Source organism: Phaethon aethereus (genome assembly GCF_964289735.1).
Source record: "Phaethon aethereus genome assembly, chromosome: W".
NCBI classification, from domain to species: domain Eukaryota; kingdom Metazoa; phylum Chordata; class Aves; order Phaethontiformes; family Phaethontidae; genus Phaethon; species Phaethon aethereus.
In genome coordinates this window covers 14,484,559-14,628,737 of record NC_138581.1, presented here as the reverse complement: position 1 = coordinate 14,628,737, position 144,179 = coordinate 14,484,559, and the positions used below count along the sequence as shown (strand labels likewise).

General features: G+C 41.4%; 1 protein-coding gene across 1 annotated transcript; it reads right to left on the bottom strand.

Annotated features, from left to right (window-relative positions):
* Positions 1-31,108: 31,108 nt before the first annotated feature.
* Positions 31,109-127,230, bottom strand: LOC309415131 (fibroblast growth factor 10-like; the record flags this gene model as incomplete). Its single annotated transcript, XM_082012577.1, has 4 exons — positions 31,109-31,174; positions 31,448-31,630; positions 35,599-35,702; positions 126,894-127,230. 4 exons carry the CDS (start codon positions 127,228-127,230, stop codon positions 31,109-31,111), a joined length of 690 nt encoding a protein of 229 aa, XP_081868703.1.
* Between the last annotated feature and the right edge of the window lie 16,949 nt (positions 127,231-144,179).

Here is a 144,179-nt window from a genome sequence, read left to right as displayed (position 1 = left end):
CACTCCCTGATGCTCCTCAGCCTCTCCACTGCCTCTTTCAGCTCTGCCACCAGGCTGAGCAGATCATTCACCTGGTCACACTGCACACAGGTGGTGTCTCCGCTGGCCTCCGGCACAAGTGACAGGCTCAGGCACTCTTTGCAGCTAGACACCTGGACAGCCACGTGCTTGAGCAGAAGCTCAGTCTGGGTCGTCACATTCCTTCTGGCCACGGTTTTCAGCCGAGTGGAGACCATGGCTGGGCCTCTTCTGGGAGGCCAATGACCACTCGTCGAGAGAGCCTCTAGTGCTGGGAGGGGACAGCGCCCTGCCCGCACGCCTTCCCTGCACGCCCTGCCTGGGCGAACTGCCACGCAAACTGACGCGCCACGCCCTGTTTGCCCGCCCTGTTCGACGTGCTCCGGGTCGCTCGCGCTCCCTGGGGCTGCTCTTGTAGGTGATGGGCTTTGGCTGCTGCCGCTCTAGGCCCCACCCATGCTGAGTCAAAGCTGCTGCTCGTCAAGACCCCGCTCTGCCGGCCTCGGGGAGGGGCTGGGGCACCCTCTTTCTCCCTGCGCTGCTGCCTTTGCGGTATGGCCGCTTCAGGAAGGGTCCCCCGGCGCGATCCTCCGCTCCGGAGCCCTTCGCCTCGGTGGCTTCGAAAGATTATATGCACATCTTTCTTTCTATGAACAAACATAATTGCTCAGTGCTACCATGTCAAGCAAAAACTACATGAAATAATTCAAGCATTTCCTTCACTGAAAATAGCTGAGATTCCTGGCTGGATACTTTATGCAGAAGGTATCGGAGAATGTGTTGTTTGTGTCATCCCCGCTCATTTTATCTTTGGATTGTAAGAAGATACAGAGTAAGAGCAGGGGAGAGGAAGTGGTCTATACAAATAGCTCTAAAACCATGCTGATTTTATCTATTTCATTTTGATTTAGAATAGGTTGTACTTTTTTGCACTTGTCTAGCAGGGTAGAAAGGCAAGGCATTATTCGTACTAAGTCACTGAGTCAAGATATTCTGGACTAGTTGGTGCAAAGCAGTAAAAGGAAGTATTATGATCCTTCTCAGAGCTTTCCAACAAGACCAGATTTTTCTTACTGGAGTACTGTAAATGGACCTAATTTGCAGGCTCAGAGACGATTCTGGCTCTAAGAGACTTGTGTTGTGCTCCAACAAGATACTACTGGTTAGGGTTTGGAGTATTTTATGGCCGAAGGCATAGGAATCACTTGAGAGACTCCCATTTTAGTCACTTCTCTCTTGGTTTAGAAGACTAAAACAAAATGGCCTATCATCATGACATGCCAACAAGCTATTGATATAGCCACTCGCAAAAAAATGATATTTGCATCCTTTCACTGTAATGGCAAACAAGGTACATAGCCTTCAGTTTTGTAGTGTCACAACATTTCACATTAAGTAATTTTATCCTCAGAAAGCTTCTATGAAATTTGGAGGTATTACCTCATATTTTTGGTGAAAATTGAGGCAAAGAGTATTGTGAGAGAATTTCCTTTGGTTACGTAGAAAAAACTGTATTCAGGTCAGACAAGTGCCAGAATGCAAGGAAATCATCTTTCTTATTGTGTTGCTGGGGGACTTCAACCACCCCAACATCTGCTGGAAGAGTAGCACGTCGATCTGTAGGCAATCCAGGAGACTCCTGGAATGCACTGAGGATAACTTCTTAACCCAGGTAATAGATAGCCCTACCAGAGGGGATGCAGTACTGGAGTTGTTGGTCACCAACGCATGTGAGCTAATTGGTGACGTCAAGATTGGAGGCAGCCTGGGCTGAAGTGATCATGCACTGGTGGAGTTCACAGGTGTCCTGGTTTCAGCCAGGACAGAGTTAATTTTCTTCAGAGAAGCTAGTGTGAGGCTATGTTTTGGATTTGGGATGAGAAAATGTTGATAATGTGCTGATGTTTTGGGTTGTTGCGAAGTAGTCAAGGACAGTCCAGCTTCTCATGCTGGCCTGCTAGCAAGAAGGCTGGGGGTGCACGGGAAGCTGGGAGGGGACACAGCCAGGACACCTGACCCAGGCTGGCCAAAGAGATATTCCATATCATAGGACATCATGCTCGGTATATAAAGCTGGGACGAAGAAGAAAGAAGGGGTGGAGTGATGTTCGGAGGTATGGCGTCTGTCTTCCCAAGAAACCATTATGCGTGATGGAGCCCTGTTTCCCTGGAGATGGCTGAACACCTGCCTGCCCATGGGGAGTAGTGAATGAATTCCTTGTTTGGCTTTGCTTGCGTGTTAGGCTTTTGCTTTCCCTATTAAACTGTCTTTATCTCAAACCATGAGTTTTCTCACTTTTACTCTTCCGATTCTCACCCCCGTCCCACCGTGGGGGAGTGAGCGAGCGGCTGCGTGGTGCTTAGTTGCTGGCTGGGGTTAAACCATGACAGTAGTCGTGAGGGATATAGGGCAGGCAAACAAAACCAGGACCCTGAATTTTAAGAAGCAAAATTCCAGCTCTTCAGGGAGTTAGTCAACAGGACCCCCTGGGAAACTGCCCTCAGGGACAGGGGAGCAGAACAGAGCTGGCAGTTCTTTAAGGATGCCTTCCATAGAGCGCAAGAGCTCTATAGGTATGTCAGCCAGAAAAGGAAGGTCAAATAAAGCGTACCCCCCTTGGTGAGCAAGACTGGCAGACTGGTAACAAAGGATAAGGAGAAGGCTGTGGTACTCAATGACTTCTTGGCCTCAGCCTTCATTGGCAGTTTCTCTTCCCCCACCTCTCAAGGGGGTGGCCTGCAAGATGGGGACTGGAGGAGCAAAGTCCCTCCCACTGTCAGAGAAGATCAGGTTTGTGACCACCTGAGGAACCTGAACACGCACAAGTCTATGGGGCCTGATGAGATGCATCCCAGAGTCCTGAGGGAATTGGCTGATGTAGTTGCCAAGCCACTCCCCATGATATCTGAAAAGTCATGGCAGTCAGGTGGAGACCCTGGAGACTGGAAAAAGGGAAACATTGCACCCATTTTGAAAAAAGGCAGCAAGGAGGACTCTGGGAAGTACCGACCTGTCAGCCTCCCCTCTGTGCCTGGGAAGATCATGGAGCAGATCCTCCTAGAAGCTATGCTAAGGCACATGGAGGGCAGGGAGGTGATTCGAGACAGCCAGCATGGCTTCACCAAGGGCAAGTCCTGCCTGACCAACCTAGTGGCCTTCTCTGATGGAGTGACTACATCAGTGGACAAGGGAAGAGGTACCCATGTTGTCTACCTGGACTTCTGTAAGGCCTTTGACACAGTCCCCCACAACATCCTTCTCTCTAAATTGGACAGAGATGCATTTGATGGGTGGACTGTTGGGTGGATGAGGAATTGGTTGGATGTTCGCATCCAGAGGGTAGTGGTCAATGGCGCAATGTCCAGATGGAGATCGGTGATGAGTGGTGTGCCTCAGGGGTCCATATTGGGACCAGTACTGTTTAATATCTTCATTAATGACATAGTGGGATCGAGTGCATCCTCAGCAAGTTTGCAGATGACACCAAGCTGAGTAGCGCAGCTGACACACCTGAGGGATGGGATGCCATCCAGAGAGACCTGGACAAGCTCAAGGAATGGGCCCGTGTGAATCTCATGAGGTTCAACAAGGCCGAGTGCAGGGTCCTGTGCCTGGGTCAGGGCAACCCCCAGTATTAATACAGGCTGGGCGATGAAGGGATTGAGAGCAGCCCTGCCGAGAAGGACTTGGGGGTACTGGTGGATGAAAAGCTGGACATGAGCCGGCAATGTGAGCTCACAGCCCAGAAGGCCAACTGTATCCTGGGCTGCATCAAAAGAAGCATGGCCAGCAGGTCGAGGGAGGTGATTCTGCCCCTTTACTCTGCTCTGGGGAGACCCCACCTGGAGTACTGCATCCAGCTCTGGAGCCCTCAGCACAGGAAAGACATGGCCCTGTTGGAGGGGGTCCAGAGGAGGGCTACAGAAATGATCAGAGGGATGGAACATCTCTCCTATGAGGACAGGCTGAGAGAGTTGGGGTTGTTCAGCCTGGAGAAGAGAAGGCTCTGGGAAGGCCTTATTGCAGCCTTCCAGTACTTAAAGGGGCCTTATAAGAAAGATGGGGACAGACTTTTTAGCAGGGCCTGTTGCGACAGGACAAGGGTTAATATTTTTAAACTAAAAGAGGGTAGATTCCGACTAGTTATATGGAAGAAATTTTTCACAATGAGGGTGGTGAAACACTGGCACAGGTTGCCCAGAGAGGTGGTCGATGCCTCATCCCTGGAAAATTCAAGATCTGGTTGGACAGGGCTCTGCACAACCTGATCTAGTTGCAGATGTCCCTGCTCATTGAAGGGGGATTGGACTAGATGGCCTTTAAAGGTCCCTTCCCACACAAACTATTCTATGATATTATGATACTTTGTCAGTTTTGTCATTTACTGAATGCACAGATTATGTGTGATCATGAAAATTCAGGCCAAGTGTTTTTAAATTCCTTCTGAAGCAGCTTAATTTTTTTCTGTCTTCAAACACAGCTTTGAAATCTAGCATTTCACTTTTAAAATTATAAGGAAATTGACTTTGGCTCAAAGAAAGATCTCAATTTTCTTGCTTATTCTGGTTATTGCTTTTCCTTTGAAAATGGCATTTGGAATACAGAACAGTTATATGGACTCTGTTCTAGCACTTCCCTGACTCTGAAGATGCATTTCAAAATTACACCTTCAGGTTTGTTGGCAAGAGTTTGAGTCACTTTGGAGGGGCAAAAATATAGTTGCTTTTCCACTTGGATTTCTGTTTCATTACCCAAAACACAGTTCATGCAGCAATCAGATATACAATATTATTTCAAACACCCAGAACTCTGTAATTCTCCCTCACTAAAATATATGACTGTTTTAAAAAACATAAGATGTAATAAAATGCCTTCTGGTACTTTATGTCTTCTGCTGCTTGAGTCTTCTGACTTTACATGTCCAAGGTTTTTCTGTGAAGGTACAAATGTGCTAAAACAACCTTGTTTCTTAAAGAAAAAACAAGGTTTTAACCTCTTCCTTTGACTCCCCTAGCTGACTCCATGCCTGAGGAAGTAACAACCAGTACTGCAAAACTAACAATAAACTTGTGATTTGGATGTAATATGTCAATTCCGTAGTAGAAGCTTAATTTTTATTACAACTTTGAAACTGTATTTGCATATGTTAATACTAACTACACTGAAGAAGTAGCAGTGATCAAATCCTTATAACTCTGTACTTCATTCCATCATTAGTAGCATGGATTTAAAAGTGCCAGTGAATTTAATGCCAAGACATTGCTACTTTTAAAAACAAATATTATATTTGTGTTTTCCAGCACAAATCATCACAGCAGCATTTGCTGGTCCTGTTATCCGCTGATGAAGTTACAGATTTTTCTTTTGGCAGGTTTCATTTAAACTTACACATTGCTCATAAACTTTGTATGTCTCTTCCCTAAAAATTGTTTGTGTATCAGAGCTGCCACTGTCTGCAAAGATCATTGGTGTTAGTTGATTGGTGAGCTAATGACAGTCCATATTTTTTAGCATTAGAATCTAGATCATGTACACTTAAGTTTAATCCCTCCCTTTTTAATGCTTTTCCTCTTTAGTGTCATATGTTGTTTCTGAACTAAAGTAGATGGACAAACCCTGGAAATGTGTTCAGACAATTATTTCTTTTTGCTACTTCATTGTGTAGTTTAAAATTGTCATTTTTTTAAGCTTTTATGTATAGAGTTATGTGTGTTTCTGTTAGCTTGCTACATGCCCAGCAGTGGATACCTAGGCTGAAGTGTTTTAACTGTCTCATCAAAAAGGACCTTTCCTTACAAACTTGAATATAGTATAGGTTCCTTAACAAAATGTCAAAATTTGACCAAGTCATATTCCATAACAACTTCATCGATTTTCTACTATTGGAAGTCCAGATAATGGATGTACACTTGATCTGTTCTGGGGCAGTCCAAAAAGATTCAGCTTCCTCTTCCACTGTCTTTACACACAGCCACAGGGAGAAAATTATAACTAATACTCTGAGGTGACTATTAATTGCCTCACTTCCGAAAGGGGAAAAGACAAAAGCTTGGGCCTGTCCCATAAATTATCACTGTCTGTTACAACTCCTTTCATCTTTTCTTTCTCTTACGTTGGCTTTTCTTAAGTGGATTAATACTGGTTCCTTCTTGGGCCTCACAGGAAAACTCCCTTTTCAACTTCCAAGCTAAATAAGAAAACTATCTATCAATGCAGAGAACACAGGAAAAAAGAAATTAAAGCTAGAATCTGACTTCCTGCTTAAGTTACATGAGGCATGAATCCCTTAGACAATATAAGGACTGGTTTGCAAATAGAGCAAAGCATTTGTCTATAGGACTCTGCTGTATTTATTAAGAATCCATATAAGGCATTGTGGTTTTATCAATGAATGACTGTAATTGTGTTTAGGCGAATGAAAATTACTGTAAAGTTCATTGATGGAATATAGCACTAATATAAAACTGAGTGGTTTGCATATAGAGAGCCTTTTACAAGCATTTAGAGTAGTCTTTGGCCAGTGTAAATCAGTGATGCTCTGACTTAGAGATATGCTGATTTATCCTAGTTGAGGACTATGGCCGTTAACCTGTAAATCCCATAACTTTTTTTCTGAACCATTACTTTTTTAGTATCTGATAAGTAAGTAAAAGTGAGCTACAAGTGGCATATCAATGGTTATGTCTGAGGTGGATGTGTATGTTATATACATATATGTACACATTCTGTGAGAGTAGGTTGTTACAAGCATGATTATAGCACTGGGATGGGAGTCGGGACATCTCAGAGTATTGGTCACACTTATGACAGAATGTGACCAAAAGCTAGAATATTGCAGGTAGTTATTGCAGGATTCTCTTGACAGAGAACAAAAGCACTATGTTCAATTGCATTTTACCTTACCTCTTATGAAGTTTATCCACTTGTCCCTACTTTTTTCCTGGTAAAGGGCAAGAGACAGAAAATCCCCTGTTTAGAATACTCAAAGGATATATTTAGTGTGAAAAGAATACCTGAGGGATATATTTAGTGTTAAAAGCACCTGGGATACCATAGTGATCAGCAGAGAAAGAATACCTAAAATAACAAGAGGGCTTGTGCATTATGAAAACTTTATATTTTCTGATTTAAACTAAAACCAAACTGGAAAAATATTAAAATCAGATATGCCAATAAAGAAGTTATTTTTGACTGTCTCTCCAGAATCAGACATGCAAAACCTTTGGAGAATGCCTGTCTTCATGTGATTTTTACAATGAGACCTAAGAAGGAAAATAATTTTAGAAACACAAAACAATGAAAAAAACAGATTAGCAAGCCTGTCACCTAAACCTCTTAAGGTTTGAAAAAGTTCATATTTTTAGATAGCAGTTTGGATTTACTGCTGCCTTATCTACTTTATTTTCCAGAGGAGCAAGTGCATCTATACATATATTTATACTTTTTCTGTTTCTGTAATATTTTGCACAGCTATGGAACAAGAACTGGAAAGGAACAAAGTTTTTAGATGTGTAAACAGGGCAATGAAAAATACCCTCTGTCTGCTTTTTCAGATGGAAGTCCAAAGTCACATATCACCCACAGCAATGACTTTGTATTCCTTTTCTTTCATATCTTTCATATTTATCTATTCTCTCTATTTTTCCTATTATTTGATGACTTTTGCTTTAATTTGCCTTATGGCCATCAAACAAAAATGAACAGTCATCATCAGTTCATATCTAATCCTGATGATGTGCTTATACCCAACTTTATGTATATGATGTGAAAAAGTCTGTAAAAATCAGTGAGGATTTTCTAATGTGTGGAATCAGGCATAGTAAAAAATGGCTGTAGAAACCAATCTGGTTTTGGCAGAGGTATGGGGAAAAGGTGGAGCTCAAAGCGTTGCATTCACCCCTTCCATATTGCCTAAGTCAGTCAGCTGCTGTACATGGCAGGTTAATCACATCTCTATTTTTCAGTAGTAGAACTTCCTTTGCTTCATTTACAGTTGAAAAAAAAAAAGCTTTTTAAGAGAAGAAAATGGTATTCTCAGATGATGAGTGCACTGATGAGTGCTGAATTTCTTGAGCTTAATGTACTAAGTTCTCTCAAATATCTTGTTTCCAGTGACTGGTGAACTTATGGCAAGGGTATTTTGCAGATTGGTTCTTTTTCAAATTAAAGTAGTGAAAATTAAAAACCACAAATAAAGATTAAAAAAAAAGGTAGTTACTGCTTTCAGATGTTCTTCCACACTTCTCTAACTCAAACATTGCATTGTTTTTTGAAATGAAATTTTGCAGGCCCTCCCAATCCACCCTGTAGTGGTTGCGGACTGGTACTTTTGGCTATTCAGGGAAATAAACATTTTAAAATAACTGAATACATCATTGTGGAAAAACTGCTCCTGCACATGTTTAGCCACAACTTAACCAACCAAAAATGTCAGACAGTTTTAAAACTGGAACATGTGGAAGCTGCACCGAGACGTATAATAATAAGCCATTAGCAGATTGCTGGTATACTTCTTGGATGTGATGTGAGCCTGGAGACCAAAGGCTGAGAGACTTCAGTATCTTCAGAAGTGGGTTAATAGCACACTGCTGTACATCTTGACATGATTAATTGGTCTTAAATGCAGCTTGCTGCTAACATATTTCATTCAACTATTTAGAGTTTCATATACTGTATGCTTTCACTATGAACAATAAAGACCAATAGAAGAATAAGAGAAAAATTAACTATGATTTTCAATACACTTTCTCATTTTTAACCATTTTTCTTCTCAGCTTTCTTGGCTTATTCAGTCCCTTTTTGATGAATTCTTTTTGCCCCTTGAAGCTGACCTGTCCTCTCAGTAGTAATTTAAGATGCAACAGCTATTATAAATAAAAATCAACAGCAAATTTGGGATATTGAAGAGATATACTTCAGCTTTTGCTTGTATAAATTTAACTGTCTATAATGCTTACTCTTATTATGGCCTCACTGTTATATTTCAGTGCAATTTCCATGTTAGAGTTTTAAAATTACCTTTAAGGCTCTGCAAATGCTTCAGGCAGATTTAACTTCCTGCAAATGCAGTCTATTGACCTGCCGTGTGCCTCTTCACAAGCAGAAAAGAACTCCTCTTGGCTGTCTGGTTCTTGAGACTGTACGTAAGAAGTAGTAGGAGCAAGATTTTTTTTTCAGAATAGATGTTATAAAAATGAGAAAATATGATATGAGAAATATGAGAAAATAGAATTTTCTCACCTATTCTCTTAGTCTTAGCGATTCCTTCTGATGGTCAATGGAAGGAGGTTGTCACCTCTGGAGAGTGACTCATACCATACTAAAATGAAAGTATTTATCTTTGTACACTGACTAAAGAGGGGTCCCAGTTGCCGTTTAGATGACTAAAAAATCAGGTGAACCTTGGCAAATATCTATAAATGTATTTATATAATCTAAACTAGCAGGTTAAAAAATGTATTTCAAGAAAGTTTCCTATCTAGCACACTTTGTATTTAATTAACATGTAGGAAAAACAAAGATATATCATCTCTGAAAAGGAAGTGGAAACTGAAAATATATCTACTTAATGATATAGAACCATGTTAAAGGAGCAAAGTAAAGTATAACTATTCACATCTTTGTGGTTTGACAGACTGTCCATTGCAACTAAAGTAAGATAAAAGCACAGCATTACAGTATCATTCCTACAAAGGAGGATACCATTCTTCTAGATGTCATAAGCAAATGCCAGACTGGCTAATATCAGTTCATATGGTAAGGATCAATAGTTGCATCCTGTTTTTCTAGTAGTGTGAAATTACGCTAACTTGTTATATTGCAATGGTTCTTCTAAATGGCTGAAGAAAAGTATATATGTTCTGAAACTCTGATTCACTTTTAGTAAGTATAAACTAAATAAAGAATAATTGTTAATGATATGCCATAATCTACTAAACTAATGTCTGTAAAACAAAGATTAATCTTCTGGGTTGCCAGCCTAACCACAAATTCTTTGTAAAATACCTGGCTCAGCACGTACTGTTTACTTTGTGAGGGCAGGGAATGCCCAGTGGCATTTTTTTTAATTACTTTTTTGTTCTTTTAATAAGAAGGAGACTGAGTATGTAAGCAGGTGAGTTTTCCTTGAGCCATATTCTGTGAGTGCAGGTACACACCGGGAGGTTCCTATCAGGCTGAGACAGGGCAGAATTCCTTTCTTTTCCTCTAATATTTTAGTGCAAGCTTATCACAAATAACTTCTCATTACTTTTCTGGATGAAGAATCTAAATCTTTTAAAAGGTGTTTGTTTTATGTAACTTTAAATCTGTGCTGTCTTCATTTTCTGTGAACTGTGTTTTCACCTTCAAAACCACATTCTTTGTTCAGACAACAGCCATTTTTCTTTGAGTGAGGCAAGAAGACAAAACACATACCAGTTTCTCACATGGCAATGTCTTTTTCATTACTCTCATTTTGTAGCTTTCATTGTGCAGGAGAGCTCAATACAGGTTCAGATTCTGCCTTGGAGTTAACACAGACATGCTGAACCAGATCCTAAGCAGGTATAAATCAGCATAGGTGCTCCAAAAGTGAGTGACACAGTATCTCATGTCAGAGAAGGGTCTGGTCAAAGGTTTTTCTGCTGTTTCTTTTAGAACCAAAACCAAATGTAAATTGACTAAAACACATCCAAACACGAAACAAATCCCAACACTTTTTATTCTGGTAGTCAGGATGGATTCAGCAGGAGGGGCTAACAGGACTGTAGACCCCATGAATGTGGTCTTGTGTCATGCACACTGCACATCTCCAAATGGTAGGAGAAGATGTGCTTCTGAACTGCCAACAGCAATTTTGTGGCTACGTACAGTCCTGGTAGTAATAAGAAAATTAAACAGAGAATGGCAGGAATGGTTGTTTTTCTGAAGTTTTTGACATGAGACAAATGTCAGTATTTTAAAATCAAGCTGGCAGAACTAAAATGTTGTCAATAAAGTCAAACTATGTGCCTGGTAAGAAAAAATGTTGGCCTTTTCCTCCATGTGTGACTCAAAAGTTAGCAGTATTGAGTCTAATAATAACTCAATAGCACATTTCTCCCAGAGTAGCAACAAAAATTGTTGTTTATTAAACACAGTGTTTGAGCTGTAATGCTGTGTGTAGCACTCAGTAAAAGTAAAGGCACTATTTGTTAAGATACATTCATACTATTGAAGGTACAACATTATCAACTTTTGCAGGATCCATATGGAATTATCATATTACAGATTTACTTTCCTAATAAAATTAAATCATAAAACTAAGAAAATTGTCAGTCTTATGAAACAATCTACAAAAAAGTAAGTCGATTCCTTCAGATGATTTTTGTAAGTGGGAACATTTTTAATAAATGAGAATGAGGTATTTTACAGCTATCTCTTTTTAACATTTTCATCTTTAGCTGAAAATTTGTGATCAAAGATTTTCCAGAATTTCTTTTAGTATCTCCAAGGACCTTTGAATCAGACCCTGAACTAGTCTTTTTCAGAAAGTCAGGGAGTACACTGTACACTGGCATGCTACAGTGTAGGTAGTAGTTACAATTTTCAGAAGGTGCTTACCGTCCCAAATCTTTTTCTTTATGTTGATATATAAAATTATTCTTGCATGAGCTACTAATTAAGTAGCTACTGCTAAGTTTTTGCTCTTGTTGCATTTAGCTGGCAATATGACTGTCGTAAGCTAGTTTCATTTCTTGTCAGAACATTTTTTCAGGATGTAAAATAAATGGAATATGGTTTCTGCATACAAGTTTGGTCAATATTAGCTTAGTGGGGATAAAGCAGTGGACTTTGAGTGCACCGCTAAGTAGAAAATAGGAAGGTTTGACCATCAGATCATGTCTTCATTTCTTTTTCTGAAGATCTTTCAGCCCAGCATTTCCAGCAGTTCCATGTTAGGATGTAATCTCAATGGGCCACAGACTTAGATGTCCTACTGTTACTATCTCTGTACCTTGCCTTTCCTTTTATAGGGTTTTTTCCATCACTGATTCTATTTTCAGATCTAGGTATTGTGCAGTGCAGCAGAAAATCGTCTAACTTTGATGTTGTTTGAAACTTACAGACCCAGAGCCAACATGGTAAAAAATTGGAATTACATCTGTCTGGAGTTATTTCTCAGATGTCACAAATGAAACCACTTTCCATACAATTATTAATTGGGAATTATTTTAAAGTAAACAAAGAACACAAACAAGGAAGAATAACTGTATTAGCAAAATTAGAACATCTTGAAATTGTATTCTAAGATGCAAAGCCTGTACCTCTGAAAAGTAGTTCCTAAAAGTAACTACAGTAAATGAGTGCTTTCTGCCTTTGTTTTTTTTGTGATACCTTTTAAGAATCCAGGGGTACCACAATTAAGTGCCACTTGCCAATATTTTCCAGCACTGTGTAAAGTTAACTGCACATATAAAACATACTGTCTCCTGCTGCTGACTTTTTATTGTCCTGTGTCTGTAATAAATGCTGGACTGATATGCTGTCGTGGTTTAGCCCCAGCCGGCAACTAAGCACCATGCAGCCGCTCACTCACTCCCCCTCCTGCAGTGGGACGGGGGAGAGAATTAGGGAAAAAAAAACCTCGTGGGTTGAGATAAACACGGTTTAATATGACAGAAAGAAAGAAGGAAACAACAATGATAATACCGACAAAGGAATGTACAAGAACAAGTGATGCCCAATACAGCAATTGCTCACCACCCAGTGATCGACAGCCCATCCCCGAGCAGCGATTTCCGCCTCCCGGCCAACTCCAGTTTATGTACTGGGCATGACGTCAGATGGTAGGGAATATCTCTTTGGCCAGTCTGGGTCAGCTGTCCCGGCTGTGTCCCCTCCCAGCTCCCCGTGCACCCCCAACCTCCTTGCTAGCAGGCCAGCACGAGAAGCTGGACTGTCCTTGACTGCTCAGCAACAACCCAAAACATCAGCACATTATCAACAGTTTCTCATCCCAAATCCAAAGCACAGTCTCACACTAGCTTCTGTGAAGAAAACCAGCTCTATCCTGGCTGAAACCAGGACATATGCTTAAGGATATAATTTGTGCAGGAAACCACGAAAAGGTCTAGGAATAATTGCAACACAAGATCAAGTTTAAAAGATAGAATTTTGCAAAGATCATTTGACATTTTTATCAAAAGGGTTTCTCTAAATACAGTAATTCTAATGATCAGTTCATGTATAAAGATAAATGTTAGCGAGAATGACTGACATTTAATGTTGCCACACACCAAAACAGTTATATAAGGCTTGATCAAGGCATGATGTTACTTTGTCATCTGGTTCAACACTCAGCTTGAAAACCATTTTGTAATAATATTTTGCGATCCTTCTAGCCACAAACAGTTTGGCTTTGAAAAGCATCTGTTAGATATGGAATTTGGCTCAGTCTTCCTCTGATGCTGGTAAAGCTGTTCTTGAGGACAATTGCCAGCCCTGGAGATCTATACAAGACATGGTTGAATATAGTCTGTCTTCTATTTTAGGTTGTTCCAATGGAGATTTTCTTTCGGATATATGAGGTCAGGAGAAAAAAGTTGTTTTATTCAGGCAGCTTCCTCGTCTTTGTTTTATTCAGAAGGCTCCCTCTCCTTGATACAAAGTGGAAGGTTACCCTAGCCTCCCTGACCCTTGCCATTTTGCACAAAATTCCCTTTGAAACTTTTTTCTTTTCTTTGAGAGGGAGAGAATTGACTTATGGTTCCAACGTTTCACAGACAATTCAAACCAAGTCCACAGCAACAGAACAAGCAACACTGTAATCCATACAGCATGTGCCATCTGTAGAGGATGTAATTGCAATAGTGTTATAAGCTCTTCTCTGTGGGCCAAACATGTGGAACATTCTCTAGATGTTATGTTCAGCTGAAAATGTTTAATATCATGGTATTTTGATGGGGATGCACATCCAGTAACAATGGAGGCTCCACAAGCAACAGGGGATCTCCTGCCCTCTTGCGGCTGGGCAGAAGGAGGGGACCTAAGAGATGAGGGAGAATGGAAACAGGTACCTGCTCCCAGCAGCAGGTGAATCCCCTCCCGGCCTCCCTCACCATCTCAGCTGCCCTTACATAACAGATATGGGGCTCTGGAACTTGAGGGTCAGGAACATGAGGACCTTGATTCTGAGTGAAGTAAGGAGAGGGGTCAGCAAAACTGCTACCGTGGACATCCGGAGGGCAGACTTCAGCCTGTTCAGGTCACTGGTTGAGAGAGTCCCTTGGGAGACAGTCCTGAAGGACAAAGTGGTCCAGGAAGGCTGGACAGTCTTCAAGAAGGAAATCTTGAAGGCACAGGAGCAGGCGGTCCCCATGTGCCGTAAGACGAGCTGGTGGGGAAGGCGACTGGCCTGGCTGAACAGGGAGATTTGCTGGGACTCAGGAAAAAAAGGAGAGTTTATCACCTTTGGAAGAAGGGGCAGGCAACTCACGAAGAGTACAAGGATCTTGTTAGGTCAAGCAGAGACAAAATTAGAAAGGCAAAAGCCCAGCTAGAGCTCAAACTGGCCACGGTTGTTAAGGATAACAAAAAATGCTTCTACAAATATGTTAACAACAAAAAGAGAGGCAAGGAGAATCTCCATCCCTTACTGGATATGGCAGGGAACATTGTCACCAAGGATGAGGACAAGGCTGAGGTACTTAATGCCGCCTTTGCCTCAGTCTTTAATAGCCAGTCCAGGTATCCGCAGGGTATTCAGCCCCCTGAGCTGGAAGACAGGGATGGAGAGCACAACAAACTCCCCATAATCCAAGAGGAAACAGTTAAGGACCTGCTAAGCCACCTGGATACCCACAGGTCTATGGGGCCTGATGGGATCCATCCGAGAGTCCTGAGGGAGCTGGTAGAGGAGCTTGCCAAGCCACTCTCCATCATTTATCAGCAGTCCTGGTTAACAGGGGAGATCCCCAATGACTGGAGGATTGCCCATGTGACGCAAGAAATGTACAGGAAAGGCCGGAAGGAGGATCCTGGGAACTACAGGCCTGTCAGCCTGACCTCAGTAGTGGGGAAGATTATGGAGAGGTTCATCTTGAGAGTGCTCACAGGGCACGTGCAGGACAACCAAGGGATCAGGCCCTCTTTGTTGAAAGGCCAAGGCTTGCCAGGCAACTGAATTTCTCAGGTTGTAGAGCGGCCCAGGTGCAAGGCAGGGGTGGGGTGGGGGTGGGAAATGCACCACCACAGCAAGTATGAAAGAATGTAGCTTGTTTAGTCTGGAAAAGAAAAGAATGAAGACAGGATATGATAACAGGCTTCAAATGCATAAAAGGTTATAACAAAGATGATGGTGACAAAGTGTTTTCATCCCTGCAGAAGACAGAAAACAAATTAGTTAGATTAATTTGTAGAAAGGACAATTTATATTAGGTATTAGGAAAAACTTTCACATCAAAAGGCCAGTTCAACACTCAAGCAGGTAACTTGAGGAAGCAGCAGAATTTCCATAAATAGATATGTTAAAACTGGTAGATGAAGTTCTGTCAGGGATGGTCTAGACAATGGATTATACCTTAGATAAAAGGACTTCAATAGAAAATTTCATGATTAGTTTTATATCTCCAGATCACTGATAAAAGTAATAAATACTAGGCAAATAGAAAATTAACTGTAAATTTTCAGAGAGATTCAGTAGTTCATTGCTTGGTTGTTTTACTGGATAAGCTGCCAAATTTTGTGACTTATTATTAATGATTCATAAACAACAAAAACAGCATGGATTTTCTTCTTTGTTATGTTCCTACAGCAAGCCATTGTCTTAATGATTAGATGAATAATTTTCAGCCAATTTGCAGATTCAGTGGAAATGGAGATGTGAATTTCTGTTTAGCAAATTAGGCATATTAATGATAAGTTTCTTCTTAATCCTTTGTGAACTATCTACACAGAGTAAATTCAAAATTATTGAATTAAATCAGAGCATACAAAATTGTAATTATCATCAGAAAGGCATGTGGGAAAACTTAGGGGTATATAAGCCAGCCAGCATTATATATTTCCTGCTACAGGATTTCTGAACCAGAGAATGAAAGTATAGTAACAGCTATGGCTCAAAGGAAATTTCTAATGAAAATAAATAAGTAAATTAGATTTTCTTTAATAAGATAAGAAGTTTGATAGATAAAAGTAATTGTATAGATATACTACGTTTTATAAAGTTTCGATTTAGCATCATATCATATTGCAGTTACAAAAATCAACATTATGAAATCGCGGTGAAACATATATTAAATGATATACCAATTGGCAAAAAGTAGCAATCGGGAAACCGAATAGAGGGTTTAAACAGGAGTTACAGAAGTGAGCATATTAGGCCTGATGCTATTCAGGATTTTAATCAATGGCCTGGAAATAAACATATACTTCCTACATATCCGTACAAACTAAGTTCATAAAAAAGCATTCTGTGGCAAAAGATGGACTAGTCTCATCCTCAGACTTATAAGTAGGGGTGATAAAACTAGAAAGTTTTGTTTTGCTTCTGCATAGTAGGATACTGTAGACACTATAGATGCTGCCACACAAAAAAGTGCCTTAAATATTATCAGATGAAGAGTAATGTGCCTTATGCTCAGCAACTGAAAGAATTCTGTCTATTCAGATATGTTGAGAGTGACTTGATTCTGGTCCTTCACAGAGAGTAAAACACTGCCTTTTAGCTCCAGTGGAAAAACAGTAGAATTGAAACAAAGATTGACATTAAAGCCAGACAAACACAAATTTTAAATTAAGTATGTAACTGGGAAAAAACTGGAATCTCCCTTCAGGTATTCCTGTCAAGACAAGATCATTTTTAATAGGACACGCTTTAGTGAAACACAAATTAGGCCGTAGTCAGTTACAAACTGATTGAGCTAAATATAAGCTATGACTAATAAATTTCTGAAGATGAAGTGATATTCCCTTCTAGTTTCATGCTCTTTTGGTATGTGAGAGAAAGATGAACAAGATAATTGTCTTGTTTACAAGAGTAATTACTGAAAAATTATATATCTGAATACGTGTGTAAAGCTATTGGTCAAATAATTACTCATGATTGAAGGCACAACAGTCATGGGAATGTGGAAGCCATGGCTCATTAAAGTGTCAAGTGTTTGCAGTGAATGATTAGATAATTTCTTGTACTGATGGAGTTCTCTTGGTCACTGCAGACAGAACGTTAAAGTACCAACCGAGGTCTGCCAGCCCACTGTGCAGCCAGCTTCCTGCATTTTCTACTGGGATCAGGCCCAGCCAGCATGGGTTCATGAAAGGCAGGTCCTGCTTGACCAACCTGATCTCCTTCTATGACCAGGTGACCCGCCTAGTGGATGAGGGAAAGGCTGTGGATGTTGTCGACCTGGACTTTAGTAAAGCCTTTGACAGCGTCTCCCACAGCATTCTCCTGGAGAAACTGGCGGCTCGTGGCTTAGACAGGTTTACTCTTTGCTGGGTAAAGAACTGGCTGGATGGCCGAGCCCAGAGAGTTGTGGTGAATGGAGTTAAATCCAGTTGGCAGCCGGTCACAAGCTGTGTTCCCCAGGGCTTGGTTCTGGGGCCAGCCTTGTTCAATATCTTTATTGATGATCTGGATGAGGGGATCAAGTGCTCCCTCAGTCATTTTGCAGACGACACCAAGTTGGGTGGGAGTGTTGATCTGCTGGAGGGTAGGAGGGCTCTGCAGAGGGATCTGGACAGGCTGGATCGATGGGCAGAGGCCAACTGTATGAGGTTTAATAAGGCCAAGTGCCGGGTCCTGCACTTGGGTCACAACAACCCCATGCAACGCTACAGGCTTGGGGAGGAGTGGCTGGAGAGCTGCCCGGTGGAAAAGGACCTGGGGGTGCTGGTTGACAGCTGGCTGAACATGAGCCGGCAGTGTGCCCAGGTGTCCAAGGCGGCCAACAGCGTCCTGGCCTGTATCAGAAATAGTGTGGCCAGCAGGAGTAGGGAAGTGATTGTGCCCCTGTACTCGGCACTGGTGAGACCCCACCTAGAATACTGTGTTCCGTTTTGGGCCCCTCACTACAAGAAGGACATCAAGGTGCTGGAGCGTGTCCAGAGAAGGGCAACGAAGCTGGTGAGGGGTCTGGAGCACAAGTCTTATGAGGAGCGGCTGAGGGAACTGGGGTTGTTTATTCTGGAGAAGAGGAGGCTGAGAGGAGACCTTATCGCTCTCTACAACTACCTGAAAGGGGGTTGTGGCGATGAGGGTGTTGGTCTCTTCTCCCAAGTAACTAGCGATAGGACGAGAGGAAATGGCCTCAAGTTGCACCAGGGGTGGTTTAGACTAGATATTAGGAAAATTTCTTTACTGAGAGGGTGGTCAAGCATTGGACCAGGCTGGCCAGGGAGGTGGTGGAGTCACCATCACTGGAAGTGTTCAAAATACGTGTAGACGTGGCACTTGGATATGGTTTAGTGGGCATGGTGGTGTTGGTTGGTCTTGATGATCTTAAAGGTCTTTTCCCACCTTAATGATTCTGTGATTCTGTGATTCTATGATACTTCAGCCTTTTTCCTATTGTGTCTTGACCTCATTTGCTTTTTCTGATCTTTTCTCTCCTCTTGCTTTTATTGGTCTTTGTAGGAAGCAATATTTAGGGCAGAGTGGAGTCCTTGCCCGAACATCACATAAAACACCGACTACATCAGTTCTATTTGCCCTTTTCCCACTGTGTAAACTACTTTCATTCTTGCTTTATGTTGCCATTCTTCCAAAGAGTTGTCTGATGTTGTGTTAGCTGAGAACAGCTGCCAAAGTGAAAAACTTCTTCCGTAATGGATTTTCTAAAGCATGTTTAATGATAGAGGTCTGGTTTATCATGCATGCTCCACTGTCTTCATGTTCCCTGTAGAAGCACCTGGGTTGGCAAGGACTCCATATCACGTGCCTAGGGAGACACAGACTGCTGCACAGTCTCGCAGTCAATGCTGTGGCTACATACAGTACAGGCTATATGCAGGGAAGAATAAGAGAGAGAGTGTATCTTGTTCAATTCTTCCTAGGTGGCAAGAAATCAGTTGTGGTTTTCATGCTCAATAAAAAAAAGACAGGAAACAGCACAAGATTTCTATGTATTGCAATAGTACTGCCCGTTGTCCTCTGTTTAATTAGGGTCATCTTTGTTACATGGGTCTCTTTTACATGTGATCTGGCTCAAGTTAAAAAAATTCTCCATATTTACATGACACAGTGATGTTACCAGTAAAGTGTTTACAACATGGACTGAAACAAACAAAAATCACATTTAATTTAATAATTAGAACCAAATAACAACTTGCTTCTAGGACTGGATTTGAAGAAAATTTGAACTTCTCCCTCAGGCTCAGGCACTGCCCAAAACTTAAATTGAACCTTTTCTGTGAGGTTCTGCAAAGGTAATTTAACTCATTCTTCCCAATAATCCTTATTTCCACTTCTGTGCTTCCTGGTTTAGCCACATTTAATTTCTTCTGTCACTTTTGTGATATGATGCCTATACTTGCCTAGGAGTTTCTTGCAGTGATCCCCTATGCAGAAAACTCCTTATATCACCTTGCTGGACTTAGGGCATACCTTCTAAGCAAAGATTAAGGCTCTAATTTTGCTCTACAATACTGATATGATCCCTTTTATTCTCATGTAATATAGCTCTGAGATAGCTATTTGTTTAAAGAAGTAACTAGAGGTAAAATATTTTCAATAAATGTTTGTTTCATGTGCGGCTCTAGATCTGTCCACCCTCTCATTCCTGCAGCTTTTAGTCAACACATTTGATCATGACACTTGTGAACAACTCTGAGCATTTATGTTGGTCATTACAGTGCATTGGCAAGGTTCATTTTATGCTCCTCTAAAATATATAGAATCATAGAATCATAGAATCTTTGGGTTGGAAGGGACCTTTAAAGGTCATCTAGTCCAACCCCCCTGCAATGAGCAGGGACATCTTCAACTAGATCAGGTTGCTCAGAGCCCCGTCCAACCTGACCTGGAATGTTTCCAGGGATGGGGCATCTACCACCTCTCTGGGCAACCTGTGCCAGTGTTTCACCACCCTCGTTGTGAAAAATTTCTTCCTTATATCTAGTCCAAATCTATCCTCTTGTAGTTTAAAACCATTACCCCTCGTCCTATCACAACAGGCCCTGCTAAAAAGTCTGTCCCCATCTTTCTTATAAGCCCCCTTTAAGTATTGAATATGTAGCATTTTCTTCCAAAGCACAACTGTATTTGCGCAATTACTGTGTTTTTCTCAGTAACTTTGTTTTCTAAATTAAAATAATGAAGTCCTGTTTAGAGACTGTATTTCAGATGGGTAACTATCAATTTATTTGTAATTCCTGATCTTATTAAGTAAGAGAGATATGCCTTGTTCCGATATCACATACTTTATGTCCTATTGCTGTTTGGGTTGGATGCCAGCTGTGCTGAGTCCCCTCATTATTAGTATTAAGGACATAGCTGCTAAAATCATTCTTCTACCACAGGGCTTGGTATCCTTTCATTCTCTTTCTATCTTTGATCACCCTTAAAGAAGAGGGCTCTGTTGAAGCTTTTCCTGATAAGCCTTATATGATTTAGTGGTCTCATGATGCTAGTGGTGATTGTTCTGTCTGTCTTCAGTATTGTCCTGGTTTCAGCTGGGCTACAGTTAATGTTCTTCATAGAAGCTAGTGTGAGGCTATGTTTTGGATTTGGAATGAGAAAATGTTGATAATGTGCTGATGTTTTGAGTTGTTGCGAAGTAATCAAAGACAGTCCAGCTTCTCATGCTGGCCTGCTAGCAAGAAGGCTGGGGATGCACGGGAAGCTGGGAGGGGACACAGCCAGGACACCTGACCCAGGCTGGCCAAAGAGATATTCCCTACCATAAGACATCATGCTTGGTACATAAAGCTGGGATGAAGAAGAAGGAAGGGGTGGAGGGACGTTCAGAGTTATGGTGGCTGTCTTCCCAAGAAACCATTACGTGTGATGGAGCCCTGTTTCCCTGGAGATGGCTCAACACCTGCCTGCCCATTGGGAGTAGTGAATGAATTCCTTGTTCTGCTTTTTTTGCGTGCGCAGCTTTTGCTTTCCCTATTAAACTGTCTTTATCTCAAACCATGAGTTTCCTCACCTTTACTCTTCCAATTCTCTCCCCCGTCCCACTGTGGGGGAGTGAGCGAGCAGCTGCGTGGTGCTTAGTTGCCAGCTGGGGTTAAACCACAACAAGTATGTCTGCAGGTTTTTGGTTTTTTTTCATCTTCATTCCATTGAACTGAGGGGGAAAAAATCCTCCATGTGAAAATCTGTATATTTTTTACTGTATTTTCTTATAAACACTCCTTGTCAGTAAGGACCACAACCGCATCCTCCCTGAAATGGATTAGAGGTATGCATAATGATACTTTCATGATAAGACTCTCATCTATTTATTGTTCTTTGTCATATTCTACCATTTCAGACATGAGAGGTGTAATCATACTGGTGTAGCAACATGTCTTCTTTCTTACCTTTTATTATTTGGTACCTAAAACAATGGAGTTTTGATAACAGCAGTAGCTGTAGCTAGCAATTATACTTTTGCTATGAATAGTAAACCAATATCTGCCAAATATACAGAGAAATAGGAACACCTGCCTTAATGACTTTTAAGTACAAGGTTTTGTTGTATAGATTTGTAAGAGCTGTGAACTTTAGAGATGGACATTATCTTTGAGGGATGCTGATTAAGCTAACTTCCTACCTAAGTTATAGACAGTAAGAGCAAGGGATAACATCAGTGCTCCTATGGGGTGAAGAAAAAGGAAAACAACATAGTGAGTTTGTCAGGAAACTGCCAGTGGTATAAGTCTGTGCGTGCATGTGTGTGGTATTTAAGACTACAAGGTATAAACATTGTTACGTGTTATAAACATTACTGTGGAATTAATTTAAGAAAATGGAGCTTGGGATGTGTAACATACTGTATATTTTATGATATATCCATATCTTGTTAGAGCTACAGTTAACTGGAAGAATAATTTTATCCTCTTCTCCATGTATTTTAATTATGGTGAATCCTTGCCACACTTGCAGAGTCTAAGCAGTAACAGAATAGTCACGAACATTGTATATTTTCCCTCTTCCCTAGAACAGTCCTTCTTTTCAGGGCTTGTATAAAATGGCGAGACAGAGTGTGAGAAGAAGAAACCGTGAGTGGCTGAGCTGTCCCCAGTATAAATAGAGGGCTCTACATAATGTAGGGTCAGTCTGTCATTTGATCAACTGCCACACTTATTTTAAAAATTAACAAAAGAAAATAAACATGAAATGAGTATTACAAATTTTTAAGCTGCCAACAGATCAAGGACTTGTATTAAATAGAACAAATTTATTTGCTGGCTAATTTATAGTGCTGTTAGTGATAGCTGAAATAAGTAAAGGTTCTTGGATAGTATTAACAATTCAACTGATATTGGAACATAGCACATTTTGAGGAGGAGTGGGTTAATGAAGGGGTGGCATTATTCTTTCAAGGACCACTGAAAAATATAGCACATATCTATGAAAATTATCTGTTGCTTTAACAAGTTACTAAATGTCAAAAGGAGGTGGATACTGACCTTTGCATATCTTAACTGTCTGGGTCAGTCTCATTTCCTGCAAACAGTGGTGCAATGGAAGCTTGAGTCAGACCCAGATTGCATCTCTCTATAATGGTTAGCAAAAAGGGACCAAATATCATCTTGCTGACATTTCCTGGCCAAGTTTGCACTCTGCTGAAAAAACTTACACTTGAGCTGCTTTTAGTCACTCTGATTTATTTTAGTTAGAAAGATTTTAGCTACTTATGTTGCCTTCCTGTTCAGCACTGCAACACATTGGGGGGGGAGAATGGATGGGACTGGATGCTTCTGAGATTTTTTTTATAGGGTCTTTACATGTTACTGGCTTGAGCTTGAGCCTGTTGGTAATAATTGAAAGTTATGACTGCAGCTGACTGCCTAGTGTTTTATATAGATTCAACTGACGGTTCATAGAATCATAGAAAATATTGCTATAAGGGACCTAGGAAGAGAGCTAGTTCATCCTCCTGTCTGTGGCAGAATCAATAACCTAAACCATTCCTGATGGCTATTACATGCATAAAACTCTGAAAGGAAGTTGTACAATCAATTTACTTCAGAGCCCTTAGTGTTAAGAAGGTTCTTCCAGATATTCAGACTTAGGTTTCCCTTACTTCAGTTTGATAATCTTGTTCTTAAACTATCTGTGGTGAAAATAGGGAACTTTTCCTATTTGCAGAATCCTTTTACATACATATATATTTCAGGATAGTTACCATGGCTCCTCTCAAGCATTGAGCATTCCTCAACATAATAGAATAGCCCAACTGGACAGGTATCAAAATCAACACTAACAGTTTTGACTGGTCTCAACATATTCAAGGAACTCATCTGATGGTTCTGGAAATAGAACAGCTTCCTCAGTAGTAGGTGTTCTACCTCAAAGTCAGATGAGGCCAGATGTACAGGGTGGTATGGAAATACTGTCATATGATGGTCACAAGCACTGTGGCTTTTGAGAAGAGCCCAGCCTCTAGGATTATCAATCCAGGATTTTTTTGCAGAACTTGTTACTGGATACCTCTTTCATTGCAGTTTGATTTAGTAGTTTAATATAAACATTTTGGGTAGGAATGTTTAAGTATTTCTAACATAGCACCATAGTATCTTGATTTTCTTGGACACAGATATTGCATATAGAGTGGAAGCTGAGGGTCAGGCTTTCTGGGGTATGTTGTATGTACCATGTCTGTGTTTCATAAGTGACTTACATATATGCAGTCAGTCTGGAGCTGGGCATGCCCAGCTACTGCAGTACTGCTTATGTGTTGATCTGCATAAGAACGGTGGCTAGGTGGGCATTTTTTTTGGAAGTCTGCAAGCCAAAATGGAATTACTGACACACTATATAAAGTATGAGAAGAGCCATATTGTGCTAGAGTAAAAACGGTCCTCTAAAATGTTCTGTTTCCAACAGCGAGCATAAAAGTGTGGCAAGAGGGATGAGCAGAAGAACGGAGTAATTTTATAGTATTTTCTTAAAGTACACTCCAAAGTCCAGCACTGAGAAGCTAAAGTACTTCCTGGGCCAAAACCTGTTTTCTTGTTTTAATAGTCCTCAGTGGACAAGCTGAGACAACTGTCTGAAGCTCACTGAAGTCCTTTTTGGCAAAATATATGGCAAAGTATGAGGAAAATCTGATATATGTAAAGCTTAACCCCAAGCAGAATATCTGTCACGTGCTGAGGAGTAGTCTGCTCTTAGATCTGGTCCCGTGTGTCACAGGCGATTTTCAGCAATGGTTGTGCTTGCAGGGTTCCACCTGACATTTTTCACTTGATTCCCCCTCACAAGTGAATTTTAATCCTTAGTACTTGGTATACATAGAACTTGGTGTTAGAACCTCATGCTGTATTGCATTTCAAGTGCAATGAGGAAAAACTGTATTTGTGTCAGGACTCAGACAAGAAGTCCAGGGAAAATGTTACAAGGGTGAAAGGTAAGAAACACATTAGTGCCACAGGTGACTTAAACTCAGTTGCTGTCACTTTCTGACTCTGAATAGAATTTGCCTCCCATTCTACATCTGTACATGTAACCAGACTCAAGTGTGTTGTGACTTTAATGTGGAGAATGGATAAGACACTAGAGCAGTCAGGGGATCAAAGGGCCTACCATTGATTCTGGATAGTTGACTTCCTCAGTCTGGAGGCCCAGGCATTCATTTACAACTTGATGGTGGCTTTCAGTATGAATATAGGCTGAACCTTGCTGCAGGATTTTTGTATTGAAGTACTTTAACTATCCTGACACTGCACTTCCCAATTACCATAGAAATGAAATAATTACAGCTATCAGCAAGACTTTTCTCTCACATGGTATCATTCACCTCAGAGCATTTAATAAGCAATCGGTTAAATAAATGAATGAATTAAATCTTATCTGTCTCTGTCAGGTAAAGAATAAAGTACTCATTTAATAGGATAAGCAGAGCCATATCTCTTCTAAAGCTTGAATCTTTTAGCTTACTCCATATTTAAGTGACCATAAACTGTATGCTATATCAGTAGCACTCAGTAAGTCAAATTGGCTGACCATAAAGGAAGAGAGAGGCTGACCCTTCTTTTACAAGATTGGTGATATCCCTGTTCTATTGCATCACTGAAATAAGATCTGGTCAAAGACCAGCATAGGTCATATATTAGCTACTGGTTAAGAAAAGCACTGAAGACTGTAAATAACAATAATGATATCGTATCCTTTCCTTCTGTTCTCCTTTCCTTGAATGAACCATGGAAAAGGAAAGAAGGAGCAAAATACATTGCAAATGAAAATTTATCTTGTGTATGGTGGTTGTTATAAAAGCCAAGCCATCCTCTCAATGCATATTTAACTTTTGAACCTAATTTGCATGTTTATTATTAAGTATATGGGTAGTTTCAGGGGAGCCAAGGGTTATCAAAACACTACAGCCTCACTGGATCTCTGTGTCATGTTCTACATGGAACCAGAAATGAGAGTTTGTGGCATTAATAACAGCATACTACAGACATCAGTCGTACAGGCTCCTTCCGTGAAACATTTATGAATCTTGTTGTTTGGGGGCATCACTACATATAAAAGAAGGAAGAAAACATAGGAAATTACCATAACTGGACAAGAAATATACTACGCATACTAGTGTAAGAGTAAACTGAAAACTATATTTTTTCAAAAAGATTAAATGAACAGTATGGTTTTTGAGCTGGGGAAAAAAGAAACTACATTTCCACATTTTTAGTGCAGAATTTACAATGCCTCGTGAATAATTATGCTGTGATTTTTATTTACACCGAATACCCTCATTTTTTGTTGTGATTTGTTAGAAATATTGTCTAAAAGGTCCCAGCCTATTTGCCCTAACATCTAGAAAGTGCTTATTGAGTTTTTTCCAAGATTCAACGGTTCCTGGACAAGTCTTTCTATAACTGAGTAAAAATAAAATAGTTTTTTCAAGTAGTTAATTGTATCCAAAGCATACTGATATGGATTCTAGAAGACCATGCTTAAAACATTTTCATTTTGATTGTCCTGAATGGATTATTCCAGTATAATTTGGAAATTATGTTAAATGGTATGTATAGGCTCCTGATAAAGCAGGTTTTTTTCTGTGTGCTGTCTCAACTTCTTTGGAAAAAAAAAACGAGAGAGAGAGATAAAAGAGAAAGCTGAAGTCCTGTGCTGGTTTTGTCTGGGATAGAGTTAATTTTCTTCATAGTAGCTAGTATGGGGCTATGTTTTGGATTTGTGCTGAAAACAGTGTTGATTGATAACACAGGGATGTTTTTGTTATTGCTGAGCAGTGCTTACATTGAGTCAATGCCTTTTCTGCTTCTCACCCCACCCCACCAGCAAGTAGGCTGGGGATGCACAAGAAGTTGAGAGGGGACACAGCTGGGACAGCTGACCAAAGGATATTGCATACTGTATGACATCATGCTCAACATATAAAGCTGGGGTGAAGAAGGAGGAAGAGGGGGACGTTTGGAGTTATGGCGTTTGTCTTCCCAAGTAACCGTTATGCGTGATGGAGCCCTGCTTTCCTGGAGATGGCTGAACACTTGCCTGCCGATGGGAAGTAGCAAATTAGCTGGGCATCATGAAAATAATGGATAAATTAATTGGGGAGAAAGTTTTGTGACTGCCACATTTCATCCCACTCAGACACGCCTCACTGAATAAGACAAGTTCCTGCATGTACAACATTAAATGTAATCTGTTTTTCAGCTATTTATAGCTATTTATAGATCAAAAGTGCCAATTCGGGTATAGACCAATGTTTGGCCTTTTCCCAGACTTCTGTGAAGACAGTTAGCAGATGAAACGGTTAAAAGTTCATTGAGCAATTAGTATAACAGTTTCATCATAAAAAAAATAAAAATCATACAGCATCATTTAAACCAAGCTACAAAATAATTTGGATGGTGAAATAGTGCACCTGGAGCTTAGATGAATGGTTACACCAGATACACACAATTTACATTTCGTCAGTAATAAAGAACCTGTAATATCTTGATTCTTCATTTACTTCATTATCTCAAGATAAATAGAGTCTGAGCTTTGATGTAGATATAGACTCTGTTTTATCCACTGTGGTATATATATCTATATACTATCAGTGCTCTAAGTATTTCGCATAGAACTAGACAGTGGGGTACTTCCTGTGCTTTTTTTCAGGTATTGCAATTCTCATAGCCTTGCATTTGGAGAATGGTCTCATAGGACATGTATTTCTGATGTCGCCACCAGTGTATCCATTTATTCAATTTCATGAGTTAGTATTTTGCATTAGTGATGCATCTGTATACAATTTCATTAAAGGTCCCCGTGAGGAATTTCAGGAGTGCAAATTCTCCTCACTTATACTGCAGTAACTTAGAGATCAGTGCTCCCTAATCAGTTACTTGAGGCTTAATCATGGTTTCTCTATTTTGCCTTTCACAGTAGCATATTTTCTTTACATTGGTGGGGTGGGAAAGGACATACTACATATTTTTTTTCTGGCATTAGTGAGTGAAAAGACATCAGTCAGGTATCTGAGATTCACTGTGCTTCATTAGAAAATGGCAGTCCCAAAACTTAGTCTAAGCAAGCTCCCATATAGTTAAACATGAGGCTCAAATATTTTGAGTGGGTAAGCATAACTATAAAACAGAATCTGATCGGTCCAAAACCAATTAATTTTTCATATTCCATTTCTTTCCCATAATGCAATGGGAAACATAACTTTTTTTGCATGTGTTTGTTATTTGCAGTTGCACTGAAATCGTTTCAATGAGCTTTTTCTCTAAACACCATCAGTAATCATACACTGACTATCTGCAGCAGAAAATGTGTTTATGTTATGTGTTATACTTTTTCCAATTTAATAGGAAATTAGGAGGATAAATTCTGCCCCACAATCTTGTGAGAGTAAATAATGGTACTTGATACTTCAAAAGAGGAGCTGTCTTCCCACATTAGTTAAGATCACTCCTTGAAGCAGTTACGACTGATTGTGTGAACAGAGACAATCAGTTTCAGCAGGGGCATGAATTACAAATTTGTGCTCATACACTGGTATTATTGTATTACTAAGGCTTACTAACCTTTAGTGAACTTTATAACCTGAAATGTCTTGAAGTCTTATATAAAATTTAACTAGTTTTCCACATCTAAAGTTTACTTTAAAAATGTGAATACATGTTCTTTTTCTTAAACACCTTCATTCTTTCATCAAATGTGCTTGCTTTAAATTCATTGCTTTTTCCACTGCGTAAACTAGGTGGATCTGAATACTTACAGGAAGAATCTAAAGCATTTGGTGGTTATTACTGTGGAGATGATAGCTGACTCACACATGCAAAAATTAAAGAAACTTACAAATGTTCAAGTGATTTTTTTTTGTTGTTGTTGTTTATTTGTTTTTGTTTTGTTTTGGGGCTATACAGCACCAAACCACATCCTGTAGTACAACAGAACGTTTCCCTTTTTATTTTTATTTGTGCAGTACCGTTGCAGGTTAATAAAACAAACAAGGGACAATACTCTTATTCTCTGTTCCCCACACTTTATAATTTTTATTTAAGTAAAACATACTGTACATTGTTTTCAGTGATTTTTGTTTCCCTTTTCTTTTTTAGATCCCTCCCCCTGTTTTCCTTTTGTTCAGGAGTCTGTTATGCTGAGGGTGACAGAAAACAGAGCTGGTTGAGGATCTGTGATACTCTAAATAGAGTGTCTGCAGTTTGCTCCCACCACAGTGGGTATTACAGTATGCCAATCATGCAGGAATCATTGATTCCTTCAAGGACTTCTTGTTTCACTGCCATTCATGTCACAAATGGCTTCTGACTTGCTTTGGAAAAGTGATATTTCCTGGTTTTGGCCTCTGAGCAGCATGGTGTTTTGAGTACTATGATAATGTTTATGCATGATTTTTCCCCTGACCAACTCATCTAGGTAATTCTGTCAAGAGAGAACTTCATTGGTACCCTAAATGTTCTTTAAGTGGTCATCCAATACTGCATTTGTCCAATCTCACATTGAATGTTCACTGCGGGTGGTCCATTATGTCTTGGCAGTTTTAATTATTGATTACAAATTTTAACAGAAACTTGTTTTTATCATGGTAGTTAAGTTTTGCTGTGACCTCCAATTACATTTAAAATGTGAAATTCTTATTTCCCTTTCTAGAAAAATCTCATTTGTAAAAAAGCAAGCTGAAGATAAAGTACCGTGAAATATAATGTTAGCTATCAGCTAAAATGTTGTCTCTCAAATGACTTCCTGTTTTTAAAATAGTTGACTTTATTTAAGGACAGGAAATACAATGTGACCATTTTGTATTTTATGGGAAAGCTATTATTTTTTGTGCTATTTTTTAAAAAAAAGGCTCATATTTAAATAACAGATTAAGATTGAAGTGCTGGTTAAACATTGACTTAAATAAGTTATAGAAGATTCCAATGCCACCTGCCTTTATAGAGGTTAAACATTCTCAAAAAGACACATTAAGCAAGGCTTTCCTTTGTACCAAAATACAGTTTCCAAACAATAAAAATAAAACCTTTTTCACAACAAGAAATACTCAAGACAAAACTGCAGCATCAATATAATCTCATACTTAAAGTATTTAGATCAAAATATTATACCACTTTTGTTTCTTACTATAGACACTGCAAAGGCTTATTTATTTATTTAGTTGAATACAATGGGAAGACAGTGGTACAAATTGTTTGATGTACTGTTTTCTATTTATCTGCTCTAACAAAATGAATTTCAGTATGGTTACATTGGTGAGCTATCCAGAGCTCTATAATTTTAGAGTAAAGCAAAGCATAAAACAAACCTTATGTACCTTTAATTGAACAGACTTCATATTATGCCTAACTTTGTTATACTGCAGTTGCTCAAGTTAAGCCATGGGACTAGTAACACTTCATAAAAATGTGTTGGATATTATTATTTTGAGCCTTCAGTTACTATGATGAATATGCAAGGCATACTAAAGCTGGATACCAGCACAGCTTTTTGGTTAGCTCTCATATATGATACATGTGAGTAATAATCTCTGATAAATGCACAAGTATGATTTTGGATCTCCTATCCTTCAGTCCTTACTTAGGCATTGCTCCCACTATATGCCCTTGATTCTACAAGCTGGTAACAAGGGCAAATGTGCTGAATGGGCGTATTAACTGAATAAGGAGTGCAGAACTGTGTTGCCTTCTTACTTACCTTTTAGAGACCAAATTTTACACTTGTGAATTACACTGTTTAATTTTAATGTTTGCAATCTCAGTGGCTGTCCACATCTAGGTTCCAGCCCAATGCTTGCTGCAGAATATACCGATTGCAATGCATTAGATCTTAGTTCCAAAGTAAAATCAAAAAGTCAGATGAATATACACATAGATGCATTGACTCCCAAGTACAGATGTGGCCCTTTCTCTCAATTTCAAAATAGCAGAAAAACCCCTTGAACAAAGTATTTCATGAAGTTTGTTCTTGAGTGCTGATACCAAAATAACCTTTCCAACATAAAGACACCCAATACCGTAAATCCAAGCACTGCTTGTTTGGTCTTTTTGCTTAAGTGCAAGACAGTTTAGGAAAAAATGGATTATACACATTAAATTCTGCCTTTAAAGCCTTGTCTAATACCTATTCTCAGAGTACTTATGAGGTTTTAACATTTTAACCTATCAACCTCTGCATGAAGTACTGAGAAAAAGAGGAAAAAACCAAAGCAGCAAATGAGGAAAACATTTCAAAACAAGATAATTAACATCCTATTAAATAAATAACTTAGAAATAAAAAAGAATGAAGTTAGAACATACAAGCAAACCATACTATTTGTTTTGTTAGAACAGTTTTAGATTACTTTACTTATATACCTTAATCTTATCCCTTCTTCCACAAGGCTTTTCCAGAAATGTCATTATTTGTGCATGTGATACAAGTGCTTCCAGTAAATGCTAGTGTGTCTAACTGTTCATTGGATCATTAAGCTTGAATGAGCAGTTAAGGTCTTTGATATGAGTTAGTATTCTATAAATAACTTTCCCCACGAAGATAATTCAACAGATTGTCTCATGTCCCTTAAATTCTGTTGCAGAGATTAAAAAAAAATTGTTCACACTGGCAATGACTTCCATCCCATTTGATCCAGCTTGTATCTTGATTATAAGATATGATACCAAACTAAACTAAAGTATTTCATGTGCCAGGAATGAGTACAAAACCTTCAAAGGCTTCCCCTGCTCTCTTTACAAACAAGCAGATGTCTATACTATTTCCTTGCATTTACTCCTCAAGAGGATTACCAAATATTCTTGACTTTTGGTCAACTATATCAATCCTTCATCTATGGCATTACTACCATTGGAAGAAAGTGAGCTGAAGTGTTTTTCCTTCTTGTTTTCTGTCCTCTCTTTGTGGCTCCCCTTCCATTCAGGGCCACGAACATTTGCCTTCCATTGTGCTTCCAATTTAAGGATGCATATGTGTTATATCCATTTTCTTCTATTCTTTCCTTCAATTTGCAATCATTGTTAAACTCTTTCTGTTAAAAGAAAGTAAATGCACAAATTCAGAATAAACATAATCTTTCAGAGTTGCAGCATACTGAGGGTAAATAATTTCTAAAAATGTTTTCGAAGATTTGAGTGTTATGTGATGCCCTTTTAGGATTCTACAGTGCATTTTAAAGAAAAGTTTCACTGTGTCCATGGCATTTAAAGCAACATCAGTTAGACTGCAAAAAGTGAAACCAACAAAAGACATAATCAATTATTCAGTGCATAATTCTAGCAGTAAAATGATATAATTCACTCACAGCCAAAATGAAACTTTCCTGTGTTGGAATATGGCAACAATATTAAATCAAATTCTCAGTCATAAACTCAAAGTATAAGGTAGCAATCTTGGAATCATTCATTATATTTCAGTTCTAACAAATATAACCCTTAAATATCTTGAACCAGTTTACTGATACTATGTGTTAAACAAATATGCATGGCATAGGCCTACTTCTTATTTAAAGTAAGATCCTTTACACTACACTGGCCACGAAAAAGGGCTTTTTTGGATGGGTGCAAATCACTGTTATCCTGCTGTTACAATGGATGTGAGGCCTGTTTACTTTGCTGACCTGAAGAGGGGCTTAGCCTAAAAAAGAATCATATATGAGCCTATATCTTATTGACTAAGTAAACTTGAAAGCAATTTCATGTAGGATACCAGGGATGAAGGTTTTCTAAAAGGAGAAACTGTTGTCAGTTTGTTAGAAAGCATAAAAAATACAAGCATGTCGAAGGATGTAAAGGAAGACTATTTTTTTCTATAATGTTAAATGCACTTTTATGCAGATCTTCTCTATAATGAAGCCAAGACAAACAAGTAATTCCTACATATAAAAAACCATTTAGAAGAGTAAATACTCCAAAGAGTATATACTCCATGAGAAAAGTACAGTGACACTGCCCGGTTACGTAGAGATGAGGTCAGAAGGGCCAGGGCACGGCTGCAGCTGAACTTGGCAAGGGATGCAAAGAATAATAAGAAGGGTTTCTACAGGTAGCTCAGCCAGAAAGGGAAGGTCAAAGAAAGCGTACCCCCCTTGATGAGCAAGACTGGCAGACTGGTAACAATGGATGAGGAGAAGGCTGTGGTACTCAACGACTTCTTTGCCTCGGTCCTCACTGGCAATCTCTCTTCCCACACCTCTCGAGGGGATGGCCTGCAAGATGGGGAGGACTGGAGGAGCAAAGTCCCTCCCATTGTCAGAGAAGATCAGGTTCGAGACCACCTGAGGAACCTGAACATGCACAAGTCTATGGGACCTGACGAGATGCATCCCAGAGTCCTGAGGTAATTGGATGATATAGTTGTCAAGCCACTTTCCATGATATCTGAAAAGTCAAGGCAGTCAGGTGGAGTCCCTGGAGACTGGAAAAAGGGAAGCATTGCACCCATTTTTAAAAAAGGTAGCAAGGAGGACCCTGGGAACTACCGACCTGTCAGCCTCACCTCTGTGCCTGGGAAGGTCATGGAGCAGATCCTCCTAGAAGCTATGCTAAGGCACATGGAGGGCAGGGAGGTGATTCGAGACAGCCAGCATGGCTTCACCAAGGGCAAGTCCTGCCTAACCAACCTAGTGGCCTTCTATGATGGAGTGACCACATCATTGGACAAGGGAAGAGCTACAGATGTCGTCTATCTGGACTTCTGTAAGGCCTTTGACACAGTCCCCCACAACATCCTTCTCTCTAACTGGGAGAGATATGGATTTGATGGGTGGACTGTTGGGTGGATGAGGAATTGGTTGGATGGTCGCATCCAGAGGATAGTGGTCAATGACTCAATGTCCAGATGGAGATTGGTGATGAGTGGTGTCCCCTCCATATTGGGACCAGTACTGTTTAATATCTTCATCAATGACATAGACAGTGGGATTGAGTGCACCCTCAGCAAGTTTGCAGATGACACCAATCTGAGTGGTGCTGTTGGCACACCTGAGGGATGGGATGCCACCCAGAGAGACCTGGACAACCTTGAGAAGTGGGCCCATGTGAACCTTATCAGATTCAAAAAGGCCAAGGGCAGGGTCCTGCACCTAGGTCAGGGCAACCCCTGGTGTCCTGGTTTCAGCTGGGATAGAGAGAATTTTCTTCATAGAAGCTAGTGTTTTGGATTTGGGTTGAATAAATGTTGACAGCGTACTGATGTTGCTAAGCAGTCAAGGACTGTCCAGCTTCTCATGCTAGCCTGCCAGCGAGCAGGCAGTGAGTGCACAGGAAGCTGGGAGGGGGCACAGCCAGGACACCTGACCCAGGCTGGCCAGAGGGATATTCCATACCATATGACGTCATGCTCAGTATATAAAGCTGGGACAAAGAAGAAGGAAGGGGTGGGGGGACATTCAGAGTTATGGCGTCTGTCTTCCCAAGTAACCATTATGCATGATGGAGCCCTGCTTCCCTGGAGATGGATGAACACCTTCCTGCCCAATGGGAAGTAGTGAATGAATTCCTTGTTTTGCTTTGCTTGCGTGCGCAGCTTTTGCTTTACTTATTAAACTGTCTCTATCTTGACCCACGAGTTTTCTCACTTTTACTCTTCTGATGCTCTCCCCCATTCCACCATGGGGGAGTGAGTGAGTGGCTACGTGGTGCTCAGTTGCTCAATTGCTCAGTTGAAGATGTCCCTGCTCATTGGAGGAGTGTTGGACTAGATGACCTTTAAAGGTCCCTTCCAACCCAAACTATTCTATGATTCTAACTCTTATTCTTCTGAGCACTGATCATCCTGTATTTCTGACCAGTGTAATTTTAGAAATTAAAATTCACATTTGCAGGAGCTTAAGAAACATTTCTCTGTTCTGGTCTTTCCTTAATGTGATTCTTTGACACTGCCCAGGAGTTTAGAAGGTCAGAAATAACCTTATGAACCAGCAGTGACTAGCCACAGTGCAGATGAGGGAGGACAGTTTATATAGTTTGTATGAACTAAACCCACACCGTAGAAATGCTTCCTTAAAAACAAAGGGCGAAATGACTTCAACCCCCTCGAGTCTCAGTTGATTCTGGTAGTAGTGTCAGACTGGCATTACTTCATCATTTTCAGCAGTGGTAGGCTTAGCTACATTGCCCAAGGATAAACCCAGCCCCAGTATCTATCTGTGAAGTGCTGTCTTTAAAGCCTATGGATGTTCTGAATACTGAGCAATCTGAAGACTGGCTCATAACCTCTGCAGATGACTTGAATGAGTTTACATTTATGTGGGCTCAAACTCACTGGAACTGGTAAAAAGCTGCAAAATTAGAAACCAAACCAGATGTAATACCAGAACAATATTTGTATAATTACTGGGGTTTGTTTTATTTTGTTTTGGGGGTGTGTTTGTTTACTGAAAGTATCAGTAACCCCAAACTTACACAAATACAAATAGAGTATATATGGACAATTTTCAAATTATATCCAAATTCTGCTCGGTCAAAGTTTATCTGTCTGCTGATATATGTCTCTGTCTCTCTGTACTGCCCATAATCTTGTGTATTAATTAATACAGTTAATTTAAAGCTGGCTACTCTAGAAATCTTCTTCTTGGCAGTCGTAGTTTGATAATTTGGTGTGTCTCCTCCATCAGCTGAAGTTTACAAGATTTTAGGTACACTTTACCCCTGGAATTACTAATAAATGTGGCTGTACTGCAGAAAAAAAAGGGAAAAATAGCCTTGAAGATTACATTTTGTAGGACCCTCTCCATCAGCCACTATATAATAAGAAACCTGACTGAAGCAGTAAACATGATAAATCCCCCAGCAGCTGCTTTGGTATGATACGAGCCTAACAAACACCAGGGAGCTTGTGGAGAGGGGGGCTGCTGGTTTACCACAGGATGAAATTTTGATGAACAGCTCATTTAATCTCTAATTAGTAGTAATACATAGTCAAGTGGGGTTTCCAGTAGGTAAGAGAGGGAACTGTGCTGACTATTGCAATCCATTTGGAAGATAAAAAAATACTTACAGAGCCGTAGACTTTTCCTTTCTTGTTCATGGCTAAATAATAGTTGCTCTTAATGGACTTAACTGCCACAACTCCGATTTCTACAGATGTTATCTCCAATATGCCTAAAAAATAGAAATTGAGCTATTTAATCACTTCATTAGAGGATTTTCTCATTATAGAAAAGACCAATAAACCTGAAAAATACTAAACTTCTAATATTCATAACCAACTGACCAACGAATTTTAGCAACATTCTCCAAATCATTGCAAGAATTTACACAAACATTGTTTCAATTAACGTTTCCTTTGCTAACTCTGCATTTTAAACCCCATAAATACTGAAACAGCTCCATTCTTCTTAGCATAGATTTTACTAAAATTTATCAGAAGATACATCTAAACCACAGCATTAAATTAAATCTATAGCATATGTCAATAGAATGTTAGATTTACTCCCATCTTCAAAAACAGTGGTAAACTATTTATGCCTTGTAGGACAGTTAGATAAACTAAATCCCTTGGCTGCACTAAGCTGATAAAATTCATTTTTGGCAAACGTGTTGACATTTTGGGATATAGTAAGACTAACCCTAACGGCCACATTATCTTTGTCTTTCAGATATTGGAAACATTTTGCTGTGTTTGTAATAAATATGATTAAGTTATTTTCCTTAAAACAAACTCTTTCTGGGATATTGGATGGTTCAAGGGGCAAATAATGGGAGACAGAGCTTTTCATCTCTATATTTTCTGCCCAAGAGCATAGTGATTTGGGAGTAGTAGAAGTTACTACAACTTACATAGTAACTTTAGAGATCCCTTTTCAGCTATGGCTGAATGGCTACGTTGTTTGGGCATTGTGTCTTAATATAGCAGAAATATAGCTCCAACCAAATATCTTATAAATGCCTGGCTCCAACCTTTCTTCGTTAAAGTAGTAGTAGTTTGGGGAAATTACAGGAAGGGCAAAGTGTTGAGTAATTTTAAAGAAAAACATCCTAGACCAAACCAAGAAATAATGTGATGAATAGATCACCTGGAAAAAAATTGATGAGTTGCCAACTGCTTAAAAGAAAGGAATCTGCAATAATTTCCTCCTAAATCTGTTCTATGCTTTTTGTCAGAGCAGAGAAGTACTGGAAAATCTATATGTTTTTTCATTACTTAAGAATTCCTTATGGTAACCACACACCAACTGAAGACAACAGTGTAACTTGGTATGCTTTTTCTGGAAATGCTGATTTTCTGTCCCTGAAAACTGAATGCAGTCTGTTCAGACTGTGGAACCATGTGGACTTTTGTGTGCAGCGAGGTGAGGAGGAATTTTTTTCACTGAATTTTTTTTTTTTAAATGGCTGCTTTATATATGATGCAGAAGCCATTCTGTATGGCCATTATACTGGTCTATTGTCCTGGTTTCAGCTAGGATAGAGTTAACTTTCTTCCTAATAGCTGGTATAGTGCTGTGCTTTGGAGTTGGTATGAGAATGAAGTTGATAACACACTGATGTTTTTGGTTGTTGCTCAGTAGTCGTAGTGCTTATACTCAGTCAAGGACTTTTCAGCTTCCCATGCTCCGCTAGCAGTGAGGTGCACAAGAAGTTGGGAGGGGGCACAGCCAGGACAGCTGACCCAGACTGGCCAAAAGGATATTCCTTACCATATAACATCATGCTCAGTATATAAACTGGAGTTGGCTGGGGGGTGGGAATCGCTGCTCGATCACCAGGTGGTGAGCAATTGTTGCATTGTGCATCACTTGTTTTTGTATCATCCTTTATCAGTAATATTATTATTATTGTTATTGTTGTTATTGTTGCTATTATTATTATTTCCTCTTTCTTTGCTGTCCTATTAAACTGGTTTTATCTCAACCCATGAGTTGTTTTTTTCCAATTCTCTCCCCCATTCCACCTGGATCCCAACTCAGGATTAACAGAGGAGTTGAGGGTGTTACTTGTTCTGTAATTAGAAGTAGAGGCTTTGATGGTAGCTGGGCAGTGGCTGTGAATCAAGCATGACAAAGTAATAGCTGATTTTTATTGGGAAGCAAACTGATGACATAGTTTATGTGCATGTAAAAAAGAAAGAACATCAAACTAAGCAATTTAACATGAAATACCTCCTTTTATTGTCAAGAAAGCGGACTTTCCTGGATGCATTTTTAAATATATAAATATAGTTTTTTAATATATATAAATTCCATACACTTTGATATGAAGATATATAAATGCTTCTCATGACTGGAGTGCTGCAATGGATGGCTATAAGCTCTTCCGAAGGGATAGAATGGGAAGGAGAGGCGGTGGGGTGGCTCTGTATGTTAGGGAGTGTTTTGATTGCATAGAAATCGAAGATTGTGAAGACCAAGTAGAGTGCTTGTGGGTAAGGATGAGGGGGAAGGCCAATGAGGCAGACATCCTGCTGGGAGTCTGTTACAGGCCACCCAACCAGGATGAAGAGACGGATGAGACATTCTATAAGCGACTGGCGGAGGTCTCGCATTCGCTGGCCCTTGTTCTTGTGGGGGACTTCAACCTACCGGACATCTGCTGGAAGTATAACACGGCAGAGAGGAAACAGTCTAGGAGGTTCCTGGAGTGTGTGGAGGATAACTTCCTGATGCAGCTGGTGAGTGAGCCCACCAGGGGAGGTGCCTTGCTGGACCTGCTGTTTACAAACAGAGAAGGACTGGTGAGAGATGTGGTGGTCGGAGGCCATCTTGGGCTTAGCGACCATGACATGATAGAATTCTCAGTTGTGAGTGAAGTAAGGAGACGACTCAGCAAAACTGCTATCATGGACTTCCGGAGGGCAGACTTTGGCCTGTTCAGGTCACTGGTTGAGAGGGTCCCTTGGGAGACAGTCCTGAAGGACAAAGGGGTCCAGGAAGGCTGGACAGTCTTCAAGAAGGAAATCTTAAAGGCGCAGGAGCAGGCGGTCCCCATGTGCTGTAAGAAGAGCTGGCGGGGAAGGCGACCGGCCTGGCTGAACAGGGAGATTTTGCTGGGACTCAGGGAAAAGAGGAGAGTTTATCACCTCTGGAAGAAGGGGAAGGCAACTCATGAAGAGTACAAAGATCTCGTTAGGTCAAGCAGGGACAAAATTAGAAAGGCAAAAGCCCAGCTAGAGCTCAGTCTGGCCACAGTCGTAAAGGATAATAAAAAATGTTTTTACAAATATATTAACAACAAAAAGAGAGGCAAGGAGAATCTCCATCCCCTACTGGATATGGCGGGGAACATTGTCTCCAAGGACGAGGACAAGGCTGAGGTACTTAATGCCTTCTTCGCCTCAGTCTTTAATAGCCACTCCAGGTATCCACAGGATATTCAGCCCCCTGAGCTGGAAGACGGGGATGGAGAGCACAATGTACTCCTCATAATCCAGGAGGAAGCAGTCAAGGACATGCTAAGCCACCTGGACACCCACAAGTCTATGGGGCCTGATGGGATCCACCCGAGAGTACTGAGAGAGCTGGCGGAGGAGCTTGCCAAGCCACTCTCCATCGTTTATCAGCAGTCCTGGTTAACAGGGGAGGTCCCAGAAGACTGGAGGCTTGCCAATGTGACACCCATCTACAAGAAAGGCCGGAAGGAGGATCCTGGGAACTACAGGCCTGTCAGCCTGACCTCTGTTCCAGGGAAGATTATGGAGCGGTTGGTTTTGAGAGTGCTCACAGGGCATCTGCAGAACAGCCAAAGGATCAGGCCCAGCCAGCATGGGTTCATGAAAGGCAGGTCCTGCTTGACCAACCTGATCTCCTTCTATGACCAGGTGACCTGCCTAGTGGATGAGGGAAAGGCTGTGGACGTTGTCTACCTAGACTTTAGTAAAGCCTTTGACAGCGTCTCCCACAGCATTCTCCTGGAGAAACTGGCGGCTCGAGGCTTAGACGGGTTTACTCTTCGCTGGGTGAGGAACTGGCTGGATGGCCGAGCCCAGAGAGTTGTGGTGAATGGCGTTAAATCCGGCTGGCGGCCGGTCACGAGTGGTGTTCCCCAGGGCTCGGTTCTGGGACCAGTCTTGTTCAATATCTTTATAGATGATCTGGATGAGGGAATTGAGTGCTCCCTCAGTAAGTTTGCAGATGACACCAAGCTGAGTGGGAGTGTTGATCTGCTGGAGGGTAGGAGGGCTCTGCAGAGGGATCTGGACAGGCTGGATCGATGGGCAGAGGCCAACTGTATGAGGTTTAATAAGGCCAAGTGCAGGGTCCTGCCCTTTGGCCACAACAACCCCATGCAATGCTACAGGCTTGGGGAGGAGTGGCTGGAGAGCAGCCCGGCGGAAAGGGACCTGGGGGTGCTGGTTGACAGCCGGCTGAATATGAGCCGGCAGTGTGCCCAGGTGGCCAAGAAGGCCAACAGCGTCCTGGCCTGTATCAGGAATAGTGTGGCCAGCAGGAGTAGGGAAGTGATTGTGCCCCTGTACTCGGTACTGGTGAGGCCGCACCTTGAATACTGTGTTCAGTTTTGGGCCCCTCACTACAAGAAGGATGTTGAGGTGCTGGAGCGTGTCCAGAGAAGGGCAACGAAGCTGGTGAGGGGTCTGGAGCACATGTCTTATGAGGAGCGGCTGAGGGAACTGGGGTTGTTTAGTCTGGAGAAGAGGAGGCTGAGGGGAGACCTTATCGCTCTCTACAACTACCTGAAAGGGGGTTGTGGCGATGAGGGTGTTGGTCTCTTCTCCCAAGTAACTAGTGATAGGACAAGAGGAAATGGCCTCAAGTTGCGCCAGGGGACGTTTAGATTGGATATTAGGAAAAATTTCTTCACCGAGAGGGTGGTCAGGCATTGGAACAGGCTGCCCAGGGAGGTGGTGGAGTCGCCATCCCTGGAAGTGTTCAAAAAACGTTTGGATGTGGCACTTCAGGACATGGTTTAGGGGACATGGTGGTTCTGGATTAATGGTTGGACTTGATGATCTTAAAGGTCCTTTCCAACCTAGTGATTCTGTGATTCTGTGATTCTGTGAAATTCTAGTGCAATTACCAGAGGCTTTGTATTTACTTAGCAAGAAGTATTAGGCTGGCCACAGCTACAAGGTCTACAGTTTTTGCATATGAGAAAGACTTCAGTGAGAAATGCAAGATAAACAATAGGTCTAGGATCTAGTAAAGCCCTTCAGAAAATGGGCCACATTAAACCAGAAATAATAATAATTAAAAAAACTTTTGTTGTCCAAACCTATAAAGAGTTGAAAGAGGAGGATTATTTTGTTTTAATTTCTTTGTGTCTCACAATACAAATATTGATATTAAAATACAAATATAAATGTTGATAGGCACAAATGATCATGTATTATTAAAAAAATTATAAAGCCTTCTGCTGTAAGGTTTTTATGGTAAGAAAGATTCTTAATTGTAGCATGAAAATTTTCCATGCCAAGAAGTGATGAGAAGAATTTAGTTAATTCTTTCTACAGAAATCAATTTCTGTAGCCAAACTGTGAAACCAGTAAAACTAGTCTGGGTCCATTTCTAACAAACAGCAGCAGTATTAAAAAAAAAATAATAAAAAGAAGATACTGGCATAACTTGTGCCGTTATTCATTTTTTTATGTTGAAACGGATTAAACTGAGTTATATTTTGTCATATTATCCTTGTAACAATAACACCATATTAGACCATTTCAACTGACTCTTGTGAAATTTTTGAGTGCAGCTGAAGGAGAACAGTGCTTAAATAAAAAACTTGTACTGAATTAACCCATTTTAACTGTTTTTCACTTGAATGATGGAGATAGATACACTGATCTTCAGTACAATACCCAAGTTAAAGCAACAGAAGTATTCATATAATTAATGAAAATATAGTATTTTTTCCTGATAAAGTTTGGTCACAATCTCACACTCCATTATATCCCCAATAGGGCAGCTAAAAGGAGGTCACGAGGAGAAATGTTAGTACATTTACATTATATATCACAGTAACTAGCTAGATTATACCTAGTTATGCTATTTAACTGGAGCCAAATGTAGCTGAATTCTTTGGAACTATTATCAGTTTGATCACCAATGATCCTGTATTTATTCTCACTGAGTGTGTTTTGTGTATTTGGAAGTCAAAAAATGTTATAAAATTTTCAGTGATAATTGTGCATATTCTAACCTCTGCAGTATTTTGGGGGGAGAAGGGGGAATTCTAATAGCTGTTTTTCTTTCAAATAAATATAATATTCTTGATCTATTACCCCTTGGACAACAGGGATATAATTTAGTACTTATCTACCCTGCTACTATCTGTACACCCCAGAGACTTCACTGGAGTTACATGCTAGTTACAAGCACAGAACTAGCTTTTGTCTAGATTGCAAATTATCCATCATTATTTACAGATTTTCTCAGGATGAGATTCTCTCATGAGTTTGATAGGAATTGCTTCATAGGTGTCAGTGATGTAGACACAAATTTCAGAGGTCAGCATGAGAGCACCAACTCATCTGACATGGATCTACAAGCAGAAGTCATAAGGACTTTCCAGAGCTTTTGAATAGATTGGATTTAAATCAAATTACTTTGACGTAAGCGTGAAAATATGTATTTTATTATTCTTGAGTCACTATTAAATTCAGCAGGAATGTAAAAGAAAAAGAAATTGAGACATACAGCATGAAGCTTAAAATTGTGGTGTTTTCACCATCTAATGAAGCTGACTTCGAGGGCACACAAAATTTTGTATTTTCCTCAAGGTTTATATAGTAGAGTCATGGGCCATGATTGGACTTCTATACTACTGCAATAAAAAATGTAATTTCCATGGGCTCTCAAGATTAACTCTGTAAAGTTTCATATTCTTCAAGTGCTACAGGCTTGGGGGTAAGAGCCTATGTGTAGTCATAGACAATAAAGCTGAAAGGATGCCAGATCACTGAGGGTACTCCACTGGCCTTAGTTACGGAAATCATTTTTGACAGATGATTGTTCTCAGACACCATCAAAAAAAGAGATTCTATGACCTCCTGGGTAACCTTTTCCACTATCTACATTAGAAAGTTTTTCCAGTATCTAATTTAAATGGCCGTGTTGCAATTTGGGCCCATTAATTCTTGTTTAAACTGTAAACTAACATGAAAAAGATTTTTTTTTCTTTGCAGAAACCTTTTACATATTCAGGAACTATTATCACATCTACCTATCTTACCTAGCGACTTTTGCTCTCTAAACAAGCCCAGTTTTTCAATGCTTTCCTTAAAGCTTTCAGATTTTCTAGACCATTGAACGCCCCTGTTTCTTGTCCCCACAGCATGGCCATAATACTCTTATTGAAGTCTTAACAGTGTTGATACATGAAGGAACATTTCATATTTCCTTCAAAGGATTTATGCATACTCATACATTTATGCATACTTCCCTTTCACTGTAATATGATAATACTGATTCATGTTCAATTTGTGATCCACCACCCTTGGATACATGGAAGAAATGTAAGCAATCATTCCTCATTCTGTAGTTGTGAATTTAATTACTCCTAATTAAATTTCATACTTTGCACATACCACAGTTAAGTGGCCTCATTTCTTTTATCATTTCTCTAATTTGTCAATGTTGTTTTGAGTTTGCATTCAGTCCTCCAAAATCCTTGCAACTATTCCAAGTTTCATATTGCCTTCAACTTGTATAACCATATTTTCAATTCTTTCATTCAAGTTATTAATGAATTTTTTATTAGGAGATATCTTGAAGAGAGTCTTGTGGAACTTGATGACTCTGTTCAGACTGACAGTGAAAAACTGATAATTCCCGAGTATGGCTTTCCATACTGCAAGACTTTCACTTAGATTTTGCTTGCTGATCTTGGTTAAGAGAATATCATTAGAGACATTAGTTTCAAAAATCTTTCCCAAATTTATGGTATGCTTCTCTCCTATACATGACGATTTTTATCTCATCACAGATGAAAATTAGTTTGGTTTGGTATTACTTCTCTTTGATCAATTCTTTGATTAATTGTCTTTGGTTAATAATTTCTTAGGTGCTTATAACATATTTTAAAATTACTTTGTCCATATTTTTTCTCAGGATATGCTGACTTGTCTCTAGGTCTTTGGGTTTTTTCCCTTTTTAAAGAGAGACATTATATTTACTACTTCCTCAGTCATCTGGGGAGTCGTTTTTCTCCTCAAGTTTTCAGAATGAATCTCTATAGGCTTAGCCAACCTACTCAATAGAATGAGTAAATTTTATTAAGTAAGAAACAGATAAATCACCCAACTCATTTTCATCTTGTTCTTTTTCTATTCCAACCTACGTTAGCTTCTCTTTGGAGCTCATGATTCTTTTCTGTGAAAACTGAAACAGAAAAGGCATTTAAAATACTACTTTGTATGCTTCTTGTATCTGATTTTATACCATTTCTTGGGCTCAGGCATTACCATGGCTTAAAACTTTTCACTCCAAGAAAATGTGTAAAGTAAATAATTTCCATGGTATATTTTGACTTGTAATTAGGCTTCATAATAAGCACTGCAAAAACTTAATATTCTTGGTGGGGAATTTCTCATTAGTAGTTAATTGTTTCTGGTTCCATGCTCTTTAGGAACATGGAAAGGAAAACATAATAATATAAAAAAAAAATCTGCAGCCTCCACTATGGTTTTAAAACAGATAGCACACTATTATTTTACAGCCATAACTCTGTAAACTTCAACAATTACAACTAATTCACTTTGACCACATCCACTTTAAAATACCCAAACCATTTCCAACTCATTATAATTAGAAACATTTTAAACATCAACTTGAGATGTGCCTTGTAGCTATGCATGTGCTCTCTTTACAGGTCCCAAAGGCTAGAAACATACTCCAAATAGAAACCAAATATATTTAACTTAAATAAACTGTATTTTTATAGTTTATAAAAGTGATCATTATATAAATGACAAGGCAACAGAAAGCTGACTGGCTGTCTTGCTCCACACAGAGGGACTGTAAAAAATAAAACTGAACAATTGCTCTTACATAATTCTGTACACTAATCCCAAATGTCCTATGTTCTTATAAAAATGCTGGTAATATGAAGCAAAAATATTACAAAATATCCTAGAACTTGTGTGAAATTATGTCAAGCAATTTGTTAGGAAACAGACAACTTGACAGAGTATCACATATATTATCAAGGTGGTACTGCAATGGATCCAAACATACCCTGCAATGAGAACCACTGGATTCTGGGACCAAATTCAACTTCTTTGCAGTGTGAGATGCTGACCATTTTTCTGTAGCTGCATCATTTGTGTAATAAGTTCTTAAAATGCACTTTAAACATTTGCAACCCTAGTTGCACTCCTCTTAATGTAGAGGAACAGGATCGCCTTGCATCTTCTTCCCCCATTCTGAGTCTTCCCCTTTCAGAGATGATCTCATATATGTGGCAAACCACAGACAGTCCCTCTCTCCCTTGCCTTTTCTTCTGTCTGCAGAAGTACCGCAGATGGAGTGAGTTCAGCTGGATGGAATGTGATGATGACTGAGAGCTTCTGAAACTTTCCAGTTTTCCAAATTGTGACAAGAAGCTGCTGGGCCTGTAACTGGAGAGGGGGGAACTTGGCAATGTTCCTCTAAACTGAGTTTTCGGAACTTTGGTTTGGTCACCCTCCAGGGAGCTTCTCTGAAGGGGTTCCTTTGACTGGCATTGGCTTGGGTCAAAGAAAGTTGGGGATAAGACATAACATTAAAGATTTGCTAGTACAAAAAGCTGCTCTTAGTAGGTGGCTTGAGAAAGGATGGTTTGAGGCAGTGAGAAGATTGGTTGGATGTGATTTTGAAAAGACAAGAGTGAAGTGCCACTATTTCCATTCTGTTTCACCATTTACACCTGTGCAAAGCAAGTTGAAAAAAATCCCCAAATCAGAAGTTACACTGTTATTCCTATCTTTTATTTGTTTTGCATAAGAATTACTGACAACAGAAAGAAGAAGATGGTGGAGCAGAAGATGAAACAAACCTAGGAAACTGAAGATGGGCTAAGCCTTTGGAAGCTTTTTCATTGAAGCAAAGTAGTTCCACTAAAATGTAATCTTACGGACTTTGCGGTTGTCTTTGGAAGGCAGCTTAAGATACAAATCTCACAACCCATGATGGCACAGTTATGGGCAGAAATCTCAAATAAGAACCAACCTGAACCCGAGCTTTGACTTAAAACTAAAAGTATTATTTGAAGTTAAAATCAGTTTGCTGCTTTGTATTATTATTTAATATTTCCTGAGACCTCCACCCTTCCTGCTCTAAATCAGAAGTGAAAATACTGAAAGACCACAAAGCAAGCTGCTAATGTGTCATATTTAGATCAACTATAGCCAAAATGTGAATGTCCCATGAACTTTCCAGTCCAATTCCCACATCTGATGCATTTGGATAAGCCTCAGATAAGTATCCAAACTTGTGGAAGGCTGTGGAAACAGGACCTCTGAGCCTTCCTGCATTAGCACAATATCAGCATAAGATGCAAAATCTCCATGGTGCATAAAGACCATATAAAAGACTAGTTATTAGAGCCCTTTCTCAGACCTACAAGAGGATTAAAGGAAAATAAGCTGCTTCTCCTTTCCTTATCTACTGCTTTTATGACTTTAATTCCAGAGCAGAGCAAGGACCACTCAACCAACGCTCCTCTGTAGACCAAGTAAATGGAAAGGTGGCGGCAACAGGGTACATAGGAAGAGAGAACCTCATTAGTGATGCAATAGCGAGAGCAAAGGAGGAGTATAAGTTTAGCACAAGAATAGCAGGAATCAATTTACACTACTATACATCTTGACATGCAACAGAAACAATTAATTCAGGAGCACAGTTAGTCTGCAATTTTCCCCTCTAGTCAGTGAAGAGAGATAGGCAACTCCAAAGAACAGTTCTGAACACCACCACTCCCTCCGTTAAATGTCCAAAGTTAGATGGGTTAAACTTAAGTAAAGGAAATGCAAGAAGTGACTTTGAGGACACATCTATACTGTCAGCTAAGATGAATTCAGATCTGCCCTCACCTTGTCTATCACTTTCATCACTTACATGCAAGCATGTAATCAGATTTAGCCAAAGTGCTCGAACTACCTTGTGGGAGGGAAGATAAACACATGGATTTAATTCATGCTGTGGAGATGGGATGGCTACAGGTAGAGCCAACTGTACCTAGTTCTGTTAATCAGAGCTCAGATTTCTTGAGCTCCATGCTTTGAGCCAAGACAGGAAGAGGTACAGCCAGCTACGTGAATGTTGATGGAAAATACAAAGGTCTGAAGATCTCAGCATGCTTGACCCCAACATTGCTAGATTTGATAACTTGTAGATTAGACACAGACAGTATCAGAATTCATTATTGTCCTGGTTTCAGCCAGGATAGAGCTGGTTTTCCTCACAGAAGCTAGTGTGAGACTGTGTTTTGGATTTGGGATGAGGAACTGTTGATAATGTGCTGATGTTTTGGGCTGTTGCTGAGCCGTCAAGGACAGTCCAGCTTCTTGTGCTGGCCTGCCAGCGAGCAGGCTGGGGGTGCACGGGGAGCTGGGAGGGGACACAGCCGGGACAGCTGACCCAGACTGGCCAAAGAGATATTCCCTACCATACGACGTCATGCCCAGTACATAAACTGGAGCTGGCCGGGGGGCGGAAATCGCTGCTCGGGGACGGGCTGTCGATCACGGGGTGGTGAGCAATTTCTGTATTGGGCATCACTTGTTCTTATACATTCCTTTGTTGGTATTATCATTATTGTTCCCTTCTTTCTTTCTGTCCTATTAAACCGTGTTTATCTCAACCCACGAGGTTTTTCCTAATTCTCTCCCCCGTCCCGCTGTGGGAGGGAGAGTGAGCGAGCGGCTGCGTGGTGCTTAGCTGCCGGCTGGGGCTAAACCACGACAGTCCTTTTTTGGCGCCCAACGTGGGGCCCGAGGCTTGAGATAATAACGGTTGCAGGTCACAATATCAGTTTGATTTGCATCATGCTCTCGTCTTTGCTGTACATGTTAAGGATCGGTGTTGGTTTCTGCGGGCTGCTGTACTCTGCAATGATTAGTAATGTCTCGCCTGTGAATTTTGTTTTTAGAGCACTGACCTTGAGCTTAATGTGGTATCATCTGAGCTCTGTACTAAAGCCGTTACTGTATTTTGGCTACAGTCTTGTGGAGACGATTAGCAATTATACTTCTGCCTCTGAAAGGTTTTTTATGGAGGAAATGCAGAGTGGTACCTTTGATACCCTCTATCATAACATTTCCTCCTTCATCACAATAATTTTTCAGTATTTTGAACACCCTTGGCTGGTTAAAATACCTCTATTGCTACTTCTGGGGAACATGGTTTCAGTTTTGTCTAAGGTTGGCAAGCAATTTAAGAATATCACCCGGAGATCTGCCCCAAGGCTGGATAGTTATGAATGGCAGGGTGTGTGGAACAGCATGGGCAAATGCCTGGGGCGGTGGGCACCTCCGGTGTTTTGGAGCTTCACTCCCGAACAAGTGCAGAATCCTGATAAACTAGCAGAATATCTGGAAGAAGTATGCTGTCAGCCTGGCAGCTCCAAGGAGACACAAATCATTGCCATGTGCTGGGGCCTGGCCCATGCCTACCGAACCCTATTTAACACTGTGCAAAGGGGAGAGGGGCTCTCTGGGTCTGATGGCAATGTGGCAGGCACTGTGACTACTCCAACGTCTGTAGCAGGCACTGTCACTACTCCAACCCCCACGGCGGGCACTGTAGCTACTCAGACTGTTGCAGCTGAACCAGAGGACCAGCCCATCCCGGTATCAGTTGCCCCTGTACAAAAGAAGAAATCTTGGAAGCGGAAGTCAGCTCGTTTAGTAAGGGAGGAGGAAGATCCTGCTAAGAAGGAGCCAGAGGAAGAGAGTGAGGAGGCAGAGTGCTCTGAAGCAGGGCCATCACAAGCACGGAAGAGGGAAGAGAGCGAGTCATCGCTTGAAGAGGAGGAAGAGGAAGAACTTATAAAAGAGACGGTAACTACCCGATCTCTATCCCTGAGTGAATTGCGAGATATGCGAAAGGATTTCAGCCGTCGTCCAGGTGAGCACATTGTCACCTGGCTGCTCCGATGCTGGGATAATGGGGCCAGTAGCCTGGAATTAGAGGGTAGGGAAGCCAAGCAGCTGGGATCCCTTTCTAGGGAAGGGGGCATTGACAAAGCAATTGGAAAAGGTGCACAAGTCCTCAGCCTCTGGAGACGACTCCTGTCGGGTGTGAAGGAAAGGTATCCCTTCAAGGAAGATGTTCTATGTCACCCAGGCAAGTGGACCACCATGGAGAAAGGTATCCAGTACCTGAGGGAGCTAGCGGTGCTGGAAGTGATTTATGGTGACTTGGACAATGGACAATCATCCAAAGATCCAGATGAAGTCAATTGCACGCAACCTATGTGGCGGAAGTTTGTACGGAGTGCACCATCATCATATGCCAACTCATTAGCAGTAATGGCCTGGAAGGACGGAGAGAGACCAACGGTGGATGAATTGGCTGGCCAACTCCGGCAATACGAAGAAAGTCTCTCTTCCTCCCTACGGGCCTGCGTCTCTGCTATAGAGAAACTGTCCCGAGAGTTCCGGCAATTCAAAGAGGATATGCCCTACCCTCCACCCATACGGACCAGTGTCTCAGCCATTAGGAGTAAGCGCTCTTCTGTTCAAGAGAGAAGATATAGAGGATACACACCACGAGCCACCCTGTGGTTTCAATTGCGTGACTACGGAGAGGACATGAGGAGGTGGGATGGAAAACCTACCTCGACCCTAGAGGCACGAATACGCGAGCTGCAAGGAAAAACAATTACAAAAGGGGGTTCAGGTTCCTCGAGGAAAATCGTCGCTCCACTTTCCAGTGGGCAGCTTCCCAGAAAGAATAGAAGAGCTGATCTCACCTCTGATCCTCTTGAAGGGACTTCTGATTCCTATTTACAAGAAGTGGGTAACGAGTACTATGACCAGGACTAGAGGGGCCCTGCCTCCAGCCAGGCGGAGGAGAGGGACAACCGAGTTTATTGGACTGTGTGGATTAGATGGCCTGGCACGTCAGACCCACAGGAATATAAGGCTTTAGTGGACACCGGTGCACAATGTACCCTGATGCCATCAAGCCATATAGGGGCAGAACCCATCTGTATTTCTGGAGTGACAGGGGGATCCCAACAGCTGACTGTACTGGAGGCTGAAGTGAGCCTAACTGGGAATGAGTGGCAGAAGCACCCCATTGTGACTGGCCCGGAGGCTCCGTGCATCCTGGGCATAGACTACCTCAGCAGAGGGTATTTCAAGGATCCAAAAGGGTACCGGTGGGCTTTTGGTATAGCTGCCTTGGAGACGGAAGAAATTAAACAGCTGTCCACCTTGCCTGGTCTCTCAGAGGACCCTTCTGTGGTGGGGTTGCTCAGGGTCAAAGAACAACAGGTGCCGATCGCTACCACAACAGTGCACCGGCGGCAATATCGCACCAACAGAGACTCCCTGATCCCCATCCATGAGCTGATTCGTCGGCTGGAGAGCCAAGGAGTGATCAGCAAGACTCACTCACCCTTCAACAGCCCCATATGGCCAGTGCGAAAGTCTAATGGAGAGTGGAGACTGACAGTAGACTATCGTGGCCTGAATGAAGTCACGCCGCCACTGAGCGCTGCTGTGCCGGACATGCTAGAACTTCAATATGAACTGGAGTCAAAGGCAGCCAAGTGGTACGCCACCATTGATATTGCTAACGCGTTTTTCTCGATCCCTTTGGCAGCAGAGTGCAGGCCACAGTTTGCTTTCACTTGGAGAGGTGTCCAATACACCTGGAATCGACTTCCCCAGGGGTGGAAACACAGCCCTACCATTTGCCATGGGCTGATACAAACTGCACTGGAACAGGGTGAAGCTCCAGAGCATCTGCAATACATTGATGACATCATCGTATGGGGCAACACAGCAGAAGAAGTTTTCGAGAAAGGGAAGAAAATAATTCAAGTCCTTCTGAAAGCTGGTTTTGCTATAAAGCAAAGTAAAGTCAAGGGACCTGCACAAGAGATCCAGTTTTTAGGAATAAAATGGCAAGATGGACGTCGACAGATCCCAACGGATGTGATAAACAAAATAACAGCTATGTCTCCACCAACTAGAAAAAAAGAAACACAAGCATTTCTGGGTGTTGTGGGTTTCTGGAGAATGCATATTCCAAATTACAGTCTGATTGTAAGCCCTCTTTATCAAGTGACCCGGAAGAAGAACGATTTTAAATGGGGCCCTGAGCAACGACAAGCCTTCGAACAAATCAAACAGGAGATAGTTCATGCCGTAGCCCTCGGGCCAGTACGGGCAGGACAAGATGTTAAAAATGTGCTCTACACGGCAGCCGGGGAGAATGGCCCTACCTGGAGTCTCTGGCAGAAGGCACCAGGAGAGACTCGAGGTCGACCTCTAGGGTTTTGGAGTCGAGGATATAGGGGATCTGAGTCCCGCTATACTCCAACTGAAAAGGAGATATTGGCGGCATATGAAGGAGTTCGAGCTGCCTCAGAAGTGGTTGGTACTGAAGCACAGCTCCTCCTGGCACCCCGACTGCCGGTGCTGGGCTGGATGTTCAAAGGGAGGGTCCCCTCTACACATCATGCGACTGATGCTACGTGGAGTAAGTGGGTCGCGCTTATTACACAGCGGGCTCGAATAGGAAATCTTAATCGCCCGGGAATCTTGGAAGTGATCATGGACTGGCCAGAAGGCAAAGATTTTGGAATATCACCGGAAGAGGAGGTGGCGCGCGCTGAAGAGGCTCCACCATATAATGAACTGCCAGAGAACGAAAGGCAATATGCCCTGTTTACTGATGGGTCCTGTCGTATTGTAGGCAAACATCGAAGGTGGAAAGCTGCTGTATGGAGCCCTATACGACGAGTTGCAGAAGTGGCTGAAGGACAAGGTGAATCAAGTCAGTTTGCGGAGGTGAAAGCCATCCAGCTGGCTTTAGATATTGCTGAACGAGAAAAATGGCCAGTACTCTATCTTTATACTGACTCATGGATGGTAGCAAATGCTCTATGGGGGTGGCTGCAGCAATGGAAGCAGAGCAACTGGCAACGCAGAGGCAAGCCCATCTGGGCTGCTGAATTGTGGCAAGATATTGCTGCCCGACTAGAGAATCTCGTCATAAAAGTACGTCACGTAGATGCTCACGTACCCAAGAGTCTGGCCACTGAAGAACATCAAAACAACCATCAGGTGGATCAGGCTGCTAAGATTGAAGTGGCTCAGGTGGATCTGGACTGGCAACATAAGGGTGAATTATTTATAGCTCGGTGGGCCCATGACACCTCAGGCCATCAGGGAAGAGATGCAACATATAGATGGGCTCGGGATCGAGGGGTGGACCTGACCATGGATGCTATTGCACAGGTTATCCATGAATGTGAAACGTGTGCTGCGATCAAACAAGCCAAGCGGTTAAAGCCTCTCTGGTATGAAGGACGATGGTTGAAATATAAATATGGGGAGGCCTGGCAGATTGACTATATCACACTTCCACAAACTCGCCAAGGCAAGCGCTATGTGCTTACCATGGTGGAAGCAACCACCGGATGGCTGGAAACATACCCTGTGCCCCATGCCACCGCCCGGAACACTATCCTGGGCCTTGAAAAGCAAGTCTTATGGCGACATGGCACCCCCGAAAGAATTGAGTCAGACAATGGGACTCATTTCCGAAACAACCTCATAGACACCTGGGCCAAAGAGCACGGCATTGAGTGGGTGTATCATATCCCCTATCATGCACCAGCTTCCGGAAAAATTGAACGATACAACGGACTGTTAAAGACTACACTGAGAGCAATGGGTGATGGGACATTCAAAAATTGGGATAAACATTTAGCCAAAGCCACCTGGTTAGTCAACACTAGGGGATCTACTAATAGAGCCGGCCCTGCCCAATCAAAACTTCTACGTACTGTAGAAGGGGATAAAGTCCCTGTGGTGCATGTGAGAAACATGCTGGGGAAGACAGTCTGGGTTACTCCTGCATTAGGAAAAGGCAAACCCATTCGTGGGATTGCCTTTGCCCAGGGACCTGGGTGCACTTGGTGGGTAATGCGGAAGGATGGGGAAGTCCGATGTGTACCTCAAGGAGACTTGATTTTGGGTGAAAACAGTCAATGATTTGAATTGTATTATGTTAATTGTTCAGTATGACATTACTACTATGGCTGCTATCTACCATATCAATGGTATTATAGTAAGAATCACCCAGACTGATGAAGAATGAGCTTCACTGAAACCAAGCAACGTGCAGCAGTGATGAAACCAGAACTGGCTTCAGCAGCTTGCGCCCAACAAATCCCTCGAGATCGACACCTTCGACCTGCAGATCATGGACATGGACCGTGCCAGATGACAATCCAACACCACATACCATCTCCCCTGCCCTGAGAGACTGCTATGATGGATGAAGCCCAGAGTCATGGACTGACTGAACTCCATAGACATTTTAAGTGATGGCCCATGGACTAATAGAGTGATATCTGTGTGTATATATTAAAGGACAGGAAGAGTAATGATGAATAATTGGAATGTATTGAAAAGTATAGGACCTGGGCATGACGTAAATGGTATGGAATAAGGGGTGGATACTGTCCTGGTTTCAGCCAGGATAGAGCTGGTTTTCTTCACAGAAGCTAGTGTGAGACTGTGTTTTGGATTTGGGATGAGGAACTGTTGATAATGTGCTGATGTTTTGGGTTGTTGCTGAGCCGTCAAGGACAGTCCAGCTTCTTGTGCTGGCCTGCCAGCGAGCAGGCTGGGGGTGCACGGGGAGCTGGGAGGGGACACAGCCGGGACAGCTGACCCAGACTGGCCAAAGAGATATTCCCTACCATACGACGTCATGCCCAGTACATAAACTGGAGCTGGCCGGGGGGCGGAAATCGCTGCTCGGGGACGGGCTGTCGATCACGGGGTGGTGAGCAATTTCTCTATTGGGCATCACTTGTTCTTATACATTCCTTTGTTGGTATTATCATTATTGTTCCCTTCTTTCTTTCTGTCCTATTAAACCGTGTTTATCTCAACCCACGAGGTTTTTCCTAATTCTCTCCCCCGTCCCGCTGTGGGAGGGAGAGTGAGCGAGCGGCTGCGTGGTGCTTAGCTGCCGGCTGGGGCTAAACCACGACAATTATCTGAACTGTTTCTGGGATGGAAGAGTTATAACTGATGACTCATACTGACCAAGGAATGGTAGCAATTCACATGCCAAGAGAAAAAAAAGGAAAACAAAAAACCCCCACCCTCATCTAATATATATGGTTAGATGCAGGGCTGTAGTTATCTGATCACAGAATCGTTAACGTTGGAAAAGACCTTTAAGATCATCAAGTCCAACCATCAACCCAACACCACCATGCCCACTAAAACATATCCTGAAGTGCCATGTCCACACGTTTTTTTGTAACCAAGGTGGTAGGGAATTAAAATAAAATAGGGTTAGAAAATAGGTTTGTGAATTTGTAGCAAGTTGTAACTATAAGAACATTATGCACCAGCAATGCTGCTCGAGAACCCACCTAACCCTTCCCATCTTGATTTAATTATCAAGGAGTTAAGTGTAACATTGTGATCATGATATTATGTTTTGTTCTAATAACAAGTAGTCAGAAAGAAGGAACACCTTGGTCAGTTCTACGGTCTGGTGGGTGGGTAATTATTCATTCTATAGTCTTGTCTTAAAACAAAGGACTGTGGGGTGAATGATTGCATATTGGACCGACAGCCCGTGAAGATCTATTTAGTGTTGCCAAGTTTAAGTGAACTTTGTAGAAAAGGTAATTCCGGCAGGGGGAGATCGCGACCACCGACTCAGAGACTACCCACTCAAGAAACCCTCCGACTCAAGAGAATAAGGAAGTAAAATCCCAAGAAATTATAGTGAGCATGCGTGGTCATTTACATGGTAGGCGAGGAATACTTAACCAATCATTGTATGGACACTTGATGAATATGTATTAATCTTGCCTATAAATGTTTGATTTTTGAACCGATCGATGAACACGATTTAGGAGGAGCTATCCCCCGTGTTCCCGGCGCCGTGAATAAAGAATGCCTGCCTTTTAACACTACATTGGTGTTACGAGGTTTATTCCCGATTTCAGTGACAGTTTGAACGCTTCCAGTGATGGCGATGTTAGCTCTCTTGACAAAGATGGCTTAAGGGATTTCAGCCCTCCATTCCCCTAGATACTTTTTCCTGCCTCTGTGCTGAAGTTCACTAACCCTTCAAATATAACTGTGGAGCAGCACTATAAACAAAATAATTGGAATGATCTGGCTTGGAAATAACTCTCAACAGAAAACAAAACAACCTAAAACCATAAGGACTAAAAAATCCAAGTTTTTGCAGTTATTCCTAGTGGTATATGTTTTCTAGACCTATTGCTCTCTTTCTGGTGTCTTTCCAACTGGCTAAGTTTTTTGAACTGAGGTGCCCAAGAATGGACCTATGGTCTTCTAAGGCCTGATGGGTACTGAATTGAGCAGAAAGACTTCTTCATGTGTTTATAAGGAAACTTGGATCCCAATCCAAATCCTAATCGAAATTTGGCAGTCCATATATGTTTCCATTTAGTAGACAAGACCAGGCACTCAGGATTTCTGCCAAATCTTAAATTTCTAGATCTTCACAGAAATACACAGGACAGTCGAAAGCTTATAAGACTAGTATAGCTCAGTAAATTTTCTCAGGGGTGTATGGAGCTACCTATTTCAGCCTGGGTGGAATCCCAAGTTATCTTTCACATTCATAATCATTATGTTCACCTCCTGCATTTTACCATTTGTATAAGTTTCAATGTGAATAACAGCAAACTGGAAGAAACTGGATGGAGTTAAGGCTGTTCCATTTATTGCCCATCCTAACACACAAGGAATAATATATAGGCAGTGGCACTACAGAAGAAACAGTCAAACGCATGGTGACTGCCAGGAGAAGTAGCTGTCCATCACCTGCATTCTCTGGAAAGGCAGGTCTTCACTGCTCAGGCAGTCAGCTGCTGCTCAGTCAGAAGCTCCTAGCAGATACAGTACATATATTCACAAATGGGGCACAAACTGTAATTAAATGGAGCCAAACACTACTTAGGCACTGACAGGTATGAGCAGACAGAAGTGAGCCTGGGTGCTAAAGCAGTCAGAGTATGTACAAACAGATGAAAAAAGGTATCCCTATGAGATGTTGTACGAAAGTTGTGAGACATTGTATTGGGTTTGCGTGGCAAGGTTTGGGGGGGGGGGCTACAGGGGTGGCTTCTATGAGAAGTTGCTAGAAGCTTCCCCTATGTCTGATAGAGCCAATGCCAGCTGGCTCCAAGACGAACCCGCCGCTGGCCAAGGCCGAGCCAGTCAGTGACAGTGGTAGCACCTCTGTGATAACATATTTAATAGGGGGAAAAAAACTGCTGTGCAACTGCAGCTGGAGAGAAGAGTGAGAATATATGAGAGAAAAAACTCTGCAGACACCATGGTCAGTGAAGAAGGAGAGGGAGGAGGTGCTCCAGGCACCAGAGCAGAGATTACCCTGCAGCCCATGGTGAAGACCATGGTGAAGCAGGTTGGCCCTCTGCAGCCCATGGAGGCTAACGGTAGAGCAGATCTCCACCTGCAGTCCGTGGAGGACCCCATGCCAGAGCAGGTGGATGCCCGAAGGAGGCTGTGACCCTGTGGGAAGCCCATGCTGGAGCAGATCTTCTGGCAGGACCTGTGGCCCTGTGGGGGACCCATGCTGGAGCAGTCTGTTCCTGAAGGACTGCACCCCATGGAAAGGACACGTGGAAAGGACCCACGCTGGAGCAGTTCGTGAAGAACTGCAGCCTGTGGGAAGGACCCATGTTGGAGTAGTTCATGGAGGACTGTCTCCTGTGGGAGGGACCCCACGCTGGAGCAGGGGAAGAGTGTGAGAAAGAAGGAGCGGCAGAGACATGTGATGAAATGACCACAACCCCCATTCCGCGCCCCCCTGCGCCGCTCGGGGGGAGGAGGTAGAGAAATCAGGAGTGAAGTTGAGTCTGGGAAGAAGGGAGGGGTGGGGGGAAGGTGTTTTCAGATTTGGTTTTAGTTCTCATTACCCTACTCTGATTTGATTGGCAATAAATTCAATTAATTTCCCCAGGTCGAGTCTGTTTTGCCCGTGACGGTAATTGCTGAGTGATCTCCCTATCCTTATCTCGACCCATGAGTCTTTTGTCATGTTTTTCTCCCCCTGTCCATCTGAAGAGAGAGAGTGATAGAGTGACTTGGTGGGTACCTGGCATCCAGCCAAGGTCAACCCAGCACACTTATGAAACTCAGTGTGCTGCAGATGGCCTCTGCTACTTGTCTCTCAACAATCTTTATCCAAATGACAGGTTTGTTGCCTCCTACGGAGACTGTCTGACACATACTGTAGCTGTTCTAGCTAAGGCTGCTCAGCTGCACATCAAAATGAGACAACAGTTTCATTGACCAGTTACGCTTAATTTTGGGCCTCATTTGTTCTTATGATGGATCTCAACTTGTCTCCCTATTATGCAAGACAACAGGACTGGAAAAATATGGTCTCTCATTTGCTAGTCTCAAATACTTATCTTCTTGTAGAAGGTAGGAGACAGAGGGAAACTCACTGCATAACTGTACCACAAAACTTGGGAATGTGCATTGCACTGCCTGTGGCAGGTAGAATCCTCTCCTAAATCTGTATGGGCACAATGACCTAGTTTTGGGGTAAAACAGAAAAATCACAAACATCTGCAGGCTCCTTTTTAAGGGGCTGTCGTGGTTTAGCCTCAGCTGGTGACTAAGCTCCACGCAGCCGTTCACTCACTCTCTTTCCTGCAGTGGGACGGGGGAGAGAATTAGGAAAAAAAAAAACCCGTGGGTTGAGATAAACACGGTTTAATAGGACAGAAAGAAAGAAGGAAATAACAATGATAATACCAAAAAAGGAATGTACAAGAACAAGTGATGCCCAATACAGCGATTGCTCACTACCCAGTGATCGACAGCCCGTCCCCGAGCAGCGATTTCCGCCCCCCGGCCAACTCCGGTTTATGTACTGGGCATGACGTTGGATGGTAGGGAATATCTCTTTGGCCAGTCTGGGTCAGCTGTCCCGGCTGTGTCCCCTCCCAGCTCCCCGTGCACCCCCAGCCTGCTCGCTGGCAGGCCAGCACAAGAAGCTGGACTGTCCTTGACTGCTCAGCAACAACCCAAAACATCAGCACATTATCAACAGTTTCTCATCCCAAATCCAAAACACAGTCTCACACTAGCTTCTGTGAAGAAAACCAGCTCTATCCTGGCTGAAACCAGGACAGGGGCCATGGCTAAGTACAGTTCCTATCAGTATCCCGTTACTTCTATTTTTCTCTGTAAAAAAACAGGATGTTTTAGTGTTTTCCCTGCAAATAAGAAACTTGTCAAATACACTAATCCACCACATCAATTAGTTGTTGGTTCTAATGGTTTATGTCTGTCTTTGTCTCACACAGGAAAAAGGAATCCGTGGCATTTTAAAATATGGGTTCCACATGTTTTAATCTACCCCTGAACAGCTATAATGATAGCTCTTTTTCACATACTTTTACTTAGGTGGCAGTTACTCATCAACACTTTCAGAAGGATTTTTTCTACAATGCCACAAATATTTCTAATATTGCTTGGCCACAATAATCACTTTTTTAAAGGAAGCTTCATAATGACTGTGGGGGCAGAATAAACATATGAGAAGTGTAGATTAGGGCAGCTGCATGGTATGGGTTATCAGTATTAAGAAAATGACTGCAAACAGTATTTCAGTATAACTTAAAATTTCTCACTGTTGTTTGTCCCTTGTAGCTTTTTTTTCCCCAAAATTCTTTTCTTGATTGACCTGGATGTGGTCAAATAAAAGGCAGGTCTCTGACTCTAATGCTCTTATTTGCATAGTTTGGGTCAATGTTATGTATGATTGAAGATGACCAGTCATGGATTATGAGTAGCTCATAACCCTGGTGAGTGTTTTGCATACAAACTACTGTCTAAACTTTTTCAGACAAAATATTTATTGAAAGAGACAGTTAATATTGGCACTTGTTATTAGACAATCTTGGAGTAAATAAAGAGACAAAGTGAATGGACTAAGAAATTAATTGCAAGCTGTTACTGTATAAGATATTAAAGCCAATAGTTTAGCAGCTAGATGTTTAGCAGCTAATAGTTTAGAACTAGATGACCTCTGATAACCAGTTCATTGCTTTGCCCATTCATTTTTTGTTTTTCCTGACATAAATCATTCTGTGTACTTAATTCATCCTAAATTACAACCAATCAAAAAGGCACCATTCAATAACTGCATGTATTATTCTTGTTATAATGCTATGTGATCAGCTTCTCAATTTTTAATGCTAGATTTGTACTTTGTCTTACATATTCTGTACGTTTCCTTCAACATCAAAGGTATGCCAAAACATTAAAGCAAGTAATAAGGTCTGTACTCTAGCACACAGATGTAAACTATTGCCTGCTATAGTGCAAGCACCTGATATATGTCTTTCACAGTGTTTTCATCTTTAATACTTGACTGTTTCCTAACCTGGCTGGACCGGGTATCATCTTCAGTCTTCTAGTACAAACAGGTTTTTTTAATCTCTGATGAGCAGTGGTAAGTGCTGTCATCTTAAACATTCATTCAACACCTCATCAAAAAGCAGAATGACAAAATTATCAATCATCTTGCACAGAAACATAAAAGGCTGATCTGCAGAGCACAATCACTTCACATCCTTCTGCTTTCATTATCTTCAAGTCTCCTTCTGTATTGTTTCCCATCTTGCCTGCTGACATCCTCAGATAGCAGCTAACAAGCATGTTTTGCACACAGGATTATGTGATCTAATTGCACATGCTTGCACCTCATGTCTTGTCCTTTTATACAAACTCTGATTCCCTAACCTGAGTTGCTGAAGTCTTTTTGTTTTTCCCTTTCCTTGAAATATGTAAGTCTTTTGAACAAATACTCACAAAACTATGCTTGGGACAATTAACGGACAGTACGATTCAGAAGGTTTGATACATTCTTTCCACCTTTTCTACTCAACCTTCTGTATTTAAATCGGGGTTTCTGCTTACTGGAGTCAAACAGCACAAAATCCCAATCAACTTCAATCAATCACTCAACTGACAGTGACTCTGATTTCTGCTGTGATCCCAGCAGAATCCTTGTCAGGGGACATGTAGAGGACAGGCAAAGAACCTCCCATCTTCTCTATGTACTTTTATGTCAGGCTCAGAGATACCTTTGTTTACATTACTGTCTAACATTGCAAAGAGCACCTGGCCCCTAGGCCAGTTGGTGAAAACTGGCTAACAATCATATTCACACCTTCTAGAGTTTTCTGGTGCGTCCATGAGAGTGCTTGGTTCAGTTTTCCTCAAATTATTACCTCTAGAGACTTTACCCATAGCCCTCAGATATATCTGTGGTTTTTCTGTTCTGAGTGTCTGACATTGTGAACACGGTGTGGCAGCCCACCAGTGTGCTGTTTGTATAGTCTGATGCCAAGGTCATGTAGACATCCTCTTGCAGGGCCTGGCATGAGAGTGTATAAAACCAAAGGAACCAAGCCTGGCTTGGTCTTGTCCATATTCCCTCTTAGGAGTCCTGCAGTGAACTATACTGAGAATTTTGTGGAGGTTCGTCTCAGGAGGAAATAGTTCATGCCAAAAAAAAGCTAAGAGTGAACTAACATATGTGCAGTGCAAAGGATCATGAGTGCTGGATCCAAAAGCCACCTGGAGAGCTAAGTTATTTGACAGTGTAGACCTAGCCTTAGACAGCTATGGAGATAAGCAGTTGAAGAACAGAGCTGCCATATTTTTGTCTGGGATTTTGCATATGGAGACAGACACTTCTGAGAAATGTCAGAGCTATGGTGCTTGTGCTGCTTGTACAGCCTGTGCACAGTCAATAAATATAAAACTTTCTATGTACAGTGTCTTATTGCTTGTGTATGAACCAACTTCACAATTATATTCCAGGAAGCATCAACTTTTCTATACACATGCTGTGTAACTGATGTATAGATAACAATAAATAAATAATGGGTTAAAAATAGGGAATAAAATAAATCAGTTTTCCCAGGAAAGTAATCATCAAAGTCCTGGCGTTGTCTGTGCTCAACATATTCATTAATGATCTGCAGTAATGGGTGAATACTGCCATGACAAACCCTGCTGATTATACTGAACTATTTAGGATAGTAAATCTGAAAGGGAACTGTGAGTAACTGCAGAAGAATCTCAGGATCCAAGCTGACAGAGCAATAAAATACCAGATAAAATTCAACGTAGATGAATGTTGTAAAGTGATGCATACAGGGAAGAGTAATGTTAGGTTTATAAACATGGAATATGTTACAAGAATGGCTCATGGCCCAGCTATCACTTCTCAGTCTTATAATAAATAGCAAAACAAAAATTAGTAATGTACAGGACAGGAGTAGGGAATGTTTAGGAAATGGAAAATATAGCAACAAAGTTTAAATCCATCTGTGCTTGCATTTTGAACATGCACACTGCCCTAGTCTCTCATCTCATTAAAGATGGAGTAGAACTGGAACAGCTACAGGAAAGGGCAACATGCATGATCAGAAATAAGGATTAACTATTGTTTGAGGAATGACTAAAACCTAGGGCTTTTCAGGGTAGAACAGAAATGGATTGAGGAGGGGGGAATCTATAAAATTTTAGGCAACCTTGAGAAAGTGAAGAAGGAACAACTATGCACTATCTCTCAAATGAAATTATTGGCCAGATGTTTAAAACAAAAGAAGGTATTTTTTCACACTTGTTAGATTACAGCAGTCATTGGTGGGATGTCAGTTTACATGAACTGAAAAGCAATCAGAACAATTAGTTCAAAAAATATGTTCCTTCCACAAGTAAATAGGTGTTGTGGTTTAACCCAGCAGGTAGCCAAAACAACCACACAGCCATTCACTCACCCCTCCCCCTCCCAGTGGGATGGAGGAGAGAATCAGGAAAGGAAAAGGGTAAAACTCGTGGGTTGAGATAGAGACAGTTTAATAGGATAGGGAAAATAAAACCAATAATAATAATGATAATAATGATAAAAGAATATACAAGTGATGCACAGCACAATTGCTCACCACACGCTGACCGATGCCCAGTTAGTTCCTGAGCTGCGGCCCCTCCTCAGCCAACTCCCCCAGTTTATATACTGAGCATGATCTGGTATGGTATGGAATATCCCTTTGGCCAGTTTGGGTCAGGTGTTCTGGCTGTGTCCCCTCCCAACTTCCCGTGTACCCCCCCGCCTTCTCGCTGGCAGGCCAGAGCACGGGAAGCTGAACAGTCCTTGACTGCTTAGCAACAACTAAAAACATCAGCACCTTATCAACATTTTCTCATCCTAAATCCAAAACATAGCCTCGCACTAGCTTCTATGAAGAAAACCAACTCTACCCTGGCTGAAACCAGGACAATAGGTACCATCATTAGTCTCTGAATTGCATACTGATGGACACTAGGAAAGTATAAGAGGCAATTATCACTATATTCTTGTTCTCCTCTTCAGGCTTCTGCTACTGCTACTATCAGAGACAGGAAACCAGACTGACCTTTAGTCTGAAGAGGTGGGGTTGCCCTTTAATTTCATATATATACATCCCCTCATATAGGGAAATGGAGAAAGCAGATAAACAGCCAACAAAGATTTATAAAGAGCAAATTGTCAAATCTAATTTCATTTTATGACAATGTAACAAGTCATATCATGAAAAGAGCTATGTAGTTAGGCTTTCAACACTATCACATTACATTATCATAAATACACTAGGTTCATATAAAACTGTATTTTAAGCGGGATGAAAACAGGCTAGAAAACCATATTTAGAGACTCATTCTCAATGATTCACTGCCAAAATTCTCAGCTTAACAATTCCACTGTTGTGGGACATAGAAAAGATTTCCAGATGCCTTTTTGATTCATACAATAATTTAAGTTGGAAAAGGAAGTCATCTATTTGTGGTGGGTTGAACTTGGCTGGATGCCAGGTGCCCACCAAAGCCACTCTATCACTCCCCTCCTCAGCTGGACAGGGGACAGAAAATATAAAGAAAAGACTGTGGGTCAAGATAAGGACAGGGAGAGATCTTTCAGCAGTCACGGGTAAAACAGACTCAATTTAGGGAAATTAGTTTAATTTATTATGAATCAAATCAGAGTAGGAAAATGAGAACTAAAACCAAATCTTAAAACACCTTCCACCCACCTCTCCCTTCTTCCCAGGCTCAACTTCACTCCCGATTTCTCTACCTCCCCGAGAGGCACAGGGGGGTGTGGAATGGGGGTTGCAGTCAGTTCATCACACGTTGTCTCTGCCGCTCCTTCTTCCTCAGGGGGAGGACTCCTCACACTCTTACCCTGCTCCAGTGTGGGGTCCCTCCCACGGGAGACAGTCCTCTACAAACTTCTTCAATGTGAGTCCTTCCCACAAGCTGCAGTTCTTCATGAACTGCTCCAGCCTGGATCCCTTCCACAGGGTGCCGTCCTTCAGGTACAGACTGCTCCAGCGTGGGTCCCCCACAGGGACACAAGTCCTGCCAGCAAACCTGCTCCAGCGTGGGCTCCTCTCTCCACAGGTCCTGCCAGGAGCTTGCTCCAGCATGGGCTTCCCACAGAGTCACAGCCTCCTTCAGGCATCCACCTGCTCTGGCATGGGGTTCTCCACAGGCTGCAGGTGGAGATCTGCTCCACCGTGGTCTTCCCCACAGGCTGCAGGGTAATCTCTGCTCTGGTGCCTGGAGCACCTCCTCCCCCTCCTTCTTCATTGACCTTGGTGTCTGCAGAGCTGTTTCTTTCACATATTCTCACGCCTCTCTTTGGCTGCAGTTGCTGTTGTCGTTTCTCCCTCCCCTTCTTAAATCTGTTATCCCAGAGGTGCTACCACTGTCACTGATTGGCTTGGCCTTGGCCAGCGGCGGGTCCATCTTGGAGCTGGCTGGCATTGGCTCTATCATTGGACATAGGGGAAGCTTCTAGCAGCTTCTCATAGAAGCCACCCCTGTAGCCCCCCCACTACCAAAACCTTGCCATGCAAACCCAATACACTGTTCCAAACCCCCTGCTCAGAACAGGGCCAACTTCAAAGTTTCATTAAGTTGCTCTATTCCTTCTTTTCGGTGTCTGTGTTATCTCTCACGTGGCTGTCCTGGAAAAGAGTTAAGTGACTTCCATGACTGAGGATCCTTAGAATCCATCTCTATCAACAATCTCTTCCAAAATTGGATCTGCCATATGCAAACTGAAACCTCAGTGGAAGTCACTTTGGTAGAACTGGCATCAGATTCAGAATCTGGTCTTGATTCCACTGAAAATTAATTAGAAGCATTAAGCTTGGAGAAGATCACTGACTTTTGCAAAAAGGTGGCTAATGAGGCACTAAAACATATGCAAAAATACAAGTGACAGCTCATTCTTATTTCTCTTCCAACATGTGGATTATGTTACATCTACCCAAGCGCTAAGCTTTCATCTCAAACAGTTGTGAAGGTGAAGGCTTCTGGAGGTCTCATTCTCTAATTATGCCTGACTTAGAATTCATTTAACTTGGACTAACATGCACAGGAAGTCAAGTTCTGTTAGCTGTTCTACCTTTCACCTTACCACACATCTAGGAAATATTCAGATCAAGATCGTAACCTTGCATTTTAGTATTAGCTACCAAAAAAACCATTAAGATATCACCAACAATTTGCCTTTGACTGGAAAAATTAGAAGCATATTTGAGATGTAAACACTGTTGTGGCACTAATATTGCTGGTAATAATTAAAGGCTGCTACTTTAACTGTAATGGAATAAACCAAAACTGACAGTCTTAGTCCATGCCCATTTTCAGTTAAAACAAGATAAGGAAATCCCAGTGGTATATCATATTCTGAAAGAGGAGGAAAACTGGGAATATTTAGAGATGAATATTTTCAATGACGTCTACAAATGAAAAGCAGTATGTGTAAAGTAATGTAACAAATTTGTGGTTACAAAGCAGAAGTGGGACATGACCCAGATTTTCCTGCTATAACAGGTCTCTCTATAACTTGAACTTAGGAAGAATTGTCCTTAAGTGTAAACAGGCTAGACCTATGCATACCCTAGAGTCTATGCAGTAGAGGGCAGCACTCATTTCATATTCATTAGCCAATTTATTATTCTCTTTGTGGGAAATGCAATAGGCTGAGATATATATAAGCAGTCAGACTAGATGCTATGAATCTTTCCACACAATTCAGAACTCTAAAAATTGCTGTATATTAGCATTTTTTAATCTATTTATTTGTTCTTTTTCTTCAAAGTTGTATTTTCAGGTTAGAATTGTTGTAAAAAAATGGGATTTCCCTCCAGAAACAAGTGTTTCCTACTGTATCAAATTTTCACATCACTAAGCAGCAAAATAGTAAGTCTCTCAAATCATTAAGCTGTATATGCTGCTAAAGATGGTGAAATAAGATACAGCACAGGTTAACAAAAGCATCTGTCTCGCATGTTTAGTTTCTTAAGTCTTTGATGTTTTTCAAATATCAGTAGAGCCTTTTCCTCATCTTCCCCATTGCAGTGCAAGTTCCAAGAAAACATATTATATAAAGGCTGAATTGTAATAAAAGCTTCCTAGCAGTTTTGAACTGTCACATACAGTTTTAGCATAACTTTATTTTTAAGAAATGCTATAATATCTGAGCTAAGATCACTAAACATTTTTTGATAGTTGTTGACCATTTATCTACCACAGGAAAATAAATGAGTGGTGGAAATTAAGTATAGATGCTTGGGGACATCAGGAATATACAGGCTGTATACTGGCTATAAGATTTATTGTGAAAAATTCTATAAATCAAATGTAACAAACAAGTTTAGCCAGAAGAAAGCAGAAAACCCTAAGCATGAAAAAATTTGTTTCAATATAAAAATAATTATTTTACCTATAAACAGATTTGAATATCATTGCTCCTCACAAAAGCATATACATAACTCATGCATGAAGGAACTATTAAATGTAGGTAACACTCTAGGAAAGGTAGAAATAGATGCAAAAATTTGAAGCCACTGCCAAATATCATCCCACAAAAGGAGGTGGAAGGGAGAACATAACTTGCAAAATCCAAGAAGCAAGACATTTTCAGAGTCTCCTTCCCCAAATGTACATATTTTAAGTTAAGTTAATCAATAACTTATTAAATTTACCTAGACAGTATATGCTTTAATTTTAAAATCAAATTTTAGTATGTTTGCTCCTTTGAGATAAACAGAAAGTGTGCCTAATTCTGCCATTTTGACCCCTTAAGATTCTCCTCCATTATCCCTGTGTTTCTTTGCCGGAAACCATAGGATGAATCAGTATTGTAAACAAAACAACACATCTACAATAACTTCTAGGTACCCAAGGCTAAAATAGTGAATACTAACTCACACTTAATCTAAAGTAACTTTGGCATTCATTTCCTTCAAACAAGCACTGGTTTCAAATACAGTTTTTTGAAGTGAAACAAAGGTCTGAGACAAGGAAGAAGGTTTTAACATGTAAAATCAATCAAATGTGAGTTTTGTAAATTTCCTTTTGTATGTGAGGACTGTGTAAGATAAACTACTGTGGAGAACTTCTTCTATCTTAACCAAGCAACTGGCAGGAACCGATAAGAACCAGTACAATGTTAAAATACAAGCTAAGCAAGTAGATAAGAAAATTGTTCCTCTGGAGGACAGACAAGTTAAGGGGACCAAGTACTGCAAAAACCCACCAGAGACCACCAGAGGACCACCGACTCATTTAACAGAGCATGTGTCAGGGACATTTGAGTATGTTAAACATTTCTGGGAAATGTCATGAATATGCTAACAATTACAATGAATATGGATGTATGTACTCTATATAATCCAGATGCTGGTAACACGAGGCACGCATGTTAGGAGGAGATACCCCCCATGCATCTGGCGCTGTAATAAAGATGTCTGCTTAATAACACTTTGATGTTATTAAGTTTGAATTTCTTAAGTTTGGATTTCTTTGAATCATTTGGCAACCCAGATGGGACCTCCTCTGTTTGGCTGCAGGACCCGATGAGCCTGGGACTCTCTTGGGTACCCCCGGAGATCTTTTCCGGAGAGACTCCCATTCTCAGTTGGATCACTGCGAGAACAGACAAAGACCTGGTAAGAAGACATCTTTAAATCTTGAACTCGGTAAGACAATCGATTGCATTGGGGACCATCCATAAGACGTGAAGCGAATCATGCAGGTCGGCGTATACCGGGTGGCTAGCAACCTTACAGGTATACACTTGGGGAACTTCTGCCCCATTTGGTAGGGGAATAAATTCCCCATTTGGAGGGACTGCGTCCCCGTTTGGAGGTCTGGTTAACTGTTATCTGACTTTTGGCTAATGCATTTCAGGTATTGATTATTGGTTTGTCATTTATCAGATTTTGGTTATTAACGGTAAAATTTGCATCAGATATAGGGGGGGTCACAGAGTGGCGGAATTCTAAAGAAAAGTCCATTGGGATGTGTTTTACAGCACTGGAAAGATCTGGGGGGAGTGCCGGGAAGTGTCAATAGAAAAACTTTAATTAAGTATTGTAATCAGTGGTGGTCCCTCTATAAGTTAGATGTTAGAGAAAAATGGCCCTTTAACGGGACATTAAAATATAATACATTGTTACAGTTAATGTTGTTCCTTTGGAGAGAGGGAAAATGGGATGAAGTAGTTTATGCAGATGTGTTTTTCACTCTACGAAATCACCCTGAATGGCAGAAAGATTGTGGAATCAATTTAGCACCCCAGGACCCTATGGTCCTGGTGATAGAAAAAGACAAAAATAAGCAAAATGGGAAGCAAAAAAAGATGTTGCTTGGCTTGTAGCATTGGACAAAGATTTTTAAAGTTTGGTTCACAGAATGAGAGATTAGAGGATTGTTTGACCCTGACTGAGAGGATGTGGATGCAATGTTGGATGTGGTGTTTAGTGAGTCAGAAAAGCAGATAAAAGATAAAGCGGTATCTTTTTGTGAGAGCGGCCAGAGACCAGGTACAGGTTCTGTTTTTGGCTGGAACTCTGCCGGAACACTGGATAACCATGTTCCGATTACCAATCCCGGTTGGGACCCTAACCAAACGGGGGCCCGGGATTTATTAGTGCAGTACAGGGAGTGGATTATTCACAGAATAAGAAATGCTGTCCCAAAATCAGTAAATTGGTATTCCTGTTTTTGGGACAGTCGGCGGATGATATCAGGAGAAAGTTACAGAAAGTGCAAGGAACAGATGTGACAGATTTAGAGAAATTGCTGGAGACTGCTTGGCAAGTGTATCAGAATAGATATAGTCAGAAAGAGGGAGAATAATGGGCAAAACACTTGCCAATGCTACAGCGGCTGCTTTGCGCACCACAGGGGGCCAGGTACCCTCTGGGAACCCACCAGGAAACAACACTAATGGGAGGAGAGGAGCCCTGAGAAGTAGCATAAGTGCCCCATCTAGGGGAAATCAACCCCTCCCGAAAGACCAGTGTGCCTATTGTAAGCAAATGGGGCACTGGAAAAAGGAGTGCCCAAGACTGGGCAAGTCAGTGATGATTACTGACCTGAAAGATCAGTATGATCTTTCATGACCTAATGACGGGGACCAGGGGAATCTTCCCTAACAGAACCCTTGGTAAAAGTTCAGATAGGGTAAAAAGAGAAACTTGTAGAATTTTTAATAGATACAGGTGCCACATTTTCAGTATTAAATCAGACCTTATTACCTGTGAGTAGGCAAACTGTTAAAGTTGTGGGAGCAACTGGACAGGCTGAGAAGGTGTTCTTTTTGAAACCACTAAAATTCAAAATTGGGAAAAGTGTAGGGATTCATAAATTCCTCTACCTGCCTGAGGCTCCTAAACCACTTTTGGGAAGGGACTTCTTAGAACCATTGAATGCTGTAATAAGGATTTAGAGATGGAGAAATTGAATTTAAAATACCAGATGAGAACCACATTGAAAATTTGTTTGGCTCTTACTGAACCCCAAATTGGGGAAGAAGAAATTATACAAGAAATAAAAGGTCAGGTATACCCAGGAGTATGGGCCTCAGGAATACCTGGGAAGATTAGAAATGCAGAATTGGTTGTTCTTAAACTCAAAAGAGGGAGCACGACCTGTTAGGGAAAAGCAATATCCCCTAAAAGGGGAAGATAGAGAAGGAATAAAAGGGATAATAAATTACTTTTTACAGTTCAGGTTATTGATAGAATGTGAATCAGAATATAACACTCCTACCTTACCAGTGAAAAAAGCCAGATGGGAAAAGTTACCGTTTAGTGCAAGATTTAAGAGCCATACATAATGTAGTTGAGGACTTCTATCCTGTGGTGGCAAATCTATATACGCTACTGACTAGGTTAAAAGAAACTCAAAACTGGTTTACCATTTTGGATCTAAAGGATGCTTTTTTCTGTTTACCGCTTGCCAGAGAGAGCCAGAAAATTATTGCATTTGAATGGGAGAATCCCGATATCGGGAGAAGAACCCAGCTAACTTGGACAGTGTTACCAGAAGGGTTCAAAAATAGCCCAACAATTTTTGGGAAACAATTAGCTCGGGAACTTAAAGGATGGAATCCACCATCTCCAAATGGGATGTTATTACAATATGTAGATGATTTATTAGTTGCTACAACAACTGTGGAAGAATGAATTCAATGGACTATTAGTTTGCTGAATTTCCTGGGACTGAGTGGTTACAGAGTATCTCAGCAGAAAGCCCAGTTGATCCAGACACAGGTAACCTACCTTGGATACAGGATTTTGAAAGGACAACAAGAGCTAGGAACAGAGCAAAAGGAAGCCATCTGCCAAACACCAAAGACAACTATGGTAAAAGAATTGCAGACCTTCCTCGGGATGACAGGTTGGTGCAGATTATGGATTTATAATTATGGGATATTGGTGAAACCCTTGTATGATTTGTTAAAAGGAAGCCCTTCACTGTTAACTTGGACTGGGGAAGCAGAAAGATCTTTTAAATTATTAAAAACTGAATTAATGAAAGCACCAGCACTTGGACTTCCCGATGTGTCCAAACCACTTTGGCTCTTTTCACATGAAAAACAAGGCATTGCTTTGGGCATATTGGCACAGCGATTGGGACCATACAAGCGGGCAGTTGCATACTTCTCTAAACAGTTAGATGAAGTAAGTCAAGGTTGGCCCAGTTGTTTGAGAGCCGTAGCAGCGGTAGTGCTTAACATTGAAGAAGCTCGCAAATTGACCATGGGCCAGAAGATAACTGTGTTGGTGTCACACACAGTTTCAGCAGTGCTGGAACAGAAGGGAGCACATTGGTTATCACCCTCCCGGTCCCTGAAATATCAGGCCATCTTAGCTGAACAGGACGATGTCAATATAGTGACAACTAATATTGTGAATCCAGCATCTTTTCTCAGTGGCGAAGTCACCGAACCAGTAGTCCATGACTGTCTGGAGACAATGGAAGAAGTTTATTCCAGTCGACCTGACTTAAAGGAAGAACTGCTGGAGGACGCCGAAGATAATCTGTTCACTGATTGAAGCAGTTTTCTGAGACAAGGACTTCATAAGGCCGGTTACGCGGTAACCACTACTTGTAAGGTAATTGAAGCTAATCCTTTACCTGCAGGAACATTGGCTCAAAAGGCGGAAATTATTGCCTTAATCCGAGCGCTGGAAATTTCAAAAGGAAAAAGGGTCAACATATGGACAGACTCCAAATATGCCTTTGGAGGGGTACATGTTCATGGAGCTATTTGGAAAGAAAGAGGGCTGCTGACTGCTCAAGGAAAGCAAGTGAAACATGCGAAAGAGATCTTACAATTGCTGAATGCCGTGCAACTACCGAAGAAGGTTGCAATTATGCATTGTAAGAGACACCAAAAGGGCAACACTGATCCAAAGGTTGGAAACAAATTGGCAGATTATGAGACTAAGCTGGCAGTGGAACAGACAGAATTTGTAAAATTTTTTTCTTTGATCCCAGATGGTAAATTCAGTATAATAGAGAATGAAAAATTAGAATACTCTAAAGAGGATAAAGTTATGATAGAGGATCTAGGAGGAAAAGAAAATCAGCAAACAGGAATATATTCAATGCCAGATGGTAGAATAATAGTGCCTTATAACATTTTATGGAAACTCCTACGGGAAGAACATAATAAAACTCATTGGGGAGCAGATGCATTGTATAAATATTTAAATCAAAGAATAGAGAGTTGAAATTTATATACTACAGTGAAACAAGTTACCCAAAGATGTGAAACATGTTTGAAAAACAAGCTGAATACCTCGCATAAGATACAAATTGAGAGTATTGGAAAGGGAAATGTGCCCGGACAACAATGGCAAATAGACTTTTCTGAACTCCCATGAAAAGGGGGGTTTCGGTATTTGTTAGTATTAACAGACACCTTTTCAGGCTGGCCAGAAGCTTTTCCTTGTAGGACCAATAAGGCTAGAGAGGTAACGCGAATACTTTTAAACGAAATCATCCCTAAGTTTGGAGTTCCGGCAGTAATATCCTCAGACAGAGGTATCCATTTTTGTGCACAAGTAGTCCAACAGGTTAGTAAAATTTTAGGAATAAACTGGACAATTAATAGGAAATATTACTGTTGTTTGGAACTTTTCTGCTTGTTGGGTTTGTACACATTTGCCTGAGGCACTGGGAGAAGGAATCTCCTTGGTAGGGGTCCCTCTACCTACAAAGGAAACTAATAATGACAACATAGTTGATAGTTGGTGGATCAAAACTTCATATTTAAATCAGAGTTCTTCAGATTTAATCTTGAAAGTCCAAATTCCCAGTCAAGATAGTGAGTCCTTCTGGTTATGTTATAAAAGGAAACTAGAGGGTGAGAAGAAAGACGGAATTTTTGTTGGAGAGTTGCCTGAAGAGAAGTGCAATCGGACGATTACTATTGAAGGAAAAATAGAAGCAGTCACTAATTTATCTAGTGGAACTTTCAAGCATACCTCCTGGCCAGTACCCAAAGGCAAAGGATGGTTTTGGTTGTGTGGGACATATGCCAGGAAAAGCCTCCCTTCTAATTGGATGGGTCTATGTACATTAGGGGCAGTTGTACCCAAGGTCACAATTTTAAATCACACCTATCACGGAGGAAGTTGGATTCAAAATACTTTAACACGCCTTCCCAGAAGTCTTCAAAGCCCCTTGCACAAAGGCCGAGTGCTTTTCATAGCTCTGTAAGGTGGTTCTTACCATGGTTAGGAGTCAGTGAATTAGAAAAATCAATAGTAAACATCTCTGCTGTATTGGAAAGTATTGAGAACCGAACTATTGACGCAATTCAATCTTTGCAAGCTGAAGTTGATAGTTTATCGCAGCTAACATTACAAAATAGAATGGCATTCGATTTATTATTGGCCTCACAGGGAGGTGTCTGTACCGTCATAAACACTAGCTGTTGCATGTATGTGGATCAAAGCCGTAGGATATCTACTGATTTGGAAGAAATTTGGAAACAGACTAAGATATTACACAGAGTGACTTTAGACACCTCTTGGGGATTTGAAGAAGTTTGGAACAAATTAACCTCTTGGTTACCAAATTTTAAATGGATTAAAGAATTGTTTGTGTTTGTATTAATTGGAAGCCTATTTATCTTGTGTACTTGTTGCATAATTCGGCGTTCAATGTGGTATTGTCAAAAGAATATGGATGATTATGCTACCTGGAGGAAAAATAAGATCAAGCATGAAGTCACAACAGGGAAGTATTTTAATCGACAGACAGATGATAATGGTATGTTATGAGGGATTGTGAAAGAATTTGCAAGGATGGTAGAAAAGGGGGGATTGAAACAAAGGTCTGAGACAAGGAAGGTTTTAACATGTAAAATCAATCAAATGTGAGTTTTGTAAATTTCCTTTTGTATGTGAGGATTGTGTAAGATAAACTACTGTGGAGAACTTCTTCTATCTTAACCAAGCAACTGGCAGGAACCGATAAGAACCAGTACAATGTTAAAATACAAGCTAAGCAAGTAGATAAGAAAATTGTTCCTCTGGAGGACAGACAAGTTAAGGGGACCAAGTACTGCAAAAACCCACCAGAGACCACCAGAGGACCACCGACTCATTTAACAGAGCATGTGTCAGGGACATTTGAGTATGTTAAACATTTCTGGGAAATGTCATGAATATGCTAACAATTACAATGAATATGGATGTATGTACTCTATATAATCCAGATGCTGGTAACACGAGGCACGCATGTTAGGAGGAGATACCCCCCATGCATCTGGCGCTGTAATAAAGATGTCTGCTTAATAACACTTTGATGTTATTAAGTTTGAATTTCTTAAGTTTGGATTTCTTTGAATCAGAACGTCTGTGACAATAAACCTCAAAGTAATACATACATATGATGTGCAGAAACAACATGTGAAATCATGCTAGAGGTAGGAGTTTGCATGCTAGAGAGGAAGGAAAATACCACAGTGTAAACTGACAACAGCTCTTCTGAAATCCTTGGAATTCACTAGTGTTTGTGACTAGAGAAACTTGGGTAACATCACTTACCAGAACAATTAAAACAACACTACAGAGATTTTGCAACAGTTGAGGCAGTACAGAGAGATTTTAAAAAGGAAACGTGATTTTTCAACTTGTTAGACAGCTCAGCAGCTGAGAAAGCAGCCCTGCCTGTGTGACAAACTCCCACATGGGCTAGAAGCCTGCACTGATTTATCTAAGTCATTTGATTTTAATGTAACACCCTTAGAGGCGTTACACTGTATCTGATCAAAAATAAACCCCAGGCAAATATGTTTAATGGCATCACATTGTTCAGAGGAACGGTCTCCTATTTTGTATTTGTACTGTGGTTAGCATAATGGGATTAGCACCACAGATTTCTAGGTGCTCAGTATGCAATGTGTTAGCTCTGCAGAGGGATTCAGCCTAGTGGCTTGACTGCTGCTGGTACTCAGGCAGCTAGTTTAAAGCTAGTTTGAACAGCTCTGTAATACTATGGAGAAGAAATACACTGTCTCTTCTCCAGAATAAACCTCACCCTTTCTGTTTGACTCATTCTGTACTTACTCACTCTTCTGCATTAGATGCTATCTTTTTGTGGGCCATTGGTCCAGTTGACCAATGATCTTTCCACTTTTGTTCCTATGTTATCATGTCTTCAGATAGTATTTATAAACTGGCATCTGGTTGTAAAGACTAATTTGCCGTGAACAGTTTTACATGTCCCTTTACTTAAAAGACACCAGAAAAACAAATGACTTCTAGGTTTAGCAATGAAACTAAACTGATAGAGGTCTGAAAGAGGTCAAATCTTTATCTAACTTTGCAAGTATCTACATTTATCTTGTTCATAACATTAAAGTGAGTGTAGGAAAAAGTTTTTGTCACATGTATATCCATGTATATTTTTCCATATGTACTAAACATATATATAAACATACATATACATACCTCACTATGTCTGTGATGTAAAAATATAGATACAACCATATGAATGTTAGCTACTGAAATACTGTTTTTGAAGGCTTCTTATATATATTGAGCATTTCATGTGCAATTTATAAATGTATTCCTAAACTCTGAAGTACATCTAACTGGATGTGAAATCCCTGGTATATTTCCCGTCAGAAACCAAATTGTTGCATAGCTATCAAATTGTTCATACTCCCAAATTATATTGAACATTTAAAAAGCGCACAAGCTAGTAATGAATATTTCTGATACGGAAAATTATGTAGAAAAATTACAGGATCATACATGCAGGCAAAATTATAGTGATCTCTTGTAAATACTTCATGTAGTCCAAGGGCACAGGGTGAATTTACTTCTCTTAAATTTTGATATATTTCATCACAGGCATGAGACAGCATTCATCTTCCCTTCTCCTATTTCTACCTACAAGACAGATGTCAATGTTGTCTAATGGATAGATCTGGTCTAAGCTATTTCCCATCTGGAGGCAGGCAAAACAAAAGAAATAACAGCTAGAACCAGAGAAGGATGTCTTTCAGAAAGTATTCAAAGCTTTTCATTAATTTTGAGTATCTTTTCAGCTCAGCTGTGTTTAGACAACTTTTAGCTAAAACATCTATGAAAAACATGATTTGTTTTCATGATGTCAGATAACACATATGTTTACGTCCATATATCCCTAAAGATAATATCATCTACTAATAATAATCTAATTGATTAATATTATGCTGTTGTGGTTTAGCCCCAGCCGGCAACTAAGCACCACGTAGCCGCTCACTCACTCCCCCTCCTGCAGTGGGACGGGGGAGAGAATTAGGAAAAAAAAACCTCGTGGGTTGAGATAAACACGGTTTAATAGGACAGAAAGAAAGAAGGAAACAACAAAGATAATACCAACAAAGGAATGTACAAGAACAAGTGATGCCCAATACAGCAATTGCTCACCACCCAGTGATCGACAGCCCGTCCCCGAGCAGCGATTTCCGCCCCCCGGCCAACTCCAGTTTATGTACTGGGCATGACGTCGGATGGTAGGGAATATCTCTTTGGCCAGTCTGGGTCAGCTGTCCCGGCTGTGTCCCCTCCCAGCTCCCCGTGCACCCTCAGCCTGCTTGCTGGCAGGCCAGCACAAGAAGCTGGACTGTCCTTGACTGCTCAGCAACAACCCAAAACATCAGCACATTATCAACAGTTTCTCATCCCAAATCCAAAACACAGCGTCACACTAGCTTCTGTGAAGAAAACCAGCTCTATCTTGGCTGAAACCAGGACAGTATCCCCCCTTATTCCATACCATTTACGTCATGCCCAGGTCCTATACTTTTTGATACATTCCAATTATTCATTATTACTCTTCCTGTCTTTTAATATATACACAGAGATATCACTTTCTTAGTCCATGGGCCATCACTTTAAAATGTCTGTGGAGTTCAGTCAGTCCATGACTCTGGGCTTCATCCATCATAGCAGTCTCTCAGGGCAGGGGAGATGGTATGTGGTGTTGGATTGTCATCTGGCATGGTCCATGTCCATGATCTGCAGGTCAAAGATGTCGGTCTCGAGGGAATTGTTGGGCGCAAGCTGCTGAAGCCAGTTCTGGTTCCATCGCTGCTGCACGTTGCTTGATTTCAGTGAAGCTCATTCTTCATCAGTCTGGGTGATTCTTACTATAATACCATTGATATGGTAGATAGCAGCCGTAGTAGTAATGTCATACTGAACAATTAACATAATACAATTCGAATCATTGACTGTTTTCACCCAAAATCAAGTCTCCTTGAGGTACACATCGGACTTCCCCATCCTTCCGCATTACCCACCAAGTGCACCCAGGTCCCTGGGCAAAGGCAATCCCACGAACAGGTTTGCCTTTGCCTGAGGCAGGAGTAACCCAGACTGTCTTCCCCAGCATATTTCTCACATGCACCACAGGGACTTTATCCCCTTCTACAGTACGTAAAAGGTTTGATAGGGCAGGGCCGGCTCTATTAGTAGATCCCCTAGTGTTGACTAACCAGGTGGCTTTGGCTAAATGTTTATCCCAATGTTTGAATGTCCCATCACCCATTGCTCTCAGGGTAGTCTTTAACAGTCCGTTGTATCGTTCAATTTTTCCGGAAGCTGGTGCATGATAGGGGATATGATACACCCACTCAATGCCGTGCTCTTTGGCCCAGGTGTCTATGAGGTTGTTTCGGAAATGAGTCCCATTGTCTGACTCAATTCTTTCGGGGGTGCCATGTCGCCATAAGACTTGCTTTTCAAGGCCCTGGATAATGTTCCGGGCGGTGGCATGGGGCACAGGGTATGTTTCCAGCCATCCGGTGGTTGTTTCCACCATGGTAAGCACATAGCGCTTTCCTTGGCAAGTTTGTGGAAGTGTGATATAGCCAATCTGCCAGGCCTCCCCATATTTATATTTCAACCATCGTCCTTCATACCAGAGGGGCTTTAACCGCTTGGCTTGTTTGATAGCAGCACACGTCTCACATTCATGGATAACCTGTGCAATAGCGTCCATGGTCAGGTCCACCCCTCGATCCCAAGCCCATCTATATGTTGCATCTCTTCCCTGATGGCCTGAGGTGTCATGGGCCCACCGAGCTATAAATAATTCACCCTTATGTTGCCAGTCCAGATCCACCTGAGCCACTTCAATCTTAGCAGTCTGATCCACCTGATGGTTGTTTTGATGTTCTTCAGTGGCCCGACTCTTGGGTACGTGAGCATCTGCATGGCGTACTTTTATGACTAGATTCTCTAGTCGGGCAGCAATATCTTGCCACAATTCAGCAGCCCAGATGGGCTTGCCTCTGCGCTGCCAGTTGCTCTGCCTCCATTGCTGTAGCCACCCCCATAGAGCATTTGCCACCATCCATGAGTCAGTATAAAGATAGAATATTGGCCATTTTTCTCATTCAGCAATAGCTAAAGCCAGCTGGATGGCTTTCACCTCTGCAAACTGACTTGATTCACCTTGTCCTTCAGCAGCTTCTGCAACTCGTCGTATAGGGCTCCATACAGCAGCTTTCCACCTTCGATGTTTGCCTACAATACGACAGGACCCATCAGTAAACAGGGCATATTGCCTTTCGTTCTCTGGCAGTTCATTATATGGTGGAGCCTCTTCAGCACGCGCCACCTCCTCTTCCGGTGATATTCCAAAATCTTTGCCTTCTGGCCAGTCCATGATCACTTCCAAGATTCCCGGGCGATTAAGGTTTCCTATTCGAGCCCACTGTGTAATAAGCATGACCCACTTACTCCACGTAGCATCAGTCGCATGATGTGTAGAGGGGACCCTCCCTTTGAACATCCAGCCCAGCACCGGCAGTCGGGGTGCCAGGAGGAGCTGTGCTTCAGTACCAACCACTTCTGAGGCAGCTCGAACTCCTTCATATGCTGCCAATATCTCCTTTTCAGTTGGAGTATAGCGGGACTCAGATCCCCTATATCCTCGACTCCAAAACCCTAGAGGTCGACCTCGAGTCTCTCCTGGTGCCTTCTGCCAGAGACTCCAGGTAGGGCCATTCTCCCCGGCTGCCGTGTAGAGCACATTTTTAACATCTTGTCCGGCCTGGACTGGCCCGAGGGCTACGGCATGAACTATCTCCTGTTTGATTTGTTCGAAGGCTTGTCGTTGCTCAGGGCCCCATTTAAAAACGTTCTTCTTCTGGGTCACTTGATAAAGAGGGCTTACAATCAGACTGTAATTTGGAATATGCATTCTCCAGAAACCCACAGTTCCCAGAAATGCTTGTGTTTCTTTTTTGCGAGTTGGTGGAGACATAGCTGTTATTTTGTTGACACATCCATTGCGATCTCTCTTGCTCTTGTGGGGGACTTCAACCTACCGGACATCTGCTGGAAGTATAACACTGCAGAGAGGAAACAATCTGGGAGGTTCCTGGAGTGTCTGGAGGATAACTTCCTGACATAGCTGGTGAGTGAGCCCACCAGGGGAGGTGCCTTGCTGGACCTGCTGTTTACAAACAGAGAAGGACTGGTGAGAGATGTGGTCGGAGGCCATCTTGGGCTTAGCGACCACGACATGATAGAATTCTCAGTTGTGAGGGAAGTAAGGAGAGGGGTCAGCAAAACTGCTACCATGGACTTCTGGAGGGCAGACATCGGCCTGTTCAGGTCACTGGTTGAGAGAGTCCCTTGGGAGACAGTGCTGAAGGGCAAAGGGGTCCAGGAAGGCTGGACAGTCTTCAAGAAGGAAATCTTAAAGGCGCAGGAGCAAACGGTCCCCATGTGCCGTAAGAAGAGCTGGCGGGGAAGGCGACGGGCCTGGCTGAACAGGGAGATTTTGCTGGGACTCAGGGAAAAGAGGAGAGTTTATCACCTCTGGAAGAAGGGGCAGGCAACTCACGAAGAGTACAAGGATCTCGTTAGGTCAAGCAGGGACAAAATTAGAAAGGCAAAAGCCCAGCTAGAGCTCAGTCTGGCCACAGTCGTAAAGGATAATAAAAAATGTTTTTACAAATATATTAACAACAAAAAGAGAGGCAAGGAGAATCTCCATCGCCTACTGGATATGGCGGGTAACATTGTCTCCAAGGACGAGGACAAGGCTGAGGTACTTAATGCCGCCTTTGCCTCAGTCTTTAATAGCCAGTCCAGGTATCCACAGGGTATTCAGCCCCCTGAAATGGAAGATGGGGATGGAGAGCACAATGTACTCCTCGTAATCCAGGAGGAAGCAGTCAAGGACATGCTAAGCCACCTGGACACCCACAAGTCTATGGGGCCTGATGAGATCCACCCGAGAGTACTGAGAGAGCTGGCAGAGGAGCTTGCCAAGCCACTCTCCATCATTTATCAGCAGTCCTGGTTAACAGGGGAGGTCCCAGAAGACTGGAGGCTTGCCGATGTGACGCCCGTCTACAAGAAAGGCCGGAAGGAGGACCCTGGGAACTACAGGCCTGTCAGCCTGACCTCTGTACCGGGGAAGATTATGGAGCGGTTGGTCTTGAGAGTGCTCACAGGGCATCTGCAGGACAACCAAAGGCTCAGGCCCAGCCAGCATGGGTTCATGAAAGGCAGGTCCTGCTTGACCAACCTGATCTCCTTCTATGACCAGGTGACCCGCCTAGTGGATGAGGGAAAGACTGTGGACGTTGTCTACCTGGACTTTAGTAAAGCCTTTGACAGCGTCTCCCACAGCATTCTCCTGCAGAAACTGGTGGCTCGTGGCTTAGACGGGTTTACTCTTCGCTGGGTGAGGAACTGGCTGGATGGCCGAGCCCAGAGAGTTGTGGTGAATGGCGTTAAATCTGGCTGGCGGCCGGTCACAAGCGGTGTTCCCCAGGGCTCGGTTCTGGGGCCAGTCTTATTCAATATCTTTATCGATGATCTGGATGAGGGGATCGAGTGCTCCCTTAGTAAGTTTGCAGATGACACCAAGTTGGGTGGGAGTGTTGATCTGCTGGAGGGTAGGAGGGCTCTGCAGAGGGATCTGGACAGGCTGGATCGATGGGCAGAGGCCAACTGTATGAGGTTTAATAAGGCCAAGTGCAGGGTCCTGCACTTGGGTCACAACAACCCCATGCAATGCTACAGGCTTGGGGAGGAGTGGCTGGAGAGCAGCCCGGCGGAAAGGGACCTGGGGGTGCTGGTTGACAGCTGGCTGAACATGAGCCGGCAGTGTGCCCAGGTGGCCAAGAAGGCCAACAGCATCCTGGCCTGTATCAGAAAGAGTGTGGCCAGCAGGAGTAGGGAAGTGATCGTGCCCCTGTACTCGGCACTGGTGAGGCCGCACCTTGAATACTGTGTTCACTTTTGGGCCCCTCGCTACAAGAAGGATGTTGAGGTGCTGGAGCGTGTCCAGAGAAGGGCAACGAAGCTGGTGAGGGGTCTGGAGCACAAGTCTTATGAGGAGTGGCTGAGGGAACTGGGGTTGTTTAGTCTGGAGAAGAGGAGGCTGAGAGGAGACCTTATCGCTCTCTACAACTACCTGAAAGGGGGTTGTGGCGACGAGGGTGTTGGTCTCTTCTCCCAAGTAACCAGCGATAGGACAAGAGGAAATGGCCTCAAGTTGCGCCAGGGGAGGTTTAGATTGGATATTAGGAAAAATTTCTTCACCGAGAGGGTGGTCAGGCATTGGAACAGGCTGCCCAGGGAGGTGGTAGAGTCGCCATCTCTGGAAGTGTTGAAAAAACGTGTGGATGTGGCGCTTCAGGACATGGTTTAGGGGACATGGTGGCGCTGGATTAATGGTTGGACTTGATGATCTTAAAGGTCCTTTCCACAGTGATTCTGTGATTCTGTGAAGTCCATCTTGCCATTTTATTCCTAAAAACTGGATCTCTTGTGCAGATCCTTTGACCTTACTTTGCTTTATAGCAAAACCAGCTTTCAGAAGGACTTGAATTATTTTCTTCCCTTTCTCGAAAACTTCTTCTGCTGTGTTGCCCCATACGATGATGTCATCAATGTATTGCAGATGCTCTGGAGCTTCACCCTGTTCCAGTGCAGTTTGTATCAGCCCATGGCAAATGGTAGGGCTCTGTTTCCACCCCTGGGGAAGTCAATTCCAGGTGTATTGGACACCCCTCCAAGTGAAAGCAAACTGTGGCCTGCACTCTGCCGCCAAAGGGATTGAGAAAAACGCGTTAGCAATATCAATGGTGGCGTACCCCTTGGCTGCCTTTGACTCCAGTTCATATTGAAGTTCTAGCATGTCCGGCACAGCGGCGCTCACTGGCGGCGTGACTTCATTCAGGCCACGATAGTCTACTGTCAGTCTCCACTCTCCGTTAGACTTTCGCACTGGCCATATGGGGCTGTTAAAGGGTGAGCGAGTCTTGCTGATCACTCCTTGGCTCTCCAGCCGACGAATCAGCTCATGGATGGGGATCAGGGAGTCTCTGTTGGTGCGATATTGCCGCCGGTGCACTGTTGTGGTAGCGATCGGCACCTGTTGTTCTTTGACCCTGAGCAACCCCACCACAGAAGGGTCCTCTGAGAGACCAGGCAAGGTGGACAGCTGTTTAATTTCTTCCGTCTCCAAGGCAGCTATACCAAAAGCCCACCGGTACCCTTTTGGGTCCTTGAAATACCCTCTCCTGAGGTAGTCTATGCCCAGGATGCACGGAGCCTCTGGGCCAGTCACAATGGGGTGCTTCTGCCACTCATTCCCAGTTAGGCTCACTTCGGCCTCCAGCACAGTCAGCTGTTGGGATCCCCCTGTCACTCCAGAAATACAGATGGGTTCTGCCCCTATATGGCTTGATGGCATCAGGGTACATTGTGCACCAGTGTCCACTAAAGCTTTATATTCCTGTGGGTCTGATGTGCCAGGCCATCTAATCCACACAGTCCAATAAACTCGGTTGTCCCTCTCCTCCGCCTGGCTGGAGGCAGGGCCCCTCTAGTCCTGGTCATAGTACTCGTTACCCACTTCTTGTAAATATGAATCAGAAGTCCCTTCAAGAGGATCAGAGGTGAGATCAGCTCTTCTGTTCTTTCTGGGAAGCTGCCCACTGGAAAGTGGAGCAACGATTTTTCTCGAGGAACCTGAACCCCCTTTTGTAATTGTCTTTCCCTGCAGCTCGCGTACTCGTGCCTCTAGGGTCGAGGTAGGTTTTCCATCCCACCTCCTCATGTCCTCTCCGTAGTCACGCAAGTGAAACCACAAGGTGGCTCGTGGTGTATATCCTCTATATCTTCTCTCTTGAACAGAAGAGCGCTTACTCCTAATGGCTGAGACACTGGTCCGTATGGGTGGAGGGTAGGGCATATCCTCTTTGAATTGCCGGAACTCCTGGGACAGTTTCTCTACAGCAGAGACGCAGGCCCGTAGGGAGGAAGAGAGACTTTCTTCGTATTGCCAGAGCTGGCCAGCCAATTCATCCACCATTGGTCTCTCTCCGTCTTTCCAGGCCATTACTGCTAATGAGTTGGCATATGATGATGGTGCACTCCGTACAAACTTCCGCCACATAGGTTGCGTGCAATTGACTTCATCTGGATCTTTGGATGATTGTCCATTGTCCAAGTCACCATAAATCACTTCCAGCATAGCTGGCTCCCTCAGGTACTGGATACCTTTCTCCATGGTGGTCCACTTGCCTGGGTGACATAGAACATCTTCCTTGAAGGGATACCTTTCCTTCACACCCGACAGGAGTCATCTCCAGAGGCTGAGGACTCGTGCACCTTTTCCAATTGCTTTGTCAACCTTAGACAAAACTGAAACAATGTTCCCCACAAGTAGCAAGAGGTATTTTAACTACCCAAGGGTGTTCAAAATACTGAAAAATTATTGTGATGAAGGAGGAAACGTTATGATAGAGGGTAGCAAAGGTACCATTCTGCATTTCCTCCACAGAAAGCCTTTCAGATGCAGAAGTATAATTGCTAATCGTCTCCACAAGACAGTAGCCAAAATACAGTAAGGGCTTTAGTACAGAGCTCAGATGACACCACATTAAGCTCAAGGTCAGTGTTCTAAAAACAAAACTCACAGGCGAGACATTACTAATCATTGCAGAGTACAGCAGCCCGCAGAAACCAACACCGATCCTTAACATGTACAGCAAAGACGAGAGCATCATGCAAATCAAATAAACTGATATTGTGACCTGCAACCGTTATTATCTCAAGCCTCGGGCCCCACGTTGGGCGCCAAAAAGGACTGTCGTGGTTTAGCCTCAGCCGGTAACTAAGCCCCACGCAGCCGCTCACTCACTCCCCCTCCCACAGTGGGATGGGGGAGAGAATTAGGAAAAAAAACACCCCATGGGTTGAGATAAACACGGTTTAATAGGACAGAAAGAAAGAAGGAAACAACAATGATAATACCAAAAAAGGAATGTACAAGAACAAGTGATGCCCAATACAGCAATTGCTCACTACCCAGTGATCGACAGCCCGTCCCCGAGCAGCGATTTCCGCCCCCCGGCCAACTCCGGTTTATGTACTGGGCATGACGTCGGATGGTAGGGAATATCTCTTTGGCCAGTCTGGGTCAGCTGTCCCGGCTGTGTCCCCTTCCAGCTTCCCGTGCATCCCCAGCCTGCTCGCTGGCAGGCCAGCACAAGAAGCTGGACTGTCCTTGACTGCTCAGCAACAACCCAAAACATCAGCACATTATCAACAGTTTCTCATCCCAAATCCAAAACACAGTCTCACACTAGCTTCTGTGAAGAAAACCAGCTCTATCCTGGCTGAAACCAGGACATATGCTCATTAATGCAGGTGTTTGCATCACTCTCCATGCCACAGACATTTTCTGCCACATATCCCAATGCATGATTTTTCACTAATCCTATAAGCAAGCAGAAACACCATCAAGTGACATAAAGGAGAATAAATAATGAAAACTGAAACTGATGGACTACATTGCAGTGTGCGCTTCAGCACAGGGCTGAAATATATTCATGCAGTGTGCTCACAGACTGACCGCAGATACATTACCAATGCATCATCAAAAAATTGGTCTGTACAGGGACACTTCATTAATAAAGAAGAGATCGCAATGAAACATTTGGCTGGCTTTGCTGAAAAGGAATTGTGAAATGTAATTATGAAATGCAGCATCTGAAAATGGGTGTACAAAATGGCTGGAGTTTATAGTTTTTCTTCCTGTGAGCCATGAGGCAGGGCTGGCAAATACAGTGGTGACAGCAGTTTTGTAGAGATGTGTCAGCTATAGTTAAATCTCGAGTTTGCTCTCTGACTTCTCCACATAAAATATTTTCACTTTACAGCCTGGAAGTCTTGCCAACACTGGAAACAATCTACTACTTGAAAAAAAGATCAGATCCCTGAAAACATGAATAATAAAAATCAGAGTTTAGTGAATATTGCAGAATTAGTAGATATTATAGTACACAGGAACATTTACAGTTCATCACACAACTTCCAAGGCAACATTATTTTGCTTTGTTTATTGCAGTAATATTTTATTTTTGCCAGTAGAGTGGGCAAATAAGATAAACACACAGTGACATTTAAGACTGGCCTAAATCTGAAAAGTTAGTTCTTGTGCTAAATCTGCTTCCATCAAAATCAATGTTGAATCTCTTTCAACCCTGCATCCCTCTATCCCTTTATAATAGTCTCCTCAGTATCTACTGATTGAGTGTTTACCCTTGAGTGTATCAGGTGCAGAGTAACTTTTCAACGGTGGTTTATAGTCACCTTGCTCCTCTAGATTAGGAGCTAAGCATGCCATTAGTAAAAACAAGCAGATGCTGGTTTTCATTGATGTAAGACAGGGGCTCCTAGCTCCAGCTCACCTTGCTGCCAGCATCTTGTCTCTGTGCAAACTCAAAATGCTGGGAGCTAATGATGGGAGCAGCTGCCTCTCAAATACGGCTTTATCAAGAGATTCAAATGCCTGCAAGTTGTGGATCTCTTAGATACATAAACCGATATTTCTTTGATTGCAGTGGGTTGTATAAAAATCTGAATACAATATTGGTTTTTGTACTGGTTTTGGCTGGGATAGAGTTAAATTTCTTCATAGTAGCTTGTATGGTGCTGTGGTTTGGATTTGTGATGAGAACAGTGTTGATAACACAGGGATGTTTTAGTTATTGCTGAGCAGTGCTTACACAGTCAAGGTCTTTTCTGCTTCTCACACCACCCCACCAGCGAGTAGGCTGGTAGGCTGGGGGTGCACAAGAAGTTGAAAGGGGACACAGCTGGGACAGCTGACCCCAACTGGCCAAAGGGATATCCCATACCATATGACATCATGCTCAGCAATATAAAACTGGGGGGGGACGGGGGGGAAAGGATGTTGGCTGGCTGGGGCTGCTGTTGCTCAGGGACTGGCTAGGCATCAATCAGTTGGTGGTGAACAATTGGTTTGTGGGTTTTTTTTTTTATCACTTGGTTTTCTTTTCCTCTTTATGGCTTTTTTTGGTTTGGTGGGTTTTTTTGGGGTTTTTTTTATTATTATTAAACTGTCTTTATCTCAGCCCATGAGTTTTGTCACTTTTATCCTCTCCAATTCTGAGCAAGTGGCTGTGTGGTGCTTAGCTGCCTGCCAGGGTTAAACCATGACAGTTTTGAATCACTTAAGTTGCTTAAGTAATAATAGGCAATGTTACAGCACTCCCCATTATTAAGCTGTCCACCATGTCTCTCTTTTGTATAATTGGAAAAATGCAAATCTGTAGCATTAGATTTGTTTTAATTTAAAAAAAAATCAATATTAACATGATATTTACTTTTACCATATTTGCTTATTGAGTTTATTTTTCTTTTAATAACTATTATTTAATGAGAATGTTCAGCTGTATGACAACATATTAAGGCTGAGACTCAAATCATGATATTAAATGAAGTAGTACATTTGCTAATGAAGTTAGGTGTCAAAATTTGAGTAGTAAAGGACATGGATGAAACACCTTGCATCAAAGTTTTAGCAGAGAAAATAACTTAATTTGTTCAACTTATTCATGTCAGTAAGTCATCCATTCAAAGTTAAGAAGTGATTGGGATTTTGAAAGAAAGTAAAATTTGTATCAGGAAATAAATAAATGATTAAAAATAAGGTGTCAGAAGATGAGTTCTACTACTTTTTAAAAGCCAAACAAAACAATAACCAGAAATGTCACCGAAATCGGGAATAAACCTCGTAACACCAATGTAGTGTTAAGAGGCAGGCATTCTTTATTCACGGCGCCGGGAACACGGGGGATAGCTCCTCCTAAATCGTGTTCCTCGATCGGTTCAAAAATCAAACATTTATAGGCAAGATTAATACATATTCATCAAGTGTCCATACAATGATTGGTTAAGTATTCCTCGCCTACCATGTAAATGACCACGCATGCTCACTATAATTTCTCGGGATTTTACTTCCTTAATCTTTTGAGTCGGAGGGTTTCTTGAGTGGGTGGTCTCTGAGTCGGTGGTCGCGATCTCCCCCTGCCGGAATTACCTTTCCCTCTAAGTTCATTTAAACTTGGCAACACTCAATAGATCTTCACGGGCTGTCGGTCCAACATGCAATCATTCACCCCACAGTCCTTTGTTTTAAGACAAGACTATAGAATGAATAATTACCCACCCACCGGACTGTAGAACTGACCAAGGTGTTCCTTCTTTCTGACTACTTGTTATTAGAACAAAACATAATACCATGATCACAAAGTTACACTTAACTCCTTGATAATTAAATCAAGATGGGAAGGGTTAGGTGGGTTCTCGAGCAGCATTGCTGGTGCATAATGTTCTTATAGTTACAACTTGCTACAAATTCACAAACCTATTTTCTAACCCTATTTTATTTTAATTCCCTACCACCTTGGTTACAGAAACAGCCAGTTTAGTACACTAACTGCATAAACTTCTTTTGCTTAATAAATTAGGTCATACTAAATGCAAAGCATGTTTTGACAAATTACTCTTTATGTTTCCAACATAATAGCATTTAATATAATTTAACTAACAAAACAATGTTAAATTGTTGTTTTTAAATGTTTTTAGTTACATGCTAATTTCTTTCAAAATGTGACTTGACAAAAGCCATATGTAAATAATTATCTTGTAAATAACTAACTTATCCTCCACCATTTTCTAGCAAAACCAAAAAGGAAAAACTAAGAATCTGAATAATTGTTCATTAAGCCATTGAACTACACATCTACAAATCTGCAGATACTTTGTGGTTAGCAAGAAGAGTGTTAAACAGTACCAAGCAGTGAGAACCAACAAAATGACTAAAACAAACAAATGCAAAATGATTGTTTTTAAATTAAATATTCCTGTTGGATGCTTTAAATCATAATACAGAGTGGGGTAGTAAAACCAAGTTAAGTTACTTGTTATGTGAAGCAACCACATCATATATTCAGTTCATAAACTGATAAACCTTAATTCCTGCTTAGATTTTTGCTGAAAGTGCAGCTCAAAAATCTCCTGTATTGTACAGTTAAAAAAAGTAAATTCCAGAAAAATTTTTAAAGGATCAGTTTTTACCTATTTTCCTCTGTATCATTAGTCTCTTTTATTGTAAGTAGTCATCTTGTCTCTTTCCATATCTGTAGGGTTACTCCTCTTTATCTTCCTGCTTAGATATATTAACAGATAAGTCTTACATCCTCTTTCAGCCTGTCTTTTGCTTGGTTAAACAAGTAATTTTTTTTTAGACTCCCTGGTAAAACTGCGCCTCTCCATTGCAGAGCTATCCACAGATTCTTGTCTGCCTGTCCTGGTTTCGGCTGGGATAGAGTTAGAGATAGACAGGCTGGGGCTAAACCACGACACTGCCTCAGCTCCCATTTCCATTTTTTTCTTGACTAGATTCATGCATTTTATTTCAGATGAGCTCTTAACAGTGCTTTGTAGAATGGACCCACAATTACTCTACCTCTACAGGAAATCTTTAATGCAGAGTACTAGAGTCTTGCCTTTATATTTTCCATGGCTGCATCACATTAGAAATTTTTGTTCATTCTGTGATGAAGCTGTATGCTGAAATCCTGCTACCAGATTAATCAAGTTGCCTATAATATATATTCTTGTTACTAGCCCATAACAGTGTCTTGCTCTTTATACTATCGAATTTCCTCCCACCTCTCCACTTACCAATCTCATCAAATACTTCCCATATACTGCTACTGCTTTATATTTTCAAGATTTCCCAATGTCACATTTGCTGAGACTATGCTTTCTTAAGTGCTCGTACAACACCTCGCAAAGTGTCCCTTGTGGTCACAGAATCCAACCTCTTCATACAAAGACAATAAAAATAACCCCACCAAACAACTAGAAACAAAGAACAGCCTCACATCTTTTATATGTACTTTCAAAAATATTCAGTACTTCTTTTTATGATAAGACTAAATCAGGATAATGTTACCATAGAGGAGAACCTATCTAATGTCTCTAGCTTGCAAACAACATACACAATTTAGGGCAATCTTTCTTTTGATTGCAGCAGCAGCAAATCAAATTCTTTTACTGGCTGTTTTATTAGGGAAAAGGAAGTTGCATTCACTAGGTGCTTGCTTACACACACACTTGCACCTAGTTTTAATTCACAACTTTGTTTTTCTAATGGTTGTGAATGTAGGGATAACTTATTGAACCAAAATAAAATTAATTAGGAATTACAACTGATTGATTTGCTTTGGTGTACTTTAACTGGTCCTATTGTAACCAAGGTGGTAGGGAATTAAAATAAAATAGGGTTAGAAAATAGGTTTGTGAATTTGTAGCAAGTTGTAACTATAAGAACATTATGCACCAGCCATGCTGCTCGAGAACCCACCTAACCCTTCCCATCTTGATTTAATTATCAAGGAGTTAAGTGTAACATTGTGATCATGGTATTATGTTTTGTTCTAATAACAAGTAGTCAGAAAGAAGGAACACCTTGGTCAGTTCTACAGTCCGGTGGGTGGGTAATTATTCATTCTATAGTCCTGTCTTAAAACAAAGGACTGTGAGGTGAATGATTGCATATTGGACCGACAGCCCGTGAAGATGTATTTAGTGTTGCCAAGTTTAAATGAACTTAGAGGGAAAGGTAATTCCGGCAGGGGGAGATCGCGACCACCGACTCAGAGACCACCCACTCAAGAAACCCTCCGACTCAAAAGATTAAGGAAGTAAAATCCCGAGAAATTATAGTGAGCATGCGTGGTCATTTACATGGTAGGCGAGGAATACTTAACCAATCATTGTATGGACACTTGATGAATATGTATTAATCTTGCCTATAAATGTTTGATTTTTGAACCGATCGATGAACACGATTTAGGAGGAGCTATCCCCCGTGTTCCCAGCGCCGTGAATAAAGAATGCCTGCCTTTTAACACTACATTGGTGTTACGAGGTTTATTCCCGATTTCGGTGACAGTTTTGGCGACCCAGATGGGACACTGCTTGTGAATCTCAACGGATCCGCGGGATCACGGGCCCTCCAGCTGGCACCGAGGAATTCTCGGGGAGAACCTCTGATCCCCGGACCGAAGAATTCTGAGCAAGTCCCCTGGAAAGGTAATAAGGCATTCTTTAAAGGATTGAAGTAACGTGGGTTCGAGTCCCACTAGCTCGCTCGTAAGGCGCGGCGAAAGCTACGCAGAGTAGGGCTGAAAGGTACCTCTGGAAAGGGTGAGGGTATGAGACCCTCACAAGGAATGCCTGCCTATAAGACGTGGCGAAAGCCTCGCAAGGTTGGGCTAGGGGCCCAGGTAAGGAGGTTGGGGGATTTCTAGCAGGGGGCTAGAAGATCCAGAGGGACCCTCGAGGAGAGTAGGGGTCCCTCCGACTAGTGCCTGTGATAGTGCACAATCACACCCACTAGTCTTGGGAAGATGGGAACATTTCCGAGTAAAAGATCTATCCCACAAAAAAACACCTTTGGGATGTATTTTGAGGCATTGGAAAGATCTGGGAGGTGATCCTCTCACTCGGAAGCAATTAATTGAATATTGCAATCATTGGTGGCCAATGTATGTCCAAGGTTGGACAGTGGGGAGAAATGGCCAGAAAATGGGACATTGCAATATAACACCATCTTGCAATTAATGTTGTTTTGTAAAAAGGAGGGTAAATGGGAAGAAATGGCTTATGTTGATTTATTCTTTACACTACAAAATCATCCAGAATGGCAGAGACAGTGTGGAATACATCTGTATGATCCCATGGTAAAGATTGTGAAAAAGGGAAAATGTGATGAGAAGTCGAAACAGTGGTGGTGAAAGTTCCTTTTTCAATTACTGATTTAAGATCATGGAAAGAGACTGCAGGTACCTATCAGGAGGATCCCAAAAGGGTGGCTAAGGTAAAATGCTTGAAATTGCTTAGGCTGTATATAACAATAGAGTAAAAGAAAAATAGGTGAGGCAAACCCGAAGGGGTGGAAAGCTACTAGCAGTTTTGGCAGGGAATAACAGGATAGGCAGAGGGAGAGGACGAGGAATGAATATCAGAGAGAGAAGGAAAATAAGCCCCGATTGGCAGAAGATCAATGTGCTGTTTGCAAGAAGTGTGGGCACTGGAAAAGAGAATGTCCTAAGGCAGGAGAATTAGATCCGGCTCTCCAGGCAATTAAATTAATGACTCTGGATGAAGAACTATGAAGGAGACTGGGGGAATCAACCCTAGCTGAACGTCTGGTTACATTGAAGCTAGGGAATGAAGAAATAGAGTTTCTGGAGCTACTTACTCAGTATTGTATACATGTAAAGGGAAATTTAGTCACAAATCAGTAGATGTTGTTGGTGCGACAGGGCGGAAGGAAAATTGGCCATTTTTAGAGCCATTAAAGTTTAAATTGGGAAAACAATGGGTAACTCACCAGTTTCTGTATATGCCTGAATGTCCACTGTCTTTGTTGGGACGAGATCTATTGAGTAAATTAGATGAACAAATAACTTTCAAAGACGGAGAGATTAAATTGTTAATACCAGAATCAAAAGCCATAGAGGCAAGAGTGTTTATGTTACAGGATTCCTACAGGAAAGAACAGATTCCAGAAGAAGTGGAAAATGCAGTTATTCCTTTGGTCTGGGCGAGTGGAATTCCAGGACGATCTAAATTGGCAGAGCTGGTAAAGGTGATTTTAAAACCTGGAGCCAAACCGGTAAGACAAAAACAATATCCTATTAAGTGGGAGGCTCGAAAAGGATTAAAGGGGTTGATTACAAAATTTTTAGAATATGGACTATTGGTAGAGTGTGAATCAGAATATAACACTCCCATATTACCAGTAAGGAAATCTGGAGGCAAGGAATACCAATTGGTTCAGGATTTAAGAGTTATAAATCAGATAGTCCAAGATATACACCCAGTAGTGGCTAATCCATATATTTTACTGACTTCCTTAAAAGAGGAACATAAATGGTTTACTGTACTAGATTTAAAGGATGCCTTCTTCTGCATACCTCTAGATATAGACAGCCAAAACATATTTGCTTTTGAGTGGGAAAGTCTGGCCACAGGGCAAAAGACCCAATTGACATGGACTGTACTTCCACAAGGATTCAAAAATAGCCCTACGATATTTGGGAATCAATTGGCCAAGGAATTAGAGATATGGAAGAGACAGGACCAAAAGGGAAGTGTTCTGCTATCAGTTTACTAAATTTCTAGGCCAAGGAGGATATAGAGTCTCCAGAAATAAGGCCCAAATAGGAAAAGAAACAGTAATTTATTTGGGATTTGAAATATCCCAAGGACAGAGACAATTGGGAAATGAAAGAAAAGAAGCTATCTGTCAAATTCCTGAACCAAGTAGCCCGAAAGAATTGAGAACTTTTCTGGGAATGATTGGGTGGTGCTGACTTTGAATTTTGGATTATGGATTGTATGTAAAGCCACCGTATGAGGCTTTAAAGGAATCCAAGGATCAGTATCTGACTTGGACACCTCAATGTCAGAAATCATTCAAAGAACTGAAAAAGGCATTAATGATGGCACCTGCTCTGGGATTACCTGATGTGACCAAACCTTTTGAGTTGTTTGCACATGAAAGGCAACATCTGGCTCTTGGAGTGCTGACGCAACAGCTGGGACCCTGGAGACGACCAGTGAGGTACTTCTCTAAACAACTTGACAACGTGAGTAAAGGATGGCCAGGATGTTTACGCGCTGTGGCAGCAACAGTATTGCTGATCCAAGAAGCTCGAAAATTGACCATGGGTCAAAAGATGGTGGTGCACGTACCACATATGGTAATAACTGTTCTAGAGCAAAAGGGGGGTCACTGGCTATCCCCCAGCAGAATGCTGAAGTATCAGGTTGTCCTATTGGAACAAGGTGATGTGGAATTGAAAACCACACCGATTGTTAATCCAGCAATATTTTTGTCAACAGAGAATCCAACAGGAAATTTGGAACATGATTGTTTGTTAACTATTGAACAAGTTTATTCCAGTAGACCAGACCTGAGAGATGAACCTCTGGAAAAGCCTGATCTGGAGTTATACACAGATGGAAGCAGTTTTGTACAAGAAGGAAAACGAATGGCTGGATATGCTGTCGTCACCACCTTTGAGGTATTGGAATCAAGGACACTACCTGTAAGTACCTCAGCACAGAAAGCAGAATTGGTGGCATTGAGGCAGGCTCTGCAAATAGCAGAAAGAAAAAGGGTAAATATTTGGACTGATTCTAAATATGCATTTGGCGTGATCCATGCTCATGGAGCCCTCTGGCAAGAAAGGGGATTGCTGTCAGCCCAAGGAACATCAATCAAATATAAGGAGGAAATTCTCCAACTCCTGGAAGATGTGCAGAGACCGAAAGAAGTGGCGGTAATGCATTGTAAAGCTCATCAATTTGGTCAGACGGCTGTAAATATAGGTAATCGATTGGCAGACAAAGCTGCAAAAGAGGTCACAGAACGAGGTATCCTTGCACTAGTACCAGTAAAACAAAAAAACCAGGTGATAGTAACCCTGCAAATTATGACATAACTCGCAGAGGAAAATCATGAACAAACACATTGGGGAGTAGATGCAATGGTTTCAAGTTTAAAAACATCTGTAGTATGTGTAGGAATGACAGGAATAGTTAAATCAATAATAGCTAGATGTCCGATCTGCCTTAAAAATAACCCCATGAACCAAAAGAGGCCACCTCTAGGAATGATAAAACATGGAAATTCTTCAGGAGATTACTGGCAAATTGATTTCTCTGAGTTACCCAGTCAGAATGGATACAGGTATTTATTAGTACTAATTGATACATTTTCTGGATGGCTGGAGGCTTTCCCTTGCTGCACCAACAAAGCTAAAGAAGTAGTTAAAGTGTTGAAGGAAATAATACCAAGATTTGAAGTGCCATTGGGAATGTCTTCTGATAGAGGACCACACTTTGTGGCAGATGTAGTTCAACAGATCAGTAAAATTTTGGGTATAAAATGGGACTTATATACCCCTTGGATGCCACAATTGAGTGGAAAAATTGAGAGATTGAATCAAATGTTGAAAAGACAAATAAGTAAAATTTGTCAGGAAACATCTTTGAAGCGGCCACAGGCTTTACCACTAGCTCTCTTGAGAATCAGGATCCAACCAAGATCAAGAGACAGTATAAGTCCATATGAAGTCCTGTATGGTAAACTGTACCAGACTCCTTTAATCCCAGGGGATATGAAGGTAGCTGGGGAAACTGATTTGAAAGTGTATCTAATTTCTTTAGGAAAAGTCCTTGGAGCACTTTGGAGATACATTGTGCTGACTAGGTCACTTGCCTTGGATACGCCTGTACATCAGTATCAGCCAGGTGATCTTTAAACTTGGAACTCTGAACCACTGCAGGAAAAGTGGAGGGGACCATTCTAGGTACTGTTAATAACTTATACTGCAATCAAGGTTGGAGGAGTGGAACCGTGTATACACGACACCCGAGTGAAGAAAGCCCCGTCATGGAAGGTCATCAATAGGGATTCAGAGACTGCAAAGTTGATTTTAAAACATGTTTAAGAAATTATCATTGGAAAATATGGAAAAATGGGTTTTGATTTGGAAACTGATGATGTTGGGAGCATTATTTGAGATGATAATAGATCAATTGGAAGGGAGAGTGAAGCAGAGCAGCTAATATACATTCCAAGGAGAACTCCAGAAGGAAATTTAATGGTAGGATTGATAAAAGAATTTGCAAATTTACAAAATGTAACCCAAATAACCGCATGTCTTCCAATTCCAAGAGCAGTAGGTGAATCAATTCCATGGGGAATCTTAACAACAAATTTGAGTGCAGTAAGCACAAGAGATAAACAATTATGCAAAGAAATAAGTAGAGGCCTCCCTGTACATGATCCCGAGGAAGCTGGACGTGTAGTCCATAATTGTGAAAATCAGACTAAGCGAGAGGCAGAGGCTGCATGGGATTCAGTGTGGTCTATGGCTATTCTATCTCAATTTCAATATATGGCTAATACTTCATGGTGTTTTGCCTGGGATGGAACAGTCTTTACAGTTTTCCCATCAGTTAATGACAAGAGAACCACATCCAAGGAAAAGGAGGATATAGCACCCTGGTGGAATTGTAAAAAGATATGTAATTGCAGTACAGTTTATAGAGCAGTTCAAGAAATCCCTCCCTTAGCAGCTGCATTGAAATATGGGTATTGGTGCAAAGGACTCAAGAACGATTTAAATTTGACTAGTGTATATAAAATTAGAAAGGGATCAATATTTAGTTGTAGAAGATCTACAGTTCAGAACCCAGGACATTTAGTTTGGGCAATGAGTAATGGAACTTGGACCACCCATTTACCAGTGGATGGGAAAGTAAAACAAATTACTTTAGGAATGCCAACATTATGTCCAATCTGAAAGAAAGCTCCCTTTAGGGGAGATTCTGAAAATTTAAAGTTAATATGGACAAAAAGATCACAAATTGATGATGATGATTGGAATGAACCCTCGACAGGAGTGAAACTTGGATGAACCTTAGAATCCTTATTGACTCCCTTGGCAACTTACAGGAATAGAGATTGGTTATATAAGTTGACAGGTCAAGTGAAAATATTAGCCAAAATAACGAGGAAAGGATTTAAACAACTAAATTTACAGTTACAAGCCACTTTGAAGATAACCCTACAAAATAGGATGGCTCTAGATATGCTCTTACTAAAAGAACATGGAGTTTGTGGATACCTGAGGGATAGGATAGATCATTGTTGCATACATATCCCAAATGTTACCCAGGATGTTGAATATGATTTGGACTTATTGAGAAAAATAGAAAAGGATACTCAGGAAATACAACAAGACATGCAAGAAAATTGGTTTGATAAAATTTTCAGTGGATAGGGATGGAACTTGAGTTCTTGGGTGAAGTCCTTAATTGGTACTGTGTTATTATTATTATTAATATTTTTGGGAATATTATTCATTTATCATTGTTTGAAAAAGGAATTCACAAAAAAAGCTACCACTGATAACAGAATTACACTTGCATTGACTACAAAACACCAAAATTTAAATGGACTAACTAATAATGCTCCTACCATCATACAATAAAGTGATTGAATGTTAATAAGGAAATTAATTTGTAATGGAAGTATTGAAAAGAAATTATTTCAAAACTTCCAAAGGGGGGAAATGTAACCAAGGTGGTAGGGAATTAAAATAAAATAGGGTTAGAAAATAGGTTTGTGAATTTGTAGCAAGTTGTAACTATAAGAACATTATGCACCAGCAATGCTGCTCGAGAACCCACCTAACCCTTCCCATCTTGATTTAATTATCAAGGAGTTAAGTGTAACTTTGTGATCATGGTATTATGTTTTGTTCTAATAACAAGTAGTCAGAAAGAAGGAACACCTTGGTCAGTTCTACGGTCCGGTGGGTGGGTAATTATTCATTCTATAGTCTTGTCTTAAAACAAAGGACTGTGGGGTGAATGATTGCATATTGGACCGACAGCCCGTGAAGATGTATTTAGTGTTGCCAAGTTTAAATGAACTTAGAGGGAAAGGTAATTCCGGCAGGGGGAGATCGCGACCACCGACTCAGAGACCACCCACTCAAGAAACCCTCCGACTCAAAAGATTAAGGAAGTAAAATCCCGAGAAATTATAGTGAGCATGCATGGTCATTTACATGGTAGGCGAGGAATACTTAACCAATCATTGTATGGACACTTGATGAATATGTATTAATCTTGCCTATAAATGTTTGATTTTTGAACCCATCGATGAACACAATTTAGGAGGAGCTATCCCCCGTGTTCCCGGCGCCGTGAATAAAGAATGCCTGCCTCTTAACACTACATTGGTGTTACGAGGTTTATTCCCGATTTCGGTGACACTATTTATTTGCTTTTTTTTCTTAAACAGTATCCATCAGAGTCTAATGGCAGTATCTGAATGGCAGTGTTTAGCACTTCCATAAAGAGTTTAGACTCAACCAATCTTTCCTCCTGTTTTGTTTGTACTTTCATTATGCTAGGCAGTAGCATTTATGAAATAAAAAAATATGGTGAGATGCAAATTTAGGTCCAACTAAAAGGTATATGATCATGTAATTTTAAGCAGATAAAGGAGAAAAATAATTTGAAGGCAATCCTAAAATTAAAACAAAAATCCAGACTTGAGCCAGATGATATGTATTGGCGTGCCATTGTGAGGTTTTTGCATGGATACCCACACCTCTAACAGCTTTTACATTTCCTATGAGATCATCATATAATATTGTTAAAAACTACTGTTTTAAAAAGAATTTTGGTCTGTGGGGATGAAGCCTCCAATGAGCTCCATGAAATGAAGAAAAACTTGATGATGCCTACAGTCTACTTAGGCCCCATGAGTATGATGGGAGTGGTATAGTGGTACTCCATGCACCTTACAAGAGGAGAGGTGAGTGCCTGCTATCTCCAGCCACAACGCTTGCTTTTGGACCAGGCTGCAATGGAAGGCCACAGTGTGCATTAAATGCCTCTGTATGGGATTGCCCGGCTAGACCGGTTTCGGAGCACGGGGGCGAGATGCAGGGAGTTGTGAATCGACTCAGCTTCGTCTCACCTTGACAGACCCTTATCTATGCAGAGATGACTTGGGGGGAGCTGTAGAAACGGCTCAGCCCGGGGTTGCCTGAACACTGCATCATGATAAGAACCAAAACCTGAATGGAGCTTTGAATAATCCCTTAACAAACAAATGCCCTGAGCACCATTCCACCACTTTTCAGTTACTTGGTGTTCTGATGGGCCATCACACCATCAGAGATAAACGTATAATCCACTCAGGCGAGTCCTACCCCCGCCCATAAATGAAGGCCGTAAGGCTTTGGGCGGGGAAAAAGCGGCAGGAAAAACCAGCGGGAAGAACCGGCCGGGACGGGCTGCCCCCGCCCGCCACAGCACGCCCCACCGCTGAGCAGGGAGAAGCTGTCTATGGCTCGGCTGCAGCGAGAAGTTGCACAGGGTAGGAGTGGGGGAGCAATGGACGCTGTACAAGGTAACTTCCCAGGTATTAGGAGGCCTTGCCTGAGAGAGGGTGATTAAGAAACATGCATGTGGTGTTTGGCATGCTTTGGGATCGTGATTGGTGCACTCTTTTAAGGTATTAATGTCTAGCGTGCCTGTGGTTTAGAATTGCAATAGTGCATTCCTCCATTGTATCCATAAAAACCTGCAACAGTGGCGTATTGGACTTGTGAATGAAGTTCAAATATATTGTTATTGGACCTGTAAATGAAGTTCAAATATCTAATTTGAACCTTACAGTGAAGTCTCGTATTGGAACTGTGAGTGAAGTTCAAATATTAATTTGAACTGATTCAAAGAAATCCAAACTTAAGAAATTTAAACTCGATAACATCAAAGTGTTATTAAGCAGACATCTTTATTGCAGCGCTGGACGCATGGGGGATATTGCCTCCTAACATGAGTGCGCTGAAACAAAAGTTCATCCTTTATATACCTTCAAGACATGAATATTCACACATTTTCCAAGAAATCACCTCCTCCTTGCTTATCTACTACATTTACATAATGCTGGCGTTGCAAAACTACAGTACGCATGCGCGGGGGTCTCGGGTGGTCGTCGGTGGTCGTTTGGGGAGTTAGCCCCCTACTCCTTTTTCCCTTTTATGGTCACGGGTCTCCTGAGGATAATTTCTTCTCCTTGGATGTTTGCCCCTTCTGTTGTCCAGCCAAGCGGTTCCTTCTTCTCATCCTTGTTAGAGCATTCCTGCCAGTCTGTCTCTACGCTCAAGGTTAAGATATCTTCTCTGTTCTCTTTAATCTCTCAGTCCTTGCTCTTAACTCTCCTTTGTTTTAATTTTCATGAGGCCTGCTTTCCTCGTGATTAACCGTTTACACATAGGTACAATGTTAGCATTGAGGAAATACAGCCTAAGCACTATGAGAGTAGGCCATTAAACATAATCACATAGTTATTAGGCTAAAGAATTCTATACTAAAGACAAACTAATCATGTAATCAATAACCTTCCATATATTAAAAAATTTGCAAAACTTACAGTTGATTAGTGACACATGCTGAAACCTTATAATTGTTTTAGATCCTTGTTTCAGAACCTTACAGTGAAGTCTAATTTGAACCTTGCAGTGAAGTCTCTTTTCTCACTGTCACAGCCTCTCACACCCTAGGTATCAAGTGAGGGCAGGATATATGAACCATGCCTTATTTTTTCCCTTTTCCCCCACAATGTAAGAACAATATTTCCTCAAAGTAAGAGAATAAGCGGTATTTGCCAGAGAGGCATTTTCTAACTGAGCTAAGATCTGTATCTACTGGACTGGGACCAAAAAGACTTCTCAGCCCCTTGGAGCATATTAATAACAAAAGGCAGGTACACATCTCAAATTCCTGGATTCAGCTCACAAGTTAACAGGGCAAGATATGTGACACAGTCTGGTTCTGGCCATTCTTCATATAATGGAAGACATTTTCAAACTGGTATTTATTAATTTCAGGGTGACCTGTTGCTCTCATAGTTTTGTGCCATGAATTTCTGAGTGCTTACTTCAGAGCTGACAAAGATGCCAAAAGTTGACTGCTGTCTGCACCTTGCTATGTACACAGAACACTGCAGCGCTCTTATCTACAAGAGTCAGCCAGAGGGCTCTGCTTTTGTTGGTTCTTCTCTGCTTTCTGCATGGCTGAGGTTTTCAACCCTCAGAGAGTCACCAATTTGCCTCCAGGCTGGAGTTTGTAATGAAAGTCTTGGTGCCAGGATTTTGTACATTCTATTCTGCCTCTAGTCAGGATGAGGAAACTTTCAAAATAATTATCCAATTTTAAAGACAAAATGTAACAAATGAGTATCCAAGGAGCTGTTAGGTTCAATATAGGCTATTTCCTCATACAGTTAATACAAACACCAGGCCTAAGTTTAGCAGTGATTAAAATTGAAAATTCTGCAAAGCAAAAGAGAAATAAATCTCTGTTGGGGAAAACTGCTGTGGTGGGAAAGCTGCCCTCTACACATTACCACCCACAAAGCCATATGGGGATTCCATGGATAAATATGCGACTGCCTGCGAGAGATGGGTGGGAAACCATCTCTCTAGCCCAGGAAACATTTCAAGATTTCAAAAGTGTTCCCACTCTGCATCAAGGAGGCTGACCAAGCCACTGCTACCACTGGTATCAGATGGGTGAGTATTGGTGTCCAAAGTGAAATATGTTACAAAGCAAAACAGACAGTGACAAGATATGTTTCAAAATCCACAGAGTTGGGGAAAAGAAATCTCACTTTCTTACTAATAGCATCTGAGAGCAAAATGAGAGTAGAAAAACACTAATCGGAGTCTCGGTAGTGAAACAAAGGTCTGAGACAAGGAAGAAGGTTTTAACATGTAAAATCAATCAAATGTGAGTTTTGTAAATTTCCTTTTGTATGTGAGGACTGTGTAAGATAAACTACTGTGGAGAACTTCTTCTATCTTAACCAAGCAACTGGCAGGAACCGATAAGAACCAGTACAATGTTAAAATACAAGCTAAGCAAGTAGATAAGAGTTCCTCTGGAGGACAGACAAGTTAAGGGGACCAAGTACTGCAAAAACCCACCAGAGACCACTAGAGGACCACCAACTCATTTAACAGCGCATGTGTCAGGGACATTTGAGTATGTTAAACATTTCTGGGAAATGTCATGAATATGCTAACAATTACAATGAATATGGATGTATGTACGCTATATAATCCAGATGCTGGTAACACGAGGCATGCATGTTAGGAGGAGATATCCCCCATGCATCTGGCGCTGTAATAAAGATGTCTGCTTAATAACACTTTGATGTTATTAAGTTTGAATTTCTTAAGTTTGGATTTCTTTGAATCAGTAGCCTGGCAAAAATAATGTACAGGAGAATGGACAAAGCTCAGAAGAGCTACAGCACACTTCCCCTTTCTCTTTTCAAATGTAAATTCTTTAGTGTGATAGTATCTGGTCATTGGTAGCTTAAGACTGGTGTCCTGGTTTCAGCTGGGATAGAGTTAATTTTCTTCATAGAAGCTAGTGTGTGGCTATGTTTTGATTTTGGGATGAAAAATGTTGATAACGTGCTGATGTTTTGAGTTGTTGCTAAGTAGTCAAGGACAGTCCAGTTTTTCATGCTGGCCTGCCAGCAAGAAGACGGGGAGTGCATGGGAAGCTGGGAGGGAACACAGCCAGGACAGCTGACCCAGGCTGACCAAAGGGATATTCCATACCATATGACGTCATGCTTGGTATATAAAGCGGGAATGAAGAAGGAAAGGGTGGAGGGATATTTGGAGTTATGGCGTCTGTCTTCCCAAGTAACCATTACGCGTGATGCAGCCCTGCTTCCCTGGAGATGGCTGAACACCTGCTTGCCCATTGGGAGTAGTGAATGAATTCCTTGTTTTGCTTTGCTTGCGTGCGCGGCTTTTGCTTTCCCTATTAAACTGTCTTTATCTCAAACCATGAGTTTTCTCACTTTTCCGATTCTCTCCCCCATCCCATCGTGGGGGAGGAGCGAGCAGCTGTGTGTTGCTTAGTTGCTGGCTGGGGTTAAACCATGATAGTCCTGAATAACATAGGGTGCATCTAGACCACCCTAATTAAGCTGATGGCCTGCACCCTGCTACCTTCTTTCTCTATGGCCCTGTGACAGGAGCCACAACAAAATGTGACTGTTCCTGACATATGCTCTTGATCAAATTATAAATGCAATTCCATTCCCAGGTCAAAGGAATGGTGATGTGAGGTCCTTCAGTGCCTCTCTACTTTTCACTCGGTCTAACCAAAAGTTTTCATCATGGATTGACAACTACATTAGCAGACTGTCCATGAAGTATTTGATATCTACAAATATCCTTGATAGACAAATTCCTTTTCTTACAACTTAAAAGCAATTAAAATATTTCCCTAACATGAAGGCAACATTCAGACTGACATGAGAAATAAAAATTATCCATAAGAGCTTCACAAGACTACTAGGTGTGAGAGGCAAATTCCCTTGACATCTGGTGTAATCCTATGATTTTTCATTGATAGCAGATAGCTCAAGGGAATTTGGGAGCAGAATAGGGCATAAACTGAGAATGATGCAAACAGCAATGATAACAGGTGAATTTTCTGCATTTAAATAGATATTGATGGCAAAAGCCTCAAATTTGGAAGACAACTTAGAGAATAAAGGTGGCTTCACTTACTATGCTATTACTCCAGCTAATATTCAAGACTATTCCTCATGCAGACATGTAAGTTGATTATGTTATCCTGCTACATCACATTCAAAGCACTACAGGACTTTTATTGCTTCCTGTGCTTCCAGAACATTAATTAGCTTATGTCGCTATAGCTTTGAAAACTTGAAGTACAAACACTAAATATTATTCTGTTCAACAGGTTGATTAGTATTATGCTTAATTTCACAACTTTGATATTTCAGATAATATACATGTAAAATTCAAGATGAAGAGGTTTTTTTGGCTGGTGAAGTGTGCTTGCTCTGTATTGCTTTGGCACACCTTGTACAGAAAACGAAACAATACTTTTTCCAAAGCTTCCTGATCTATAAAAAGGAAGAACAAACTGAAGAACAGTCTTCTCTAAGGATAAAAGACACCTTGGAATGCTGTGTTTGAAGGCAACGCTGCAACATCATCTCAACTAAATGTTCCTCCTGTATATATAGGAAAGAAACCATCAAAGCACATTGATGAACTTGAGTGTCTAGTGTATACAATGCAAATATTTTAGTAGCAGTGAAATACTGTCCAGCTGTCTCTTCTAAGCTTTCAATTCAGTTTAGCAGGAAGCCAAATGGTCCTAGGCTGTTACATAAATTTGGTGACATCTGAAAGAAATGGTGTGCTCAGCCAGACAGACAAGTTTTGCATGGGGACATGTCATATTAGGAAACTTATAAAGCAGCTGGAAATTTAATACAGAATCTGTGACGGATAAAATCCAGGGCTACTGGCTGCGCTACTGCCTGCCCTTAGTCACACCATCTCTACTCAACCAACATATGCAACATATTAACAATGGAATAATTAGTACACGTTCCTGTCTGCTACTTAAAACTTCACTCCCAGATGCTGCTTTGGTCTAATTTCAATTTTATTACCTTTGATGATTCCCTGCACTTCTTAATACTAGGCTCCATTGCTATTCGTTAGACTCAACAGTGGTTAGGCAGACATTAGCTGAAGCCAGGTTTCTAAAAGGAATGCCTTTGCTTTCATTTCATGTGGCTAATTTCCATAAATCACTCTAAACACTTACTCCAAATCCCCTACAATATATGCTCGTGCATGTGTGTATACAGGCAAAACAACTGTATCCATGACAACAAAATTAGGCAGCTAGATAACAAGCCAAATTATTAATTAATAACAAAAAACACAACAAAAAGTTATTTTGCAGTAAACCACCTTGAGTAAGATAAGATCTGTTCTTTAATCTATTATTTGTAAATACACGCGCACACACACTCACACATACATGCCTACTCTTTTTAATTCTCATGTTTTCACTACACCTGTAGCACTACAAGACACCTAATACTCTCCTACAGCTGGCTAGTCAGACCTGGTCATGTTATATAAATATTTCTGCTAAGAAAATACTCATGAGATGCATGCCAACAATGACATCTTTTTTTTAATTTTTAAATAACCACATCTTCAGTCATGTGAAGTCCCTGGAGACTGGAAAAAGGGAAACATTGCACCCATTTTTAAAAAAGGTAGAAAGGAGGACCCTGGGAACTACCGACCCAACAGCCTCACCTCTGTGCCTGGGAAGATCATGGAAGAGATCCTCCTAGAAGCTATGCTAAGGCACATGGAGGGCAGGGAGGTGATTTGAGACAACCGGCATGGCTTCACCAAGGGCAAGTCCTGCCTGACCAACCTAGTGGCCTTCTCTGATGGAGTGACCACATCACTGGACAAGGGAAGACCTACAGATGTCATCTATCTGGACTTCTGGAAGGCATTTGACATGGTTCCTACAGTATCCTTCTCTCTAAATTGGAGAGATATGCATTTGATGGGTGGACTGTTGGGTGGATGAGGAATTGGTTGGATGTTCGCATCCAGAGGGTAGTGGTCAATGGCTCAATGTCCACATAGAGATCGGTGATGAGTGGTGTCCCTCAGGGGTCCATATTGGGACCACTACTGTTTAATATCTTCATCAATGACATAGTGGGATCGAGTGCACCCTCAGCAAGTTTGCAGACGACACCAAGCTGAGTGGTGCTGCTGACACGCCTGAGGTTCAACAAGGCCAAGTGCAGGGTCCTGCACCTGGATCGGGGCAACCCCTGGGATCAATACAGGCTGAGGGATGAAGGGACTGAGAGCAGCCCTGCCAAGAAGGACTTGGGGGTACTGGTGGATGAAAAGCTGGACATGAGCCGGCAAGGTGCGCTCACAGCCCAGAAGGCCAACTGTAGCCTGGGCTGCATCAAAAGAAGTGTGGACAGCAGGTCAAGGGAAGTGATTCTGCCCCTCTACTCCGCTCTGGTGAGACCCCACCTGGAGGACTGTGTCCAGCTCTGGAGCCCTCAGCACAGGAAAGACATGGACCTGTTGGAGCGGGTCCAGAGGAGGGCCATAAAAATGATCAGAGGGATGGAACACCTCTCCTATGAGGACAGGCTGAGAGAGTTGGGGTTGTTCAGCCTGGAGAAGAGAAGGCTGCAGGGAGACCTTATTGCAGCCTTACAGTACTTAAAGGGGGCTTATAAGAAAGATGGGGACAGACTCTTTATCAGGGCCTATTGCGATAGGACAGGGGTTAATGCTTTTAAACTAAAAGAGGGTAGATTTAGACTAGATCTAAGGAAGAAATTTTTCACAATGTGGGTGGTGAAACACTGGAACAGGTTGCCCAGAGAGGTGGTAGATGCCTCATCCCTGGAAACATTCCAGGTCAGGTTGGATGGGGCTCTGAGCAACCTGATCTAGTTGAAGATGTCCCTGCTCATTGCAGGGGGGTTGGACTAGATGACCTTTAAAGGTCCCTTCCAACCCAAACCACTGTATGATTCTAATTTACAAAAAATGGAAAAGGCCACAGTTGTTTTGAGAACCAAGATCTTATTTGAAATAAAATAAGGTGCACTAATTGCCTTGGGCCAACTTCTACCACAGAACATTTAACTCTCATTTTTTGGCTTATACTATGAGGTAAAAGACCCTTTTCCTAGTGCATGGTTCTCCTGGGACCAGCAACATCTCACCTGTCCAAAAGGGAAGTCGGCTACACAGACTCTTGCTTACAGGGAATAAAAGCTCCACTTTAGTGTTCCATTCTGAAGCAAACTCTTTCCAATTTGTCATCTTAGAAAAAACAACCATCGCATAGCAGTTAATTGCTGTTTACAGGCATTATTATATCAACAACCGCTTAGTCTGTTTCAATTAATATGAAGTAGAATTCAACTCTTCTTCCATCCACTCTCCCCCAAAACAATATTAAATATAAACTCAATTTAACACCACTCTGCCAAAATTTAATAATTTCATTAACTGGACTACCTAACACTTTTATTACACTACATACTAGATGATATCAACATAATTTTTGGCATATGTGTACTTAAATTCAAAACCCGAGTTGGACAGTACAGTGCAATATTTGGCAAATGACAACCTTATCTTGGCTTTTGTAGTCATAATGTCTAAACAAAAGTAGACATTTACTGGCAACAACAAACAGCAGAACTTATGTCTTTTCCTTTTCACAATTCACAGTATCATGCTGGCATTTGTTATACATTTTTACAGCTAGAAATGTCCTGCATCATATCTCAGTGTAATGGCTGTTTTACATTATTTTTTTTTTATCAAATCCATTTAAAAAAAAAAAGATGATCCAATTATTTTTGGTACAAAAGAATTCCTTAGAAATTCTGGTAATTAAATCTAGCAGCCTGGAGAATTCCTTGCGTGTCCTATGATTTATTTTTTCTTTTGCTGTTATCTCATATAGGCAAATTCAAGACAGCTCCTATGCAAGCAGCGTCCAAGTTACTTCAGGCATATGAGCCATATCAAACATATTTAAAAGATTATTGTGCTGCTGCTCTGAAGAAGGAATGAGATGAGACAGAAGTGAATTGCCACTCTTTAAGCTCACTGGCTGACCTTCCAACCCTTCCTCAACTTGTTCCTGCACACTCCAAAGCATAAAGCTGCCTCTTAAAAGAGTAAAGAAAATGGCATTGGAACATAAGAAAACATCGTAACAAGAGATGGAAGGAAGCAGGTACTTACACATTCACTTCTCTGTTTTGCATAGGAGATAATCAATTTCACTGGAGTTTGAGTTGAAATAAAATAATCTTAAATGAGACATGATTGTCCTGAGGACTGCTTTTTGTTTGAAAACCTTATGCTTTCTGTTTTTAACCTAACAAGTACAAGGATTCTATTAAAAAGAGAGCAATGATTTATCAGTATGTTTACACTGCACTCTTGACAACACTTCTGTTTAATCAGTTTTACTATTTTCACAATGAAAGTTAGCTTCTGGGCCAATATAAAATTTTCACAGGACAACAGAGAAAAAATGGTTTTTAAATTTGCAAAATGTGATCACAGAACCTCAACAGTTCTTGACAACTACAATATATACAGGTGTTCTACAAAAATTACTTCAAGCTATTATTAAAAAAAGAAAGCTTAGGTACTTTAAATAAAAAGAAAGCTTTCTAAAAGGTCTATTTAGGTGTTAAATTTTTTGAGGATAAGTAGGAATCTTTTTCCTTGTATACATGAAAGAAATACCACACACGAGATGTGCGGCTGACCAACACTTACCTGAATGCATAAATGACTCATACAAAATACACAGCCATGCGTGAAGGCTTCAAAATGCAAGCAGATAGTGCAGGGGCTGGGCAAGCACAGCTCTCCTGCTTTGCTAATGATAGCTTCTCCCAGATTATGTAGTGTGCTGAGAGTGTTAACTGATGTAGATAGTACTGGAAACTTTCAGGCATAATTAACCTCTTGTAGCCTCTTAATGCAGTTTCACCTATAATCTACAGGTCTATATCAGAAAAGAACAAAAAGCTTGTTCATGCCCAATTGCAACATTTTAGAGAAGTCACTGTTTAATGCCAGACATACAGACAGTAAAAGAAAAAGAAAAAAAAAGGTCATGTGGTGACCATTATTTCCATATATCAGCTGTAATGGTCCACACTTCTATGACATCTTGATGCATCAGGGGAGCAGTAAGAATAGCTTTGGTTGATATATCTATCTTAGAATGGCAGGAACAAGTGAAATTATACCTAAAGGCGTCAGGAAATACTATAGTGAAAAGATCTGTCACAATATGGAAAGAAAAATAGTCAACACATTCTTTTTACCCCCCCTGAACACAGAAGCAAGAGACCGGTTGTGGATTATATTAAATGCAAATACACAGCCACATAAAACACACTGTTTCCTAAAGTGCTTTTCTAAATACAAATGTGTGTTTAGCATAAAAAAAAGATACAATTTCATGACTGGAGGCTTGCCAATGTGACACCCCTCAACAAGAAAGGCCGGAAGGAGGATCCTGGGAACTACAGGCCTGTCAGCCTGACCTCTGTACTGGGGAAGATTATGGAGCGGTTTGTCTTGAGAGTGCTCACAGGGCATCTGCAGGACAACCAAGGGATCAGGCCCAGCCAGCATGGGTTCCTGAAAGGCAGGTCCTGCTTGACCAACCTGATCTCCTTCTATGACCAGGTGACCCGCCTAGTGGATGAGGGAAAGGCTGTGGATGTTGTCTACCTGGACTTCAGTAAAGCCTTTGACAGACTCTCCCACAGCATTCTAATGGAGAAACTGGCGGCTCGTGGCTTGGACAGGTTTACTCTTTGCTGGGTGAGGAACTGGCTGGATGGCTGAGCTCAGAGAGTTGTGGTGAACGGCGTTAAATGCGGCTGGCGGCCAGTCACAAGCGGTGTTCCCCAGGGCTCGGTTCTGGGGCCGGTCTTGTTCAATATCTTTATCGATGATCTGGATGAGGGGATCGAGTGCTCCCTCAGTAAGTTTGCAGATGACACCAAGTTGGGTGGGAGTGTTGATCTGCTGGAGGGTAGGAGGGCTCTGCAGAGGGATCCGGACAGGCTGGATCGATGGGCAGAGGTCAACTGTACGAGGTTTAATAAGGCCAAGTGCTGGGTCCTGCACTTCGGCCACAACAACCCCATGCAACGCTATAGGCTTGGGGAGGAGAGGCTGGAGAGCTGCCCTGCGGAAAGGGACCTGGGGGTGCTGGTTGACAGCCGGCTGAATATGAGCCAGCAGTGTGCCCAGGTGGCCAAGAAGGCCAACAGTGTCCTGGCCTGTATCAGAACTAGTGTGGCCAGCAGGAGTAGGGAAGTGATCGTGCCCCTGTACTCGGCACTGGTGAGGCCGCACCTTGAATCCTGTGTTCACTTTTGGGCCCCTCACTACAAGAAGGATGCTGAGGTGCTCAAGCGTGTCCAAAGAAGGGCAACGAAGATGGTGAGGGGTCTGGAGCACAAGTCTTATGAGGAGCGGCTGAGGGAACCGGAGTTGTTCAGTCTGGAGAAGAGGAGGCTGAGGGGAGGCCTTATCGCTCTCTACAACTACCTGAAAGGGGGTTGTGGCGACGAGGGTGTTGGTCTCTTCTCCCAAGTAACCAGCGATAGGACAAGAGGAAATGGCCTCAAGTTGCGCCAGGGGACGTTTAGATTGGATATTAGGAAAAATTTCTTCACTGAGAGGGTGGTCAGGCATTGGAACAGGCTGCCCATGGAGGTGGTGGAGTCGCCATCTTTGGAAGTGTTCAAAAAACGTGTGGATGTGGCGCTTCAGGACATGGTTTAGGGAACATGGTGGCGCTGGATTAATGGTTGGACTTGATGATCTTGAAGGTCCTTTCCAACCTAGTGATTCTGTGAATAAAATTCCTGGTTCCTCAGCTTGCACCGTATCCAGAACAAATGGCAGTTATCTTGCTACTCCTGAAAAAAGTCAGGGGAAGCAATTCTTTGTTTGGGGAGGAGATAACAAGCATATTTCCTAATGTTTACCCTAAAACCATCGATAATATTGGGGAATGAAGCCAAGGAAGTAAATGTAGAGCGCTGCTTGTTCCCCTCTATATGTGAGACAGAGATAATGACCCGTGGGCAGGTTTCTGCATGGAAAGCAACAGTTCTGTGCACAGTGTTAAGCCATTACAGGTACACCCCCTAATTCTCTGGTATTTCTAATTCAATAATTCAGGGACTGAAGCTACCTAAGGACTGGCTGGAACTGTCTATACCTTCAGTCGCACAGACATCAGTGCCTTGAGCCTCAAGTATTAAGAGACATTTTACAGACAGTCAAACTGCTTGCCTGGACCAAGGACTTGGGCACGAGCCTATGCAAAACAAAACATAGTCGTTCTCTGTTTAGCATCATGTCAGTGAAGGGCCTGATTATTTTGGCAAAGAATACTACAACTCTCTTATGAGCATTTATTTGTTCACTCTCCAATTTCTTTCTTATTTTGAAATTAGTAAGCTATATATATAACTTTTAAGACCAAACATTATTTCATTTGAAAATATCACTAAATTTCATTTTCCTATGGATTTCAACCAAATTTTCAATTTAACTTCCTAAAAATTATAATAAAAATTTTTTATACTTGTAAAAGAAAAATAGAAACATCTTCTTAAGCTTAATATAGTAAAGAAATATTTCAATGTTGACAGTTTTCATTATATATTTCTGACTAAAATCCACAAAATGCCCTGCTTAATCTAAACTGACATTATTTTGGACTTTGATTTTGTAGGAAAGTCTGTTTTGGTATTTCATATTCACTCTGTAAAATGCTTTGACATTTCAGCATCTTTCAGAAAGTGGGAAAAAGTAGTTCCTTCCCAAAAACATCCATAAACCAGTACTCTCCTTTCAAATTTAAAGAGAAGCCTCATATGCAACTCAATGAGAGTAAAACATTATGTGATAAATTGTTTTAATTCACCTTAGTCTACATCAGCTATATTCTGACCATCACTCTTAACAGAGTACTTCATCCTTTCCAACATTCTGCCCTGTCAAACAAACTGTAAACCAGGCCCATTTCTGTAGTCAACATTTCTTTTACTTACTGGGCAGAGTGCAGCCTTTGCCAAATGGCACATGTAAGGTTTGTTTGGGGGATTTGTTAGTTTTGTCAATCTTAGAATTCTTCTTATTAGGCCTGGGACATGGCTACAATTCTAGTTTAAGACCAGGCACCCAGAAGCAGTTCTAGAAAGGCAGGAGAATGAAAGCATTATCTTACAAGAAAAGGGCATGTCTACACAGAACCAACCAGAAAACCCACAAAAAATACTTCAAATTAAACTGCCCCCAAAAAGATATTAAACTTGGGTTTGGAAAGCAAGGCAGGTATGTTTCCAGGGTGTCACACAGGAATTAATATGCTCCACCAAGATGCATAGTTTATTAGCCTATGTGGATGTAGCTACGTTGCTTCATGTCTAGAACCAGCAGGAAGATAGATGGTGGGCTACATCTCCCCACACTGTTCTCTGTTTAGCAATGAACTTGACATAATAAATCTAGCACAAGAAAAAAAAAGGAAGAGAATATAACTGTTCCCCACATATATGTTGTGGTGGTGAACTCTAAAGAAGAAAAGCTGTGGGGCAGTGAAGGACACTACTGGCAACAGAGCGGGAAGAGTAGCGCTGACTATGAATGTATTTTGACTGAAAATAATAATTATTTGTAGCCCTTAGAGGAGTGAGATTGTGGAACAGCCTTCTGCTAAGTAGTATGGTGAGCAGAACCTACCTGGTTTTAATTGAACTTGATAAACTTCTGAACAAATTTATCACAGAATCACTAGGTTGGAAAGGACCTTCAAGATCATCAAGTCCAACCATTAATCCAGCACCACCATGTCCCCTAAACCATGTCCTGAAGCGCCACATCCACACGTTTTTTGAACACTTCCAGGGATGGCGACTCCACCACCTCCATGGGCAGCCTGTTCCAATGCCTGACCACCCTCTTGGTGAAGAAATTTTTCCTAATATCCAATCTAAACGTCCCCTGGCGCAACTTGAGGCCATTTCCTCTTGTCCTATCACTAGTTACTTGGGAGAAGAGGCCAACACCCATGTCGCCACAACCCCCTTTCAGGTAGTTGTAGAGAGCGATAAGGTCTCCTCTCAGCCTCCTCTTCTTCAGACTAAACAACCCCAGTTCCCTCAGCCGCTCCTCATAAGACTTGTGCTCCAGACCCCTCACCATCTTCGTTGCCCTTCTCTGGACACGCTCCAGCACCTCAACATCCTTCTTGTAGCGAGGGGCCCAAAACTGAACACAGGATTCAAGGTGCGGCCTCACCAGTGCCGAGTACAGGGGCACGATCACTTCCCTACTCCTGCTGGCCACACTATTCCTGATACAGGCCAGGACTCTGTTGGCCTTCTTGGCCACCTGAGCACACTGCCGGCTCATGTTCAGCCAGCTGTCAACCAGCACCCCCAGGTTCCTTTCCGCTGGGCTGCTCTCCAGCCACTCCTCCCCAAGCCTATAGCGTTGCATGGGGTTGTTGTGGCCGAAGTGCAGGACCCGGCACTTGGCCTTATTAAACCTCATACAGTTGGCCTCTGCCCATCGATCCAGCCTGTCCAGATCCCTCTGCAGAGCCCTCCTACCCTCCAGCAGATCAACACTCCCACCCAACTTGGTGTCATCTGCAAACTTACTGAGGGAGCACTCGATCCCCTCATCCAGATCATCGATAAAGATATTGAACAAGACCGGCCCCAGAACCGAGCCCTGGGGTACACCGCTTGTGACCGGCCACAAGCCGGATTTAACGCCATTCACCACAACTCTCTGGGCTCGGCCATCCAGCCAGTTCCTCACCCAGCGAAGAGTAAACCTGTCTAAGCCACGAGCCGCCAGTTTCTCCAGGAGAATGCTATGGGTGACAGTGTCAAAGGCTTTACTAAAGTCCAGGTAGACAACGTCCACAGTCTTTCCCTCATCCACTAGATGGGTCACCTGGTCATAGAAGGAGATCAGGTTGGTCAAGCAGGACCTGCCTTTTATGAACCCATGCTGGCTGGGCCTGATCCCTTGGTTGTCCTGCAGATGCCCTGTGAGCACTCTCAAGACCAACCGCTCCATAATCTTCCCCAGTACAGAGGTCAGGCTGACAGGCCTGTAGTTCCCAGGATCCTCCTTCCGGCCTTTCTTGTAGACGGGCGTCACATTGGCAAGCCTCCAGTCTTCTGGGACCTCCCCTGTTAACCAGGACTGCTGATAAATGATGGAGAGTGGCTTGGCAAGCTCCTCTGCCAGCTCTCTCAGTACTCTCGGGTGGATCCCATCAGGCCCCATAGACTTGTGGGTGTCCAGGTGGTTTAGCATGTCCTTGACTGCTTCCTCCTGGATTATGAGGAGTACATCGTGCTCTCCATCCCCGTCTTCCAGCTCAGGGGGCTGAATACCCTGTGGATACCTGGACTGGCTATTAAAGACTGAGGCAAAGGCGGCATTAAGTACCTCAGCCTTGTCCTCGTCCTTGGAGACAATGTTCCCTGCCATATCCAGTAGGGAATGGAGATTCTCCTTGCCTCTCTTTTTGTTGTTAATATGTTTGTAAAAACATTTTTTATTATCCTTTACGACTGTGGCCAGACTGAGCTCTAGCTGGGCTTTTGCCTTTCTAATTTTGTCCCTGCTTGACCTAACGAGATCCTTGTACTCTTCATGAGTTGCCTGCCCCTTCTTCCAGAGATGATATACTCTCCTCTTTTCCCTGAGTCCCAGCAAAATCTCCCTGTTCAGCCAGGCCGGTCGCCTTCCCCGCCAGCTCTTCTTACGGCACATAGGGACAGTCTGCTCCTGCGCCTTTACGATTTCCTTCTTGAAGACTGTCCAGCCTTCCTGGACACCTTTGTCCTTCAGGACTGTCTCCCAAGGGACTCAACCAGTGACCTGAACAGGCCAAAGTCTGCCCTCCAGAAGTCCATGGTAGCAGTTTTGCTGACCCCTCTCCTTACTTCCCTCACAACTGAGAAGTCTATCATGTCGTGGTTGCTAAGCCCAAGATGGCCTCCGACCACCACATCTCTCACCAGTCCTTCTCTGTTTGTAAACAGCAGGTTCAGTAAGGCACCTCCCCTGGTGGGCTCACTCACGAGCTGCGTCAGGAAGTTATCCTCCACACACTCCAGGAACCTCCTAGACTGTTTCCTCTCTGCAGTGTTATACTTCCAGCAGATGTCCGGTAGGTTGAAGTCGTTATATGACAAGCACTGGTGATAACAGTGGCTAGATTAGGATTCCCAGAAGGTTTTCTTTGGTCCTGCTTTCCTGTGCCTTGACACATTTTTAATTAACAGACATGCACCAACCAAGTGTAACAAATACCCATGGCGAGGCTGTGCATGCAGCAGAGCTCCCCAGTCATAAGCCACACAGCAATGCTGGCTGCTTCCTGATCCTGGGACACACAGCGTGCTCAACCACTTTGAAGTGGTCCACCAAAAGTTGATGTTAAAAGAAGAAGCCAGAGAAAGATGAGTAGAGACCTTTTTTTTTTGGTACCATAAGTACACTGGTTACATATGACATGGCTTTGTAGGACTTCCCTGTTCTAGGCCAAGAGCTACAAACAACTCCCCGCCTACCTACAGCTCTCGAACTGCCACAGACTGGATGTCTGTAGGTGAGAGAGATTGTCCAGAAGTGCCCATCTTGTGGAAGAGGGAGCATTTTGGAAATGTAGTAAAGATGCCGCTGATACCATGCATAGACTGCTGTTCCACAGAAACTGTCTGCTGAAGCTATACAGTAGGAATGGTTCCAATACTAGTGTTTTAGCTTTGAAATTTATGCAGATAGAGAGAAGACAGTTTATAAAGTAGTTGCAGGGCACAAAAGATGAGGAGCTTATTGTGTGAATACAGAGTGTTCCTGCCTCCCCAGTGCAGCTTGCAGTACAAAAAATATTTTTTAATTTTCTTTTCCTCTTTATCCCACAACTGACTTTTTCCTTTGGCTATTTCAGCCTTCTGTAAAGCTGACATCTAGAACTTTTTCCAGGATTGGCACAACCCATAAAATCAACTGGTATTTTCTCCTGGACTAGGTTCTAAGGTGGTATTATTACTTTTATAAGGTGACAGAAATTGAAATCACAGTGTTAATAAATTGGCTACTTTACACTGTCAATTTGAGAGAAATACAAGGAATACATAACTGAGATCCTGGACTGCTGCACTTAGGTACAGGGTCAAAACTCCATCTTCTCTGTTCAAAGTCTAAATTATCTTGGTGATTTTATATCAAATGTCACTCCTTTTAACACTCCCTTTACATTTTTCCTTCTAAAACATCCTGGATCTGTTATGAATCATGACTAAAGGGAGGGGGAAATCTATACTAGCCAGTCTTTACGTGATTTCATGTCCTACCCTCTCTCAATGGCAGTATATATTTCAAAGGACTGAAAAATTCTGCTGTAAAATTCTTCCTGGCTATACCTTGATGAAGTCTGATCACAGTGTCCCTAGAGACTTTTAAATGTTGTCAACTGCTGAGAAATACAGATATTCAAATATCCCTGATTTCAGTAGGAATGAAGACGTTCTTTCCTGCACTGTCAGAAAAGCCTCCTGTCTCCAGCTGCTCGTCACTGTCCCCAGATGGAGCTTAGCTGCTTTCCAAACACTCCAGTGTACACTTGCTTTAGATAATATCAACCAGGATGGCCGAAATCTTGTATTTAAGCTAGTAAAGCTAATCTGGGTGATTTTGCATGGAATGCTCACATGAGTTGGTGAGATTTAGTAACCTCCAGTAGAGGTACTGGTAGAGGCATCACTTCTGGTAGAGGCATCCACAGCCTTAGATTTCTCAGTGTCTTTACAAACACCTACTCAAGTCCTTGAATCCCTGATTGCAATAGTCTCTTCATTTTTTTCAATGTCAGACCTGTTTCTCCTGCCTGTAGGCAATTTTCTTTTGTTCCTGAGTGAATATCTTTTCTTCAGTTAAAACGCTCCTAAACACTAACTCCTCCATAAAAGCTTAACAATGTGAGAAGGAAGCAATTAAAATTATGAATTTAGAGTCCATATGCAAAATCTGCTGGCTTTCAGACTGTGCACTCCCTAAAAGACAGGCTCTCTCCAGCTGGTATCAGTGGTGAATACATTAACAGCATTTAAAACATTTATCTTTCATGATAAAACAAACTCAGTTCCCAAACTCTTCCAAAGGATAGCTTATGGGTTACCAGCACCTCCTAGTTTTGCTCATTTAGAACAATTATTTTTCAAATTACTCTACTGGCTGAAGGGCATCTTACCAAGAGGAGCCACATTCCGATACCTCTGTATTTAGACAGAACTGCATATTGTCTGTTTTCAATCACTTCTGTAAACTTCTCTTCTACTTTCTGTATCATTAACTAGTATTAAATTCATAATTTAATCTATCATACATATACATCTACATTGGAGACATACTCTGCTATACAAAATAAACAGAATTACACTTTACCCTTCAATTCCCATTTCTATTACCAATATGAATGTCATCCTTTGTGTTGTGAACACAAAATAAAAACCAGAGTAGAATCATCAGTCCAGGGATTTATGGTGGAATAAGTTGGAATAAAGACAAAAGAGAGAAAATCCAGGTCCCTAAACTCTCTGCCTCAGCCCCTGTCTCTGAAAAAGGGGAAAATAACCCAGCCATATTTCAAGGTTTGGTTAGCTAATGTCTGCAGATATGAAAAAGTAACACTGAACAGCAAACCTAAGATCTGTAGCATGGTATTTCTAGATTTTCTTTAACAAGTGAGAATTTTACTGCTCCAAGTATAGATATATCACTACAGTAAAACAGTCTGTTGGCCTAACATAGGACTGACTTTATAAAAAGAGCTCTTATCCAGATGAAAAGTTCACCTTACCATATTGATTATTTTTGTTTAGATGTATTTTAAATTTTTGTTCCCAATGAAAGCCGATTAGGAAAATGAGGGCAAGAGGTTAGACATACATCTGGTCTCCCTATTTAACATAGAGGTTTATCTTTTACATGTTGCTGATGAGAATTTAGAAGGGGGCCACAAAGGAAAACTTCCCTGCCCTAACACTTTTTTCTGTTATGAAAACAGCAGCCTCTATTTCTCATTTGACATACGAAATAGCTCTGCCATAAAAATCTGTATTTTTCAGCTTTGTGTTTAATTGTTGGAGCCAAGAAAAGGAGGTGAAGAAATAAGACAGATCTTACTTGAGCTGACACTGTTTAAAAAGTAGGCTATGGCAGGCATGGCTCTCATTATATTTAAGTGAATGAGTCTGTTTCCTTTAAAAAAGGGGGGGGGGGAGAAATTGACAAGCCACCAAAGGCCTGCTGTAAGATTTTGACCCTTTTAGTGGCTTGTGACATATGACTTATGAATATCAGCTCTCCTTCAAAATCAGAATACAAATCTACCATTTGGATGAGGAATGCAAAATACAAAAAGTAACAACAAACAACTCTGCTACAAGGTCATGTTAACTAGAATTAATTAGCAAGGTATTTATTGGAACAGAAGAATGAGATAAGTTCTTTAACTGACTAAACTCTGAGATTATTATTAGCTATCTAGAAGTCTCTAACATTTGTCATCCTTTGCTGGGTAAAGCATATACTATGGTCCTCCTGAAGGCATTAATGTGTCCAAATACTGCAATAATGATACAGATTTCTACTTATTCTCAAGATGTTTCACATAGTGAAAGGTTTTACATCATACACTTGAGAGAGAGAGCGCTCTCAGAAGTGCTCACAGCAATAGCTACGCAAGGATTACACCTGAAAATATAAGTGTGCTCTTTAGTTGTTAGGGCCCTTACAGATTCTTTGGAAACTTCATCTTATGTGGTACATTAGTTGTATCATCATGCAATCTACTCTTGCATTATCAGTACGTCTGTAAGCATGTAACAGGAGTTTTGCATTTAGAATTTCTATAGCTTGGCACACAAAACAGATCTATATATAACCTCTTCATTTATATTTATGACTGACTACTGTGAAAAGCAGAAAGCGTGATCTGGCTAGTGGTTTTCCAATGAAATATTTCTGAAAATTATTAGATCTCATGCACTGGGAGAAAGAAAGATTCTGAAACTACCATTACAAAATATTTAGTTGAAAAGCCAGCAATATGAATGTTAGAAAATGCCAGACTGCAGTTTACCCCAACACCAAAAATATATTCCCATCCCCATTATGGACTTAATGAGAAGTGTCTGGTAAGCTCAGCTATAACTTCTTGTATTAAGCACAAGGTAACAGAAAGTAGATGTTTTTACATACTGGTTTGCCTGCTCATCATTACAGATATTTCCTGAGCCTGCATTGGTGTATGAGCACAGATACTCGTACCCCTCATATCCATGGCTCCCTTTTTAAGGATTTTAAGCTGTGATTAAGGTCTGGAGGTCCCTGTATAGGAGCACTGACTAACACTTTATCCATCCACACAGCAGCAATTTTTTTTTTTAGTATTATTGAATTTAATAGTTCAGACAGCACTAAAGATCTTCCTGAATATAAGCACTGTGATTTGGTTTTATTTATTTCATTTTGGACACAGGAGTTACTATAAATCAGTCTGTACTGAAAAGCTAGATCAGGCTTTGTTATGCCCTGAATATGGTTGAAAACAAAAAGGTTACATCTTGCTGACCTTCATGGTCTACTGTGAACATTTATAAAATCAGCAAAACCAAAAAAGGAAGAGTTCCACAGAAAAATTATTATAGATATTTTACAATAGTGCTTGTCTCCAAATCCTCGTCTTTGCAAAATGTTTCCTGTTTCATAAGCAGAATCAGCTGCAAGCAGAGTCCACAAATGCATGTGTGGCAGAACTGAAAGAATGAACCAAGCATAGTGAATTTTGAGCAAATCTGGATAATGCTTTGAGGAATTATTCAGTGTGTGGTCTGAGGCAAGAAGCCACAGAGGCAGAAATTAATCTTATGTACTCTCCAGCTGCAGATATGTCTTTTTCAGAGCAGACTGGAGCAGGAGACGCAGAAATGACCAAGAGACGAGATTAATACCACATGAGCCAAGTGTCAGCCTCATGTGCGTTCTCACTAAAGTTGAAAAGACTTTAACTTTGATGGTTGTCATTTCAAAGAGAAGTTGTGACATGTAAAAGTAACTGTAATAAATTAAACTGAGAGAATAATGTCTGTGACACTAAAGGGAAGTATCAATAATAAAAAAAAGATAGGAAAAGAAATAAAAAAAACAAATAATTCCAGTAGCTGAACTCCAACACAGACAGCATTTCAGGAAAATTAAGGCAGTCCCAAAAATGTATAATAGGACCAAATACTATAAATATTAGGCAGGGATCATGCTCAAATTTCTTTGACTGATAGGCCTGACGGTAAAGAGAAAAGAGTGAAATTGCAATTATATTTTAACTGTTTAATCATGGAAATGATATGGATCCTTGAGCTGAAACATCCTAATGTTCAGATCATAGAATCATAGAATAGTTAGGGTTGGAAGGGACCTTTAAAGGTCATCTAGTCCAACCCCCTGCAATGAGCAGGGACGTCTTCAACTGGATTAGGTTGCTCAGAGCCCTGTCTTGTTGTCCCAAATATGGGTTCTTCCACTCTGTGTGCAGAGAGCCGAAAAACACACGGAGTCGAGATATTTGCTTTTATTCCAAATCTGCGCAGAGTTGGGTGCTAGGTGGTAGGTCCACAAAGCTAGCACGCCTCAGTTAACACACAGAAAATATTTATACACTTCGAGCAACAGTTATCAGTATTTTTAAAAGTTGGCTCAGTCACCCTTGTTCCCATTGGTTCTCACAAGCCTCGTCTCCACTTAAAGTCACAGTATCCTTTTTTTACTGAGCATGCTCAGTGAGGAAGGGGCTTTTGTGGGGAGGGGGCTTTCCCAGCCCAGGGGCAGGTTTCTATTATGCCAAATAGATGTTAATTAGATGTTAATTAGGATAGTTCACTCAAGGTTCAGTAGTTCTATTTCTTTTGTGATTATCTTGTTCCTTCCCTCAAGGTTGCACCTTGTTAACTGCTCAGAGACTAAACAATACCCCCAGCTTCATTCCTTGCATACCTTGAACATTAGTGACAAGATCACAACGGGATGTAGCATGAGATTAAGAATGCTGGTTGCTGTGGGTGACCATCCGAGGAGGGCTTCCCACCATCTATGTTCTCCATCTTTCTTCATTCGGTCTCAAACACAGAATCTTTAAAGCGAAGTCAATTTTGACATCTCTCAACTACAATGGTCAAGCAGCACAACCAGATCTAGAGCTCAGCTCGACAGGAGGACAGATCCAATTTGCGCCTACACCCATGCTGTTTGGTTAGGAGCTATTTTGCCATTCATTTTTGTATTATGCTATGCAACAAATTTGTTGAGTAATCTTGACAGAGTGCTTGCAAGAGAAGCTATAGAATACTTTTTTTGGGGAAGAATCTTAAGGTGTTTGTCTTTTGACTAGAAAAAATAACTGCTAGAGTCAAGAAGTAGCTTGCTCTTTCCCATTCTATAAAGAGGACAAAACTACCCTTGCCATTCCTTATATCCAAACCTTTCTGTAAAAAGAGAATTATTACTCTCCTGGTGGGCTTTTTTTCCTGGGATTTATCACATTGTTACCAGTGTATTTCACAAATAATATGATTTCATAACACCCATGCTCCTGTGGGAAGTATTACTATCCTCATTTTATAAGCAGCAAGGAGTCAAAGAGAGATTAGAATCAAATACATTTATAAATTTTGGGGTGTAACGGATAACAAACATACATAGGACCTGATAGTCTAGGATATCTTGATGTCCTTCAGGTGTATGTTTCTCATAACAAATATAGTAGATAGCACTAGCATAGTGAAAAATTGAAGAAAAACCAAACAAACAAAACTCCCAACTTTTTTCTTCTTTAACACAGGTTTGCTTGTGGCTGCTTTAAATAGCTTATTACTTCCAAGGGCAAGTTTGCCCACCTTTCTGCTTGCAAGTAGTCCGTATTGACTTTGACATTAGGAATAAAGCAGGTTATTAATCCTCTTGAAGAGGAGAATCTGAAGAGGAGAATCCCAGAGCACCTACCAAATAATATCTCTAGAATAGGGTTCAGAGAAGATACAATGAAGTTGGGGGTGGAAGTGGGAAGAGTTTATATCCCAACACCAATTACACACTTTTAGACAAATTCAACAGGCACCTTAATGGCTTCATAAGTTCAGGCTGTGAGCAAACTGATGATGCAGTGAGATGAGACAGGACAATTCAATATCACCAACAGTTCACTGCTGCCAAAATAGGTAGGCCACACTCCCCCTCTCCCATTCATGACACATGCTGCCTCTCTTTCTTTCTTATCATCCTTTCTAGTGTTGCTCTGGCACTTGTCACACTTCCCATCCCCTTCCTCCAACACAGGCACAATATAATTGATTTATACCCAGCCTCCAATTTAGCACCATGCCTTAATTCCAATTGAACAACATCCTGAATGCTTCCAAAATGCTTCAGCGTTCCCTCCCCAACTCACACACACACTGACTACAGCTGCACAGATGTGCATCAGGGACCTGAAAGAAAACTTACATTTCCTTTATTTCTAGGCAATGTTTTGAACCTCTAATATCAGGGGCAGATAGAAGGAAGAGCAACTAGACTCCTCAGGCCCCCCATTTTCACCTCTGCTCCCCATTTAGGAGTCGTCATCAGGAACCACAAAATCCAACTATATTTATTGTCCTTCACATATGTTTTCCACCATGAAGGGAGTAGACATCATATTGCTTTACTAAGTCAAGGTTTATGAAAGATCTGATCTTTGTTTTTATATAAAATTCATGAGCATTCATGTTTCTAGAATCCGTAGCCTTTTCCTCTCTTGTACAACATTAGAAATTGCGAAAGGGGGGAGAGAGAAAAAGGAATGAAACTTTTTGGTGTAGTTTCAACATTTCCTTTTTTTTTTTTTTTTGAGTCAACTTTGACGCGTGTGAAAATTCCTCTTTAACTGTAGAAGATATACACTACTGACAGATTATTTAGAGGTAAATGTGAAAGGGGACAGGCTAATAATTCTTTAGACTAACTATAAAATAGGGGAATGCTTTACAGCTGACACTATGAGTATATCAACCCAGTAATTGGATGCACGTGTTAGTAGCAGTAAAAAGGCACTGTCCAGTTGTTCACTTTACATGGGAACCTACTTTGAATGTATTCTTTGATTTACTGTTGCAATTAGAACTGAATGTTCAAAGAAAGAACACGAGTGACCTAATTTAAAAGCAGAGTGTCTTTAAAGCCATTATTTAGCATGTGACCTAGCTCACTAACCATTTCTTTCCCTTGCAACTTCCATTTGTTGCACTGTACTCATGAAGTAGCAAAATTAGTTTTATTAATCCACTCAGCTAATGAATTCAGTTTTAATATCAATTCAGTGATTAAAATATAAGCCACTTTCTCCTCACTCCTCCCCTTGAATATTTTCATTTTCTTCATAAACACAGAGAGCTTTCCCAGGCTGAATTTTCAAAACTTCATGTAACAGTGTCTCCTGTCTCCTTTTTACTATGTTGCAACTAACAGAGACATTTTACAACAAATTGGCACTAGCAAAAAAAGCAATTAATACTGCTAGGAAAAGACCTTTCCAGTTAACAGAACTAATGGTTGCAAGTATCATTGACTACTTTTTTGTGTTAAAAGTATCTGAACAAGGAAAGGCTGCAAGATATTAAAATATTGCATCAAAATAAGTTGTTGAAGCAAAAGAAGGAAAATTTGTTTGATAAGTACATACAGTTAGACTAGCGGTACTAGTACACCTACCGACCAAGAAACATACATGTCCTCACATTAACTAAATGCATCCTCCATTTCTGATCTGATAATTTGGTTTTCATAGCCCAAAGCAAGCAAAGCTTACTTCTCCATGCAGTCTCATCGAGCTGACATTGGTTGGTAATGCTGATAAACATTCAAACTATTTGTGCTGTTCAAAGTGTCAAAGAGTTCATTAAATGACAAACCCCAGAATATTAGGATAAGGTAGTTCAGTGTCTTATGGTGACTGCAAGCAATGGTAGCAAGTGTTCAAAATGTGGAAGCTGAAATTTCAACTCTGCTATTTTGGGGAAGAAGGGACTGTAAGAGCTTGATTCAGGAAGCTCTTCAGAAAACTGAAAAAAACAAACAAAAACAGGCCATGAAGGGAACATTATAACAAATCCCAAGTTGACTGAATCATTTCTCTGCTTTGCTGCCACTATTCCTATCATCCCAAATATTAAGCTTAAGAATAAAAATACAATATTGTTTACAAAGATGTTTTTTCCCTATTTAGAACCTTCCTTCTACGATTATATTACTTGCTCAGAGGAAGTCAGGAATCCTCCACGAGAAGAGATATTGTCCTATGTTCATACAGGTACCTGCTATTTTTAACTTAAGACACACAGGTTAAGAAGATTTGCTCATAGAAGGGTTGTTCCTTTTCCAAAATGAAAGGCTCTGTGGAAGAAGACTCCCCTATCACAGGATCTGATCTGACTCCCATTTGAAGTGAAAGGGCACCTATTCACACACGCAGCTCAAAGACATCTGAAAGTCATCTTAAAATGCCTTATTTCAAAACAGAGGATCTTATCCTACAACTGAATGCATCCAAGATGTTTCAAAAGTGTAAGCATATTCTATAGTGCTCACTCAGATAACGCCATCTTCAAGGGAAGCTTTGACCAAGCCACTACCTGAGAACCCTCCCATTAAAACAGCAGCATGGCATCTATAAGCCTGTATGCCCCTTGGTCTCATTTTTCTGAGGTTTTAAGAACAAACTTCCAATTGCCCCTAACTCTTCCTTTTTCACAAGTGACTATAAGTTAGATTTATGAAGACAAAAAGACTTCTTACAACTGTATATTTTGAACAGATTTATGACAGGGCTACAGCATCAACATGGAAGGTCCACAAGGCAGGAGTGCAGTAAGGGTAACAGGAGTGTGTCATGTAGACATTAAATAGTACAGTTCTTTCCACATTCATAAATCCTAAGTGCCTAAGATTGTATACTGCTGGTTATAAAGTATGTAACCAAGTTCTGCAGGGGAATGGAAGAAAATACTTAAAGTGAGAAATCATCTCCATAAGAACATATACATTTCATATTAAGGAACCTAAGATTCAAATTACTTCACTAAGTACTATTTCCTATTTTAAGTCTTTTTAATCAGTAAAAAAATAAACCAGATCTCTATGGAGAGTAAAACAACAAAACACATACACCCACTAATCAGTCTTTAGAAAAATGGAGAAAAGTTCTCACATTTACAAACACCAGCTTGTGAAGAGTCGATAACCCCAAAACAGCTAGCTTAAAAAAATGTTCAGTAGTAAAAGAACACATTTTACCAAGTATTCTAATGTGGTTTGAGCTGTACATCTGAGGTTAATGTACCTATCAAGCTTTATGATTTTACTACACCTGAGGTATAATAAAAAAACTATCAAACTGAGTATACTTAATCCAAACAATTTTAATACTATTTTAATGTATATAACCCAATATATAGTATAAATCTGTATTTATATGTCATGTATATATGCACACACTTAAAACCCTCAGTAAAGTTCAGCACTTCTAGCAATTAGAGTGGTTGTTTACAATATTTTAAGCTGCAGAATGAGACTCAAAACTTTCTTGCTATTAGTCACTATGTTGCTAATCTGATCCCACACTAACTAAAACAAAACCAAATACGATCAGGGACTTCAGCAGAGCCTAAAGCTATGTATAAAACATAATCGCATACTCATGGGAAAAGCCTGGAATAGGTTAGCTTGTGAGAAGTAGCTAGCTCTCCCAGTAAACACTCTTATTCTGCAATTGCAATGCCTTTGCACTGTTTGGATTAATCCACCGTGGATGCTCAGAAGGCCAATTAATAGCCTCTCAGCTGGTGTTAGCTCAAGCAAAGCTAAAAGGGCTTAATTAGCTTATACAGCTGAGGATCCATCCCCTTGTCCACCTACTTCGACCAGAGGTGACACCAGACAGTGGCTGTGCCGCCATCTACCGTAGGTTTTGCATAGCACTGCTTGGTCCAATGCCCGCAGGAATCGCTCCAGCAATTCTTCCCACTAATATCCAGGCTCAATGACACAGACTCCGCTCCCTAAATACGTACCTAATTATTGGCCTTTGCTGAGGCAGAACTCCTCCTACAGACTGCAGGTTAACATTGCATATTGGGTTACCATTCTTCAGCTACTAAGATCTGTCCTGTAAATTTGAAGTATGTGCTTCATAACATTTAACAATTGCCTTAAAAGCCAATTAAAAATAGCATAACACTCGAAAATATGTTCAAGTTTTCCTGAATCAGTTTATCATATATCATGTAGCCCAATGCATGCTGTTCATTAAACCTAAAGAGTTTCACTATCTTCAAGAAAGCTTTCTAGGTGCAAGTAAAGTCAGAATCTGCACACATGCAGTTTTTTCTCCAATTTTATATATGGCTTAAGCTCCTCTTGGTCAGCCCATATCTCAAGTTATAGCAAAAGCTTCTCTAATTACTCTTTGGAGGTTTTTTTGGTTTTGTTTTCCCCCCACAAGTACTTAAGTCACCAGAAAGCAGTACAGCTGCATGCATGCAAATAGCCCTATCAAGAACAGGGACAAGGGACTTCATAGCTGTGGTGCTGAGGGATGAGCTAGTACTGAGTAGTTGCATTTTGAGGACAAAACTCCAGATGTAAGGAACAATAAAACAAAACCTAAGAAGTGTCCTACTTCTATCTAGGGACAGACATCCCCCATCTATGCCAAATGCTGCAAGTTCCCCCAGCCTTCTGACAGAGCAGTCAGAAGCCACCTCTGTTCCCATTACCCTATAGAGGTAGAGAAAGGCTGATGGAATACTTCCAAGCAATCAAGTTGGAAAACATCTGCCAAAATAAACTTTAGTGCACTCAACACAGTATTTATAGAGCATATCTATGAATGCTACTTGAACCATTTTAAAGGCCAGGGACTAAATTCTTTTTTCTGAATGTTTATTCTGACTTTCTCCAACTGTTCTTCTTACAGTGCTTAATTGGCAGCCAGCCATGAAAACTATTGTCTAATTACACAACATATCATGATCTTACAGCCCTACAGATAAGACTTAACTGCAGCATAAATGGATTTTAAATATTAGCATATGAGAAAAAGAAAGTTAGCCCCCAAATTAGAATATTTCAAAGAAAGTCTTGTGTGTCAATAGTCACTATTATTTGTTTAGGAAAGTGTGGTTTTGAAAGAGGAACATATATTAGAGATTAAATAGCCTTTAATGTTAAATAGGCTACAATTTAGTGGGCTGGTTGGCTAACCCTTTATGTATGGCAAAAATTTGTTTGCATGTAATTATATATTTTAGACTACCTTAATGATACAACGTATTTGCATGGAATCAGTCCAGCCGGAGACTACAGCAGCATTCTGATTGCACAGCTACATGTGAGGTTATGAAAAGCATAGATTTTGTTAATCACTTGCAACATTTTGCTATGCAGACACCCTTGAAATTAAGGCAGAGTAAATATTTACTTAAATGGTCTCAGCCTATGTGCTTTTACAGAACACACAATTTCCCACTGCAAATTATGACTATTAAAGGAGAACATACAACTGTTTGACCTGTCTTCTGCTAGCAAGATCCTAATTGTTTTGTATTTAAAGATGTTGTACACTACATCTGACTTTGTGATGTAAGTGTGGTTAGCAAGTTGCAAGTTTTAAGACAACAGGAGTCTTTTCTGCACTGGACATAAACCTGAGGGATGGGATACAGCTATGTATAATAATGGCACTGGTTTGCATTTCTATGAAAAAAATTACATTCTTCTTTCAGTAGATACTCTGCAGATGTGACAATAAGCATGACATCACCAAGAATGCAGATTCTCTTTCTGATGCACTGCCTGGAAAACTAGGAAAAAAATAAAATAAAACAAACCACACCCTATAGTTACAGGGGGTTGTTCTTGCACATAGACTGAAAGAGAAGAAAGATTTATATGTGCATTTCAGCGTATTCTACCTCTTCTTGGCAAGATCTCGCAGAAGCTCATGCATGTGTACAACTTTACTCACTGAACAGTTCTGCTGGCTAGGTGGGACTGCTCAGATGAGTAGTTACTTCTCTGAATACACTGCTGTCTGATTGGGCCCCTTATAACCTTTTTGGCAGCGATATTCTACACAGAATGGCTTGGTGTTCTCAGAGATGCACACAAAGCTTTCAGAATCCCATTTTAGGGGAATGACACTACTGTCCTCCTCCACAAATAAAAGTAATCCAAGAAATACAGTGCTAGGACCTAGTTCCATGCAAATTCATCGAAGTCAAGCCTTCATCATAGCTCTGTTTTTCAAGAATTTGGCTTTCTATGAAATATAGAAAAGGAGGGGGTAAGATTCGGCTGCTTTGACATCTAAAGCTTTTACAAACATTAAGTGCATGATAAGGTATGAAGCTGCAAGGTAGAGCAAATGAAGTAGTGACAATATGATACAGCAGCCCTCTCCTCCCTGTTTGCAAGCCTATATTATGGGTATTTAATAAAAATACAGTGGAATTAACAGCAATGTCTTTCATACAGCATGGCAACCTGCTGAAGTACTCCATACTTTACACACTGGCTAACAAGGGATCTACTTAAATTACTTTAAGTTGTTTTAATTTAACAGAAGATTTATCCCCAGGTTTATCTAGATTTATGTAAAACAGTCCAAGAACCAAAATGCAGTTCTCCACCAGTGAAGCAAGTTAGAGAGTTTCCTCCAACGCTTGCATAACAGAGCTTACTTTTTCAGCATGATCCTATAGTGGGATGCAGTCACTTAAATTACAATGCAATATATTGTGATTTACTACAGTTACTTCAATTTGAGATTGCACAGGCAGGAAAAGCAAAAAAGGGTACATTTCTAACACTGACAGCCAAAAATACATTACCAGAAGCATGCTATTACTAAAAGCCTAATTAGTACTACAGAAAAGCCTGAAACTACAGCCATATGACTTTTAATTTGAAATAATTTATTAAAAAAAAAAAAAGAGACAATGAAATGCGTGTGAGGTCTGGGCAAATCCAGCCCCAGATGTTTACAATGGAGCGAGTAGTAAGTAGTATAGCAGCGGCGCCGCAATCCGGGAGCGGCGCAGCGCTCACGCCAGGAACACTGCAGGCACGAGCATCGCCTTACCGCAGGCGGCTGCGCGGCCGCGCACTGGCTCCCAGCGCCCGCCGGGCAAACACAAGCAAAAGCCCAACCCGAAGGAAAACCCCCTTTTCCGGGCTCGAGGAGGGAGGAGCAGGCAGCTCTTGTGTGGCTCGGGGAGAATAGTGTGTGCGCGTGGGGGAAATCGATGCATTGTTTCAATATAGCGTTCTCGTCAAGGCACTTTAATGACAGGGGATAATGATTTTCAGATTCGGGAGACAATGCCCCCTCCCCATCCTTGCAAATCTTTCCAATTTGCTCTTCTGCCAGGCAAAGAAACAAACTGTGCTCGGCGAAGCCATTTGCAAAACAAATGTAACCAGAAAGATTTGCAGATACGGGCTGCCAGGCATCCCGGAGAAGCCGAGCTGAGCCCACCCCACCTCACTTCTGCCCCGCGCCCCCTCTCCGCCGAGGCGCCACCTTCCCCTTCCCTCCCCAGCGAAGGTATAGGGGTGTAGGGCGCTGCCGCGCCCGGGACGCTGGGGTGTGGGGGGCAGTAGCAGCCGCTGCCCAGCAACGCAGCGGCAGAGCCGTACTTACTGAAGGGGCAGTTCTCCTTCTTGGTGCCGCTGACCTTGCCGTTCTTCTCGATCTTGAGAAAGTACTTGTTGTAAGAGTAGAGCTTCCTCTTGCGCACGTCTCCTTGGAGGTGATTGTAGCTCCGCACGTGTCTCCCCGCACTGGAAGGAGAGGAGAAGGACGAGGGGAAAGAGGATGATGATGAAGAAGAAGAGTTGGTGGCCTCCGGGGACAGCATGTCCTGTCTGAGGTCATGGCAGGTGACAGGCACAGAAGACACCAAGAAGAGCAGCAGCAAGCAGCAACAAGGCAGGTGGGAAAAGGCTGAGGCACCATTTGTCAGTATCCATTTGCACATTGTACTGAAACTCTGGGCGCTGGAAAACGTCTTATCAAATGAAACATACTGGAAGGGTAAAACCTGGTAAAAGGCAAGTGGAGAGATGGTGGTTGCTGCTTCTGGTTAGATCCCTCTGAGCTCTGATCTGGCCTGAAGTAAGTGCACCAACATCCATAACTCGGGAGACAAATCGCCTCAGAAGCTGCTGCCTTTTAGTCCTTTGAGTCCTCTCTCAGAAAAAAGAGCTGTTGTGGGTTTGTGTTTTGGGTTTGGTTTTTTTTTTGGGGGGGGGGGTGCTGTAGTTAATCCTTTTTTTCCCCTTCCCCACCCCCCCCACATACACACACACTCCCCAACCTGGTTTGAGACTTCCCCAGTAGTTATTTTGTTCTCTTCCTCACTCCTTTCTTCACCATCTTAGATGCAGAAAGGTCTGAAAAATAGATGACAGCAAAGTCAACAACAACAAAAATAAATAATAACCAGCAGAAAAGGGTGCTGGAAGGGATTTTTCACACACACACACCCCCCTCCCCCCTTTACCCACACGCACTCACACTTTGTGGTTTTGCACCTTCTTCTGATCCCCACCCTGTCGCCTTTTTGCAAATCCCAAACCAGTTGCACAATTCGTCCTTTCTCACTGACAATCCTAGAGAAGACAGTTTCTTTGTTTTGCTTTGAATTCTCGAGAATGGTATAAAAAAAAAAATTGAGGGGAAAAAAAAAACTTGTCTCTCCCACTTTGGTTGTAAAATGTAGTCTAAATGTCAGCAATTACAAGTCAGAGGTGGGACATGGCTCTGGTGGGTCAACCCTTATTTGCAGGGGGTCAAGCAAGGGTGGGACATCTGAAATCCTTTTACAGTTGGAGCGAGCAGTGCCTGCTGCTTTTGCGGAAGGAGTTTTGGGAGTTACTCTCTCTCTTCGCAGCAGCCAGCTTGCTGCTAATTGCTCCTAAAACGTTCTCCTCAGAATGCTAGCCACCAGCGTGGCCTGGAGACTCATGCTTTACTAATTTCCCTTTCTTCCAGGCTGAACCAATCCCCTCTAAGGAGGCTTCCCTCCCCCCATTCACGCATAACCCACCCACCCCCGCCAAAAGAAACTGGCTTTCTATTTTTTTTTTGGCAGTGAAGTGCTTGAGAAAGCCACCTGGAGCTTGTTGCTAGATCTGCCCCCCCCCGCTGGAGGAGAAGATGGGTGGAGAGGTTGGAAAGAAGTATGTACTATAGGCAGACCCTGGAAAAGAAGATTATATGCTGGTCAGAGAGAGTAAAAAGGGAAGAGATGTAATTAGCTCATTTTCTTTCTTTGTCAGCTTCTATGGAGGTCTTTCTCCCTCCTTTAATGAATCACTGATTTCTTACTTCTGTTGCTGAAATAAAAAAGTTCACGCTTTAGCCTGCTCTTTCTTTTAATCCTCCCAAGATTTATTGTGTCTCCTTCCCCATCCTCACCCTCCTTGGCTCAAAAGAAATCAGGGCCCTTAAGTGATCATTTTCTAATTGCTGTCATGAGTCATTTACTGAATCACGTGTCTAACTTCAAAGCAAAAGGGGCTTTATTTGGGTTGCAAAGGTTTCTCCATAAAATCTGTCTGAATGTTTTGCTGTGGGTTTTTTTTTTTTAATTTTAACTAATGCAGTTTCCTTTGTCAGAAACAAATTTTATACTTTTAAGGCTATTTTATAAGTGATTTTTCAAGCTATTATTTTCCTGGAGGAGCATATGTTGGTTTTTTCTTTGATTCCGTCTCTCCTAATGGATTTGTCATTTCACATACTGAATGTTATGACAGATTCATATTTCTAGCCTGTCACTGAACTGTCAACTTTCCCAGTAATTAACAGGCATCTTCCATATGATGTACTATCTTTTAACACCAGAATAAGTGATCAGGGGCTGACAGGATATGAGCAGCATGCAAGACATTAAATTTTGGTTCAGTATTTAGTATTGTAAAATAACTGTTTTGGAATGCAAGTAGGTGGAACATTCACTAAGAGAATGGAGTAGTGGAGAAGTGAAGCAGTACAGAAATATAGTGAGTTAGTACATAAAACCATAACTTTTTTGAAGTAGAGGCAGTTTAATAATCAGATCAGTGGAATGCAATGGAAAACCACCTATGTAATTACATTTGGCATTTGGAGTCAATCTTAATTTAAACAACAGAAATGCAGAAAAGAACAAATAGTTCTAAAATTAGACTGGTTCATTAGATTAGGTTGTTAAATATATTAACTTCACAACAGAAATTAGAAATTATTTTCTCCAATTATGGTGTTTATTATGGAGAGAGTCAGCCTCTAAATTTATGTGTTCAGCTTCTGGGGAGTGACATTTAAACAGCCTTAAATATGAAACCATTTAATGTTAGAATCAATATGTTTTATGATGTTATTTATGGTACTTCAGAGTATTTATTCTGCATGTATTTGCATTGAGTGCAAAGCATTTCAGAAAATTTTTGGTGAATCTGATTTAGTCTTTCCTTTTTTTTGGCAATTAACAAAAAAAGGAATAAAACCAAAATGAAAAGCAAGAGCTTACTCTTTGATGAATGCTTCACAGCTTACATGTACGTCTACAAAGCTGATGCCAGTGTTCACTTGCTGTCTAGGTCAGGAAAGGTACAAAATGTTATTTTAAAAATTGAAGTTCTTTTGATTCAAACAGCTTAAATCATAAATAATTATCATAATGTCTTAAAAGTATACATTTGAAGAAATTTTTCATTTTTTCTCTTTTTCCTGTTAAATGCTGGAAAATACAATGAATTGGCATTTTAGGTTCTCTGGTGGCAGGAGAAAATAGCAGTGTGGGGGTCAAACAGATATATTTAACCCCTAATACTTTAAAAAAATAGGTATCTTGAATTTACTCTTCTCAAGAAGAGTTCTGCTTAGACTTCTTTCTAGCTTGTGATTGGCTGTATGTTGGTTGTAAGATCTTGTGGTTAAGAACAAAACCCACATATACAGAATTCCATATTAAATTAAATCTGCTTCTGGCAGGTGCAATATTCAGTGCAGTACTTAAAACTACTGCAACGCGTAGAGTAATTTTCAATTCTGTGTGATGACAGGGAGGGCATTTACAAAACAGAGTCCAAATGAAAAGCTGACATAGCTTTTTAGATTATATCTCATTCTTTTTTCTACTTTCTGTATAGCCTTTTATAGCACAGTTGAATCCCTAAATACCCCACTACTTTGTATTGTCAGGTCACCTCTTAGGTTAGCCTGAGAAAAGTTCCACAGGAAAGATGCACTATTTAATGGAATTCGATCTGTCCCAATAGATTTGAATCAGTAACATAAATGTATGAATGTAGATTATATCTCTGTAATGAGGTCTGAAGCATTCTCAGTTACTTCAAAGGTTTGAAATTCAACCTTCCTTTTTATCATCAACAATTAGACCTTAATGGGTTCCTTTATTAATTGTTCCATTGTGAAGTTTTGACCTTCAGTATAGGTACTAGATTAGAAATGGTATCTGCTGCTTCTAAAACAGTATTTCTGTTTTGCCTCTTACTGCTCTAAGATTTTGTGAAAAGTTTCCTGTACTACAGTTTTATAAATGCTGAATTACATTGACTCATTCAAAATGAAATAAAGAAAACCCTTTCTTAAAAATGTACAAAAAGTAGAAAATATATTTTAAGGTTTTTCTTTTTGGGCTGTTTTCTTTCCAAAGAATGTTCAGGGCAATGAATTGCACAGGTGAATTTTAATGAAAAATAGTCTAAAGACAATATTTTTTATACTTTTAGCAATCGCTTATGTCATGTTTTTGTCTTTTGATCAGCAAGTAGGGATGTTTTCGAGTTGCCTTTTTTTTCCCCCCTGTGTGACTTGAATCAGAGAAGGAATATTTTAAGGTAGTTAGAATATATTTTGCCTTATATGATTTCCCTTAGGCAAGGCGTTATCTTTTCTGGTGCTGTAAATAAGTTCTGTCTATGCCTTTGAGTGTTAATATAATCAACTCACTCTCAGATGTCACCAGCCCCTCAGTTTGGATTACTAGATAGCAGTCATGACCATTTGCTGCTTACAATATGATGAGAGATGTACATGCATGTTCTGGTCATGGGACTGTAGTGGGTTGACCCTGGCTAGATGCCAGGTGCCCACCAAAGCCGCTCTATCACTCCCCTCCTCAGCTGGACAGGGGAGAGAAAATATAATGAGAAGCTCGTGGATCGAGATAAGGACAGGGAGGGATCATTCACCAGTTACCGTCACGGGCAAAACAGACTCGACTTGGGGAAATTAGTTTAATTTATTGCCAATCAAAATCAGAGTAGGATAATGAGAACTAAACCCAAATCTTAAAACACCTTCCCCCCACCCTTCCCTTCTTCCCAGGCTCAACTTCATTCCTGATTTTTTATCATCTCCTCCCCCCTGAGCAGCGCAAGGGGACGGGGAATGGGGGTTGGTTGCGGTCAGTTCATCACACGTTGTTTCTGCTGCTCCTTCCTCCTCAGGGGGAGAACTAACACTTTTCCCATGCTCCAGCGTGGCACTATCGGACACAGGGGGAGCTTCTAGCAACTTTTCATGGAAGCCACCCCTGCAACCCCCCCACTACCAAAACCTTGCCATGCAAACCCAATACAGGGACCCAATTCTGTTCTTATTCAAGGTGTTGGGAAATTTGCCAGTGATTTCATCAAGAAAGATTTGGGCCAGGAATGTCACTGCCAGAGAGGCAGCTCTGCCAGAAATGAGGCAAGGAATGCCAAATGTCAGTGATGGCTCAGGTACCTCCATCTGTATGTCAGTTCCGAACTGCAGAACTTGGCAGTGTTGTAAAACACTAATCTCTGTTATAAAGAAAAAGCAGTGGCACATAATGTCCACAATCACCAACCAGCAATGAGACAAGACATTTGATTCAAGATGCAGTGCTACTTGCTGAAATCTTTACACTGTGGAGTTCATGCCCACCACCAACAGGGACTGAAGGCCATTGCATTTTATCTGAATTAAGTGCATCTTAAAGCTTGAAACAAAAATCATCATTACAGTTGTTTTCTTCTGAGAAATCTGTAAAATCACCATTGTTGTATTTGTCTTTATTTTTCACCTTTTCATGTACCTCCATGACATTTAAAAAGTGTCCAAATACTAATATTATTCTAATTTTATGTATAGAATGAGATATAAAATAAGTTCTTAAGTTGTCAAAGATCAAGACTGAAGGAGGTGTAACTCATCCATGTGCTATATGTAGCTGGAATAAGACATATAAAGCCAGAATACTATTTTAGCTGCCTGTAGTGGGATTTGGTAGTGTAACATACTCCTTGGCTCCTCTGTGCACACTCCTTTCCAACTTAGCATCCAAAACTGGAAAAGAACTCGAGCAGAGTTTAGCAGAGGTTAATAAAACGCTTGTTTCAGCATTTCTTTTTTATTTTAAAACTACTTGCATTTCTAGGTCAGATATAACAACAGACGTGCAAAATGAGTCCAAAATAACCAAAATTTAGTTCACCCAGACCTGGTTCCACCCAGCCTTCAGAATTGCTAGTGAGAATGGCCAAGTGCCCTGCCCAGGCTGAGGCTAGTCCTGAGTAAGGTGGTCCTCATTCTCTGAGATCTGGTGGAAGAATGAAGGGTTAGCTGGGCTAGCACTGCCACTGGCAATAAGTAATGATTAGCTGGAATATACCGTTTTATGTTTTTCTTTTAAGAAACAGAATCAAAATATGGCAGCTCTTAGGACCACACAGGTCATCTTGTGAACAGACATATAAATTGTGGGACCAGGCAGGATTTGTTTATTGGGATTTGCCCTGTTACTTAGATCAGTAGGATGTGTTTCTCTCTCATGGATGTACTGGAAAAGCTGTCTGAATGCTGTGCATCAAGCAGACAATTAAGAAAATTGTTTATTCTTCATAAAATGCTAATTACAGCTATTCTCATAGAATATGTTTATGGTTATGCTATGTCTGACAAAGAAATTACAGAGAGATTTGTGAATAATGTATGTATGACAAATTTAAAAATATTTGTGTGATTTTTTGCTTGATAAGTACAACTATTAAAAAAAAGAAGAAATAAGTAAAAAAATGCATTCTACAGAGGTCAGCTAGAGGAGACTACAGACCTCCAGATATTGAGCTGCAGTGCCATAAATAGCTATGTGCGTGGGTTGGACACCAACCGTGTTTAGTAATGGTCTGCTGGCAGCCAGTTTTGCATACTCTGCAGCACAAAAATAATTAAAAAGACAATATTTTCAAGGAGTTACTTTAATATTAGAGGATTTATTTTTCTTTCTCATTTCGTACAGAACTACCATGAATGCAGACCACTTAATTACTCCTATAAATATGAACAATTGAGAACAAAACTGTCAGGAACTGCCAGGAAGAGTCAAGTGTTATTCAGGTCTATGCAGAATTCTTTTTTTTCCCCCCATTCAATCTCATCTAAGCCTACATTTTCCATGGGGAAACCTACTAGAGCTCTGAGGAATTACTTTGTGCATTCTGATATATGCTCCCTCCACATAAACTAATACACCTGTGGGTTTTCCTTGTAATGGATAATGCTGATGGTAATGAATTGGTGGTTTTTTTCCCCATACTGGTTATTCTAACTGTTTATACAACTTCTTCTCTTCTGAAGATACACTATAAACATTTTCACTAATCATTCCCAGGATCCAAACCTTCAGCTGAAACAAGGTGTTGGCTTATTTGTGACATTGAAGCTCAGGTTCCCTGGGGGAAGCTTTCCAGAAATAGAGATAATTTGGTACTTAAATATGTAAGATCATCTTTGTATCTTTGAATTGTATCTATTAATTTACTGGAAAAGGTCTTTGTATGGGATGTAACTGAGACAAACCCCAAAAAAGTTATACAAGCTTTTTTATGAACAGGGGTGTGTACTCTGAAAGGTGCTAATTATCTAGTACCCTTTCTGGATCCAACCAAGATCCTTTTTACAAAGGCAACAAAGCCAAACCAAAACCCTGCAGCTCTGCTAGGCTCCATCCTCCTTGAGTGCTACTGGAAGGGAGCGAAGAACTCACTTCTAGGCATTGCTTGTGGAGCTATTTGAAACAGAGCTGACAGCTAGGAACATCAGCCCAACAGATGAACATGCTTGCCTCACCACAGGCAACCAGGGTAGCCAGCTGGGCTCCCTCTGAGATAGTTAATAGCTCACACATTGCCTCTTCTTTGTCAGTTAATTTGTAGCAGTTACTTCTGTGAGTAAGCACGTCTCAGCGTGAGGAAGGGTGATGGAAGCCAGCCCTTTGCTAGCTAAGTGTGGGGCAGGGCTGGGAAGCGAGGGACAGCTCTCCATGCCTCCTCTGGCTGAGCAGGCAGTGCTGGGGCTGCTGCAAGCCAGGCTGGGCAACTGTCAGCCTTCCTACATACGGCGTCATCCAGGAGATATGTAGCACAGTGTCTCTTATAGGGTACATTCCACCTGTGTTTCCACAGAAGTACTGTGCAGGGTTGGATACCGCCTTTCTTAAGACTTTAACCATACCTTTTCGCATATATGTGACAAATATGTCTCACTGAAAATACTGTGAAGACAAAAAATAAATGTGAATGGAGTCAGCTGAAATATGTGTGATTTCTTCCTAAGCACTTCATAGCTTAAGGCATACTAGTACCCTTAATGTTACTAGTAAGAACACTGTGACTCAGATATAATTGCCCAGCTAGATACACCCTTCTTATTATTTAGTCCTGGATTTCAGAAAGAACAGCCAGGCTCTACTGCTGTGCTAGGCTCTGTATCAAAGAATGAGTCCCTCAAAGTCAGCTTATTGCTGAATTGTGATCTTTAAAAAGATGATTTTCTTCTGTTAGAAGGTACTCTCCATCTGCTGATTATGGTTTTGGAAATGCAGCTTAATTAGTTCGATAATTATTAGCAGATTGTTTAGCTTTTTATTAAGATCAAAACAGAGACAAAGGATAACAATATGGTCTCTTCTTTCTATCATTATTTAAAATGTTTACAGCATGTTAAAGATTTAAGCAGTGCTCTGAAGAGCAGTCATCCATTCTGCTAGGTTTAGAGATTATTTTTCTTTACAGCATGTGGGTAACAACTGGCCACACAGATCCAAATTATTGCATATTTTAACCATGTTGCCAGTTACTGATGATGATAATTAGCTCCTAAATTCCAGATTCCCTAAATTTGACATGATGTTTCATGTACCCTACATGCAGTTAAAAGCAAAGAATTTTGAAAATGACACACATTGTTTTCTGCATGCCAATAATTGGTAAAATGCCTTCCTTGGATATTTCTAAATATTAAAAAAAACTGCTGCAGTTTTTTCAGTGCAGCTCAGGAATATGTAGCCCTTAAACCAGGCTGGAATCTGCCAAACCAAGAAACATTACTGTTCATAACAAGCAGTAGAAGCCTGTATATATGATACAAGCTCATTCTGGGCAGTTTTCAAAAGCATACAAGACCATCTTGCACCCAAAGAATGGAGGGAGGAGGCAAAAAAAGGAGAGGCACCTCCATTTCTTTCTCTCCTACTCTGCTTGTGATGCTGCCCTGCCTCTGTTATTTCTTCCAGTCCTGAATGACCAAGTTATCCTATTCATGTGATTGATTACTGGGAAAAGAATATAATCTTGGAGCCTTTTTTGTGTATCTATCTGAACGATAGAAATATAAACAGCAAAGAGCAAGTTACTTAGTTGTGGCAAATGTTGACTGTCTGTGGAAAAGCACTACTTGTGCTGTAGTCTAAGCAGAGGAGAGCATATGGAAGGGCTGAATAGATAGGCCAACCTACAATTTCCACAGATGATACAGGGATAAAAATATTTGCTTAATTTCTGAGGCATTAAAAACTAGTGATTTTAATGTTTTCTGAAGTTCTGTGAGTCTGTTGTACAAGTGATTTGACAAAACAGTAGCAACCCTTGCTTCAGCCTGCCCCACGTCAGCTTGGCTTGTTGGTGCTTGTGTCAGGCATACACCAAAAGGCAGCAAAACTCTTCAATTAATTAACAATCTTCTTATTTATTTATTTATTTAGTTTTTTTTTTTAAGGTGGCAAGAAAATGCTCCCTGCAAAAAACTCTAGGCATGAGAGTCAGCTAGTTAGATTGATGGTAACTGAATGGCAATTACTCAGAAAAATTAAAAAAGCATTTACAAATAATATATTAACTCAGACCATGCAATTTAATTACCAAACAGTCTTTTTGGTCCTAGTTCCCTATGGACATGCGTTCAAATTTGTCAAAAAATCACATCGTCAGATAAGCCACCAGAAGTCAGCTCTCTTTTCTCTTACTGCTGAAAGGAAAAACATTAGGCTCTGAGCTGTGTGTGAGGGGAATAAAGCTCTTTTTTCTCTACAGTTTGCAGTAAAAGGTGCTCCTCCAGAAATCTAAAACTAGGAGCTTATGCACAGCTCCATTGGACAAGTTGCTCCCCTGGTGGCTTTCAGAAGAAGTATCCTTCCATTCTCTTGCAATTGCTTAGTATCCTCAAATGGGAGCTAGGGAAAAGCGATACCTCCTCCAAAATGGAAACTTGTCCTTGAAGGTCTGTTCAGAAATGCACAGTTCTGTGGACCCTGAAAACAGCCTATCCTATTCCTGACATGGAGCATCTGCAGAGAAGTGATGGCTGGGATGTCCTTTCCTCAGTTTTTTGATCGATGGCCGACACGTGTAGATCTCCTTTCTGAACACTGAACAGATTTGTGGGTAGGGAGTGGCCTGGCACCAAGAATGACTATGTCCAGCTTGGATTTCTGACAAAAGCAGATCAATGAATATCAGCTAATGTGTAAAAAGTATTGTCCTCTACAACAGGAGTAAATGTACAAGTCATATCTATGAAGAGATAATTATTGAGGTTAATGTCAGGGAAATAAATGCAAGTCGACTCACCAAAACATAATGTGTTCTGCTAAGTAAAATGACATAGAAACCACTATCCATAAATAAGACCCTCTAATCTATTAGAAGTCTTTAAGAAAAACTGGGCTTGGCCCTACAAAGCATTGAGCCCTTTGCCAGCCAACCAGACAATTTCTTATGCATGTGTTTAAGCATCCGAATATTCCAATACATTTCAATATGACAGTACATATATTTAAAGCTACGTGTGTGTTTAAGTACCCTTAGGGCAGGATTATTCCGCTTTTCCTACTTAGACTTTCAGCTGGCTTATACAAAGTTCCTCAAATGTGGAAGTCCTCTTCTAGAAATCTGGGTATCATCAGGAGTGAGATTATCAAGATTTTTAAGGGATTAAAAGCTATGCAAAATGTGAGAAGAAAAGCTATTTTTGCATGGCACTTCTTCAAGTCTGAAAGATACTAACATTTTCATAACTGGAAAGAATGGTACCAAAGTAGCTGTTATATATCGATCATTATTACTGACACAATGTTTGGTGCTTTTGATGAGCATTACAAGGACCTGATAGGTTGCATGATCTTTTTCATGGGAAGTTTCTGGATTCTTTTTCTATAGTTTTCATTATTTTGAAGAAACCAAATAAAACTTGATTAAAAGCTTAACAAAATGCTTGCATTACTAAGTGACATCTCCTGCGAAACTACAGCATATTGTCCTTTCACAATAATTTATTTTCCCTTTCTTTTTATGAGGATCTTTTCTCTCTAAAACACTAATTCTGCAAAAATTAGAGAATAAACAGGACTAAAGTTTCAGTTGATTCTGGGCATCTGACTTCAACAGATTCTATGTGGTTTTCCTGCGCTGACCAAATTGCAGAAAGTACATCAGGGCGTGGCAATTCTAGAAATTCCCTGGAAATTCCCAGTGCAGACTAAGGAAGCCAGTAATTAATGCTCATTCAATGTGTGCTGATTTTTTTCATTCTGCCTACAGTTTTTCCCATGTAGTATATTTGTGTCACATTTGCACATCCACTAGGAGCTTGACATAGCAGTTTGTTTTACACAGTGCACTGAATACCTGTCAGACAGTATGACTATTTACTATTTGATCACAACTAAGTGAAAAAATTAATAGCATAGCAGCAAAAGGCTTCTACTTTTATTTCTTGATTTTTTTAGCTATGCTGTGCATTCATATAGAGGGTTTGCTCTCTGGTAAAAAAAATAAAATAAGATAGAAAAAAAAAGAATGCTAACTCCATTAAATTCTGGGATACAAATTGCCCTTAGATTAAAAATTACATTTGCTTTAAGTACTGGATGGTTTTTTTTTCATATTAATTGCTGGGTGATTTTAATTTAGAAAGACAAGTGAACAACATTTAAAGTCTTCAAGACTCACTATTGCATTACTGTTTTTAAGTGAACATTTGTAACCAATTAGTCTGAAGAATGCATCCTTGCAGCTGAGAAAAAGAGGATATCTTCAGCTGCCCTTATTCTGGTACCTTGGACATTGGTCTGCTATGGCAGTGGTAAGTAGGAGCTATGTGTGCATGTGCTTGGCTCACCAAGGTATTTACCTGGGGATGGTGATAACGGAATAGGTAGACTAAGTTACTCTTACTCCTTTGGTGCTGAGTTAGAGGAAGGGATCTTTTGCTGGTGATATTATCAATCTTGATAGAAAAGATCTTCCCCTTATCAGCTTTGGAAGAAGGGACAGGCAACTCAAGAAGAGTACAAGGATCTTGTTAGGTCAACCAGAGACAAAATTAGAAAGGCAAAAGCCCAGCTAGAACTCAATCTGGCCACGGTCATAAAGGATAACAAAAAATGCTGTTACAAATACATTAACAACAAAAAGAGAGGCAAGGAGAATCTCCATCCCTTACTGGATGTGGGGGGGAACATTGTCACCAAGGATGAGGAGAAGGCCGAGGTACTTAATGCTACCTTTACTTCAGTCTTTAATAGCCAGACCAGGTATCCTCAGGGTATTCAGCCCCCTGAGCTGGAAGAGGGGGATGGAGAGCACAACAAACTCCTCATAATCCAGCAGGAAACAGTTAAGGACCTGCTAAGCCACCTGGATACCCACAAGTCTATGGGGCCTGATGGGATCCACCCAAGAGTACTGAGGGAGCTGGCAGAGGAGCTTGCCAAGCCACTCTCCGTCATTTATCAGCAGTCCTGGTTAACAGGGGAGGTCCCAGAAGACTGGAGGCTTGCCAATGTGACACCCATCTACAAGAAAGGCCGGAAGGAGGATCCGGGGAACTACAGACCTGTCAGCCTGACCTCAGTACTGGGGAAGATTATGGAGAGGTTCATTTTAGAGGGCGCTCACAGGGCATCTGCAGGACAACCAAGGGATCAGGCCCAGCCAGCATGGGTTCCTGAAAGGCAGGTCCTGCTTGACCAACCTGATCTCCTTCTATGGCCAGGTGACCCATCTAGTGGATGAGGGAAAGGCTGTGGATGTTGCCTACCTGGACTTTAGTAAAGCCTTTGACAGACTCTCCCACAGCATTCTCCTGCAGAAACTGGTGGCTCGTGGCTTAGACAGGTTTACTCTTTGCTGGGTAAAGAACTGGCTGGATGGCTGAGCTCAGAGAGTCATGGTGAAAGGAGTTAAATACAGTTGGTGGCCGGTCACAAACGGTGTTCCCCAGGGCTCGGTTCTGGGGCCGGTCTTGTTCAATATCTTTATTGACGACCTGGATGAGGGGATTGAGTGCTCCCTCAGTAAGTTTGCAGATGACACCAAGTTGGGTGGGTGTGTTGATCTGCTCGAGGGAAGGAAGGCTCTGCAGAGGGATCTGGAGAGGCTGGATCAATTGCCCAAGGTCAACTGTATGAGGTTTAATAAGGCCAAGTGCTGGGTCCTGCACTTTGGCCACAACAACCCCATGCAACGCTACAGGCTTGGGGAGGAGAGGCTGGAGAGCTGCCTGGCAGAAAAGGACCTGGGAGTGCTGGTTGACAGCCGGCTGAATATGAGCCGGCAGTGTGCCCAGGTGGCCAAGAAGGCCAACAGCGTCCTGGCCTGTATCAGAAATAGTGTGGCCAGCAGGAGTAGGGAAGTGATTGTGCCCCTGTACTCGGCACTGGTGAGGCCGCACCTTGAATACTGTGTTCAGTTTTGGGCCCCTCACTAAAAGAAGGATGCTGAGGTGCTGGAGCGTGTCCAGAGAAGGACAACGAAGCTGGTGAGGGGTCTGGAGCACAAGTCTTATGAGGAGCGGCTGAGGGAACTGGGGTTGTTCAGTCTGGAGAAGAGGAGGCTGAGGGGAGGCCTTATCGCTCTCTACAACTACCTGAAAGGGGGTTGTGGCGACGAGGGTGTTGGTTTCTTCTCCCAAGTAACCAGCGATAGGACGAGAGGAAATGGCCTCAAGTTGCGCCAGGGGAGGTTTAGATTGGATATTAGGAAAAATTTCTTCACCAAGAGGGTGGTCAGGCATTGGAACAGGCTGCCCATGGAGGTGGTGGAGTCGCCATCTCTGGAAGTGTTCAAAAAACGTGTGGATGTGGCGCTTCAGGGCATGGTTTAGGGAACATGGTGGCGCTGGATTAATGGTTGGACTTGATGATCTTGAAGGTCCTTTACAACCTAGTGATTCTGTGATTCTGTGATCTCTTTCCATGGGGCTGCTTTCCAGCCTCTCATCCCCCAATTTTTATGTATAACCAGGATTACCCTGTCCCAGGTGTAGAATCTAGCACTTGCCCTTGTTAAATTCCGTATGGTTAGTGATTGCCTAGCTCTCTAGTCTATCCAGATCTCTTTGTAAAGCCTCTGCCCTCAAGGGAGTCTACAGCTCCTCCTAATTTAGTATCATCAGCAAACTTACTTAGTGTACATTTGACTGCTACATCCAGATCATTTATAAAAACGTTAAAGAGCACTGGCCCTAAAATTGAGCCCTTACTGTGATCTTATCCTTTTTGAAGGCAAAAAGTAGTTTGGGCATGTGGGATATAATTTATCCCACAGCACTACCCTTTGGCAAATATTATTAACCCAGGGTTATTTGCAGTATCCAAAATGGGATTTAAGGTAGACTTATGCATTGAATCAACTGAGCTTTTGAAAACATTTGCTCAGAGATTGTTTAAAGTTCATAGGGGCCTCAGGCTTCAACAAAGGTGCATTGGCAAATACAGATCAACTTCTAGTGTATACAAAAGCACCTAAGCACCTAAAACTGGACAGGACCAAGCAAGTCAGCACACCAGTGCATTCCATACACCATGGTGTGAGCATATGTCCTGCAGGAATCCTGAAACTCAATCTGCTTATTTCCATGAGGGATTCAATCCAGTGAGTGTTAACAATCATACCTGTAAGAAGAGGGACTTGAATTTCAGTGCCTGTTTGAACTGCTGCTTATTTATTTTGCATTAGGCAGTCATAAAATGCATAAACGGACCATGGAGCAGTGACTGGAACCCACATCTTTATTTTAAGAGGAATGCTTTAATCCTAAAATATTGTGTTACAGTTGGTGTTTTTTTCTGGACACTAGTCCATGCAAAGTGGAAAAGCAACATTAGAATTGAATAAGAAGGAAAAGAGATATTATTTCACCTAACATGGCTCAAGCACTTTGTTGAACTGGACATGTGCAGACCTAATAGTAAGAAGATGTCAGACCTGCTGCGCAAACAACCCTAAGATTTAAAGAAAGCTACCGATGGGTGAAGCAAAAAGGGGAATAGCCCCCAGAGAGCATTGGCAAATAGATTTCTCTGAGTTACCAAAGTGTGAGCAATATAAATATCTAATTGTTTTAGTAGACACATTCTCTAGGTGGCCAGAAGTTTTCCCTAACCACAACAATCAAGATAGGGAAGTCATTAAAATTTTATTAGAAGAAATAATTCCTCAATTCGGAGTCCCTGAGGGCTTATTCATCAATAATGGACCTTTTATTTTAGAAATAATCCAAGGAGTGTCGAGATTCCTCCAATTGAAATGGGATCTACATACCCCTTCGAGACCACACAGACTGTGGTCTATGTGGGAAGATAGCAAGAATGAATCAAACCCTTAAAACACAAATTTCAAAAGTATGACAAGAAGTTCATAAAAATCCTTTCTTCACCAATTCAAATCTTTTTTGCTGGTCCTCTGTCAAAAGTCACTCAGTTATTTGGTACTACAATGGCATTGCCCACTCATGAAAACTGTATACAAGTCTTCTGTACTTTCAAACCAATGAATTTCTTCCAGTCTTGAAGAAATTTCCTAGCCCTTTCTAATGGTCAGTTCTGTAACTGGAGCTGCAGGAGCATGGATACACATGACATTACTTTAAACTTGCATTCCTTTCCTGTGTGTTAACGTGTGAACTCTAAATTGGGAAGACCCATTTGGATAGCTTTAGGATCCTTACAGTTCCTATCAAATAGCTCTCCTCTATTCCATATAAACAATTGAAACAGTCTAAGTACTTGAGAACATCTTTCATTCCCAAAAACTTGGGTTACATCACTTAGCGCTCACCGGTGAATCCAAAAAGCATTCCACAGTGAGTTTTTCCTCACTTTAATTATAGTCAGAAACAAAATATATTACATATTTTGGTCCCAATGTTTTACATTGTCTGCTACAGAAGGAAGTTGTTATCTTTAACTACCTGTGCATTAGGGATCAGGGTCAACACATGTCCTCCAGTTTCTATAATACTTTTTAAATTATTACCGTAAAGGATGTCTAATCAACTCGTTATTTAGTTTCATTTATTTTTAGGTGATACACCATAAAAATCCTACATGGTAACTTTCTGTCAATAACATGGTCTGGTTTAAGCTTGTCCCAGTAATGCACCAGATGAAATCACCTAAGTTTTCTGTTATTTTGGAAAAAAAAATAGCATATGTTGAGAACTGTAGTTACAATTGCTGCTTCCTGCTTTTTTGGTTCCTCTCCTCCAAGGCATCCTCTAGATCTCTGACTCACGACTGCTTCACAGCTCTTGTTCTCTACAATTAACATTGCAGCATAAGCTGCAGCGAACCCGGTATCCTTGGTCTGGTTTCTGACTGACTGATGCTTGGTCAGCCTCAGTATTCTTAACCATATGTCACTCGGGAGCACAGCACATTAATTTCAAATGCCAGCGCATTGACTGCCACAATCCAATGCTACTTTTATGTACTTGCATTTCTACTTCATTTACTTTGGTTTGAGAAACCTCCTCATGTTGTGTTGGCCTTTTCTATATTTTGTCCCACTGACCTTAGAGGATCAACCATTTTGCCACGATTAAGGAGTATTTTGTACGTGCAATTGCTGCAGAATTCACCCCTGACATGATTTCAACATCCTTCCCCACTACCCCAAGGGTTTTTTTTTACTACGCACACACTCTGCAAGCTACTGAGCTGCCAGCCAGGGGAGAAAAAATTCAGCACTAAACACAAGTATTTCAAGTATACTTAGAGCTTCAAAAAGGCTACAACATGATGAAACAATCAATCACAGAATCACAGAATCATTAAGGTTGGAAAAGACCTTCAGGATCATCAAGTCCAACCGTTGACCCAACATCACCACGCCCACTAAACCATGTCCTGAAGCACCACGTCCACATGTTTTTTGAACACTTCCAGAGATGGTGACTCCACCACCTCCCTGGGCAGCCTGTTCCAATGCTTGACCACTCTCTCAGTAAAGAAAATTTTCCTAATAACTAGTCTAAACCTCCCCAGGTGCAACTTGAGGCCATTTCCTCTTGTCCTATCGCTAGTTACTTGGGAGAAGAGACCAACACCCACCTCGCCACAACCCCCTTCTAGGTAGTTGTAGAAAGCGATAAGGTCTCCCCTCAGCCGCCTCTTCTCCAGACTAAACAACCCCAGTTCCCTCAGATGCTCCTCATAAGACTTGTGCTCCAGACCCCTCACCAGCTTCGTTGCCCTTCTCTGGACACGCTCCAGCACCTCAGCATCCTTCTTGTAGTGAGGGGCCCAAAACTGAACACAGGATTCAAGGTGCGGCCTCACCAGTGACAAGCAAAAGTCTAATGGAGATTGGAGACTGACAGTAGACTATC